At 35.4% G+C, this 144,179-nt stretch overlaps 1 protein-coding gene across 1 annotated transcript; it reads right to left on the bottom strand.

Annotated features, from left to right (window-relative positions):
* Positions 1 to 26,570: 26,570 nt before the first annotated feature.
* net (atonal bHLH transcription factor 8-like protein net) lies at positions 26,571 to 115,362 on the bottom strand. The gene is made up of 2 exons (XM_081759718.1): positions 114,457 to 115,362; positions 26,571 to 30,491 (listed from the first exon to the last, which is right to left on the bottom strand). Exon 2 carries the CDS (start codon positions 30,481 to 30,483, stop codon positions 29,035 to 29,037), a length of 1,449 nt encoding a protein of 482 aa, XP_081615844.1. The 5' UTR covers positions 30,484 to 30,491; positions 114,457 to 115,362; the 3' UTR covers positions 26,571 to 29,034.
* Between the last annotated feature and the right edge of the window lie 28,817 nt (positions 115,363 to 144,179).

Below are 144,179 nucleotides of genomic sequence, written 5' to 3'. Positions count from 1 at the left end.
GATAAAAGTTATGAAACCGTGGTATATTGAAATTATACTACTACACAAGATTTCACAATAATACACAATTATGCAAAGACGTCTCACATTATATCTTTTTATGGATAATTTTTCTTTGATGTGAGTAAATATACATTATATGCAACGTTTGTAATGCTAGAATTAATTGAGTTATTTCCTTATGATCGTAGGTTTCAGCAGCATCTTAGCGAGATGAAGAAACCGTATTTTGGGGCTTAAATTACGGCTCGTTCTATGTTTGAGCAAATTAACCTGTAAATTTTCAAGTATATTCACAGTAGCAGAATAGTAATAATGTATATATATATTGCATTATCCTGATCCTCAGTAATCGAAGTACCCATGGCGTTCTACTTTACATATTTTAGCTTCAATTCACGTCCGATACCCATGGAAATTACTATCGTTTAATCAACAGCCGCTTAATCGAATTATTATAGACACATAATAATAATTAGTCGAATTAACATTTACATCTAAATTCATTTCAAAATAGTACATCTTAACAGCTTTACTATATCTGCTTTTTATAAAAGGTGTTTCAAAACAACACTGAAAACGTTTGAGAGGTGATGCCTGACACCAAGACAAGACAAAAAGTATAGACCAACCTGTGTGCACAAATGCTTTCTTTCGAAGTTATAGGCTGCCAAAAACATGAAAAAATGAACTGTAAAGGTCCATAGCTCCAAAACTATGGAACCTATCATAGTCAGGTCAAGACTTCACTTAGGAACTAGTATGTGCCCTACCAAAATATCCAAGTTTCAGAATACTAAGGTACTCACACAACATTTTTTTATAAAGGTAGTTGGTGAGTACTTCAAACTATATGGCCGTAGCTAAACTCCCTTACAAAAGTTGTTGCGTGAGTACCTTAGGATTCTGAAACATGGATTTTTGGATAGGACAGATATTAGTTTCTAAGTGAAGCCTATAACTCCGAAGGAAGCATTTGTGCACCCAGGTTAGTCTAGACTTTTTGTCTTATCTTCGTGTCAGGAATCACCTCCCAAACATTGTCGGTGTTGTTTTGAAACTCCCTGTATATATACAAAAATATAATTAGTAATATTTCGATTGTTATACCCTCCGGACTGTGATTGTAACAGAACTATTAAAACATCAAATAGTAAAAAAAAAAAAAAAAAGGAAAATAAAAGAAGAAAAAACTGAAAATAAAAGCGCTACTATTGAAAGTTAACAGTTAATGATTAATGGGAGTTTTCAATCTTTCCTCAATGTATGAACGCTATTCAGGTTTAGCAATAATCACAATTACACGCTAACAAACAAAAAAGACCATTCCATAATTTATCTGCCCTTAAAGTAGTAATTGTTAACATTTTAAAAAATGTTCTACTAAAACTGTCCATCAGTTGACAGATGTGAAGAAGTCATTCGCGTCTTGTTTCACAAAAGGTGGTGAACGATGAGAGATATTGTCACTCTTAACGTCTTTGCCTTTAGATAGAAACATGGTATGAAAATAAAATTGGTTTAATACTACCTTTCGTTGTGGAGAGGTGGATATGTTCTATTTTTGAAATTTCTAAATATAGCGCTCCATTCCAATGTGATTTTGAGTTTAACGTCCCATTCACCAGCGAAACTATATGAGACGTGGACCTACTGATTAACGTGGAATCCGAACAACATGAGCTCCCGCCGGGAATCGAACCCGGATCTCCACGCCGAAGGCGAGCACGCTAACTGCTTAGCCACGAAGGAACTCTCAATTCCAATGTTGTAGTCACTTCCACCAGCTGCCAGGGGCGCATATAATCACTTTCTACTATGTTGTGTGTCGTGTATCTGAGCTTTGAACTCCATAAAAATCCTTTGTAAAAGACAGCTAGCTTTCTCCATGAGTTGTGGATCCGCCTTCAAACTAACATCGTATTCTCTATAATCCAGGCTGTCGGCTATTGAGATTTCCTTTGTATACATGATGTTGATCAATGGAACTTACGTTTCAGTTAATACACTTCACATACACATAATCTCTTGAAAAATAATCCGGTGCTTATGTATGGGTAATGTTAATATGAATACTTTAATTTACATAGGTATAATATGGGTTTGCTTTTCAACAATAAATACGAGATTTAAAGATTATATATATATATGCACGGATCTAAGGGTCATGGCACCCGAAGGGGAGGGCGCGGTGGGGCCCGAGCCCCCCTCTGGCTCACGAAAATGTATTAAATTTCTTAAGATTCTGTTAATACAAATAAAAAATACCAAACGTAATATAGCAACCAGGAATTTGAGCCCCCCTTAGAAAGTTTTCTTCGGGTGCCCATGCAAGGGGAGCTATAGCGCCCCCTTGACGCTCAGGTATACACTTCAATGGGCTTCAATGGGCTTCAATCCTACTTTACAGTGGATAAAGCGGCAAACTATGGTTCAGCCCCTCGCTTGATCATATCCTGGACCCGCCACTGTATATATACAGGGTCGTATCCAGAAGTAGTAGGACTGTTTTTTTTTTGTTTTTTTTTTTAATTATTCAACATTTTGGTACATCGACTTAATACTCTTCAAAATAGGCCCCTTGGGCATTCACACACTTCTGGTAGCGAGCCTTCCAGGTCGCGAAGGCCTTCTGGAAGTCGTCCTTCGGGATGCCGTTCAGCGCCCTCGTCGTCGCCGCTTTAACTGCTTCCACCGAGTCGAAACGATACACGTTGAGCTGCCTCTTGATACGGGGGAACAGGAATAAGTCCGGCGGTACCACATCAGGGCCGTAGGGGGTGAGGCAACGTGGAAACGCCGAATTTAATTAGGAGATCCCTCACAATCCACGCGCCGTTCCCCATCAGGTCTGGTCGGACGCGTGTGATTAATATTATCCTTTCTATTTATTTGTTTTGCAAATTTGTTATTCAATAATCTGATCAGTTTTCCAGACAGAATTTTAAGATGTTCATGAGCAAGGAATCAAATCTCTTCTTATACTTTTGTTGTTTAAGAGTACAAAGGGCTATTACCTACTGCCGTTGCTCTTGCTCTTGTCAATTTACTTAATAAAATATGAAATACTATATACGGTATTTTAACTGAAAAAGATAGTATCCTATTAGTTATACAACCTTTCATCAAACAAAATATTAGAAACAAGCAGGAAAATTAACATTTATATGCAAATATTCAGATCATGTCTTGCCCCTCCACTTTTAACGTCCAACCGCCGCCACTGTCAAAAACTATTATTACATATTAGAAGACATAGTTAGTATGATGTATATATATATATATATATATATATATATATATATATATATATATAGTGGTGGCGATTGGACGTTATAAAAGAGGGGGACAAGACATGATCTGAATATTTGTATATCAATGTTAGTTTTCCTGGTTGTTTCTAACACATTGACAACAGATTGTATAACTAATAGGATACTATCTTTTTCAGTTAAAATACCGTATATCGTATTTCAATTTTATTACGTAAATTGACAAGAGCAACACAAGTAGGTACTAGCCCTTTGTACTCTTAAACAACGAAGGTCTAAGAAGAGATTTGATTCCTTGCTCATGAATTCTGTCTGGAAAATTGTGTGATCAGATTATTTAATAACAAATTTGCAAAACAAATAAATAGAAAGGATAATATTAATCATAGTAATGAATAATGAGGCTTGTTTTGTAGAAGTTATGTTGAAACTGGGGACTAATGAACAACTTATATTTTTAATTCCATTCATGACACTAAATGTATGTTATTACTCTTAGAAAATGAGATAGTAAATACTACAAGCATATACTACGACATTTAAAGAAATACGCAATTGCAATATTAATTTCTTTGAATTGCAATTAAAACGTAATTCCTGTAGCTTTCTTAACTCCAGGGGAAGACAAATAACCAAGACGCAAACACGCAACAGCAAATATAATATGGCACCATTTTTTTTTTATTTTTTTTATGAACCAGTAACACATACAAAAGCTTTACATTTCCAAATGAAACCAGGTACATTAACTCATAACTGAACGAATTATTTTTTTTCCTGATTTTATAATATTTTCAGTTACGTTTGTTCCATATGATCGTAGTAAATGTGAAAATAACGAAATTTCTGTTGTTATTGTTGTAATGTGTTCACTGTGAGCCATGTCACAAAATTCCACACACAAAATCTCCCAGACATAAAAAGTTATCTCTATTTGCGTGTCCATATGGACACGCTGGGAAGTTATGGGTTAAGGGGTCACTTCAAAAAAGTGGGGGGCAACTGCCCCTCTTTGCCTTCTTAATCGCCGCCCCTTTATTTGCATAGGGCTTGATTTTAGTTCTGTGGAAAGCCGAAAGCCGGCTTCTCTGCCGTAGTGTTATTTCTAGGTATATGTATCCTCGTCGCCATAAGTGCCTTTACATCGCAGTGACGGGTATGTGACCGCGCAGTACTCCAAGGAAGGGATGGTTGTATAAGAATTTTTTATTAATTTTGAAGAGTTTTTATTTTGACTAGGGAATTAACATAGGTATAGGGAGTAAAGACAAAGATTTGAAGCATCAGTGCACGAAAAGATTCGTATTCTCAGTTTTTCTATTTATTGCTTTATATGTTAAGTTAAACACCACAATATGTATCACTGATATCACAGATCGAATTATTTTGTAAAATCGTGTCTGTAACCTATTGTCAAAACACTCATCTCAAGACGTGATGTAGAGAAAAGAGAAAGAGATAAGACATCTGTAATATATGTATAATTACTCAATAAGTAATTATAAGTAAATTAGACTCAATAAGTAATTGTAGAAATTAGTTAAAGGACACGTAAGAGAGCGAAATGGAGGTCTAGAAGTCTGAACTTTTTAGAAACGTCCTAGATGAGTGAAAATATAGTTAAAAATTGCAAAAGGTATCATGTAATTTATCTTTCTTTTCTTATATCGTAGTATACTTTTTTCTTTCACATCCAAACATCTCTATTCAGAATTACGAGATAAAGATGAAGAGAGAAACATTTCAATCTCAAGAATTATATCAGAAAAAAGTCTTTTGACTTAGGCTAGATTCGAACTCGTAACCCTTGAATCCATAAGTCTGCGCTCTACCGATTGAGCTAACAATTGCTGTTGCAAAAGACTGATTTCTACAACTACCGGTTGCTGAATGGTGTGTATTAACGAAATTGGCCTAGATAATGGCTTCATATAGCTATTGCAATAATAATAATAATAATAATAATAATAATAATAATAATAATAATAATAATAATAATAATAATAATAATAATAATAATAATAATAATAATAAAGATGATGAACAGAATTTAAAAAGTCGCATTGTTAAAAGTTTAGTGTGCGAAGTTAGTCCTAATTTGAGATTTTATTAATTATATATAATGAACGTAAGCGTGGTTTATTCGTGCGTGCTACTCAAACTGCGCAACTCATAAGGGTTGTACGCGTATGGTACAGCAGCCTTGCGTCCTCCAACCGTGAAGAAAGATTCGGTTTGAACCTATGCGTGTCCTAAGAGGAAGGAGGAGATTCAAAGAAAGAGAAGTGGTTTAGAAATTATGCAAAAATAGAATATCTCACGAGGTGAGGTGATATAGAGTTCAGCGTGTCTTTCAGCTGTGACTCTATACAAGATGTGCATCTACGACTTAACGTGGAACCCGAACCACACGACTCCTGCCGACACAAGGGCGCCCATATTGTGGTTTTCAAAGGGGTAAGTGTAAGCGACATTTCAAATATAGTTCCAAATTTTGGGGTAAATATTCAAACAATTTTTGGGTTTTCGATCTTGCAAAGTATAATTTCCTCTAGAGGGAGCAATCGCCCCCTCTTACTCCCTTAATGGGCGCCCCTGGAGACACAGGGACATGCAAAAATAATCGAAAATAAACGATATTAATGTTAAATCCATAGCTTTTGAGTACATGAATTATGAAACTTTCTATATCGTTCACATCAAAGTTTAGCATTATCGGCATGGAGGTTTAATGGGAGGGGTGAAAATTTAATAATTCTTAATTGAAAGATATGAGTGTGTATTCAATAGTTTTCGGGGTTGCTGAAATTAATAATTACACTCCAGATACCATTAAAGCCCAAAGCTTTACTCTTTCGTTAGCAGGAAGGTTATTCATTTACTTATCTCAGGAGACCTTAAAGTTAAGGATATGAAACTCGATGCATATATTTCTAATTCAAAATTATTAGATACGTATTGTAGCTTAGACTTCTAAGGAGGGGAAGGGCCAATTTATGCAATGATTTCCTTCACATTCGAATAAAATACTGTTCCATTATATTGCGAAAACTCATTTCGAGTAGTGTCATTGCTAATAGTTTTCCGTATTTGTTTAGACCCCTACTCATTTATAACAGAATCTCACTTTTCCTGTAACACCTAAGCAAACACTTAGTAAAGTAAATGCCATTAAAATCTATATTCATAGGACAGTGGTGCAAATGCAGTTGAGCTCTTCGGCAACCTTTAGCATGGAAAGAGAAAAAAGCCACCACATTGACATTGGAAAAGTAGCTAATGAATTCCTCCCCGAAAAAGGTCACCCGCACATTTATTTTACAGATGGTGGTTTATAGCTATACGTAAGTTTGTTGAAATTGCTCCATAGTTGTGGGGGTGAGACACTGAAGCCATCCGTAATAAGGGGGCAAGTGGCATGTAAAAGTACTCAATATGAACAATATTAATATCGAAATCGTTATGGTATTAGTTTTCGTGGTCGGAGATGAATAATGATGCTGCCGATGTTGCTTAAGTTCAAGTTAAGCCTTGGTTGGCATGGAGGTCAGAGTGGGAGGGTGACAGGCAAATAAATAAATAAATAAAATAAAATAAAATCGAAAACATCCTTTATTTGTGTCGAATATATATTTTTCGGGATCTCTGACATAAACGGTAATATTCCAGATGTGGTATATGACCAAGGTTGGCCCCATTCGCATGCGGTTTCAGAGGAGAAAACCGGTGAAGATTTCAGAACAGTTCCTTTGACTTAAGTTTCAATACACTTAGAGTGAGGAGTGGTAATACACAAATACTGGTGTCACATCCGGACCTATCAGAGGTATGATTTCTGGGGAACTGTCGTTGCTCCAGGGAGGCATTACCCCATGATCAGTCCCTAAAATTCTTACTGCTTTACAGGAGCGTAGGCAGGAATTTATTTCAGTGATCGAAAGCATTTTTAGGGTTAAATTGTTCAGATGGTAATGTATACGTATACTAAATTCGTTTGAAATCCCTCCAGGAGCCCATGTTGCATCGTACGTTCAACTGTACTTTTTTCTGAATCAAAACTTTCTCTCTCTCTCTCTCTCTCTCTATATATATATATATATATATATATATATATATATATATATAAAACAGTAACAGGATCGGTTGTAGACATTTTGTAAGTGTAAATAAACAATATTTAGTCGCCCCCGCCTAAATGATAATAAAAGAATAGAATGCTGTAATGGACAAAAATTCTTCAGATAATTGTTACAATTACAAATTTCTTCAATATATAATAATTCAGTCTTCCTGTGAATATTAAAGGAAAATGGCGAAATTAAACCTAATTAATTGTGGATGAATCATGACCAAAGTTCCAGTTTTAATAATTTATATATTTTTTTATTAAATAAGCACAGGAAACAACTAAAATGTATACCTAAGATGTATTTTGACAAATACAGTTGAAACATAAAAGTCGAAACAGAAAAAAAACTAATGAGCTTTAAGTTTAACATTATCACAGGTTTGATTTTGACAAAGAGATATGCTCTTACACTTCATTAAAAGCATATTTAAGTAGTGTTTTCCAGTGATACAAATATGGTAGTTAGCTTAATTTCTCGTTTTCTTTGTTACTGTAAAGTTCATGTTATAAAGACACATTTCTGACTTTCAATTTGGCAAAATCTCTTATTATTGCATCAATATCAATTTCATTCAGAATGTAATTTTCAATGGCCATCAAAGCTAGTCTATTTAATCGTTCTTGAGATATACTTGATTTCAAATAATTCTTTATTAATTTTAGTTAAACTAGTTCAATACACAACAAATGACAAAAGTGTGTGTCTTAATTGATATTTAATTTGTCCTCGATCCCGTGGCAGCACTTTAAAATCAGGTTCCTTCGCAAAAATTCTTTTCAGGGCCCTTTAGGCCTATAGAACAATTCAATTCTTTCATGTTTCTTTCCAACATAAACGTACGAAATCAGACAGTAACACAATGTAAACACAAGCAAAGATGCACCCAAGATTTTTCTTTCGGGTTCGAAGATTTTTCGGAATAGCCTACAAATGCAAATAATTTTGTGTATCTGCCCCTGAAATTGTGCTAATTGAAGGATCCAGACTCTCAGACTACCTGTGCAGTGTTTCGTCCACACATATTTTTAGGGGGCCACTTTCCCCCGGGAGGAGATCAAAATAACACGTCTGTAATATAATAATAAATAAAAGAGTAGCAGCAGTGGCTCTCTGAATACTAAGTGTACCCCCCGGAAGATTTTTTCTGAAAGGAACACTGCACCTTGTAGGGATGCACACGAGACAAGATGTGTAGCTGTCTCGTCTCGAAAATGTGTTGTAAAAGTGATGTCTCGACTCGAAAAATATATATTTCTCCATTGGAAGAACCGTGTCTCGACTCGAATTTTGTCTGGAAAATCCTGTCTCGATTCGTCTCGTGCGCATCCCTAGCACCTATGTCGGTGCATCCCTGAACACAAGTAAGTAATAATCAAAACTCTACTTTGCATTAGAATTATTACTAATTTAAAATATCGCTCCATCTAAATTTAATAACAGAGAATGGATTAATAATTATTGTTATACTGTTATAATAAAACAAGCATCTGTATATGCTGCTGTGATTGAAAGTGAGAGTACTAAAAAAAAATTACTTGTCATCCAAATGACCTTTCATCGCTTTCGATTATATCCTTTCAAGTTATATACTTATATGCCGCGTGTAAACATATTTTGAAATACATGAAATTTAATTCAGACCCGTAACAGAAATGACCGTATCGTGTCATTTTAATTCAACAATTAAATTACTGCAATCAGGTAAAATAACCTTACAGTTTCAAAAGAATGTCGACCTGCAAATGCTTCGTTAACAGTGACTGGTATTGACAACTCCCCACCTCAACATTTGTATGATTTGGTCCAGAACGCGAAAGAAACCTTTTAGAGCCTTCTGTTGCCTCTTATCTTCTTTCACGTTTCAGCTTTTTTTTCGATAAAATGCTCACTTGTTTTTATATCGTTGCTCATTATTATTACATGAAAAACAAAGTACTATTAAAAAGTGTAAGCACACATCATTATAAATTTAAAAAATAAAACAAAAACGAAATGACTTAGGATAGAAATGAAAATCTTGACGAACGACAAATGAACTAATAGATATTAAAGAAAGTGAGCATTAAGCAGTGGACAGCGATTTGAGCCATTAGGAACTTAAGTTAAAATTTCCCTCAGAAATGATTTTTAAAAAAATCCATTTGTACCGCCCGTCTTTTCTTAGTATTCGCTCCACTCCCGGGGCGAATGGACAAGAAAAGCCTACTTGCTTGCATGGGGGCCCGAAGAATTTTTTAGAGGGGTCATCTTCCTGGTTGGTATATTACGTTTGGTATTTTTATTTGTATTAAGAAAACCTTAAGAAATTATACATATATATTATACTTGTCGTAAGCCAGGTGGGGCCCGGTCCCCTCGTCCCCTTTTGGGCGCCCATGCTTGCTTCAACTTTGATAATGTGAATTTCATTTACGGTGATCTTTCTCAACCCTTAACTGAGGTCATTGAACCAAAGTACTATGCGAAGACACTGTTTAAGACAAGATGGAGGAGCACCCTTGGAGACATTTCTTTTTACTGTGATAATGCCACCCAATCCATAAGCAATACTTGCGGTTGAATTCCTTTCGTTTGTTGATCCATTCGGATTTTAAAGACATATTTGGCAATGATATTCTCTAGCAAGGTGTCGGAAGGATTGTTGAGGAAGGAATGAAGAGTCTGTTATATTTGTATTTTGTGCATATGGTGGGATTGTGGAAAGAATACCACTGTCTTTAGCTCTACGGTCATAGTGCTTAATACAACATCTATTGGAAAGCTAAATTTACCTTCATTTTATCTCATATTCGTAAAATATCCCTTTTCCCTCTTTAAAAAGGTCTATCCTGTGCCGTGGAAATTTTCCTCAAACTAGCATCACTTGTGCGTGTGGTATTGGCATCAATTGATGTACGAGTCCATTTCATTTGTAAAGGGTGTTTTACAGCCAACCACGCAAAGATTCGACTTTATTGTCCTTTTGATGTATTTTATCCATATCTCAGTCTGTACAATATTTATTTGAAGCTATATGAGGAAAATTTTTCATCATAATATTTTTTTAAATAAATATTTACATTTAAAACAAAATTCATTTTTCTAATTTGGCTCCCTGTTCACCTGGCGCCTCCTGCGAACGCGTAGTTCGCAGGCTTCAAGATCCGACCCTGCAGTAACAATGAAATTCTGTATTACCGCCCGATTATCGTTGTTGTGGAAACATTCATCATGATATGACGTAGGGAAATGAGTTACATTACGGTTCTAAGATCTAACATCAAAGTTGAAACATCGCAAGTAAAACAAAAACATGTAATAGCAAATAGTTTTGAAAATAATTTCAGTTTAAACTAGCTGCGACTACATTTAATTCAAAATTAAACTTCTGGAGTGCAATATATGAGCGTAGCTAAAAGAAAAAATCAATAAGAACAGTCGGGATTTGAACCTAAGACATACAAGTAGGAGTTCCTAACACTAACCATTCATCTACTATATTTTGTTTACTAAAAATATTTTCCATGCAGCAAAATGCCATTTCACACTGAAACATTAACAACATAAGAACAAAGATTTCAAGAAATTTTTGCCAAAGCTTATGTATTAAAGGTATCCTGGTATTCGCCCAGTGGTACTGCAAAATCACTAGTCAGGATGCCTCGTATCGAAATTTGAACCGGGAGACTCTCAATTACGAAGCGTCAACACTAACCAGTAACCTTCGTTCGCTCAGTAAATGTCTTCAACTTACTTTTCTGTAATTATTTTTCAAAAATGTTTATTATTTTCATGAAGCAAAGAGTGCATCTTCTACTTGGGTTGAGAACTATATCTACTATACTTCTAACAGTCAACTAATAGTTGATGTTCATTATTTCTATCGATTTTCTACGTCTACTAAGTTATTTCAATTTTTTATAAGTTTTCCCTTCCGTTTATGACAATGATTAAAATGAAGGCTCCTCTTCTTATACAAATCTTGATCATTGTAACGTTTTTAGTCAAAATTCTGAATTATTGAAAATATTTAAATTAGTTAGAATGAAGAGGATAATACTAAGAAACATGGTTAGAAAAAAAGAAACATTGTTGTTTAACGAATTGATAAAATCAAGCTTTTTAAAAACAAAAAAATACTGTATGGTATGGGATGATCATGGAAAAAGTAAAAATAGCCATCGAGGACACACTAACCAACTACTGTACGCGGATAAGTCTAGGTTTGTTAACTTGGTAGACGTATATGAAGAAACCACTAACAGAAAATAGCTGATAGCTTTACGCCTAATCATCTCAGCGACCTCAAAACTACGAACTCTACATTAAGGGTCTTCACTACAGCGAAATTAAACTACCGCTAATTTTAGAGTTTTTCTGTAATATCTTCAAAACAAATAAAGATATCCGAAAAGCAAAAACGTAGTGTACTAGACAATATTATTTTGCATGCGATACTGTCATTACAACTCATCTATCTGCTTTCTATTTGCAACTGTCGATAAATTTAGTACTTTTTGCGGGTTCTGTAATTAGCGGCATAACCAAAACAGATAGGTGAATTGTGGTAAAGGTATCACATGCATAAACATATTGTCTAGTTCACCACGTTTCTGCTTTTCGAATATTTTTATTTGTTTTGAAGATATTACAGAAAAACTCTAAAATTAGCGGTAGTTTAATTTCGCTGTAGTGAAGACCCTTAACATCGCTTGTCGTTTTCGATCATTTTATATGTTACTCCCTTCCATTGTCCGACGCTATGCCTTACCCCTTATCCCAATGCATGAAAAGCAAATAATATTTTCGCAAACACCGCGAGGGGCAGGGAGGGAGTAACAGAACGCACACAGCTCGCTGTATGGCTTTAGGGCAAATACCTAAAGGCATAAGCAATAGGCCACTTGACCAAGAGCAATGTTGCTAAACGTAAGACAATGTAAGCCCACGCGCAGCCTGTCTCTTCGCGTGGCATTACCTTCGACACAAAATCACTGACCCTTCGAACAAGATAACATTGTTGCGCTCTCAGAGTCAGGTTTTAATTGCATTTGTGTTGAAGAAATGAAATGAAATCTTTAAGTTTTATGTCCCACGGTTGTGCCGATTAGGCTAAAGGAGATGGTGATGATGAGTAATGAATGAAATGAAGAGAGTGGGAGGAAATAGGAGAACCCCGAGGAAACCGACGCACATGGTGTTCGTCCGCCACAAAGTTCAATTGGCGGGGACTGGGATCGAACCCGAGGCCCCAAGCACTAGAGGTGAAAGCTCTGTCACTGAGCCACCGCGGCCCTAAAGGAAAAGAAAAGAAAAGCGCACCCAAGACAATACCTCTAGAGTTGTGGGGAAACTTGTCCAAATAGACTTTTCTTTTTATTTACATTTAAAAAGATATAAAATATATTTCCATGATGGAATAAAATTCCACTAATACAGTATAATAGACATCTAAATTAGAAATAGCAAAAACAGCTGAAAGTAAGGAGAAAGCAGTAATTTCACATCAGGTTCCAAAGAGAATAAACAGCACCGAGTAAGCAAACAACAGCGTTACTCCTCATGTGGTCCTGTCCCGAGCATGTGTCAAAGGTGACGTCATTGCGCGATTAACATACAGGATTATGCGCGATCAACATTATAACTGTTACATTTTTCATTCTCTGTTGCAAGAAAATAATTGACATAAGGATAGGACCTGTACTTAAACGCAAAATTACATAAACGGTCTGGTAGTTTTAGTTAGAACGATCCGTCAAGTGGAGGTGGGGTAAGTTCTCAAACATTTAAATATACGATGTCTTATATACTATAGGTGCACTACGCAACCAGTTACTAGAGAACAAACCCCGAAGTAGGACTGCTATCAAAACGAGACAATACGAGACTATTTACAGTATTAGTCTCCTTTCAACCGACAAATAGCGGTCTCAGTCTCGTCTCGATAGTTCCGAAATAAATTATTTGAAATTATTCCACACTAAATTCGACAGTAGATAAATAAAATACACCTCCAATAGTTCTCCTTATTGCTTCAGAATATATAATGGATGCACCATTTTCTACTAGATAAAGTATGAATTAGCAATTCATATACAACATTCAAAAATACATATGTCTGTTTCCATTAAATATACTCATTGTTTCTTAAATTATTTATTTACTAATTGAAATACCCGGCGTTGCAAGGGAAGAATAGGTTTATATTTCAAAGATATATTTGAGATTAGTTTACCCAGTAGAATACATATTTGAATCGGAATGAAATAGTACGAATCCATTTCCAGCAGGAGCAAATGAATTAACTTGCCGCTAACGAAGAATAAAAACTTGGGCTTTTATGGTATCGGGAATGTCATTATTCACTTCAGCGACCCCGAAAACTATTGAATAGACACTCATATCTTTCAATTACGAATAATATCGTTTATTTTCGATTATTTTTACATGCCCCTGTGTCTCCCATGATACAGCTAGAGGTGATATGGGTTTCGATTCCCGGCAGGAGTCGTGTAGTTCGGGTTCCACGTTACGTCGTAGATTCATATCTTGTATAGAGTCACAGTTGAAAGACACGCTGAACTCTATATCACCTCACCTCGTGAGATATTCTATTTTTGCATAATTTCTAAACCACTTCTCTTTCTTTGAATCTCCTCCTTCCTCTTAGGACACGCATAGGTTCAAACCGAATCTTTCTTCACGGTTGGAGGACGCAAGGCTGCTGTACCATACGCGTACAACCCTTATGAGTTGCGCAGTTTGAGTAGCACGCACGAATAAACCACGCTTACGTTCATTATATATAATTAATAAAATCTCATATTAGGACTAACTTCGCACACTAAACTTTTAACAATGCGACTTTTTAAATTCTGTTCATCATCTTTATTACTATTATTATTATTATTATTATTATTATTATTATTATTATTATTATTATTATTATTATTATTATTATTATTGCAATAGCTATATGAAGCCATTATCTAGGCCAATTTCGTTAATACACACCATTCAGCAACCGGTAGTTGTAGAAATCAGTCTTTTGCAACAGCAATTGTTAGCTCAATCGGTAGAGCGCAGACTTATGGATTCAAGGGTTACGAGTTCGAATCTAGCCTAGGTCAAAAGACTTTTTTCTGATATAATTCTTGAGATTGAAATGTTTCTCTCTTCATCTTTATCTCGTAATTCTGAATAGAGATGTTTGGATGTGAAAGAAAAAAGTATACTACGATATAAGAAAAGAAAGATAAATTACATGATACCTTTTGCAATTTTTAACTATATTTTCACTCATCTAGGACGTTTCTAAAAAGTTCAGACTTCTAGACCTCCATTTCGCTCTCTTACGTGTCCTTTAACTAATTTCTACAATTACTTATTGAGTCTAATTTACTTATAATTACTTATTGAGTAATTATACATATATTACAGATGTCTTATCTCTTTCTCTTTTCTCTACATCATGTCTTGAGATGAATGTTTTGACAATAGGTTACAGACACAATTTTACAAAATAATTCGTTCTGCGATATCAGTGATACATATTGTGGTGTTTAACTTAACATATAAAGCAATAAATAGAAAAACTGAGAATACGAATCTTTTCGTGCACTGATGCTTCAAATCTTTGTCTTTACTCCCTATACCTATGTTAATTCCCTAGTCAAAATAAAAACTCTTCAAAATTAATAAAACATTCTTATACAACCATCCCTTCCTTGGAGTACTGCGCGGTCACATACCCGTCACTGCGATGTAAAGGCACTTATGGCGACGAGGATACATATATATAAAGTTTAATAGTTCGGAATAAAGTTTTTCATGGAGTATTGTAGAACTGTATGATTTGGAAACATCTGGTAATACGCTTTCTAATGAATGAACATTGTATTTGTGAGCCCAAACAAACGGTTTCAACCTGTTTGTTTATTTTCTAACTCTTTTCTATTGCCAATGATGTAGAAATGTCATCTTCTTTGAAATATTTGCACTCAAAGGATCGTCATTTTCAAAACTCAGTTTAGGTTTACTGGAAAGTTGATCATTCAGTGAGACTATCGATAAAACCACTGTCACTCCCTCTTCGCTACCCTTCATCTGAAACTATGTTCACTTCCTGCTGCTCTGCAAAGATATACGCGTATTTTGATCTTCGATAATGACACCTAAGAAGATCGAATATTTCTGGTACATTTTCTTGTTGCTCATCCTCATTCATATCAAGTGTTCGCCCTCCAAGATGTTGTTTCAAGGCAGTAAAGATCCGGGCTATAAGCCGAAGTTAGAAAATATGCTACCCAAAATTTTCGATGACTGCACATGTGGTGCCAAGTCATGTGTGGAGTTGCGTTGTCATAAAGCAGAACAACGTTTGTAGTAAAAAGTCCGAATCGCAATTCATAGGCGTTGCAATGTTTCACTGTATATGATGACAACAAAGGCTGTCACATGTATTAATTCCATTAATATGACATATTTCCAATCCCAAAACACAGTAGTCAAAGTCATCACTTTGTTGCCAAAGGATGTCATCTCAAAATTCTTTGTTACGGGCGAATTAGGGTATTTACTGGTCATGGATTCCCGCTTCGTTTCGGAGGAGTGATGGCGCACTTGTGTCTAATCACGGGTCGTGGTACAATGCAGAAATTCAATTCTTTCAGCTGCGTAGTGTTGAAGATGGTTTAAAGAAATGACCATGCTTTGATTGTTATGCTCATTAGTGAGGGTTCTCGGAACCTATCGTCCAGCAACTTTGCGGTAACCCAACAGATCATTCACAATGTCGTATACAATACCATTCGAAATGTCCGTACTTCATTATCCATACGGAATGTCACTCGGCTATCATTTTGAATCATAGCATTAATTCGAAGAGCGTTGTTCTTTGAGTTGGATTTTCCACGTCTACTACTGCGTTCTGCATCATCGATCTCCTCTCTTTAATTCACATACAGTTGACACCATTTTGTTGCAGATCATTACCGTTTCTCCTTATACAGCAACCAATCCCCGGTGGATTTCTATCGGTGATGCATGTTTTTTTTTCCACAGAAATCGAATATAACTGCGTATCTTCTCATTATAGGTCCAGTTCTCCAAGCGAATCCCTCCACATCATGAAATGTCTCTGCAGGTTTAGCAACTGCCAATGTATCTGTTCAACGAGTGCCAACTTCAATTAGTATCTTGCAAATATATGACTGCAATGGCGGTCATGTAAACAGAGGGAATTATGAATTGATAAGCGTTGTATTCTTATTTTCCGATAATTTCTCGTACATTACTTTCCTTCGAAAAATCTTGTTTTATATTGTCTTTGCACTTTCTCCTTGTCTAGTTTTATATTATCTTCTCACTTTCACCTTTGTGTACCGAAAGACTTTCTAACTAAAACTCTAAGCATCCCTCATGTGTTCTCCATACAAGTGAATTGTCCTACCAATCTTAGACGATTAAAATCTGTTATTCTATGATATTAAATAACACGCGCTTAGTGTTCTCCACAAGACATGACGTGTTTCTAGTTTCGTCTTGTAAATTTTGTAAAGTCTCGTCTTGTTTTTTAAATTTATATACTTGATTTTTGGAAGTAGACTAGGTAGAGTTTTTCACTTGGTTGTATGAAATTCAAATGCTATATAAGGAATATCTGTTTAAATCAATGTTCACACCCAAGCCAACATAAAAGTCATTCACAGCACAGAACTAGTAGTAGCTGACTTTAACAAGGCAAATTTTCGGAGTACATTCAAATGCACAGATACTGACTAAACTTTTGACCTCTTACAGATAAAGTAGTGTTGGTCACAAGATTCGTGAGATTTCCAGTCTCATCTCAAATTTGAAAATGTGCATCTCGTCCCTTGTTTTGAGAGGACACATTTCTCGTCTCGTAGCAACTATCTATAGCTATGTGAATTTCTGCACAATATAATTGCCACTCGTAAACCTCATATGGATTTCCTAAACTTCGCCCTCGGAAGATTAATAATCTCGCCGGCTCATATCACATTAGTCAAGCTGCCTCATATTATACAGAGGTCAAACAGATCAGAAGACGATTTGAGATTCTCCCCGATCACATTCCTTTAGATCACTCAAATGAGGTTTCAATACTCTTCAATCACTCTTACTTGTCCGAGCCAGAGTGCCTTCTCGCTTCTCCAAGACCAAAGTTCACACTGGATCTTTATACTCATTGATCGTGCCTTGATCGCTGATGCCTCAATTCAGGCTACGTATTGTAGCTGTAAAGCTGGTAACCGCACCACAGATAAATGCGTGGATGCGTTTTGTGTTGTCCTGTTTCTTGGCTATGCTAGCAATCTTTTGGAAACTCGGGAACCTGACGCATTTTTTAATCGTTTTCTTCTCAATGGTGTTATTGCTTCTTCTGGCACTGATACAGGGGAAACATTAGTTAACATCAGGCGCGAATTCAAGGGGGCTATAGCTCCCCCTTGACGCTCAGGTATACACTAGATAAAATGGGCTTCAATAAGGGTTGCCAAACGTAGGGTTTTTGGATATAGAAACCGATGTCCGGCTTTGTACCCAAGCCGGACGTGTTTTTGTCCTCCTTTTCGAGTTTGGAGAGTAATTAATGAAACAGATCAACAAAGTTTCAAGATGCATAAGACATTGCCAGAATGGAGATAGGATAAACAAGTAATTAGTACCTTGACTTCGTTAAATACTTGATGACTTTATTAAATACCATGACTTAAAGTATTATTAGTATTGCTGCCTGATAGTCAGTTATCATTTTGTAGTTGTACTTTGTGTATTAGTTTACTTTAATAATGTATTAATTTCTATATTTTTTCTTATTCTTTAAAATGTGCTGTTTGATATAATCTGGAAGCAAACTTAAGTTTCGGTAAAAGCAATTTTTTAGTGATCTTTTTAAGTCAAAGTATCCTCCTTTTTGATTTTACAAATATGGCAACCCTAGCTTCAATCCTGTTTTACACTGGATAAAGCGGCAAACTATGGTTTAGCCCCTCCCTTGATCAATCCTGGATCCGCCACTGGTTAACATTATCCTCGGAATAGATATATCACTCGTTTCAGTCTCAATATTGTCCGTTAAGTATTGAGGACAGTCCCATAAACAAAGGAAAACATATTTTTACAGATCATAACGACGTCAGTTAGAACTTTTTGACTGTATTCACATGGTGAAGAATGATCTCTCACTAGTTTTACCCTGTTTCTGAAGACTTCTTGAAACAAATCACATGTCATATGCAAGCTCTTGAAAGGTTCTATACCAGACACACCTTTTCTTTCGTCTACCTTTGTTTTGTTTTGAGATATCTAGTTTTGAAACAATCTTCTACCCATCACCTATGCCGATATCTGTTTAGTGCTATCCTCTATGGATTATTCTTACATATGCTAAATGCGGTTGCATAACTACTGATTTCATTCCTAAAACCCCTCAGTTTCTCTAAATTACCAATGACCCCTGTACCATTGCTGCCGTTCTTGACCAACTTCCTACGGCTTTAGGGTCAAAATAACAGACCTCTAGATAGGGCTGAACGAGTACGTCATATTACACCTATTGGCAAGGTCTATCTCCTGGAAGCCTTGGCAATGGAACTGTGAATAAACCCCTTTAGACTGTATAAAACTGCACTCTAAGTGAGTTTCAACTTTATTTATTTATTTATTTTTTAAATAAATAAGACATTTCTTCGGAATTTGTTTTGTGAGTTCGGCCTTGATAGCTTCAGGTAAAATGCTTACCTTACAACTGATAATAGATACATGATTATTGAGACGACAATATTTATGCATATGAGTTATATCAAAATGTAATATGTAGGCAGGCTATCGAGAAATGCAGTTGCATTGTAAACATTTTATCCTATATAAGCTCACATTCAGAGTTAAGATACACCACTGCAGAGTACGTAGATTACTAAGTTACAGCTTGCCTTATCTCTCTCTTAAAATTCACATCACCCATTGTCTTTTATTTTCGACATTTTCTATAGTATTTTATTATGAACTTCTATTGCATTGTATGCAAGACTGTCTTAAAAGCATGGGCATTGGAGATTTCTCAATAGGTCTGTGATAACTGATGTACGCTGCCAATGAAAGAATACATACGAGGCCTGTCGAAAAAGTATCCAACCTTGTTTTTGAAAAAAAAATACACGGCGTAAATTGGCCAATCTTGCATCATGAAAGAGGAACCATGATGTATTCAGCCTGCAGATGTCGTTACATTCATTTGTACATTCTGTTGTAGAGGAGTGGTTATGTTGGGTGCTTTTCTGTAGTCTCGGTGCGATTAAAATGGTAAAGACATGGGTATACATCCTACCTGCGAAAACCTGACAAAGCTCGTGAAGACTCAGAGAAGATCGCCAGGTGCGTAGCAAAATCACACCAATGTTGTGTTTTTTCGACTGCTAAGGAAATGTGCAGCATGAGTAAACACAGGAAGGACGTACAGATACAAAGGACTTCTCTTCAGACATTCCCCATTGTCTATGTAATACTCTTTGCCCAAATTGAGATATGTGGACTCCAAAGCCCCGAAGTATGTACCAGGATAATGATTTCATTCGTGCAGTTCACGTGGTTGTCCTTTTCACCACAGCACAAGAGATTTCGATGTTTCGTCAAACTCCTTATTCTCCGGGTATTGCCTTGTGAGATTTTTGCCTTTTCCAAAAATCAAAAGGTGTCAGAAGGAAGATCTAGTGCAACGCGACGGCACTAGCCGATGAGGTGTTCCAGGCCTGTTCTCAGCAGTAGAAGGGTTCAGTGCATGAAAGTAGGGGGAACTAATTTGAAGGGAATTAGGACCAACAAAAAAGTCAGGTTAGTGTATTGGTTTTCCGGGGCCATGGCCAGATATATTTCCGACAGGCCTCGTAAAAAAATGCAGTTTATGTTAATATTAATAATCTATATCATTTCGGAATGAATACTTTTTAACAGCGCTGTAGTCGAGGGTACACTGCGGTACACGCCGTATACCCTCTGCTTAACCTTAGTCATTAGAGTGTACCTTCTGCTTCAAAGCGTATAATACTTTCTATTTTTGTTTCGTTTATATTTATTTATTTAATCGGGCCATGACTCCAATGATAAAGTGATTATACGAGTATCACATTTTTTCTCTTATATTCTTAGGTATTCAAATATGAGTCATAGGAAAAATGTTCTAACTACCCTGTAATCACACACAAGAAAGAAATCATTTTCATTTTTACTGTTGTTACTAGCTCCTATCATTTGAATGTTATTATACAGGATGGAACCAAAACAAAGTTGTTAGTTTTAGGATGAGGGAATAGATCGACGCAAAATGGCACGTTTTTGTTCTGAGAGGATACCCAAGCATTTTGAAGGTCGATGGTTGTGATATTTTAATTCCTTTAAACCTTGTTCTCTACTAAAAAGAACCAAATTTGTTCGATATATTTAAACTATGATATGAATATTCTCAATATCATGCCAATGTTAATACGTAACTTTGAGCAGTACAGAACTATTAATTGAAAAGAAGTTATGTCTTAATGATTTTATAGTTAAATTTGGGCATGTTCTTAATTCTGCCACAATGGGCGCGATTTTTCTGTTCCTTCTCGGAGTGAGTTGGTTCTCCATACCTATGCCCATTTATACTATTAATGGTGTGATTTAAGTAAGGAGTGTCATCAAGAAAATAGCATAAAATGCTTTTAGACTACAAAACAGTAATGCATCCCTTATACTTTCAGGAATTAATAATACATACGTTTCACATTGTTCATTAAAAAATGCATGTATCCTTTATATTTTAATTGAATTAATACATGCGTTTTACATTGTTCATTAAAAAACGCCTTCTATGTCTTATAACAATCACAGATGATTACAAAACGGCGTATACTCTCTGAAAATTTTAGGACTACAGCACTGCTTTTTAAGCTTTTACATTGCTCAAAACTTTGTTTTTATTTTGTGTCATTTTACATTATTATGTTTAAGAATTATTAAAAAAAAAAAAAAAAACAATATCTGAAATTTGTTCTTTTAATGTGTGTTTTATCTGTAGTTTGCTTGCTTCTAAACTCTACCTGGTTACGTTTCGACAATAACTGCTACGACGAAAACATAAGCCCATTGGATTTAAAATACATGAAGCATTTATAGGACCCCCTGAAGCGTAAATTACCTACTAAATGTGTTCCTCTGTAAAAAAAAAAAAAAAAAAAAAAAAAAAAAAATCATAAATGATAAAAGGTTCTGTGTACACTGTTGTTCCTGCTGCTACTATGACTTGTTACTTTTTAAGAAATGTTTATTTCTGTGTTAATCACTTGGTAGGGACATTGCTTTTATCTAGAACAGCCATTTCCAACTGACCGATGTGTGATAGGAGTACGCTTTTACAATCTGAGAAGAGAAAGAAAGAAAGATAATGAGCAAAGAGGGGAGAGGATGAATAAGGAGAGTGTAATAAAGAAGCATTAGCAGTGTACCTGTAACCGTGGATCAACGAGAACAAGAGGAGTAAACTGTGACGTCAAAGAGCATTCAATTGGAAATGGCTGATCTAAAAACCTTACAATACTATGAGGATGATTCAGAAAGTAATGTCTCTAACTCCACTACTTGGCCAATAGTACAGTAAACATTCTGCACTCTTTATAATTAATGCACTGATATTTGCGCTATAGAATGTCACTTGTTTCGCCTCCCTATTTCTTCTCGTTCCAGAGTAATGGAGCAATCCATGGCATCTAGTGGTGATGTCCAGTTTAAACAGCGGGCTGTCATTGAATTTCTGATTGTGGAAGGTCGTGCTCCCACGAACGTTCATAACAGGCAATGAGTCGTGTATACACCATTACGACCCGGAAACGAAGCGTCAGTCGATGGAGTACCGCCACATGTACTCTCGTCCGCCAAAAAAAATCAAAGTTGTCCCATCTGGTAGCAAAGTGTTGTTCATATTCTGCCTCATCCTCCCTATAGTCCGGATCTTACGCCCTGTGACTTTTGGCTCTTCCCCAAACTTAACTGTGACGCGAAGGTGGAAGCAACAGTTCGGCAATGGTGTCGCTAGTAGCCACCACAATTCTTTGCCGACGGTATGAAAAACCTTGTTTCGCGTTCGCCCAAGTGTGCTGCCCGTAACGGGGACTGTTGAAAAACAATGTCATCATTTGTAACTGATTTCAAGCTTCTCACTGATCCATGTATCGGTGCGACCTGTCAAACACAAATAAAGGTATTACCTTGGAGACATTACTTTCCGAATTACCCTCGTATTAAAAATAGTTCTTGATTTTATGACGTATGGCTTCTTCGTCCCTTTTGTAGGAACTGTTCGTTTCGATGTCACTAACTAGGATTTGTAATTAAAATAACAAGACTGCAATTTTTTAATGTTTAATTTTTCTTTAATATCAAGTAATCTTTTTTCAATATCTTTTGTTTCAATATTTGACATACATACATACAGGTACTTTACTCAACTCTCATTCATAACGTCACCATGGAACAATATATATATATACAAATATATTTACAAAAGAAATAACCTTATTCCCAGGAACTATTTCGTAATTACACTGTACATTCATAACAAGTTTTGTATTATGGTATAATTTATAATATGGCACATGAGCTTTATCCACAGACTTTTTTTTTTAAAGGATCACTGTCCTTAATGACATAGAATAATTTGCATGCGCAATTTGTTTTATCAGCAGCTAGAACTACAATTATGAATAGTAGTAACAAATATTCTTTATTATATCACTTATTGAATAAATATTCACTCTTACAAAGGAAAAAGGTCTCCAAGTCATTGATAGCATCCATTATTTTTTCAATTCGTTGCCACATTAGCAAGAACAAAATATATATACACATATATGGACTTGAAGAAAGATGGACAAGAAACAGTAAAAAAAAAATTACAGTTCACATATGTACTCACGCGCTCATTTATATATAAATCTTCGCTCATTGTACTGCACTGTAGAAAGAAAATATCACAGAAAAGTTTCTATTTACACGTAATTATACTAGTTATTATGAATTATTATGAACCATTCAGCCATTCATTGAAGATTTGGCACAAACAAGCTGTACCTACATAAAATGTATGATGGTGATTCATATTTTATTTCCCTTGTGACTGCATATTTGTAGAATCAATTGAATCGTTATTACGTAGATTGCACATAAAAATAAATACATAAAACATTTAAGAACATAATAGATTTATGCTCATACGTTGGGAAACCATAATTTGCTCTTATACAATAAATTATTCAAAATGTGGATTTAAAGTTTTGGACAATGATCACGTTTTGTGATTCTCTATTATCAATATTAACGGTTGTGAACAGTTAGGTGTACTGTTTACATGCTAAACTTTATGAAATGTGTTCAATAAAATATTTGAGCTGTACTGTTAGTGTAGCTAATATCAAGAGTTATTGTTTATTCAATTCTGAAAGGCAAAATATATGTAGAATACATGAGATCTTAGGATGTTCTTTGACATACAGTAACGTATAATGGTTAATATTTCTTTTAACTTACTAAAGCGTATTTGTACCATAAGAAAAAAAAAGTCAATCAACAAAGTTAATACCGACATGACTGAACCTATTATTTGTCACACTTGAGTATTGTAGAAACCTTTAACAAGATACCAATTCTTAAATTTGACTTTTAGATTAATATAGTTCGTGAATCTAAGAGATTGATTATACTATTATGTCTTTTTACACAATACAAATATCGAAAATGGAATACTGAGTGATTTGGGATATGACAGAAAGCATAATGTAATGCTTTGTTTAAATTTCTAACATGAAATGTGCAGATTTAATATTTGATTAATTACAGTTATGTACATATTTTTAGTTACTAAAAGAAAGAGAAAAGAATTAACATGGTTTAAAGTTATAGGAAAAAAGAAGAAATCTTTGAGACAGACTTTTGCATTATAAAATTAAAACTGACGGAGTAGGAATTGCAATATTGAAGATTTCTTATGTAAATTTATGTCACAACAAATCTTGTCAAAAGCTTCTTAACGCATTACCGAAAGGATATCTATATATAGTACTAACCAGAGACGCAGTGAGAAGTCAATGACGACTCTGGTGGAACCAAAACCTCTACAGCTGGGCTGCATAGTGTCACTATTCTCGGTATTAAACATATCATAAATGGTTCACTGTTGTACCGCACACGTAGTAAACATAAATATCATTCATTCGTAACTACTAATGCAAAACAATTAGACTTAATGAAAATTTTCAGATTGTTACGGCACGCATATGAAAATTAAAAATCAACGTTAGAAAAAAATATGCTAAGAAAAAAACTTAATATACTATATACATTTACATGTTCTATCTCAATCAAGGCTTAGTGTACCGAAAATCATTCATATATACTGAAGTGAACTTTTGACCATGATTTTTATCTATTACAAAATCCACATCGCATGCGATATAATGAAATATCTACGATTTATTGACAAGACTAACAAGGAAGACATATTTTATTGCTTGTTTTTAGTGTTCTGTCTTTTTTCAAATGTTGATTTATAAAGAAATAAACCAGTGTTGTATACATTGTAGTAAAAGTAAAAACAATTACTCCAATTGTGGAACTTCAAGTATAAAAATAATTTTAGTTAATCCTATGTAATGAGAAGAAGAGTTCGAAACCATTATCTTTACAATGAAATTGTCAACTACAGTATCTAGTGATACACAACTGAAATCCACAAATTTGCAGTTCAAACATAGCACAAACTGATCAAATACCCAACAACTACCCCACCCTTGTGAAATCTGAGCATGAAGGGATGATCTTCGGCAATAAGTATGCTGGAATAAATTTTAGATTCTATAAACTTAAAAAAAGAAAGAAAAAGGAAGAAAAGAAAAGAAAACAGAAAGTACTGAATACAAGAAATAACATCCATACAGTACTAATATGTAGGCTAAACAACATTTGACTTACACTTTCTTAATCTCACGACTTTTCGAAGTTTAATAATTACAACCCATTTTTGATACACCTATGGTATTATCAAAATACAAAGAGAAATCTCGTATGCGCATCATTTTATGATATCAGCATGGAAATATGAAAGAACAATATATATTTTATCTATATAGTATCAGGATCGTGAAAAAATCACATACACAATATCAAGTTACAAAGGACGGACATTCAAAAAAAAAAAAAAAATTAAATTTTACACAATTATTTATAATTGTGTTCAGAATATACCACTTAGCCTCTCTGAATCTATTGCTTTAGTCAACGACACATGAGAGATTATGCCAAAAAGTAGTCATTATAAACAAAATTAAAACCAAAATATTGCACATATATAATACTAACTTACTATAATACATTAGAGCAGTATTGCAAGGAAAAAATATGAGTGAAAGTTGACGTCAAAATAAAAGCATTCATAAGCAGCGCTTTGTCTAATTAATCCACGTTTTTCACTAAGTTTTATAACTTGATATATCGCTGACACTGATATTCTTGTATAAGGTAGCTATTATGATGTCTGGAATTCTCACGGTATTGTTTCTCTGAGTACACAGTTTGGAGGACATGTTTATCATGTGCTGGATTGGAAGAATATATACTGTTCTCAAATGGACCTGTGGAATGAGTACGTTACTTGGATTTTGGTATACAAGGAGCTTAGATGTCTGATGTATATGGTGCGAAAATTCCAAAAAGAGGGGTGCCACTGCCTCAGCTATCTTCGATACTCACACGTTGAACAGAATCCAAAGAAAATTGAATTTCAAGCCAGTGTGTTTAGAACTGTATCTGACACATACGGAACACTAGAGGGGGACAAGAAGCGAGTGCCCCCGGGCATGTTATATTGTAATGAAGGTCAAGTCATATAAAACTATTATTTTCAGTATATATACGTATATGAAAACTGGTATCATCACTGCGAAGAGTGTTTTGTATTAAGGTAACAATATATTGTTCATCTATGATTCCAGATTTCTTAGCTATTCTACTAAAATTAGTACACTAAACATTATTGTCCACTGCATCTATTGGACTGGATTATTGCGCTTAATAATATGACTGGATTATAATTGGATATATATACTGTATATGAAAGGAACTAAAATCTCTACACTGTGCTTAACAGTTAATGTAGAGATTTTAGTTCCTTTCATATACAGTATGTATATCCAATTATAATCCAGTCATATTATTATTTATTCTGAATATTTGACATGTAAGTTAAGTTGCCAAAGTGTACACTAATATTTCATATTCTATGACGTAACAGGATGATGCAAAATTTGATTTAACTTTTCTCATTCAGCATTCCATATTCTCCAATGAAAGAAATAAATTTCATGGAGAAATTACTATGCTTGACACAAAAGATCGAAGTATTCACTCATTTTCTTTCTAACACATCATTCGTTCTTTCTTTAGACACTTCTCTTCCTCTGGAAGACTGTATTATGTATGACAAAAATTGAATGGTATAAACACCTAGTCTAAAGATTGACTTCAGCATCTTGAAAGAAGAAAAACATGGAAAACTCGAATTCCTTTTCTGCGGTAGATAATATGTATTTATTAATATATAGAAATACAGCTGTAAAATATGAGAAAAAATTTTGAAAGTAGATCACGGATTATGTTTAAGATATCACCTCAATATTTACATAATGGAAGATCAGTACAAAATTGATTCCGGGATTCAAACTTAAATCCTCTCAATTGAGAAGCAAGAACGCTGACTGGTCATTTAAGCCTGGTCTGTCATTCGGTTTCTGGTGAAAATTTTGCTTTACTGGACTCGATTGACATCTAGAGAAAACATATTGTCTGTAGATGGAGAAGAAAGAAAAAGAAAACTCAAAACTACAAGATGTTAACTCAATACTGCCCATTCAAACTTTGGAACTTCATATAATTTAAACAAGAATAAAATTCAACCAAACAAACAGTTATTACCTAAGATTACCTAAATTAACATGAAGTAAACGTTTAATTTAAACTTACAAAGAACAAAATAATGCATTAGAAGTAGCCCTTAACCACTGCTGTTTCATTATTTATTTTTTTTAAGCAAACAATGAGTCTTCAAGAGAAAAAGTGTGTGTCTAAATGAGTCTTTATCTACGAATAGAGAATAATATTCATAGTATTAACCTTCAGATTTGATACACCGATAAGAAATTTGATTTTTTTTTTTTTTTAAGATTAGGATACATATATATTTGTATGAATATTATTTAGTACATTAGCTGTGTAGGCTGTTCAAACATTCTTTTTTTTTTTTTTTCGCTTGTTTGTGTAAATATACGTAAGTCAATTTACTTCAATGATCACAATTATGGCACTTTTTTACACGTAAATAACACTACAAACAGAATTCTATATTACTACAATGAACTAATTCCTTGTTTTAAATAATTACATGTCAATTCCTTTTGTGAATTTTTCCTTCCTAATTGGATTAGATAGATTTTCGCGTAAGAAATGGACACTAACTTTTATGAAAATATGAACAGATTCTACAAAGAAGCTCAGATTCTAATATTTCAGAAATATGACACACGAAAGCATAAATAATGAAATTTTATTACATAATTACCCGTTTTCTCTGTCCGAAGGCATGTAAACATATCCATGAAATAATATTAATGAAAAGTTAATAAACCGAGACGGTGGTACATCACTTTCTGATAGTGGCGGTTCTTGAAAGAAGTCATATAGTTAGAGGAAATCTTAACTAATATCCTAATGTAAAACATTAGGCAAGTTTTCTTTCCTTAGCAACAAAATTGCAATTTTTACCGCGATATGACTTCCCTTAAAAGCCGCCACTGCTTTCTGATTATATTATTCCTAAAAATAGGATGGGAAAGTCACATCATATCATACTCTATACAATGGAGGTCACTATTTATATTTCGAACTAAGCCAATCTGGTATGTAAAGCATATATACGTTAGTGCGTTATTTGTTTGTTTAGATTGTTTAATCATTATTATGTAATTCACATCGAATTTTCATGTAATTCAGTATTACTGTCAAGAGCACTAATTTACACCTGCATATACTCACAAAATTTTCGTAATTCTTATTTCTTAATCTCGAAACACATTCTATTCTAATATAACTAATGAAAAACTGTTTATCAGCAAAAATATGTCATCATCACCGTGGTAAAACAAAAGGGAGTGATGTAACACTATCTCAATCTATTCAAAAACAAACGCTTCAAGATTCAAAATTTTATACGCTTATATTGACAACATGACTGAATGTAAATACTGTATATTATTTTGAAAATGATATCGCAAAGTTTCAAGAAAATTCAGTGGCACCTCTTGAGAGAGGTCACATGGGTAGAAATCAAGCTTTTATCACTACAAGCAAATTCTTTCTTGCATACATCATTTAAGATAGTAGGTAGTCCCTCAGCTTGTAGAAATAAAAGATTAATTTTTACCGATGTAATTTCCCTCAAGAGACAACACAGGAAAATTTAACAACAATACAGAAACAGAACACAACAAGATAAGGGAGAAAATGTAAATTGTAGCAACCCTAACATGACACAGCACTGTATACATTCCCTATCAACAATCTTCTTTCTTCTTCCTGACTTTACCTTCAGTCTGAATGGTTCTCGAGAGGAGATCAACACAATCTGCTAAGGACGGAGCACTTTGGTCATGACTATAGTCCTTTCCTGCCACACGGGACAAGGTCAAAATGTACGAACAAGCTATCCTTAAAATTGATAATTTTGAAAGTTTCTGATTGTGCGAATAGGAAGGAATCGCTTGACGAAGAGTTTCGAAAGCTGCACTAATAGTATGGACTCTAGTTCTTTCTCTAGCGTTAGCTTCAATTCGCCTTTCTCGAGTCATATTTTTATAATTTCTTTGTTTTTGTTTTAAACACGCACTATTACTGTTAGATGCACTTCCAGGGATGCAATTGGGTGATGTACTAGATGCCGTGCTAGTAGCAGCAGTTGGTACAGAGAGGCGTGATGCAGACGGATTACTGGGAGAATTTAGTTGGTGAAGTGGGTGATACTTCACTTCTTGTTCTTCACAGGGAGCCGGTCTAAGGCAATACTGTTCTACAGGGGAGGAAGTTGTAGTTGATGTAGTATCTCGTGTCGAACACCTAGTTGCAGGAACTGGACGAGTCGACCAAACTGTAGTTGTGGATGCACTTGGTGAAGAACCACTCAACAATGACTCAACACTAAACTTACTATTTTGTTGCGCTGAAGTCGTTGAATGTGGGCGTACATGTTCTTCGGCACTTGTTATAGCACCAGACATTTCGACAGAAGCTCTACCACGCGAACTGGGTCTCAATACACTTTCTCTCACACGTTCATCACTGTTGGAAGTCCACTTTTCGTCTACAGAATCTAAAGAAGGTCTCTCACATTTTAGCACCAAAGACAAGGGTTGTTCTTCATTGTATTTTGGCCGTAATACTTCAAAATTACTTGAAGCAGGAGTAGAACATTTAACACGATCACTAGTAAGGTAGGTTCTAGGAGAAACTGAAGAGGAAGAAGTTACGACTAGCTGAGGAGTGTGGGATGGAACTACCACATCACTTGATGCCACTATTATAGGGGGAGCGCGGAAGGGATCATGGATCAGTAAACCAGGATGTTCCACAAACATTGTCGGACCTCGAATTGATGGCAGAGGGCTACTAATGCTTACAGCTGCAGCTGAACCTTGACTCCATGGTCTAAAAGGGCTTGGGTTCGAAGTCCGACTACAAGAAGCTGGACTTACCGGTGGATGAATTACTGTATTTACTATAGATTCATCCTCAGATTCTATCTTCGAACGTTTTGAAGGAGGTACGGGAGTTACTGAACCTGATGGTCGCTTTTCGTTAGCCACTTTTCGCGGTTCTGCTAGTTTTCGCTTGTTCTTTTTGGCGAGCGCTATAGGCATCACCTTCACCTCCACACTGTCCTCACTTGTATCTGTCGGAGAGTGTTCATCTTCGGAACAACAATCCTCCTCTCGAATAACCGCCGCCATATTGTCATCTGAAACAAACAGATACAGTAATTAATATTGTATTCAAATACTGGAACCGATACACTTAACAAATCACTATGTATATAAGACTTGTTTTAACACGTATACATAGATCGCTCAAATATAGGTGATTTATTGTTGTATGAATCATATAAGTACATATTTATGAAATACAGTTTCAATAATTCAATTTCGAATTAAATTAAGCTATTAAAACCAATTTATTGAGTTGCTTGATAACAAACATTCGCGGACATAAAATTAGGGCCTTTTTTCAAACACTGGTTTCGATAGTTCAACAGCGGGACTATAAATTTAGACATATAGAGAGAAAAGTAGAAAGAAGAGCACATATTTCGTCATTGAATATATTTAGTTGATTTCCAGTGCGGTCAGAGTAGTGGTTTCCTATAACTAAACCCATACAAATACCCAGATTATGTGGCAAAAGCAATGTTTGGATATTTATTGTTGGAAGTGCGAATAGAAGTCTCTCAGCCATGGACGTTGTTCGTTCTTGAACAAATCACAAAACCAGCTTCGCAGTTGGGTGAATAAAAATTTTGACTTTTATAATGAATATTCAGGTCGGTAACTTGTTTAAATGCTGATATAACGAGACAAAGGCTATATTTTTCACTGAAGAGAGTCTTATTTATCGTCTACATACACACAACATCACATTATAGAGCACCGAAGTTCTCACCAAATCCCAACAGCACAGAAAGTACAATAGGGGTCAACAGTGATGCTAGCGAACTGCCAATGTTGGCTTACGTTCTGACAAGTGAGTGGCTGCTTCACGAGCATTTCCCAACCAAATCCATTAAGAAAGAAGTGCAATTTCAATTGGAGTGCAAAAGATCCCAACTGTTGAGATAAATGCAGGTAAATTGATGGTTGATCAAGACCAGGGGAGCACCCACGGAGGGAGTCTACCGGTCCGGAACCTCCAAAACTTCGTAACTTGTTTTACTGTTTGTATTTTGTCTGCACCAGAGGCGCACTGACGAGTCCTAACGGCCAAGCCCCTGTCCAATCTAAGTAACTCGACAGGCAATTATAAAGTTTTAAATAAAATTCTACTGTACATGCTTTAGCAGAGAAATGATTGATGTGGCCTAAAGATCTGATTTTACACTACATTTGTATTCTTCTTATAAAAACAATTCAGATCATTTCTTCTGAGTTAATAGATAGAAGTACTTAAAGTAACTTGTTTTTCGGGTTAGAATAACACCAGTTCAATACTACATAGTGCCTTGCAGTATGGGACCTCCAACTTTGGACCCCCTCCAATAAAAATTTCTAGATGCGCGCCTGGTCAAGATACACTTTAAACTACGTTGAGTGAACGTATTTTTAACTTTAACATTAAAATTACCAAATGTAAATTTCGGTGAAATACCGTAGTAGGAATAATATTGTTTCCACTCATGATCAATTGACAGTGAAACACCTGATTACTGATTAATTCCTTAGCAATCTGTAGACAAATCGTTTCACAACTAAACAAATTTGCATATCAAAAGTATTGAAATACTGGTTTCAGTAATGCAACAAAATTAAAAGTGTACTATTACTTTTTTTTGTTTGTTTTTCCTTAATTTAAGAGAAACAAGAGATCTAACATTGACTTTTGCAGAAAAGATTTGAAGAAAGGAAAAAGAGCTGCTTTTCCACTTACATCACATCCTACAGTTTATCTTTGTCTTTTATATTGGTGCCAAATTACGATCGTCTATAAAAGCGAACGGACTCCCCGCCCTGACTGCCTGCATTATACAAGAGACAGGAGGTTGTGAAGTCACTCCCAAGTTGAGTAGATGCAGGATGTGACTCAACGAGCCCACGAGCGCTAATGTACTCCGCCTTCCCCACTTTCCTTCCCGCACTCGAACTCTGTTCAAGTATTTCCCTTTGGAGGGTCTTTTCGCATGATGCCAAGGGGAAAATTAACTAGTTTCATCATCAGTGTTGTACCCGAACATATAGGCCTATATTTATTCACAGTATCACATTATGCAATTACTCTATTCCATATATCTTTTTAGCTGTATTGAAGTTTATAAAATATAGTATCGCGAAACTTGACCAAAATGGAACTTTCGGAAGGCAAAAACTTGTCCAAAGTGAATAAATTCTTAGTTTCACCGAACTCTGAAATCTGATTAAATATAAATCTTGTTCAATGCGGGGGAAAATGTTGGTTTACCATATTCCAGTTTGGAGAGTGTTTCATTTTTATCTTTAATATGTTTTAACGCAATAGTTTAATTTAATTTAATTTACTACTATAATTCTTGACATTAATTCTTGACAGAAAGACAACTAAATTGTGCATTTATTTTACAATCGTTCAGCACACAATAAAAGCTTTAAGATGAAAATGAAGCATAGAAAGTTTTGGCATTTTCATACAGAACAATCATATTTTGAGATGTATCGACCTGTTATTTGTAGTATAAATTTAACTAATTTTGTCTTGTTAATTCGATTACTTAGCTTTTTCTTCAAAACAAACAATGTAATTTTAATTTTAAATTACTTATGTATGTAGATAATGGCACAAATATGTATTTTTTCTCGCATAAGACATCTGCCACAGCATTCAGTATTAAACAGATAGCAAATATTTACCTCTTGGATCATGCAAGTTTGTTAAATTACCAATTGAATAAATCTACTACACAGATACAAGGAACGTGGCCAGAAAGAATCAGACGGGAAGTTATTATCCAAAACCACAACGACTAGGAAAACTAAACTCATTGAGAAAACAATAATGATAATTTGTGCAGTGCAAATTCGGAAAATTTTGGGAAGGTATTCTGACCAATACAGGCACGGTATTGTTTTAACACCACAACTATCAGGACCGTGATGGTTGGGTGGTAGAACGCTCACCTCTAGTGTGTGGGATATATAGTTCGATCCCAGCTGCTACCACGTAGGAATTGTGGTGGACAAACACTATGCGCATTGATCTTCACGGGAGTCTCTTTGTTTCCTCCATATCATCACCTACCTCTTCTTATCAACCTCATCCTTCTCCTTTAGCCTCGGTGCATGATCGTGGTATATTATTATTATTATTATTATTATTATTATTATTATTATTATTATTATTATTATTATTATTATTATTATTATTAAGGGCGTGCCACTTCCTCTGAATACAAATAGGATGATGCATTCAGTCAAACAATTCAATAATCATTTACGAATTAAAAATAAGAGCTTCCCCTCAGTAGAAAATAATGCTACGCCACTGACAATTATGATACCTTCTTAAATGAAGATGATACTGAAATAATAATATTTTGTTTTGTGTTTGTAATTACAAATTCTTTGCGGTAGATACATCTTGAAGACATAATTCATTCCACTCTTTGTAATAACTTACAACTATGCTTGCTGAAGGAAACATATTTTAAAACATAACTTAGAACACCAAGTGTGGACAATAGAAACTAATTTAGGAACGACTTTTTTTTTTTTAAAGGCAAATATCAAAGAAAGCACTAGGAATTTCATTTACATGACGTGAGTTGTGTCGTTGAGTGCGGAAAGTGTGCCTGTTCCACCCATAGTTGAAAAAAAAAAAAAAAAACCTTCATTGTCACGTATTATCATTAAGACACTTTACCTATCTTGTTAAACGCAACCCCATCTACAGAAATGAAAGCTACTACCGGTCAAGCGAGACAACAAATTATACCCACGTTTCCCCAACTTACCATTATTTAAAAAAAAAAAAGATTAAAAATGCACTCTGGGATTTGTATTTTTTAAAAAAAAACTTTTTCTAAGCCATTTTGAACCCCCTCCCCCAAACACACTGAACACTTGCCTTAACCATAACCAAGACCAATCGCTAACCTTGAATTACAGGTTGGATGACAAAAAGAAAGAAAGAAAGGAAGAAAGAGGAAAAAGAAAAAAAGAAAGAAAAAAGGTGCACACACGATGCCAATTATTACAGTACTACCAGGTCCACGCCGCAGTTGACGCCGTTCACGAGTTTATTCACAGAAGCCACATGTCGAGTAGTTTTTGCACTTCTTTTCCTTTTTTCCAAACAAAAGTTTAATAATGCATTTCAAGTTTATTAAAAACATGTTTTATACAGCGTTAAGCAGACGCACAAGGTTGTATTGGAAGCAAATAAACAGGTTTGTTCGTGTTTTGAGATTTAGTGGGCAAAACAAAAAAGAGTCTACAAACCACTGCTGCGTTCATTGATGACTCGTCCTACTGTTGTCATCGTTACAAGAAGTCGATTTTCTGGTTTGTATTTTATAATTGTCAAACTTTTTGAAAAAAAACTAAAAGCTCTCTATAGGAGGTATTTTTTCCCTCTGTCTCTCTCTCTTGTTTCCCCATAGTAAGCTCAATGAGCTATCTGTTTTACATTTCTAAGCCTCTATGTATTGTGAAATTACTCTCTTTATCTTAGGCACGTCAGATCAGAAGCCGCTGCACAAGTAGGGAGTCTACTTCAACGCATTTATAACGAGGCCGTATGTTATTCCTTGCAACATCAATATTTTGGACCTCACATACAGGTCTTTACTAGGAATATGATGCATCATTTACAAGTTCCAGTGGAACCAAGAATGTACAACTTTAACAACTTGAGCACCTGTTCACTTTCAGTAAACACAAAGAGGAATGCAGGATATGCTCATAATGACTGCATATTCTTGAGAAATCATGGGTTTCATCATAGGAATTCTGCCATCTCTAGCACTTTATTATCCACAAAAGCGAAGCTTCCATGCACTCTAACCCTCCTCTATTTTTCGTAAGAATTGGTTTTAGTCGTTTCGGTTTTCTCTGGAAACATACCTAATTACAGTTTTAATTTTATCGAAATGCATTTCTATTTTTCTTCCCGAAAAGAAAACCGAATTTAAACATTTATTTAGGTTCTGGGACCGGAATCCAAAACATTTTCGGTTCTGTTTCCATTATAACAACTTTACTTTTAACCATTAAAGATGGAAGGAAAGTTGTTAGCTTTCTCTCGTTAGAACTGTAAAATTCAAAAGCACACAAATTAAGAATCACTACTATTGCTATAGCAATCTTCAACTTTTTCTTTTTTCTTGTCTTTCTTTCTTTTTTTACAAGTAGCAGCAATAGTAGTAACTGTATACTAATGGTACGCACCTAGTTCGATGAAGCCACACACACACACACACACACACACTAACATACTACATATGTATGCATAAATTGGTCATTGCACTGCACGAGAGAGAGAATGAGAGGTACGGGACGAGTGCGCGTCGAAAAGTTAATTGGTAACAAAGGGAGGTCGGGGCATCCTGCTGCAATGAGCGAAACTAATCGATGGATACAGCAACTGAACTGGACTGCCCATTCCAATATGACAACCACCACCCAACATACGATGAATATGCACGTATGCATTTTTTTTTTTTTTTTTGTAGAAAAAAAATCAGAATACATAAACGCCATACGGATGTTTACGTTGAAGGGGGAAGAGTGATAGTTCCAAAAACAACAAATGTTGCTCTCTGTTTCATGTACTGTAATCAATAATTCTGATCCATGTTCCCTACCCAATATTTTTTTTTACAATGTAAAGTCTCTTTTCTCCGATTTTTCCATGTCTCAAACACGTACTGTATATACCAGCGAATCCCAATCTTAGCAGAGGGGGTCAATAAAAGCACAGGCAGTGGGACATGAACTAATTGAAAGATTAGGTCGTATACGAAAACGAAAAGATTACAGTATAAGGTTATATCGCCATTCGAAATCGAAAACGAAATCACACGTAATAAAAGAAAGGCCAAGGGAAAGAGAGTACACAAAGTGCATTTACAATCTGAGGAAGATAGAACAAGAAAGAAGAAAAAGCAAAAACGTGAATAGCATATTGGCATGTGAAAATATTTAATGCATCAAAGATTTAAAGATATTTGCCTGTTTTTAATCACTGTGTCTTAAATCAGGCTTCATCAGAATTTATTTAAAATTCTAGTTGCCTACATTTAACACCTTTATTATTATTATTACTATTATTATTATTATTATTATTATTATAGTAGTAGTAGTAGTAGTGGTGGTGGTGGTGGTAGAATAGAATACTTTATTAGTCATTAGACAACATAGTTGCCATAGACTCTGTCAAAAATAGTATTTAAATTGTAAAAAAATATTGCAGTGTAAAAAAGTAACTATTACCCTTACTTTATTACTAATGGACAGTTAATAACTAATTAAAACTATTACTAACAGTTAAACTATAATTCTTAACCAATACAATTTGCAATTTATACTTCAAATTTACATTAATGGCGCTACTGCACAACAATAAGCAAAAGCTCATTATTACCATTATTATAGGATTAAGTCCATTATTACATCTCTCAAATTCAGGTGAAGTTCCGTAGTAGCAGTAGCAACAGCACTAGTAGTAGTAGCAATGACAGGTTTGGTTGCATATTACTACTGTACAATGTTTTGAATCCTTTAAGGAGGTATGCTGTCTACGAAATTTTACCCTCCAATTTTTACAAGTTGACGTTTTGACGTTTACATTTTATAGATTACAAATGCATTCCTCATATTCCATAATACTATATATAGTTGTTGTTGTTGTTTCACTACCAACTATTCCAATCTTCATGCCATATTTATGCAATTATTCAAATACTTCCTCATACAAGCAAGGACAGTTAGTGACTTCTATTATTAGTACTGTTACCAACGAGACGAGAAATAAAGTATTCTCGTCAAATCTCGTAAATTTTTGTCGAATTCTCATCTCGCCTCGATTCTCAGATAGTTATTCCCCATCTTGTCTCGTTCTGCAAATTTCTGTGCAAAAATTTATGCCCTGGTTTTCTTGTTGTTAATTTAATCTAAAAGTTAATATAATCCTTCCGCATCATGAGAGGTCCACAAAGAGTGTGATAGAACATCATTTAATTCATATTTATATTTGAATTACATTGTGTAATGACTTAAGCATCTTTAAACATTTGATAAATGCTCTTCATTGTGTTCGTACAATTACTTGTTATTTATTTATAGTTTTTACATATGAATTATGTATCATGAAAAAAGTGTTTCTGAGATCTAAGACTTGGGTGAACTAGTGTTGCCCATATGAGACTCGGAGAAATTTATCATCTCGTCTTGAATTTCAAAATGCATTTCTCGCAATGTTTGCAACACTAATTATTAGGCTTAGTGTGGCGCACAAACATTTTATTATGACGACGTACCTTTCTCGTTCATTATTAGGATACAAAGCTGTAACAAACGATTTACGGAGTAACTGTATTTCACAAATACATACGAAGCTCTGAATGAAACGTAACAAGAAATTAGGTTTTATTACTCTTTTGAATGTTTGTCATACGGCACACACCTATGTCACCTACTTTGACCCATGTACGTTATAACATGACCCGTTGGTAGTCATTAATGCTCTTCGTGAGCTCATTCAATGTTACTACTAATAGGGGTACGTAAACAATGTGCTGAACGTGCCCTCAGCGGAGAAAAAATCATCAACTGTTACATTTGGGACACACCACCCAAACCAATGAACTGTAGCAACGTGTAAGTACTATCCATTTCTAAACCACCAAAATCCTTTCTGCTGCAAAATCATCACCTTGCAAACACTGAGTGCCAATTGGTTGGTAACAATTAATTCTGCATACACAAATATGAAAATTTGATATGCACTTTCGTTACGTGATTATTAAACGAATGTAATTCACAAGTTTTGCAATTATACCATTTAAAATTTAATTAATAATTTGTAATAAAACAAATAACCTTGAATGTATTTAGCTTGAGACTAAATAGATGCAAATTCCTCGTGATTTTATTATTACAACGCAACGGTTCAATTAGGTTACTTTTCTGTTTGTTTGTTAGAATCAAATCTGAACTTAAATTTCGCACACTTTCATATTAACTAAGAGCTCTGAAGTTTTGTACAAACACGCAAACAAACTGACAATACAATATTTTCACATGATATTCGCTGTAGTTTATCTTCTTACTATAAAATTAAGAATAATGGAGTAATTAAGAATTATCAAACTCCTGTTGCTTATACAACACGAACTCAAAGATGTTTGGTTGGTTGCAGACAACTAGGCGTTCTCATCACAATATCAACAAGTTTTTCTCTCGTAATAAATGAAAACTACTGTTACCTTTAACCATCCAATTAAATAAATTGAATGACGGTTAAATTTAAAATAATAAAAATACTATTAATATTATTACTACTACTACTACTACTACTAATACTAATACTAATAATAATAATAATAAAAATAAGAAGAAGAAGAAACTTCTATAAACAATGCTGTTATAAAATTAAAAAGGGATATTTTCTACTTTTGTTTAGGGGTACGCATGAGACAAGATTTGTGGCTGTCTCGTCTCGAAAATGTGCTGTAAAAGTGATGTCTCGACTCGAAAAATGTATATTTCTCTATTGGAAGAGTCGTGTCTCGACTCGAATTTTGTCAGGAAAATCCTGTCTTGACTCGTCTCGTGCGCATCCCTATTTTTGTTGGATTAAGTAAAACGAAGAGATGGATCGCGCACAGGCGATCCACTTTCCTAAAAGGTTTAGCTCTGAATCTTAGGAAGAGTGTCCAATGCTTTAAGTCTGAGTAGTGAGTTCTATTTCTACATCTTACTCCATAAAATATATTTTTTGCTGTATGTTTCTAACTTTATTTGTTAACACAGCAATAAAATTGAATTACCCTAGTACAATAATTATTTTATCCATTCTCGTGCATTTTATATTTGCTTAATATCAAAATTTTTCTTTGAAAATTACACATTCGAACTTACCACAATGATATATTCAAGAACAAGAAAAAGTTCTATAACTGAATAAAATTTATTGTACTAAATAAAGTATTTTGATTTTTTCATAGCGAACTCTAGTCTCACCTAGTTTTTCTGGAGTAGGAGTGGGCAGCGGAATGGGAATTTGGGGGTATTATGCGCAGCTGTACCGAAACGTTATAGTACAACGATGATATATATCTATGAGCGTCTGTAACAGTACTTTAGCAACCACGAATCAGGCAACAAAAAAATAGGTAAATTCATTCTTGTGGTTTAATTTCAACGCAGGAGTTTCAACAATGCATTGTTACTAGAAGCTAATACAGTACTAAAAAGCTATCTTTAAATACAGATTATAGGTCCTATGTAACTTCCTCTGAACCTTCGTTGTATCATTCACTTGTTATGTTTCTAGTATAAAATAACTTTTCTACCTGTATTCCGAACGGTATTACTAAACAAATATACTTGTTTCATTATACGCAAAATGAACCCAAATTAGTGTTCGGCACAAGACGAGAAATGTCGCGTCTCGAAAACGAGGAATATACATTTTTTTTAAATTTTGAGACGAGACGAAAAACACGGCGATTCTCGTCTCATTTTCCAAATCAGAAATATTATGAGTTTTGTGAGAAATACTGTTTCACTCAAACCTTAGATCTCAAACACCGTTTCAGTGTTATAATTCATAGTATAAACATTATAAGTTGATAAAGCAATTGTACGATCGTAATGAATAGCATTTATCAACGTTTAAGTATACATAAGTTTTTATACAATACACTCTAATAATAAATAAGGTTAAAATGTTGTCATATCAGCCCTTCGTGGATCGCTTGTGACACGGAAGAAGTCTAATAGCGTCTAGATAGCAAATCAGAGTATACATTTTGTATATAAATTTACAAAAGAAGACAGAAAAATCCAGATGAGAAGAGATTCTTCTAGAATCGAGACGAGACTTCTACAAAATTTACGAGACGAGAAAACCTCATTTCTTATCTCGTCTCGTCTCTGGACAACACTAACATAAACGTAAACAACATTGATAATGCATCGTCTAAAAACCTTACAACTCTGTGATGTTTGTTGTCAAGTTCAATATTCCTATAAGCAGCTCATAACAAACCTCAGAACGCGACTTTCGTGCATTCAGAAAATCAAGATTAATTGAAACAGATTGTGTTACTACCATCGTTAATTGGGAGCATGGGTTCACGGGATTAATCACCAAGGCTTCATAATCGCTCTCCTTTCGTTGCAATGCATAAGGGAAAAGTAATCAAATACAGTGAGTCACATTGTATAACCCTAGCTTTTTAAATGAAAAATAATAAATTAAAAAAGGTAAGGTTCAGCCACATCATGTAAATATTTTCAATCGTTAACAATGTTTCGAAAATATTTATTAAGTATTCTAAATATATAGCGTAATTTAAATCTTATTTTATGGGGGAGACGGATGAGAGCAGTCTTTTTTCTTTAATTTTTCACTATAAAGATACCACAGTTAGATTAATTTAGTAAAGAGCACTTACTTCTTGTGCAAGTGATCCCTGGTTCGACCCCAGACCATACGAGGTTGTGGTGAAGTGTTAGCTGATTTTCTCGGGTTTTCCCGTTTCCTCCTACTTTATTATTCCACCATTTATTTCATAATCATTGACTTTGATTAATCATTTGTCTCCTTTAGGCTCCAGAGCATAATCGTATGGTGTAAAAATAGAAATTTCATGTTATTTTATGTTCCAAATAAACATAGATACCGAAAACTAAGTTGCTTTATATGTGAAAGATGCTAAATTGTTCCATAAAAACAAATGCAGTCTGTAATAATCTGCTAAGTATTCTCTCTATAACTCTGTATCTCATAATCAATGTAATTAATTATAATTACACTATCTATCGTAGATGCATACTTCACATCATGTCTGTATACTGTTATTAATTTCAGGCCGTGATGGCTCAGTGGTAAAGCGTTTACCTCTGGTGCATGGGGGTCCTTGGTTTGATCCCAACTCGCGCCAAATGAACTTTGTGGTGGACAAACACTGTGTGGATGGGTTCTCTCGTTTCCTTCTACTTTCTTCATTCCATCATTTCCTTAATTTTTCATTATCACCGTCTCCTTTAGCCTAGTCAGCATAATCGTGGAACGTAAAACTTCAGTATTTCATTTCATTTTTGTAATTAACGTTTTCCCAATTTGATTATTTACATATATGATTTTGTGTTTTGTATCCTGTACTGTTTAAACGCAAATGGCCAAAAGACCTACGATTATTCCTTGTATCGTGTACATTAGAACGAATCGGACACACTTATGTTATCTTCAGTATTCTTACTATGTCATTCTGTTACGATTAACTAACAAGACAACAGCATATTCTTTCATTTACAAATGACATAAGAATGTTACATCGTTTGTAGTGGAACGAAAGGACGTAAAACTTGACACGGAAAGTGTTACTTCTTATCTGTAACAGTCCCATTTTCTCTCTCTCTCTCTCTCTCTCTCCCACTTACGTGTATACTGCTTTATCGCCCAAACAGGAGTTAAACTTTATTGGTTAAAAGAAGAGGAGAGGAAAAGAACAAGGTGCGGTGACAACAGGTGTTATATTTTTCCAAATACCACTTGTGGCCGTTGTTTATTTAATGTCTTTATTATAGCTGATGGCGGCCAAAGGAACCGCCTTTTGTCTTCCCCCTCCCCACACGTAGTAAACCAGGCTTCCTGATAACACTTTAATGAGTATAAAGCCTTCGTCAACTGCTTCGCTGTGCCAGGTGTTTCAAATCCTCAAGCCTTTAAAGAATTCATAAAAGAAAGGGAAGGAAAGCTGATACGATTTTTTATATATATACGAGAAGAAAAGGAAAACCTCCTTGCCTTCTCCGTTCTCATACATACACACACACATACATACAACAGACCTTTTACCCTTCTTTTGAACATAATACAGAAAAGAATGAATTCAAAATATTATCATTTTGTAAAAAGACCAACTGGAGACCCAGGTTCGATTCCTGGCGGAAGCTCGTGTGGTTCGGATTCCACGTTAATCAGTACGTCCACGTCTCATATAGCCTCGATGCTGAACGGGACGTTAAACTCAAAATCAACTCAACTCTGATAGGAACCTCCTAGGATTAAGAACCAAACATGATATGAAGTTATAATCTTCACTTCATGCTTGTTGGTGCATAAATTCTCTGCAGTATATTAACTCGATAGAAAGCCTACTGCGGGATATTAGAAACGGGTTAGAAATAGCAGAAGGGCTATATGACATCAACTTCGAGCTTCGTAAATTAACATTTAAGAAGAGACCCTATCAAAGTTTAAAACAGCTCTCCACAAGGGAGAGAAAAGTTTTAAAATGTCCATGTTGCCCACCAACCTATAGTTGAGGTGAGAAAGACGTGTTACAACTGACATTTTGTAACGTGCCTTAGTACTAAAGTATTCACCTCTGGTGCTTGGAGTCTTCGGTTAGATTCCAGTTCGCGCGAAGTTCGCTTTGCGTATTTCTCATTAGAAAATGAAATGTGTCTTTCAGTTTTACATCCCACAGTTATGCCGGCTCAGCTAAAGGAGACGGTGATGATGAGAAAAGAATGCAATGGTGGAATGAATAAAGTGGGAGGAAACGGAAGAACCCTGAGAAAACCCACGGACACGGTGTTTATCCATCATGAAGTCCACTTGGAGCGAGCTGGAATCGAACCAGGGCCCCAGCGCACCAGAGGCAAACACTCTACTATTGAGCCACCGCATATATATCTCAATAGAATTAGCCTATACAAACTCATTAAAACATAAATTAATAAGCGATTGATCCTTGTCTAATGTCAAACGAGCAAAAACATAAATCCACTAAAATAGCTAACGGACAAAGTCAGAGGATATAAAATGGAACATTCAGATATAATGTAAATTTTGAGAATAAACTAAAACTCTAATAAAATACCTTTGGAGAGAAACGTGTAATGAATACTCGAAACTAGTGTTACGGAATAGAAGCAGTAACTCAATAACGTGTTTGGGAACGTTTGTATTGTATATATTATGTTTATTAAATATAGTAGATCTGATTATTATAATATGGTCATCTGGCAACCCTCAGTTTATGAGTCGATTTTCTATAAATCTTCACGATTATAACGTAAGATAAATCAGAGAGAACAATACCGTGGCAAACAACACAAATATCGAGTCGTGGTAAACAACACGTAATCCATTTTTCATACATGTATTATTAAAACACATTTTTATCATTAAACAATAATATATCTCATACAATTTTCACAATAAATGAAAACAAACCATAATTTGAATAAATATACAGTCTTAAAAATAATGTTGAATTCAGAAACGATTTCTAAGAGGGAAGACTTGAAAATTCTCGGAGAAGGAATTGGGTTTCACTGACCTCGGTGGTTGGTGCCTTATTAATTAATATAGTAATGATTCCAGTTTCGATTCCCAGTGTTAAATTTAATTTTCGGTTTTGACAAAGCAACATTTGGAGTTACTTAAAGCAACAGTAGGAGCTACTTGAAAGTATATATTAATGTAAGGTGAACCAAAATTAGTCCCCACCGTAAATGGTTCAGCGTGTTCTGGCTACAGGCATGATTTGTACAGATTGCTAAGTGAAGAATGTGGTTCTATAGTCAATAAAATGTCAGATTGTTTTTTATAGAATATTAGTTGGTATGTGCAAAGTAACATAGGATATCTGTGTAACGAAGGCAAAATTATTCACTCCCTACTATTTGATATCCCTAATCAGGCCCGTATCCAGGGGGGTCTAGGGGGCCGGCCACCCTAAAATTTTCACGGTAGGCTTGCAAATGAACTATAATATGGTGATGAACTATAATATTTTTGGATCGCCCCCCCTAACTTCAGCCGGGCCCCTTCTACATTTTTGGGCTGGCTACCGGCCTGTCCCTAATGATAATATTCAATCCACTCTGTATTTCTTCACTCCAACTCCAAAATTTCTGGTTTCCATATACAATAAATCCTAATTTAACTAATGGCTTGGGGACTTTTCCCATTAGATGGGAATTTTTACTAAATAGGAGTTTGATATAAAATATGCACACTATATATATGAAAAAAAAATTCACTGAGATATATGAAATTTTGACACATATAACATTTTAATTTTAAAACAGTAGATCTGAATGATTCTAATTTACACTTTTAAAGGTTGTTCACTTGAAAAGACTGCAAAATTTAACGTATTTAAATAAGTATAAAAAAAAGCTCATGTGCCCCCCCCCCTATTGTATTTATGAATATACAATATTTGGCATAATTTGAATGCAATTTGTCTTAAAATTCTCATATATATATATATATATATACCTTCTGCATCTGAATGGGCCCCCCAAATTTACAGAGAAATCGGCGCACTTGATTCTAATCGCTAACACACAAGGTGTTTGGCGAAAGCTATTCAAGAAATTATGGAACTACCGTAAATTAGTATACCAAACTTTAGAGAACAAGGCCAAGGAATCAAAAATTATTTTTAACTAATTTTTTCACGTTAAATATAAATGAATAGTGAAATATTTTTTCCCCATACATATTTGTATGTTAGTGTGTGAAACTGGCAGATGATATCTTCGCTTTTACCGATTTCACAATCTGCCCCTTCTCTCCCCTCCCCTCTCCTATATCAGCTAGGTTCTGATGATGGCTTTGTTTGACGTTCTTTGTTTACTCTATACGACAGCTGGTATTTTCTCCATTGTCTTATCGCGGAACACAGAATATATCTACGTATATTGTACGCTTCTACTGCAGTCATTGGTACATCTGCACTGAAAAGAGCGATAAAGAAAAAAAAAAAAAAATAAGCTTTAAACCCTGCAACTAATGGCGGGAAATATGAATCAGTAGTACCAACTTATACGTTTGACATTACATTTTTACAGCAGCATAAATGTTGTGGCATTACTGTTAGGTCACCTGTCGCAACCAGCATTAAAGAATATCTCAATTGTTACATATTTAATCTCCTGTTTGCACAATGGTTTCATTATGTTTTTGTTGTATTGGAAATATGTACGATTCTGAAAACATTGAAAGGTATTTACAACTAAATTTTAAGAAGAGTTAAATGATAAATTCAGGTTATTACGTGTCATTAACCCTTTTAGATTCCCGATTTTTAAAGGTAAATTATACACTTTCAGTCAAGCGGCAACAGCATCATCAATATTTACTGTAGAATCATGGTTTATACCTTAAAAAAAAAAAAAAAATACAATAGAGCAACCTTTCAAATGGTACCATTCACATTTCCCTATCCTGTCCCCAAGGCGGGAAATTTTGACAGAAATTGGGATTTTTCTCCGAAAATATATTTTTTTAAATTTTGAGCCTCTTTGGATCCCCCTTCCCCCTGTGTTAACGCAGAGGCATGAAAATCAACTGAAATATACTAATTGGTGTACTAAATGTGTGTAATGGCCTCTTGGTAGCATCAGAATGAAAACTATAAGGGGTATGTTTTAGTGCCAGTTTCGCTTTAGATGGTACGATGTTAAATCCATTATTGTGGGTCATCTATAACATTCATTTTTAGCGCTATAAAAATTCGTTTCTGTTTATTTTCTCCAAAACTACGCAAAATAACTCATGTATATTCAGTGTTGCCAATTTGGGGGAAAATTGTTAAATCTAGAGGATTCTGCTTGCAAGATGGACAAAAAATCATTTTTCCGATTGACGATTTTTTTAAAGGACAATCTGACAATTTTTTTTCTTACAAATCTAGCGACTGTTTTGCTGCTAACAGCCTATTCTGTAATCCGGTACTTAAATAGCACAGTGACTCAGTGGTAGAGCACCTACCTCTGATGCGTCGAACTCCTGGTTCGATTCTCGGCCAAGTAAGTTTGTGGTGGACAACATCGTATCCGAGAGTTTTCTCGGGTAGCCTACTCTCGTTTCCCCCCACTTCCTCATTGTGTCAATTCTTCTACCATCAGTCACTTGGTTTAATCATCGTCTCCCCTAGCCTAAAGGGCATAATCATTGGATGTTAAACTGAAAGTACTTTTCTTTTCTTTTTCTTTTTTTTTTTTTTTAAATTTTAATTAGCGGAAGCGATGAGGATTTGCGTAAGTATACAACTTAACCACCTCTTCACAATCTTGCTTTGCTTTATGTAACCCTTTGCCCTTTAAAGGGGAAAAATTCCGACCTTCAATAACCTTTAGTTTGTCAGAGATGCTGCTGTGAAGCACAAGTAATATAGCATTACCGTTAGCAAGGAACTTAGCTGCAGTTCAATTTAAAGTAGAGTCGGTGTTAAGAGGATAATATACTAAAGAAAACCTAAACTAGGCCTACTCATAAATCGGTGGAGTCTCGCTTCTGGTCCCCTCCCCCTCGCCTAGCAAAACATAAAATAATGCTACTGATTTAAAATACAAATAAAAAGTACACAAAACAACAGGAATGAACTTCCGAATTCAAGAACTGGTTGCCCTGTAGACAAAGACGTGACTAAAGTATATTGTATTATTATTATTATTATTATTATTATTATTATTATTATTATGATGATGATGATGATGATGATGATGATGATGATGATGATGATGATGATGATGATGATGATGATGATGATGATGATGATGATGATGATGATGATGATGATGATGATGATGATGATGATGATGATGATGATGATGATGATGATGATGATGATGATGATGATGATGATGATGATGATGATGATGATGATGATGATGATGATGATGATGATGATGATGATGATGATGATGATGATGATGATGATGATGATGATGATGATGATGATGATGATGATGATGATGATGATGATGATGATGATGATGATGATGATGATGATGATGATGATGATGATGATGATGATGATGATGATGATGATGATGATGATGATGATGATGATGATGATGATGATGATGATGATGATGATGATGATGATGATGATGATGATGATGATGATGATGATGATGATGATGATGATGATGATGATGATGATGATGATGATGATGATGATGTTGTTGTTGTTGTTGTTGTTGTTGTTGTTGTTGTTGTTGTTGTTGTTGTTGTTGTTGTTGTTGTAGAAGAAGAAGAAGAAGTTTAACAGAATCTTGTAAAACCTTTGCAATGGGAGATGGCTTTTCTTCATAAAGTTGTCAACTTTATTTACGCGTGGTAATGGGACCTGGTATGTTTCTTTATAGTGTTGCAACAACTTGTCAAACGACTAACAGAGGGCCCCAGCACGAATTTATAAAAGTCAGTCTCATTTCGGCATTTATGGGGCCCCAATACACATATATAGACAATATGATGCTCGGACCCCATTCTTCCATATTGTTGAATATATTCTTACTAGGCCACAAACAAAGGGCCCGAAACAGGACTTTATAATACTGTTAGTTTCATTCCAATAATGGGACTCCAATACTGATGGGGGCCCACCGAACTCTGTGAACGGAACAAACTACAATATATATTTAGAGAGGGCCCCGGCACGGATTCCTTCCCTCCTGCCCTGGCCAGGCCGAATCTGATTAGATGGTTAAACTATACGCCGATCTCTATACGGTCGATGACCAGATATTTTCTTTAAATTTTGGATCTTGGGATTGGAACAAATTTTACATGCAGCATGTGTGGAGATGTGTCACTTTCAGGTGTCAATGTTATGACTACGTGTATCACTATTAGACGAAAAGCAACAATAGATATACTACGTCACTAAAATCTAACATTGCGTTAAAGAGCTGTCCACTACCCGTTTTTGAATATAACGTTCCCTTATTTGTCTTTTATGTTTTAAGAATCTCTTCAGCTAATAAACTAAAGTGACATCATGGCTTTAATTGTCTGTGAAGATAACATTCCAATTTGCTCCAATTTAGAATGCATTATTCCGAATAGACGAGAACAGTGTCGCATGATCAAACAAGAATCCTTCTCAATCTCGAACATAATTAGTTACGAGTCTTGCGGTACTAAGCCCTTCGCAAACAATTGTTGCAAAAACAGGTCCTTTTTGCATGCAACCACCAACCTCTTACATGGTTTTCCACAAAGCATTTTCCTTCAGTTAACAGTAAATATTTAGCATTCTAATGGATAATGTGGGAACAAATTTGTTGACACGCTTTGCTCTAAGCTGAAATTTATTGCCAATTGTGTGATATAGGATTCGTTTTTCTGGGGAGATTTTCAGTGTGAAAAATGTGTTATGATGTTAAGAAGAACCAATTACGAACAAATAGCACCACAATATTACTTATACTTTCTGCTTCTCTGAGTTTGATATTTATACAGGGTGTTTCAAAACAACACCGACAACGTTTGGGCGGTGGTTCATGACACCAAGATAAGACAAAAAGTATAGACCAACCAGGATGCACAAATGCTTCCTTTCGGAGTTATAGCCGAAAACATGAAAAAATGAACTGTAAAGGTCCATAGCTCCAAAACTATGGGACCTACCGTAGTCGGGTCAAGACTTCACTTAGGAACTAATATGTGCGCTCTCCAAAAACACATGTTTCAGAATCTTAAGGTACTAACGTAATAATTTTTTATAGAGGAGGTTTGGCTATGAGCATATAATTTGAAGCACTCACCAACTACCTCTATAAAAATTGTAGTGGAAATACCGCAGGATTCTGAAACTTCGATATTTGAATAGGGCACATACTAGCACACATTGTCAGTGTTGTTTTGAAACACCCTGTATACATTCTAATCAATATGATAATAATACACCAATGAAAAACATGAAATTACGTGTATCAGAGAATCTTGCCCCACCCCAAGCAAAATCTGAAATGACGCTGCTGTTTATATAATACATTTGATACGGAATGACTAATATTAACAATAATTCAATCAAATTCAATGAATCAAAGAATCTTTGACCAAAGATAAAATCAGTCATCAATCATCACAGGGTAACCTATACACTTTTTTTTTAATGTATTGCTAGAGAAACGTGGAAGAAACATTTCCACACTCGCCACACCCGAACCAAATGGTCGCCATAGACGCACACACTTGCATGACCAACATGCATGAAATATTTGTTTCATCATGCATGTTGAAAAATTTTTTTTACCCACACACGTACCAACTTACTGTCCCACTTACTAGAAGAATGAATCAGAGGAAAGAGTCACGTCATTTCTTCCGCTGTCGTGATTGGTGGACATAAACATAAAACAACCAACTTGCATGAAGAAGCACATACACGGTAAACATGCACGAAGAACAGCAAAACCATCATGCATGTTTGCAGAAGATTTTGAAAACTTTCAACATGCATGAACGAGGCCATACACGACTAACTTGCCTGTGTTTTTATCATTTTTTATGAATGTTGGAAGGTTTCTTCATGCATGCGTCTGCGTGTATGGGCTCCTTAACAAAAAAAAAAGCTCTTCTATTAGTTCCAGTACCTGCTATCGAGTTAAAAAAAAAAAAAGAGTTCAACGTATGTCTTCCAAATTATTGGCTCACCAGACCAAAAATCTTTTAGTACAGTAGTTTGATAGTACTGTAGGGCCTACTTAGAAATCCAATGGTTACATGGATTATAATCAATTAGTTAATTTCCAGTTCTTTAGCGAGTATTAATCGTGGGTTAAATTTACGGTAAACAAAATTTTCCGTACAGACCAGAGGCAAAAACATGAACTGTTTAATTGTTTGTGAAATAGAATGCGCTAACCATTACTGTACAATACTCTATTCAACATGCGCCACCTCGATGACCTTCGTATGCTATAGTGCCAGGAGCTTAGTGGCGCATAAGAACATTTTTACACACTCTGTGACAAGACGATAACTACAACTTCAGTGATTGTTTTCTCATGGGGGAGCACACAAAAGAGCTTTGATGAATAAAATGATCCAATTCATACAGAACTTGTTTCGTTTAGTTTTTGATATTCCACAACAAAGCAACACAAGACTGTTATTTTTGTCTTGTTTTTCAGTTTAAAAACTCTCTGGAGACGGGATGAGATTTCTCTAAGTTCTCATTTATATCGCTTTTATATAAAAGGAGAAACGAAAAACATAGACCGGCTGCCTGGCGCCAATTTTGCGCTTCAAGGGGAATTCCCGCCCATTCGACTGTAAATCACGTGGTTAGAAGAGGAGCAAAGCCAAAACAACAAAGAAAATGGGCTAGACAAGAAAAAGACATGAAGCTACCACAAAGAGAGAGAAGACGAGATGAGACACAAAGAAGAGAAAAATGAAGCGAAAGAAAAAGAGGACGACGCATAGCGTATTGCTAAGGTGCTGCTGAGGCTTTTGGATAAAAAAGTCACATCTGGCAGATGCAACTCAGATCCCGGCAACTTCCGTGACTTGACAACCACATGCTGTTTTTATGCTGCGAAAGGTTTATGGATTGTAGGAACGTGTACTGAGAACTGCAACGGAGAACACATAATATACATACGCGCATAAACGTGTCAACATGTAGCGCGGTTCAACTAGCGTGGTGTATGTCCCGTTTCTGCCATATGTTTAATCAACCATTATAATTTTGTTTGTTCATTTATAGCTTGAACCATTTCGCATGAAATCGTAGGAATGTGGTGATGATTTTTGGTTTACATGTTTATGGAACACGGGTTTAACAATTACTCAGGTGTTTACGTACCTACTTCGAGCAGAGTTTGAACAGAAGACGAACGGTATATGTTTACTGCTACGAAAGTCCGGATTTGTTCATCTCGTAATCGAGATCCTGAGTTCGATTCCAGCTTCAATGGTGTAATTTCCTATATGTTTATACTACAGCGTATCCTGGAAGGAAAAAATATAATAAATCGAACAAAACTACTAACTCGACTAACGTTTCCTTGGGCTGCTGAGAGTTTCTTCCAAAACTGTTGATACCACCAGCACCAGCAAAGCCAGAATTTTCACTTTATTTTTGAATGCGAATATACATTATGTATGTATGTTTCTTTGTTTCAAGTTTAACGTCTCATGATTACGCACAGAGGTTAAGGGAAAACCCCGAGAGAACTCACGCACACGGTATTTGTCCACCACAAACCCCACTTGTGAACGATGGGATCGAACGAAGGACCTCCAAAACCAGAGGTAAGTGACAGTGAGCTAGATAGAGCAAGCTATTTTTTTTCTTCTAATAGTAAATCTATGGACTAATGTTAGTTAAAAGTCTGCCGACAAAACAATAAACATCTTATTTCGACGAGTTCATAAGACGTATTTCTTCGTATTGAAATGGAGTGTTAATTCAATGCATACTGGTTCCACAAGAAGAGTAAACATTATCAAAATATGTAGTCTTCTCTAGACCACAAATGTGTGACACCCGCCCCCTATTCCAAAAAAAAAAAAAAAAAAAAAAACTGCATACGAGGGTTGTTCATTCAGTGACGAAGGCGGTCATAATTTTTCATTTTTTCTTGGTTCACATTGAAGTCCTGTTCTGTTTCAGTGCTTAATTGCTGTTAAAAATAGTTATTGTCTCTGGCGAATTCAAACAGACTTCTGTCTATAGTTGTATAAAACGTGCAACACACAATATCTATATTTGTCTGAAGCAATTCGATTACTCTCCCTTTTGGATGCTAATCCTATTCGCAACCCCCCATCCCCTTAACATTTGCCTATACCTAAATCCAGAATCAAATAAAAGATGAGTACTACAACTGAGAATGGTATCTTTTTAGCAAGAATATGCAAACTTGAATAGAGCTTGCAAATAAAGTTGTGACGTCAAACGAAAGAGAGTTTTCCTACAACAAAATTTCTCTTTTACTAATACGCTAACCGAGTTTAATCACATTATCTTGACATAGAGAGGAACGCGATTCTGTGTACGTTGCGCAAAGTCATATTTATATTGATCAATTTCAAATTTATTCCAAAGTTATTGACAAAGAAAAGCCAGTCATGGAGAACCATTTTTGCTTGACTGTACAAATATAGACGTTATTTAGTGATTCATATACAAATAAAATTGCACATCAAATTTAAACTTAACCTACATGTTAGAAAGAAATTGAAATGAAATGAAATCTTTAACCAGGGATCGAACCAGGGATCTCATGTACCAGAGGTGAACGCTCTACCACTGAGCCACGTGTTAGAAAGAGTTTAAATTTAATATGTATACCTGAATTTATAGTTCAACGTAGAACATTAAACCCATAAAATCAAATTTAAATCTAATTTTAATTTCAATACCATTTAGGTAATATAAAAAACTTACACAAAACTAATAATAAACTTATTTAAAATTATTTTTGGAAGTTTTAGTGATTTTAAAATGTATTCGGTTAATGCAATAGTTGAAATTTTAATTTGTTTGTATTAAATAAATTATTTCTATAAATAAACTAAATTATAATTACCCTACAATCACAAAAACTATACGTTACGATGTTCTTACAAATAAGCTATACTACACACACACACACACATATATATATATATATATTTACTATGTGATCAAAAGTATCCGGACACCTGGCTGAAAATGACTTACAAGTTCGTGGCGCCCTCATCGGTAATTACTGCTGGAATTCAATATAATGTTGGCCCACCCTTAGCCTTGATGAAAGCTTCCACTCTCGCAGGTATACTTTCAATCAGGTGTTGGAAGGTTTATTGGGGAATGGCAGAACATTCTTCACGGAGTGCTGAACTGAGTTGAGGAGAGGTATCGATGTAGGTCGGTGAGGCCTGGCACGAAGTTGGCGTTCCAAAACAACCCAAAGGTGTTCTATAGGATTCAAGTCAGGACTCTGTGCAGGCCAGTCCATTACAGGGATGTTATGGTCGTGTAACCACTCCGCCACAGGCCGCGCAGTATGAACAGGTGCTCGATCGTTTTGAAAGATGCAATCGCCATCCCCGAATTGCTCTTCAACAGTGGAAGCAAGAAGGTGCTTAAAACATTAATGTAGGCCTGCGCTGTGAGAGTGCCAAGCAAAACAACAAGGGGTGCAAGCCCCCTCCAAGAAAAACACGACCACACCACAACACCACCTCCTCTAAATTTTACTGTTGGCACTACACACGCAGACATATGACGTTCACCGGGCATTTGCCATACTCACACCCTGCTATCGGATCGGATCTCAACATTGTGTACCGTGATTCGTCACCCCACACAACGTTTTTCCACTGTTCAATCGTCCAATGTTTATGCTCCTTACACCAAGCGAGGCGTCGTTTGGCATTTACCTGCGTGATGTGTGGCTTATGAGTAGCCGCTCGATCATGAAATCCAAGTATTCTCACCTCACGCATAACTGTCATAGTTCTTGAGTGGATTCTGATGCAGTTTGGAATTCCTGTGTGATGTCTGGATAGATGTCTGCGTATTACACTTTACGACCCTCTTCAACTGTCGGTGGTCTCTGTCAGTCAACAGACGAGGTCGGCCTGTACGCTTTTGTACTGTACGTGTCCCTTCACGTTTCCACTTCACTATCACATCAGACACAGTGGACCTAGGAATTTTTAGGAGTGTGGACATCTCGCCTACAGACTTCTGACACAAGTGACACCCAATCACCTGACCACGTTCGAAGTCCGTGAGTTCCACTGAGCACCCCATTCTGCTTTCTCACGATGTCTAATGACTAATGAGGTCGCTGACAATGAGTACCTGGCAGTAGATGGCAGCACAATGCACCTAATTGCGTGGTTTACCTCGGGGTTCTCCCGTTTCCTCCCACTTTCTTCATTCTACCATTTCATTCATTTCTCATAATTACCGTCTCCTATAGCCTAACCGGCATAAACGTGGGACGTAAAACTCAAAAATTTCATTTTCAATGAACCTAATATAAAAAACATGTTTTGGGGGTGTCCGGATACTTTTGATCACATAGTGTATATATATATATATATATATATATATATATATATATATATATATATATATATATATATATATATATATATATATATATATATATATATATATATATATGGAGAAAAATTACTCGTGGCAAGGCTAAAGAAGGATTCAGGAAGAAACAATCTTTATATAGGTGGTTTAGTTGTTCATGGGCCAGTGGGAAGCATGTGTGATTATTTTGACTGCAAACAGAGCCATCTGGTGCGTCTGCATGTAAATCGTTAATCTTCCAGCGAATTCACCAGATGCTTGCGGATGCCCGGAGAAAGTTGGAGGAGGAGTTTTCAAACAAGCGAGAGAGAGAGAGAGAGTGAAAGAAAGAAGAAAAAGAAGAATGTGGTGCATTACTGCATCTTTGAGGAAAAAGACTCTGGCAAACCTCTTTATGACTAAATACTTCATTTCTCTTTCGTTGGCAGAGATTCCGTTATTTTTTGGTATTGGATACATACTTTTTCTGAATCACTAAATTTTCTTTCAATAGTTAGAGCTCTCTCATGCTGATATGGTTAGCATATGCACCTTCGGCGTGGGAGACATTTGTTCAAACCCTGGTACCAACCAATGTAAATCTATGTCTCATACAGCCTCGATGCCGAAAATAAACATTATAACTCCAAATCAATCGGCCTTTCAATTCTTGTAATAGAAAATTTTAAAAAATTACATTGAGAATAATAAAAATGGGAGTTTTACAGAATCCAAACAGAATGAAGAGCATTCGGATTCGAATTTGGAACCTCCCAATTACAAAATGAGAATCTTGTGACTGATCACCTTTGCTCACTCTTCAGACGAAAGCAAGATATATACACAAAAGGAAACATGTGTGTGCTACTCCAAAGATTCCGAACTGTCAGAACTGAACCTCTTTTTCCACTCAAAAAAGGTAATTGTTCCCCCATAAATCTTTGTCAACATCTCATACATTTCCGTTGGGATTTTCTCGAAGCGCGTATAGAAACTTGATATTCATTCTTTGTTCCAATATTGAAACGGTGGCGACGTATCACCATATCATTCTACGTATACTGAGCAATATCATGCGGCACACTGACGACCGGCCGAGCTGCAACATTTTTGCACATGTTTCTAAGGCTACACTACACGCAAGATTCAACGCTATGAAAAACTTCCATGCCAAACTCCGCATTATTAATTATTATTATTATTGTCTCGTTTCCTAATTGCTACACTGTATATATATATGCGTCGTTTACAATTGAAGGGTTGGATGTAAAGACCAGGTAGGTCCATTTTCTTTTTCTTTTTCTTTTCTTTCTTTTTTCTTTTTTTTTTTTTTACCAAATTTGAGAGTTTTACATGCTCCAGTAGGAAATAATCTCTCTGCATTGTGTACAAGAATCATAATGAAAATGAAATTAAATCTGTTTTACGTCCCACGCTTATGCCGGTTAGGCTAAAGGAGACGGTGATAATGAGAAATGAATGAAATGGAGAAAGTGGGAGGAAACGGGAGAACCCCGAGAAAACCTATGAGCACAGTGTTTGTTCACCACAAAGTCCACACGGCGCGAGCTGGGATCGAACCAAGGACCCCAAGCACCGGAGGTGAATGTTCTACCACTGAGCCACCGCGTACAAGAATCACGTGGATCCGATGATTATATTCAGTGTTATAATGCAAAGTAAGTATCTACATACAGTGTTCATCGTGAAGTTAGAGCAAGAAGCAGGCAGTTCCGGAAAAATTTCTAAAAGTGGAATTACCTTGTTCTTGCATCCAACCATTCAATTTCTATCAGGAATATGTGTTCACTTTATAGAATTATTGAAGGGGCCCTGAATTCCCTGCAGGAGATCGGAATTATTATTATTATTATTATTATTATTATTATTATTATTATTATTATTATTATTATTATTATTATTATTATTATTATCCTAGAATTCAGTTCCAATGATCATCAAATTCATTTAAATCCTTAAATTTTGGCAGACTCTTGTATTCAAGCGCAACGAAAAACGAGAACAATTACTTCAGCTACCATGAAACTGTACTCTCTTAATTTTTTTTTAGGTGCTCTGATATGCGGACAACAACGAGACATCATTACAAAACTGCTGTCTTCTTCTGTAACTGGGATTCACTTCAAAGGATTTTTTTAACGCTAAAAACATATTTCTTTCAAAATAATCTTCTAACAAGCTACTTTTTTTTTTTCTCGATGTAATGTCTAAACGTTGTGGAAGTTTCTTCCCCCTTAATTCGTCTGTCATCTAAATCGAACCCCCAACAAGAAGAGAAGGAAAAGCATAAAAAAAAAAAAGCTATCACAGCTGCTACTGACATCCCCGCCAACTCTGCACGTGACGACGGAATGAAAAGGGTTAGCGTTGTAGGGTACCGGGAGATAGGATAGGATTGCTCGCTTGCAGAGAGAAAAAAGAAAGAAAAACGGGAGGCAAGTCTAGATTAACTACGTAAGTTCGAACGTTTACAATTTGGCTACAGTTTTCTTCTCTAGTTTTTCTCGAGAGAATAGAAATTCATTAACAAATCTTTCACTCCGTTCAGGAATAGCTTAATCGAAAAATATTTCAGTCATTTCAAAAGTTAAGGATTTCGTCGGACTATAATATACTGGAGCACGGTGGTTCAATGGTCGAGTACTTGTCATTCACGTGTGGAATAAAGTAGAGTAAGTATGCCATTTTTGAAGATAATTTTCTCGTTTTCTTCACATTATTTCTCCCAAAATTTTGAAATTTTTCATCTTCATTCACTTGGGACTTAGTATCTACAGTTACTTTAGCACACAAGACAATCTTTCTGGTGCGAACGGTCCCGGGTTCGATTCCTGGTGGGGACACACTGTCGAAAAAACTGTAAAAGATTTTTTATCAGGCCAGTCAACCTGAGTGAGGTTTTCCTCATTCGCATCACGCAAATTTCGGATGAAACTTGGTACGTAACACACAGGTCGCTTCCTTCCTTCCCCAATACTTTTTTCCTTCCCTTTTCTCGGATTGTGTGATCGCCGAGTGACGTCATCCCTCATAGGTGACGGGCTAACACGGCCACAGATACCGAAAGCCCAGAAATCTACTTCCTAATCTTAACAAGACCATCTTTCGAGATGTGTTTTCGTTTTAATTCCCGCTCGATTTTCTTAGAAAGTTTCTTAAAATATAGGGGAAATAGTAGCGTAACGAATATTTTTCAGCTTTACCTTTTACGGTTATGTCCTTTAGGCTAAAGGAGACGGATTATCAAAGATAATAAATGATTATGGAAGAGTTGGTGAATAAAATTGGAAAACGGGAGACGCCCAAGAAAGTCTAGGCCCGTATTGGCGCCTAAGCTGTATAGGCTGGAGCTAGGGCGGCATATTTGGCTCCCTCTCCCTAATTTTGTATATATATTACAGAATAAATTAATTTATCGAACTAGAATTTTTTATGTGGACGTTTCTGCATTACATATTATATACTTTTTTTTTCGAGTGGTTCCGTCGTATAAACATGTATTCAGCAGCAATACCATGCAGCAATTGTCCCCTGCCTCCCCTACATGATGCTTCTGTTGTGTAGTCTCGACTAAGTGTTGGATACATTGTCCACAACAGCATCTTCAGATTCGGTAAGTAAAATATATATTTTGAAATTACGTCATTAATTTTTGGGAGAGAGGGAACGGTTCCGGAAGTATAACTTAGGGCGCACGACTCCATACCAACATTATGTTGTCCAGCAAAAACACACATGAATTGAATCCTAACCAGAGACCCTTCAATTAAGCAAAAAAAAAAAAAAAAAAATTAAGCGCTGCCCTCGGACCCTCTGAAAATGATATAAGCTGGAATGATGATTTAAAAGAAAAAAGAAATGTTTGTTAGCTTCTGTATACAGTAGGAAAAATAGATAACTACTTTTATCTAACTGAAGCGAAGGGGAAGGTTTCTAGGCTGCAATTCGTGACTATGCACCAAAGCAAATGGCATTGCATTTAGTAGCATCATTGTTTGTGAACCCTAAAAGGTCACCATGTCAACGCCGATAGGGAGAAAATTATCATGTGGTAAGTACAGAGCACGAATCGAAACAGCTGCCGAAGTTGCTCCTATGTAATCAACACAGAAAGATTTTGTTTTCTTATTCTTCTTTTTTCAGAAAAAAAGAAACAAAGTGTCGAGGTTCACGTGCTCTATTAACCACGTACGACACGTGACCAGGAAGTTCGTTGAAGGGTTGCCAGATGTAACTAAGTTCTTGACCACGAGCTCTCATGCAATAATATCGTTATACTCGTACTAGTGTATATTTTTCGGGAGTGTCACTATTTTAAAATATTAATTAATACCTATTCAACTTTCCTTCAGAAATGTTGAATTACTGGGAATAAGAGAAAAACCATGGAAACCCAAATAGGGGCTCTACTCTATATATTCAATGATTGGATTCCCATATTTTTGCAGCGTCAATACTAACACCCTGGCAAAAGAAAAAGAAATCTACATATACCAAAGACAACTAAGTAACTACCACAAATCTTTATGGATAGTTATTATAGTACATTCACTAGTGACTAACTATAAGCAGTTTGATCCTGAAAGTCTGATTTGAGGGCAAGTTCCGGTTTTCCGGCCTAGGCCGGTTTCAGGTTATCTTGCTACAAGCAAATAAAAATGAATAAAAATAAATTTCTAAAACGGCGTGACAAACATCTTGGCATTTGAAGGCGGAACTCCAAGTTCCCTTTAAATGCTGCTAGCAAATGAGAGGCCAGCGGTATTGCCACGTTTATTTTGTACACCTGATCGGGCTACAGTATGTGTGCTTAGCCATAGCCACATCCCTTAGCGCTCGGCAACGTCGGGTCAGAGCTTGCGTTTTATTCGTTTAGCTGAAATGCCAAGATGTTTGTCACAGACTTTAGGTTTATGTTCCCAGGTTAAATCCTTTAGGCTAAAGGAGACGGATATTTAACAAAGTGAATGATTATGACAAAAATTGATGGAACGAGAATGCATAAGGAAACGAAAGAATCCCGAGATAATGTCCATCAAAATTCACGCCCGAGGATCGAATCGCGGACCCCAACAAAGATAAGCGCTCTACTACTGAACTACGTAATCCCCTCCTCCCAAAATATTTGATATTCGAATAAATTCATAATGAAATCTTTCTGTTTAACGCCCCACGATTATGCCCTTTAGGCTAAGGGAGACGCATGATTAAGGCAAATTAATGATGACGGAAGAATTGGTAAAATGAAAAGGTGGGAGGCAATGAGAGTACCCCGAGAAAACCCACGGTCATGATGATGTCCACCACAACTTAGTTGGTCGGGGATCGAACTATGGACTTCACGAACACAGGTAAGCGAGTCTACCACTGAGCCATCGTCTCCCTTCCAGAGCATGAATTATTATTATTACTATTATTATTATTATTATTATTATTATTATTATTATTATTATTATTATTATTATTATTATTATTATTATTATTATTATTACATGAACATTCAACAATTTAGACGCTGGGAGTTCCAGTTGGAGAAAATTAGCACATACAACCCTACTGTACACAATTATTATTTTCTAAGCGGTTAGCGTACGCGCCTTTGGTGTGGGCGACCCGGGTTCGATTCACGGCGTGAGCTCATGTGGTTCGGATTCCACGTTAATCAGTAGGTCTCCGTCTTATATAGCCTCGCTGCTGAAAGGGACGCTAAACTAAAAATCAATCAACAATTATTATTTTCTTCTTGTTTTCTGCGTTCAAAGTATTCACTCATTCGGTTTAAATCTGTTGCATTCTAGTTTCATCCAAATTGAAAGCAGTGGTGGATCACCACTTACAACATTCTCGGGGCGGCGGATGAAGGATATCAAAATTTGATTTGAGTATCTGAGTTGCTGAAAAAGGTTGCGAAAACTGTACAGTCTCTCCGGCTATGTGCTACTCCGGACCATCCAATAACCCGGCGTTTTCAAATGAGCGGGCCTCGCAGGAGACTTCAACAACAAACGTTAAAAGTTTCATGTTCTACTAACAAATAGAAAAAAATTAGAAGTTATTTTTCTTTAACTCAGTCGAGTAATGCCGTAACTTTTCTCTTACCGTGTATCAGAATTGTTTTTGTTTTCTTTCATATACATATTTGATTTCAAAAGTCGGCGATTTAAATAATTCACCACTACCTGGGTCTGATATGTGCCGGATTAGTGCGAATATACTGTAAATCTTTCGACAGAATGTCAAATTAAAGGTTTCCATCTCCATGAGTCGTCGGGCCTTTTCTTGAATCGACTACTGTAAAACTACTGTACAACTGAAACTATAAACAGGAAGAAATGGACTCCTTCTCAGAAAATAGTTTTATTGTTTGTGCATTAATTTCATTCTGTCTTTACAACATAACCGTCACTATATTCTATACCTACTTCATTCAATTTCATTTGCAAATTTGAAAGTATTTAACTGGTCTTTTCGTTTCTTTTAAATATTTAGTAAGTGCTCCTATTTCGAATATTTAAAAATATGTATTCAAGGGCGCCGATTTCTCTGTAAATTTGGGGCGGCCCATTCAGATCCAGAAGGCATATATGAGGATTTTAAGCCAAATTGCATTCAAATTATGCCAAATATTGTAAATTTAAAAATACAATGAGGGGCCCACATGAGCTTTGAGGGGGGGTTCTCGGCCCCCCAGGACCGGCGCCCTTGTATGTATTCGAGTGACAAATTATTCCCGGCGGGAGCTCATGTGGTTCGGATTCCACGTTAATCAGTAGGTCCACATCTCATATAGCCTCGCTGCTGAACGGGACGTTAAACTAAAAATCAACTCAACTCAACTCGAGTGACAAATTTCCCACTTCCCTAAATTTTATATATATATATATATATATATATATATATATATATATATATATATATATATATATATATATATATATATATATATATATATATATATATATATATATATATATATATATATATAATGTGTGTGTGTGTGTGCTATTACACACTGTTACTGAGCCTTATGTACAGGCTTTCTTCTAGAAAATTTTGTCCGAGGGAGGGGGATAAAAGTATGACGGAAGCTACATTGGAACAATATTTACTGAAGGACGTGCCCTGCACAAGAGTGATCTGTAACAGACATTTAATTTATCTTAACTCCGGGGAAGGACAGATCGGGCAACTCCCAGAGGACAAACCCCCTTCCAGAAGTATATCTGGAGGAACACTGCACATTTACAGCTGTTACCCTGAGATACCAAATGAAAACTGAGGTCCAGAGTGAGTGATCTGTATCAGCGACGAGAGATGTGTCTTCCAATTGTATTATGGACTACCTATCAGTTTTAAACTTTAAAAAAAAAAAAAATCCTGTGGATGCATTAAGACATGAAAGTGTCACGTACATATTAGATTTCTTAAATTTTCATTTTATATATATATATATATATATATATATATATATATATATATATATATATATATATATATATATATATATATATATATATATATATATAAAGTGAACTAGTCCATCCACGTTCTAAATTAATCAAAGAAATGAAATAAAAACATAAATAAAAACCAATATAGGCGCCAAAATAAACTTACCGCGTATGGTCAGCACGCAGCGACACTACATTAACAACAGTTTCCCACTGTCTTCAGGCTACCCAGATGTTCTGATTCCCAACGTATTGTGCTTTAAAATTGACATTTTGTAGATAGACAGTGCTTAATAATAACAGTTCAGTCATTTATGTGTTTATGTGTGATTACTGACCTTTTGATACGTGTCACCGAAATGTTTTTCACTGCTATTTTCATTATCTTTGTGGGCCATTTTTAACTTTCGGAAACTGAGGAAAAGAGCGCCAATTGTCCATCACTGTCTGCAGACATGCTGCGAAGGCGCCTATCCGCTCGACTCGACTTGTGTTTGTGTGGCCTGGCCGCTGCTTTAACACAGGTCCCTCCAACAAGGCGCCATGTAGGTCAATTCTGGTTCAAGGGCAGATTAAATCGGTTTCTAAAATGCTAAGCAATTTTGTAGTCTATACGTGTGTGCTATATCTTCTTGCTTTGTGGTAGGTCCACTATACTCTTGATGAGCAAAAATAGGTGCCAAGTTAACAAGTTATTTTCTTCCTTGGCCATTCCTTCTTTGCACACATACTGGTACTCGAATGTAATGCCCATGAATAAAACAGAATCACTGACGGAATACACAAATTCTTGTTACAGAATTCTTTTCCACACACTAGCATACGTCCCGTGGAGAACTTTTGTTCTCTTCCCTCTGTATTCACCATAATGATTCAAAAATACCCTTCTTCGTGGTGGCATTTTCAGAATTCATGTTCTTGTAGTGAATTACATGTATTCTGTGCAACAAGAAGCCCGTACATACAATTTTTCATGTTTGTACGTCTAGCGGATCAAAAGGAACTGTACATGCGCTGAGATAATAAATGAAGGCTCAGTTCCAGATTTTGTGATCTATGCCGGCGACGTAGGATGCAAGTGTCTGCAATCATATTATGGACTGCTTTTTTAAATCTTTAAAAAAAAAGTCCTGTAACGGTGTTACATGAAAATGCCAATCAAAACGTACTCGATTTCTTAAGGTTTCATTAAAAATGAAAATTGTTGTCCTTGTTCTTAATCAATCAAATAAATGTAGGAGTAAAACATAAATAAAAATCATCATAGGTATGCTGACACCAAAATAAACTTAGCGTGTAGGATCGAAACGTAGTGGCATTTTACACATAAAATACAAGGCACGGGCTATTGCACTAAACTTTCTCTCTCTCTCATTTCTTCAATTAAATTATCGTGTTGCAATTTTTAAAAATGTACATTGAGATTGTTTAAAAATGTAACAAAGTTTTGGTCAAAATTATAATAGGCTTTTTGGAAAACATCGTTAAAGAAAGAAAAAAAGCTCTAAGAGAAAAATACTGGGAAATTCACGTCATATTATTCAGTTATTAATTAAATAGGCCTATTTATTTATTAAATGTATGCAAAATCCCCTTAACAGTTTTGGAGAAAACTGAAAATATCCCTCAAATGGAAACTACCCTTTGTTAGGCTATTAATGAAATATTTACACTTACGAAGTACGAAGAAATTCGCCGAAGTCGTTCCTGAGAAAATCATTCGAAAAATAAATAAATAAATAAATAACACCCCTAGAGTAAATTAGCCCGTGTAGATTTTCAGGAGAAATACCTTATTGTAAAGTTTGTTCGTGGAACATTCATTACGTAATGGGAAACAAAATTGTCTGTCATTTTTAAGAAAATTGTTTAAAAAAGAGTAAACTATCTCTTCTCGATTTTTTTTCCAGAACAGTGACTTATATCGTATTATAGGTTGGTAAATTAAAAAAACAAACAAAAAAAATCAAACCTTAAGATTTGGTGTGGATACATTGAATGCTATGATCCTCCATACATTGGGACGAACGGACGAACAAATACACGGTCGGATATATAAATATAACAATTTTAACATGCAGGGGCCATGAAACGTCTAAATTTGTTGGCATATATTATTATTATTATTATTATTATTATTATTATTATTATTATTATTATTATTATTAAGCGTGAAAGATTATATATATATATATATTAGATAGATAGATAGATAGACAGAGTGGCGGATCCAAGGGGAGGGCTATAGGGGCTATAGCCTCCCCTTGACGCTCAGGTATACACTGGATAAAATGGGCTTCAATCCTGCTTTACACTAGATAAAACGGCAAAATATGGTTTAGCCCCTCCCTTGATCATATCCTGGACCCGCCCCTGTGTATATATATATATATATATATATATATATATATATATATGAAGGCAATGAAAATCTCTCTCCCTCTGCATCGATCATTTTGAATAGCCACCATATTCCAATGTTCTCCTTTTTATAACCAGCTACATTAGAAGATATGTCAGTGTGTCAGTAAATGTGTTCCCCGCTGTTAGCTCCTTTACAGGTTAATTTTTAAAATTCCTTCTTAGTGAACACACACACATACATAAACATAACTGGAGAACGAATTTCGGATCAAAGTCCAGTCAACTCTGTGTAGGTCTAAAGCATGTTCCCTTTTACTTTAAATAATCATCTTATATTTGTGATGCTTTCTTTTCCAAAACGGAACAGGATTTTCGTCACATAGATATACCTATGAAAAAACCAACTTTTCTGGTGCCACCGATATCTACACCGGTGAGCTACACAGTTATCCAGGTGAAGGGTTGGTTAATAATCATTAGCACACAAACGAGTTAACCAGATTTGTGTCTGCGTTCTGCTTTTTTTTTCCCTGTCCTTCCGTATATTGTTTTTTCATGTTGTATTGTGTTACTCACACGCGCCACTGCTGTGGACACGTTGGTATTGTGTTTCGAGTGCATACATACTTCTATAGAAAATACTTCAGGTATGTAGCGTATGCAGGCAGGAGTAACACAATAGTTAGCAGTGAACAGAAAAAAAAAAAACTGTGACAATCCGAGGATGATATCATACCGGCTGCCGTCTATGTAACCTCTGACTTTAGACTGGAGTTTGATGTCTGTTATGTCAAGTAGTTCCCCAGCTGTCGTGAGATGCTGGGTCCACATCAAACATTCTCTGAGGTAACCTGCAATAATTATTCAGATACAGATAAAAATGGTAAACAATTAGTTACCCTATGTAATATCTTACATAAACCTCGGGTACATGGTAAAAAAAATTCTGGCTTTATTGTAATAACAATGATCTTAAAATCGTGTAACCTTTCTACAAGAGTGGCCCCTGCGCTCGATATCCGGATTGGAAATCAAAGTACCATTTACAACGATACAAATGCAAAATGTCTTCTTTTTCAAATGATCACTAATAGTTATGCTGTATTCTGCTGCAACTTCTTATCAAATAATAAGCATAAGCATTGCAAAGCTACAAGGATAGAGATCAATTTAGAAGGATATGGCCATCCAGAGGCGCGCAACGCTCAGCTGCTCTAATTTTTTTTTCCTCTTTCGTATACCACAGACAACCATTTGAACAGCTGACGAAATGTAACAACATTGACAGTAATAGTAACAGGGCAGGTGTTATGCACAAGAAACGAGGATATTCTCTCTTCCTCTCCCCTACATACAAACACACAAACACGATATATACTATATATAATGAAGATATAGAGAACAAGAACGCAGAGGGCAACTTTTTTAACCAAAAGCTACAAGAACGAACGTGTTACCAGACAACTATCGGTTGCTACTACCTAAGTACTCTAGTATGAATGATCCTGGTTCGTTACCAGGCTACGTGTGTTTGTGGTGGATCAGTGAGCTTTTTTTCGGATTTCTTTCCACATTTTTATTCCTGCAGTTCTCTCATACTCATTTCCTTTCATTAATAATCCGTCTCCTTTAAGCTACAACCAATGACGATGCTAGAGAGGGAACATTGTCCGCTCTCCCAATTGCCTCCACAGAGTATGTCAGGTAATGTAAAACAATTATTTTCGATATATATATATTATATATATATATATATATATATATATATATATATATATATATATATATATATATATATATATATATATATATATATATATATATATATATATATATATATATATATATATATAAAGCCATCCAAAAATGTCTGTCCCTTCACTTGTCCTCTTCCGCCCTGAAAAATAAATAAAGCTGGCGTCGTCACTGCCTACAGGGCATAATTGTGGGGCACAAAATTTGAAATTTCATTTAGTTTTGGTGTATAAACATTATAAGTAACATTATGGTATAGGTAAGAGAGAAAACGGAATGAGATCATTTGATTTTTTTAATTTTTTTTTCTTTTTGTCCTGTGGCTACGTATTTAATAGGCATGGGCGCGAGACCAAACGAGACGAGAACTGAAACAAGTCTCGTCTCGTCTCGCAAAATCAAAAGCTGTTCTCGTCTCGCGTCTCGTCTCGTCTCGCAGACCTAAGTTCTCGTCTCGCGTCTCGCAAAATTTTGGAAGTCTCGTCTCGCGGTCTCGCGCGAGACTTCTCGCGTTGGCCTCGTAGTCTCGCAAATCAATACTGGAATAATATAGTCTTCATTCGACCCTTTTAAAATAATGTATACTCAAAGTTTACATAGTTTTGTTTCATAGTTGCATTGTTACACAATGCTTATCCATTCATTCCGATTCACAATGCCTGATTTTACAGCCCACATTCTCGGTATTAAAAAATGCCAGTTTTCTGTAGTCTTTGTCTATGTAAAGTATGAATGAAATCGGCATGTTACATTTGAGTAATCTTACTTGCAAGATAAAACTTTCAAATAACTTGGTAAGAACGGTAACTCAAATAGTCGTATTTATAGTAAACATGCAGCGTTAGTAATATATATTTCACAACTTAAATGCACTTTCATCTCAATACAAACCGTCTTTCGCAAACTGAGGAATGGAATGAAATTCACGCAACGAACCAAGCTCATCTGAAATAATATTTCAAACTGTTTGCAATCTGAAACACTAGTTTTTTCCTCAAAATCAAAACAAAACCATAAAAAAGTAGTGGAGTACCGACAGCATTTTTCTCCCCAGTGACGACGCCAGCTTTAAGTTCTTAGAGGGGCAGATACATTTTCAGGGGGGCGGCTATTTGCCATGCCAAATATGACATATTTATTACGTTTGACTTATTTTACATTACATTGTGTAATTTCGTTGCTGCTTTTATATTAGACCGATATGATTATAACTTAAACTTATTTCAGGTAAAGTTTGTAACTAACAAATAAGTAACGTCTGCATATGAAATATTTTTCAATGAAACTTTTGAAATCCAAACATAAATTGAATTACTTTCGCGTATGCTAAGAGTAACACATTCGTCCAGTACTATATGCTACGCATCTCTCTCTCTCTCTCTCTCTCTCTCTCTATATATATATATATATATATATATATATATATATATATATATATATATATATATATATATATATATAGGGAGAGAGAGAGAGAATTTACGAGGAGTTGCTGAAAATATCCTAGTCCAATCCAGGAGTGTAGGTACTAGGTAGAAAAATGAAACCGCAGTTTAGAAAAACATATCTCTGTATGTACAAATACAAATTTGCACATTAATAATGAAATTCCTATTGTTTCTCAGGCTTCTGAAGTGATTATGTGTGCCCAAACAGATAATTTCACGAACATTCAGATCCTAACTGTTATACCATTTTTATTCCACCAAGGAAAGTCACCGAAGTAAATTAATTAGGAAATCAGTACCACCAAGGGTCTCTCCTCCGTTATATACAATGGTGAAGAAGTAAGTGGCTTAGTATGAACGTGGTGATTTCTCAACAAATTATGTTTTACATCCAGGATGATTAAAAGCAATGACTCTTCCCGAAATCATGGATGCAATATGTGACATTGTTCTTGAAAATTACAGCATTTCAGTCAGTGGTGGATATAGCCCGGGGCCGGAGGGCCTAGGCCACCCCAATTTTTGAGTGACAAAAATAATTTAAGCTATTGTTTATATACTTTTTAAAGTGTATAGTAAACTCACGATATACATATTATAGTCTGAGGTCTGGCTGCACCCCGCTTTCTCAGTTTTTACCTTCTCAGCAAAACTTGTGTCAGAAATTCTGGGCATTTCTTTGGAACTCGTCGGTAGCATAATTCAGAATGGCTTGGGTATGCTCAAGTTCTCGACATAATGGGTTCCCAAAATATTTGTCAGGAGAATAAATAGTCCTGGATCCACAGTACATGCCCGTAAAAATTTGTGGGTGCACGGAGTTTTATTGTTGTATCGTCTTCTTCGACCTATCATTGTCTGCTTTTTCTTGGGTAGACATCTCAATTATGGTCGCTTATCTCCACAGACGCCATTTTCCAATATGGCCGAAAAATAAGCAATCAGCATACATAACTAAGGAACTAAGTCACCTAGGAAAGTCATCTTGGTGTCGAATCATAGGTTTTCTAGGTCATGGAATTCAAATATTACCATAAAATTGCTATATATTGAAGTATTTTATATATTACCGACAAAAATGCATTTTATATGTAAAGGGTGGACCATTTTAATTCATCCACGGGAATATGTCGAAAACTACAAATCGAATCAAGGAAAGTTTTAAATTATATTTGTTCGCCACAAAGAGAGACATATTTTGGCCTACTCTTTAAAACCACCAGATCGACAGTGTTGCCAATTCAACACAAAGTTGTATTTTTTCAAATGTCTACTTCAGGTTATTACAAATTTCAAATCTGCTTTTAAAAAGAAAACAAGGAATACCACACTTATTGTTAGTGTTGTAAACTAACGATGCTACATTATCACAAACATTTAAAACAACCAAATTTTGAAGGCTTCTAAAACAATACTAACGCAAGTAAGGTGTGCGAAGGAAGGCACATTAAATGTACCTTAGTGTCAAATACTACAGTCATGATATGACATATTTCGAATAAATGTGAACAAAATTATAAGAAATTAAAAAATTGACTTTTTCAAAAGGCTTTATTTCGAAAAATTGTATAGATAACAGGGTTGGCTGGTTTAAACCAAGGTGGTTTAAACCATGGTTTAAACCAAGGTTTAAACCAGCTGGTTTTTTCAAAAAAAACCAACTGGTTTAAACCAAAAAACGAAAAATGTTCGTAAAAGTGTAAGTGTTTGTAAAATCTTGATGAACACACATTTGTGGGCTATCACGTTTCACTCCCGTATATTATTCGTATTATATTCAGACCTAAATTCCCCATTCATTACTCAAAAAGATTATACTACAAAAGCAACTTTTTTAAATATAAGTTTATAAATGTTTGTTTTGTGATTTTTTTGTAGTTATTACTGTTGTGTAATTGCAATCAAAGAAAAATTCTAAATATTGTTTCGTTTCAATGTTTACTATTGATAAAATACATCGAAATGGCATACTTTTGTGTGTGTGTGGGGAGGGGGTCATACAGACCCCACGAGAGACATTTAGTGAAATGAGAAGTATCTTTGGTATATATTTATGTATAAATGAGTCTGAGCCAAAGTGGACTCAAATAATTCGTATCTTTATACACTTTTCTTACTGATATGCATATTAAGTCGTTATATTTCTTTAATTTGGACCAATAAAAGTCGTTGTTAACTAACTTGAACTAAATTAGTTCTTCTGTACTCCGTAGTACTTCGAAATTGTCCATATGTAATTCTGTATAATGGTTTCACTTGTGCAACTGTGTATCTTTTTGTCCTTCTGAAATGACTCTTGATAGTTATATTAAGAAACATGTAAAGATCAGTACAACGTATTTTTATCAGGATTCCTTCGTGAGTGAGTCGGCAGACGTATCGCATTTGTGGCCAATTAGTCCTGGTTCCGAGTTCCAATGGAGGACAATTTCTCTCGGATGTAACTCGAGAAGCAGTTTTTATTCCGCTTTAAGCTTATGTGACCCCCTTCCAGCATAACCCGGTTGTTGCATAATAACATCAAGGCGAAACAAACTTATTTCTGTCCATATATGATATGAATATATAGATCAAATTATTTAAACCAAATAAACCTGGTTTAAACCAAAAAACCTGGTTTAAACCAAAAAAAACCGGTTTTTTTGTTTTTTTAATAAAAACCATGGTTTTTGCCAACCCTGATAGATAACTATCACATCTACTTATGTAAGTTGTTTACAAAAAACATGAAGATCATAATTCCGTTTATAGCACTTTGATATCTGAAACCATCGGAGAGATATGGCAATTAATGTTAAAGTTAGCAAGACTTCTTAAAATCATTAAGTATGAGAACTGTTGCAAATACAACTGCCAAAAACTGTTAATACTACGGTAATTTTCAATTTCTTATCATTTTCATCCTATTATTCGAAATACGTCAGATCATATAATAGTATTTGACACTAAGGTGCATTCGATATGCCGTGTCACATCCGTCTCACTTGCGTTATTATTATTTTAGAAGCCTTCAAAGTTTGGTTATTTTCAATGTTTGTGATACTGTAGCGTCGTTAGTTATAACCCTGAACAATAACTGTCGTATTACTTGTTCTCTTTTTAAATGTAGATTTGAAATTTGTAATAACTTGGCGTAGTGACATTTGAAAAAGTACAACTTTGTGTTGGAATGCAACATTGTTAATCTGGTGATATAAAGAGCACGCCAAAATTGTCCCCCTTTGTTACAAACAAATTTCATTGTAAAGTTCTTTTGATCCGGCATATAGTGTCCGAAATATTTCCGTGGATGATTCCAAATGGTCCACCGTGTATATGTGGTATAATGTATTTATTACAGACATTAAAGCCATGTCTATGTTAACTTAAAAGTATGCGAAAACAAAATTGATATACAAAATGGCTTATGGTTTACAATATATGTAAACACAGTATATCAAATATTGTGCTATTAGTATCATTATGAATTATTATTTGTTAATGGTTCAGAATATCATTAATACAAGCAACTTAAACAATTAGAAAAGTTGCTGATGTGACTAAACAACTGAGTATTCTTACATTTCCCTCTTATAAACAACATTATACATAACATTTGAGCAGCCACAATATTTACAGACTCTAATATTATTTTGTCATTTTGTTGAGGTAACTACAAAAGTTCTGATTTTTCGCTACATTCGTTCACAAATCTTAAATAGCAGTCTCTTAGTTGTTGACTTGAAACTAACAGTTGAGTGTGGAAGAATTTACACTTTCCGTTTTCTTTATTTTGCAAGGCCAGTCGAAACTGATTTACTTCTTTAAGCAAATTGTTATATAGTTCCTTTTCGTTATCGCCTCAGAAAGCATCCCAAATCATTTTCTCGAGTGTTTCAGAGACAATTAACATTCCTTAAAACGCCCGAAAATAATGTTTTCCATTTAGTATACTCTTAACTGAATTCACTCCGAAGCTCTCTGTTTCAACCAGAGCATCATCGAAACCGCTACCAAGGAATTAACTCCCAGCCCACCGTAGAGCACTTTTGTACAATGAAACATTCCAAGCATTGGCAATATGATATGAAATTGCTCTGGGTTACTGAGAACTGTGTCCACAACTGTACAGAATACTGCTTTGTCGCAAAAGACCGGAAGATTAGGTTGTCTCAATTGTTGTCTCATAGATTCAAAGTTTTTAAGGACAATACAAACAGTAGCGTAATCAGTAACTGGGGAAGAAATAACTGGCAGAAACCCAACTTATTTAATTAGTACAATCTCGAACGAAATTAATGAGTGTATACTGCTCCACTTTGGTGATACATGCTGAACGTTGCCTAAAACGCACCACATCGAGTAAGAGAAATAACAAACTCAGTTTTTAGAGCACATGTGGATGCCTTATTAACGTAAAGGACAACATCTTCAACAACTTTAAAGTTGTTTGGAAGACCAGGTTTGGTAGTATTCTTTCTTTGGTTTAGTATTTTTTTGACACCGTAGCTCACACTGAAGTTTACAAGTTCTCTTCATCAGTACAGTTTATGAAATATTTTTCTTTCTGTGGATCTCTTCTGATGTGTTATGTTGAAAAAAGTACCATGGCAATATGATGGCCTCCAAACGTACCTCAGAGCGATGACTTGTCTTCAAAGTCGAAGTTACCAAGAGCTTTCGTTGTAAAATCTCTTAAGTTAAAATGACTTGGTATTGGTGTGTAAGCAATTTCACAGGTTTTTACAAAGTATGCAGAGAGTAAATGTATGTTTCTTATTAAATCTTAGTAGCTAATGGAAACACCAACCCGATTTAAGGAAGTTATTAACGTTTTACTTTTGCATGGATCATAAAATGTATGCACCATCATCATATTGAAGTGATGTTTTCCTCATGTCCTGCTATACATAATAATACATTATTTGGAATAGAGAGAATAGTGGCAAAGATTTGCGTTCTAGAAATATCATCTTCCAGTTCATTATCATTATCAATGTTTGCAACATCATGCGTAAGTCTCCTGCCGCTTTCATGGGTAAATGTATTTTGATCATATTGAATAGGGATGAAAAGAATGGTAATACAATATTAGACATCATCGCCATCTTCCAGGATTCTAGCAGGTCTGTGGAATCACAGAATTTGTCGCTTAAGTTAAAAACTACTTCCTTAATAGCATTACATAGAAGTATCCCTGCAGTCCTTACGACATTGTGAGGTCTAATCATTTGGGCTGAAACTTCTGAACTCAGATCAGAAGAAAATACAAGCAATGGTTCGTTTCGGTATTTTGATGGACAAAACTTGATTTTCTCCTCATATTCTCTAACCAAAAATATCTTCACCTCATTGTTTAAATTGGAATACTGTCATCGAAGTTGTTCGCCAGCTCCTTAGTTTTAGAAAGTGTGAAACCATAATCCTTACTGAGCAAAGGGTCAATAACTGTTTTGCTTGCTTGAATAACTGGAATTTCTGTAACAATTTTGTATTTTTCGGCTCTTTAACATTTGACAGGCAGTCATATTTTCTAAGATAAACTTTCATGCAGTACATCGGCTGCAAACAACTTGTGATAACTATCTAAATCTGCGATTGTAGCCGAAATGTTTCCGCAGATAATACATGGAAGGTTATCTTGGAATTCTTTCTGATTAGGAACTCGGCTGGAAGTGGTTAATGACGGATTTTTAATACAATTTGTCCTCATATTGAACTTAGATTCCCCGAAAATCGTTGGACCCCCTACGAAATAAATTTCTGCGTACGCCCCTGGCTATATTATGCATCAACTTCAATATATCGCAAATTTAAGATAATATTTGAATTCTTAGATCCCGAAAACTTACGATTTGACACCAAGATTACTTTCTTACGTGGCTTAGTTCCTTAGTTATGTATGTTGATTGCTTATTTGGCGGCCATATTGCAAAATGGCGTCTGTGGAGATAAGCGACCATAATTGAGATGTCTACCCAAGAAAAAATATAAAGCGATAGGTCAAAGAACATGATGCAAAAATAAAACTTCGTGCACCCACAAATTTTTACGGGCATGTACTGTGGATCCCGGACTAAAAAGAGTGACGGCATTAAGAGAAATCTTCTTTCAATTTGACCGTAATGCTGATCAATTTCGCTCACGAATAGTAACCATAGATGAAATATGGTTGTACCACTATGATCCTGAATCGAAACAACAGTCAATGGAGTAGTAGCGCTCATTTCTCCAATGCCCCAAGAAGTTCAAGACACAGAAGTAGGTTGAGAAACTGTTTGCAACATTCTTCTGGGGTAAGTATGGAGTCGTACTCATAGACTACCTCCGCAACGGTCAAATAATTAATCCAGAATCTCTACATTACTTACAAAACTGAAAGAAAAATTCAAATTTCAACGCACTGGAAAATGAAAAGAAAGGAATTCTGTTTTTTTTTTTTTTTTTTTTTTTCAGGAGAATACATCTGTCCATCAAGCCCCTGCGAACACAACTGACATTGCATAATCTAGGATTTCAATGTCTAGATCATCATTATTATTCCGCAGATTTAGCTCCGTCTAACTATTACGTGTACTTATTTCCCAAACTTAAATAACACTTGAAAGAACGCAATTTTAGATCTGATAGGGATAGTGCTACGAACAGTGGTGTGAGGAAATCTTCAGATTTTTTAACTTTTCTGCAAAAACTAGAGCAGTGTACAAGGTAGTACATTGACTTTCGGGGAAAGTGTAGAAGAAGTAAAACTTCACCATTCCACGTGCACTCCTTCTGGGTTAGGCTACGAATTTTTCAGCAGCTCCTACTCAATATGGTAGACGTCACGTCAGTACTTTGAAACAAAATAAGTAAGGGAGCAATAGTGTAAGCCAATTACTAACTAAAGATCAGCACCCTGACAATACGTTTTATTGGGAATCAATTTAATTCCATAAATTTATTATTATCATTTGCAGGAAGGGAAAACACAACTCATTTTATCCCCTTCAAAAAATTTAAGCCCTGGTAGTTGCAAACTAAGCTGTTATAAGCACATCCTCTGGATATTGAAAGCTGTGAATAATGTTTCAGAAAAGATAAGTATAGAACCTTTAAATAAAACAAAATATGAAACTGAAAACTTCAAATCTGGATAAATACAAACAAGTTACGTAACTGGTTTTACCTTTCTTTTATTTGCAATCGAAGTTGATCCAATGAGAAGAAAACAAGTTGACCAAATCTACTATTGCTCGCTAGGCACAATAATTAAAAATCATAAGAAGTATAACTAAAATTTACCTCAAAAAGCGCTAAATTAGAAAACAGAAATACTCAGCCGCTCAAAGAAGAAAGCTTGAGGACTTATCTACTACATAGTAAATGCATGGAAAGTACAGTAGACTACAATTTGACAATGAGATTGGTTATGATACTGATATAAAATACTACATGTAGAATGTTTAAAGATTGTAGGAATCTTGGGGGGGCAGTCTAGGTAGCAGTCAGGGGGGCAGAAGTAGCTACTAGGGGGTGCTCTCCCCCTTGCCCCCCTCTGGCGTCGTCACTGTTTCTCTCCCCCCTTTTCTGACGAATAAAATCTAAGCAGATATCAGTTCTGGTTTTGGTGAGAGGATCCGTCTTGCAGCCATAAATCCATTTATCCTAAATTTATGTTTACGGAAAGAAACAACTGCTTTATTTGACTAAAAAATTTTCCTTCTTAGACAAGCCAATAGGCCCTTTTTCTGCCTTCATAAAACAAGTTACCGTAAGAAAACAATTTGGTGGGCAGGGGGAACAATATATATATATATATATATATATATATATATATATATATATATATATATAATGCATTGAAAATAGGAAGAAGAAAGTCAGAGTGTCAGAGACAGACAGAAACAGAGAGAGAGAGAGAGAGAGAGAGAGAGAAGATATGGTATCCTCTGACCGAAGCCTCGAATTTCTGCACTGAAGGAAAAATCAAAGCGAGCCGTATATTTTTGAACTAGGATATTTTTACCGAGGGTGCAATAACAGAAGACCGGAAACCGCAGCCGCGAATATGCAATGTTACCTAAGTTCATTGTTTCGACAAAATTTTCCGAAAAGACAGCTTCCAAATATGTCCTCAATAAAGAAATAAAAAAAAAAATGCATTGTACTGGTGTTTGCTATCCTGCTTTTATGATTTGTCAAGATGTTGTCTCATCATCAGGAGGAGGGTGGATACACAAGACAAAACGTGTCGTTTTTTCCCCTATTTTCCTCCCCCTCCTCAAGAACTTTATGACCAAAGATCTTGGCTCACGACCCCAAAGAGAAAATAAAGAAAACAGTGTAGATAATGGAAGAATCTATTTTATTACATTTTGGGAAAGTAATGACAAAGAAAAACTAACACAATCTTTATTTCTTGAATCTTTTGTCATGAGGAAATCTCCTAAAATAACTAGATTTTGACTAACCTTGTTAACTTAAACCTATCATGAAATCAGTAATTGTGACAACCTGACCAAACCATTTAAAGAAACAAGAACAGCTAACTAAGCAACTATCAGTGTTGCCAAAAAGTCACAACAGTTACTCCGTTAACTAGATACTTTGAAACTACCAAAATAGCAGTAAAACATAAAAAAAAAAATCAATACAAATTTCATAATACAAAGGAAAATTGTATTTTTTTTTTTTTATTTCCACTAGTCGACATAATTTATAGTAAATGTTCAAATAAATGCTAGCCCAAAAGTTTAGAAATAAACTATTAGTTACTGACTTGCCTTCGTCTGCGATTGTCTCTACGATTTCAGATGATGATGTGTGGAAGGGATGTTTCGATGAGAACCATGCACTTCTAAGGTATCAATTTTGTAGAATATTAACATCTTTGGGGAGTTCATAATTATGACAGCATTGTTCCTTACTGCAAAGTACAGCACGAACGCACAATATTGATTTACCTTTTCTGGACCCATTCTGTTCGAGGGTTGGGGACGAGCAAGTTCAAAAAAATTTTCTTTAAATTTGGCTTCATTCGAAATAAAAATATTTTATATCCACTCGAGAACTCGGCTCAAGAAATCTCCAATTCGACTCGATATTTGCTCAAGTTTCGAGTAGTGTCGGGTCCAAACAAGTTTAATTCTATAGTATTAGTAGTTTTTATATTAACTAGTGATGCTCACGAGATGCGACAAGAGGAAAAATTAGTCTATCTTGAGACGTCGTTAATGTATTATCTCGAAACAAATGTGAACTGTTTCTTGAATATCACCAGTCCTGGTCACGAGGCGAGACAGATTTGATTTTGTCTCGCCCAGTCTCTATCTCTCGCCTCAAAAACAAGATTAAACAAAACAAAATACGTAAATTTAGCTGTTTGTTTAGGCAAATAGTAAACATTTTCACTTTCTGTATGACCAGGCCTGAATTCAATTCATTTTTGGTGTTTATTTAGCGTGGTAATGGTACAGGAGGAGTTATATAAAGAATAAATACGCGAAATCAGTGGACAATTTACTGAAGATATTTTCATCGAAACAATTGTTGTTGTTCTCCTTCTTTTGCGAAAGCTTCATCCTCAACCATATAATTGTCTACACGTTCAGCCGAATCTTTATCGAATTCATCGTCTGAACCGTCTGAATTCTTGTCAGCTTGTCAGAATTTTTCTCGAAACTGTTTTCGTATTGAAAACATGGATGATAAGTTCCAAAGGCTTTTGGCAACAATAGATCCTTTCATTTCTTCTTTGGGCAAATCATTTCATAAGAAAATGAAGAATTTGTCATCTGAAGCTGTAAACCTTTTAATTATTTCCAACACGGAAGCTGACAAAAATTTAGACGACTCAAACGAAGGTGATGAAGGGAATAACTTCCATGGAGATTCGGCTGAACATGTAGACAATACCTATAGAGCTATTCCATGTGGAAACGACAAATTATGCCAAAATCTTCGTGCGGTCGCATTCGAGATTTGAGTGTTTGTCTGAACACTTATCAATATGTGATAGGAAGGAAAATGGAATGGTTTGTAATGCACGCCATTCATGTTGAATATACGACCATAGTTGAATCTTAAGTTATGTTCATTTTCTTGGAGCTCTATCGAAAATGAATAAATAAATAAATAAATAAATAAATTCAAAATTGCACTATAGGTATGTGGACAGTCCTTTTTTTTTCTTTACCACGTAGTAGTGACGACGCAAATACACATTTTGGGTTACGAAATATTTGGATCTTTTTAGTCCAAGTCGATGAATTAAACCAAAATTATATTTTCGGAAGAAATATTGAAAAATTTGTTGTGTCAAAGGGAACGCAATTTTGAGAGAATAATAAGTATAATCTGTACTTTCTATAGAAAAAAAATCATCTTCTGTGTTTCTAATTCCTATTAGTGCTAATGGGCGATTCTCAGCGTTACGCACGGGACATTCGTACACAAAAACTGCTTTTTTAAACAAAAATGTATTTTCAAATAAAATGAAACATATGTCAAAATTAGGGGGAAAATTATTAGTGCATAGTTAAATAAAATGAAACACACAAAACAATTGCAAATTTGAGTTATAAGCCAAAATTAAGCGTTACGCACGGGACTCAGACAAAAAGCTTATTTGACAACCCCAATTTCATTGGACATTCTCTGCGATTTATGGCAGCATTTTCATTTTATATGCCATCACTTATATTCTACATTCATTCTCCTTACTGTGCATTATATTTTTAAATTGGAAAATAGAATCTAATTAGCTTCACATTATGTTTTCTTTTTCGACTCACCGTTACGCACGGGACAGAAAAGTAACCATTCAATTTTCTGGTTGTTATAAGACTGTTAATATGCAATATCCTTACTAAAGAGATTGATATTTTAAGATTAGCATTTGGACATTAACAAACATAAAAAATTTACATTCATAATTTAATTTAAGTGGATTAAATTACATTCCAAAGTATCAAAGTCGAACTTTGCTAGGCAAGTTGCTTACTGTTATTACCATGTCTTTGTGAGGTAATATAAAGTGAGGATGCAGCGTTATAGGCAAGTTAAAAGATTAACTCTTTTCCTCTCGTGTTCCTTTTGCGAAACTCATTCCGTATTGTTTCGTTGTTGGCCATTTAGAAGAGGAAAACACTCTAAAATATGAAGAAGAACAAGGCAATTCAAGTTAGATTGGTTCAAGGAAAACTAAAAGAGTGGCAGTGTACAGTATGATACAGATTCGTCAAGTGAAGAGAGCGAAATTAATTTAGAATACAACTTTGAAGACGATGTTCATAATGATATTCCAACCCTCCAACTGTCGAGCTCAGAATGGGCAATATTAGAGCAGATGTATTTCTCCTAGTGAAATTTAATTGTAGTCCTTCCAAAACTAAGATTAAATATCGGTGTGTATATGAGTCTGAAAATGGTGTAGAAGAAGATGATGACATTATAGAGTAACAAATCTGAAATGCATGGACAACAGTTGTACAAAGTTTTGTTTTGATGAAAAGAACAGATCTTACGTCTCATTCGATCAAGTTTTAAATATACTTCAAGCACCTAATTTGCTGATAAAGGGTGAAAGAATATACTATGAAGTTCCAGAACCAATATACGTTTTTGTAAAGAACTAAAGAGTTTTGAAGCGAATCCATTTGCCCCCTAAAAGACTGTCAAACCAACTTAGATACCTGCCTTTCTAATGAAAAGAAAAAAGTGTGATTTATCATGATAATTTGTTTTTAAGCCTCGTGGTAAATGTTTCTATGTAACTTAACGTAGACGTTTTTGGTAGTTATTTTTTGGTTTAACTTCTCTCAGCAAATTCATGTTTCTTTGAGTTAATATAAAAGTATATTGTTCATTGTTTAACCTCAATAGCAATAAACACGCTTTGAAATCTTAATAACTTGATTTTATTCACTTCTTGCATAAATCTGTAAATGTCCCGTGCGTAACGTTACGCACGGGACAACATTTCTATACTTCTTAAAATAAATAAGGAGGATAATAAACAAATTTAATACGTACCACTAACATGCTAATAAGAATTTTACTTTGGGGCAAAAGTTTCAATACTTTATCTTCTACAATTACAAAGCAAACACGAAAAATACATGTTTTCCGTTACGCACGGGACAGCAAAATATGACATGAGAAAACCACGATTTTTGCCTACCAGAATAAAACATTAATTAAAACAAAATTGTCAAATTTTTGCCAAAGGTCCACTTCATATTTTTTGCTATTGTTCATATAATTACAGATTTCGAATTTAGTTTGAAAATTATTTGAAAATTAGGATATGTGAACAGCATTGAGCATGGTGTAGAACAGATAAAGTTTATGTGGTCAAAACATAGTAAATATATTTTACAAAAAGATTTTAAATATCTCAGTATATAGTTACACTATTTCTTAATAGAAAAACATAAACATCATAGTTTCAAATTAATTTTGAAAATTTACTGACAATGGACCACTTGCCAGAGAATCGCCCTAATGGTATATAGTGCATAGAGAACGGATGCTGAGCTGTGCCCCCTCTAACTTCTTATCGGAAATGACTAAAACACTCAAATTTGTGTTTCTGAGCCTCACTAAATTATCTGTTTTCATGTTGTCACTTTATATTGTTGTTGTTGCTCCAAAATTCAAAAAAAGAAGAAAGAAAGAAAGAAAGAAAGAAAGAAAGAAAAGAAAGCAATACATATCAATCTGTAAAACAGATGTGACCATTACAGCCTTTTGAAGCTCCAACGCTACATCAAGATTGTTGTGTTGTCTGCATTCCAGGGTCTGAAACCGCTACAAACAAAATCAAATTTTGCAAACAATTACAAACAATCGTGAACTGAGTCTACTAAAAGGAGTGAAAACAGAAAAACACGACTCTCGTTTGTAATTGCATTCCTTTCTACACCCGGACTTTGTTTACAAGAATGTTTTTGTGGAATTTTACAGCTGCTAAGAAACGTGAAGCCACGTAAACACATGCCGGGACAGAAGTAAGTTGAAATACAAATTGAAATTTTCACCACTTGTGGAGGAAGCATATTTCTTGCTGGAATCAAAATATTGTTAGTATTCCACTGTGCGTTTTTGTTCCACACGGTTTAGAACTTTATATATATTTCTGGTTATTATAATTCACATAACCAACCGTTTTGCTCGATTTTTCGCTTTCAGGTGGAATGACTCTATACGGTTGAGGACTAAGCTTTCGAAAAATAAGGGGGAGAAGAACAATTGTTTAACTGAAAAATTAAAATGACTTCATTAAGTTATATTTTAATTAATAAATGACTGGTAGATTGACTCTGTCCTAGCTACTGAAGTAGACAAAGTATCTTTCCCTCTCGAATCTCAAACTTTTTCAGACGCAGTCCGCTATATGGATCCGCAATTTTGAATTTTTAAATTTTAATGTCAAATTAGTAAGTTTATAATCAACAAAGTCAAATGCACCAATGTACCAAGTCCAGTTCGCCAATTTTACTTTTTCCAAATTTGGCCCTCCATTTTTTTTAACTTGATGTCAAATTGATAATTAACCAAATCAAAAGCCTCATTATAGCACTTTTTGTCCATTTTTACTGATTTTGAATTATGACCACGTTTCAAGCATTTGATCCATAGTTTATCGATCTCTGTGCGTCGCCCTTTTGGACCGTCCCTCTCCTTGCTGTCGCTTTCCTTGTGCGTCGCCTTTTGACCCGTCGATCTCTTGGCTAACGCTCTCCTGGTCGTCGCTCTTTTGCCATCAATCTCTTTGCTGGGGTTCTACTGTCGGTACACCCATGTTTATTACAAAACTCGATCCTGACATTATTAACTATCTTCTTTTCAATATGTATGATGGTACTTGCAAAAGAATACCATATCAATATCACAAATGTAAACTATGCGAGACCGCGAGAAGTCTCGCGAGACTTCTCGCGCGAGACTTACTGAAGTCTCGTCTCGCGTTCTCGTCTCGCAAAAGATATCAGGTCTCGTCTCGCGTTCTCGTCTCGCAAAATATTATAAGTCTCGTCTCGCGTTCTCGTCTCGTTTGCGAGACGAGACGAGACGAGACTTCTCGCGTTCTCGCGTCTCGCGCCCATGCCTAGTATTTAATTCAATTAATTCTTCAACTCTTACTGTGTAGTTTTACTGTTCGCTTAAATGTGTAACTGCTCCCTTGTATCAGTGTGGATCCGACTTTGGTTCCTGACGGAGAAGAAACATTTTCGGTGTTCACCCAGTTTCGCAAGGCAACTTGAGAATTACTTGAATTCAGAAATAGTAACTTTTTGACTGAGAACTCACAATCAAGGTCAATTACAGTCAATGCGTAACCACATATCACCCACTTAAAAAAAAAAAAAAAAAAGTCGATCAACTATTTGTGAGTGCAATGTCAGGAAGGCTATTTTTTCACCATTTGAAGATGAAAAAGAATTATGGGATTTAAACGACATGATAACACAACATCTCCACCTTGAGTAGGATTTGAACCTGCGACAAACAGGTCTAACGATCACAAGCCTAATGCGTTAGACCGCCTACCATGTCAGAAAACTTCGGTTACTCACAAAATATTCAATATTGCAAAATTTTCTTTTTTCGTTTGTAGACAAAACATGAAGCTTTTAAATCTATATTCGAAAATCTTTATAAAGTACTGTAGGCTATTTAATTGCTTGCTACTATGATACCAAATACATCATAATAATACACTACATTTTCGGTGGTTTGGGAATACCCCTTTCCTTGAAGATCAATCGCCTTGGAGAAATAGTTAAGAAGATATTTAATATGCCGCTCCACGTGGCTTCTTTATTATTTTTTTATTATTTATTATTATTTCTTTTGCCAGGAAATGGGTGTTGGTCAGAAGCTCGCGTGCTCGTCACATCACGACGTCACGCTTGGCTGAGCGTTTAGACAAGAAGCACCTTATTTACAGTGTTGCCCTATTCTACATAATTTCTGGTGATAAACGAATTTCTTTCCTCAATCGCTGGAAAATCTCTCTCTCTCTCTCTTTCGTTTCAACATATGTTTGACAAAAATTGTGATAATAGGGACAAATAATATATTGACCATACACCATTCAATTGATACAAGGAGTCTGGGACCGGGTACGAGTAATTCGTGGAGTCAAGAATGCATTTAATATGTGTAAGAGCTTTCATTCTTCTTCTTGTTCTTTCAAACGCAGTCCAGTTGTCTATAAAAGGGAATTCTACACGAGGAAGCTGCTCATGTTTATCTTTAGAGGTTCAATTTCGTTAGCACCGTGTACGCTTCAGTGGTACTCCTTGAAGGAAGTCACATCAGCAAAAATTACAATGTTATCTTGAAGCTAAGGGAATATAAATTTCAAGGTATACAAAAATTAAGACAGACAATATTGGACTAAAGAAGAAGTGCTAAAAGTATTGGACTTACAGTACCGAGACATGGACATTACGAAAGGTAGAGAAGAAATATTTAGAGACGTTCGAAATGTGGTGTTGGAGAAAGATGGAGAAGATAACAAAAGACAGAGAGAGCAACAAACGAAATGTTTTAAAACGGATAAGAGAGAAGAGGCTTTTTAGCCAGCACCCTTCGTAGGAAGGCTAATTAGATTGGGCACATCTCTGTGAAGGAATTGTCTTTTTCATACCGCCATAGAAGGAAAGATGGAAGAACACAACTGATCAATGATCTGAAGAATAAAAGAAAATATTGAAAGTTAAAAGAGGAAGCTGAAGATTGAGAAATGTGGGAAAAACAAAGTTCAAACCTAAAAAAATAAAATAAAAAATAAAAACTCATTAGTCCCAGGACATGCCAAAACAATCTAGCGATGACATTGAGGTACCACTGGTAGGCTTTCTTCCAACCATATTCTCGAAATGCATGTGATATTATGATACTAACAAAGGACATCTCCATGGGTACCTTTGTATGAAATTATCGAAAAAATAAATTTATATATATACCAAATTCATTCACGGCACCCAATTCTGTAAGCCACTATTCACTCCCGCAAAAGTCTACGATTACCAGCGCAAACTGTTTGAGTCTTGACTTACTTATGACAGTCACACAGCACAACCCACTCAAATAGTCCGCTCCTTATGTTTAAGAAACTAGTAGCAATAAGGAAAACGTATTTGGGAATGAGGATTACAACACTGCTCTTCGTTTACTTGTGATTAAAGAGGAAAGATATTACTCAACTTAGCACAAATGTTATATTCCCCGTGCCATACTTATTACGTAATCGAAGGACCACATAGATTGGAAGCATCTGCTACTGTGAGAGATAGACAGCGGGAAGGGAAGAGATGGTGGCGACCAAGCAGATGACAAATGCCGGCAGGAGGATCCCCCAACTGTCGTCATCTGCTTCGGAAACTTTCACTTCTTTGGTGACAACTTCATGATAAATGAAGTCACAGAGTTAGGGTTGCAACACAGCCTGACGATTTTTTTTTTTTTTTTTTTTAATCTCTCTTCAATAATTAATAATAGAAATATTGGCATTTTCCTAATTTTCAACAGCGATTCCTAACCATTTCTACACTGTAGCTTCCAATCAAAAGCGGTGTATATTCATCCAATTGAAAGGAATTAAATTATGATTTATGAAAGTGAAAGATATGAAATTATTGGTGGAATGATAATGTGGTAGGAACGGTAAAACCCTCGACAACACACACACAAACACTGAATTGAACCTGGGATCCCTCACACAAGAGGTGAGCGCTCTACCATTACGCCACGTGTCTTCCTCAAATTGATTCGATTTGACTTTTGAGTTTAACGTCCTTTTCAGCAGCGAGGCTATACTGTATGAGACGTAACCTACTGATTAACGTGGAATCCGAACCACATGAGCTCCCGCCGAGCTTCCCCGAACTGAAAGACGAAATCAACATATACAGAAGAATATATCAGTATATAATCTGCAGATGAAGAATTCGATTGGGGAATGGGGCTTACCAGAGCGAACATCTATCATTAGATGGAAAACTGATGTAACCATACAATCTCTAATGTAACGCTCGTGCCTTTGGTACATGTAGTCCCGAGTTCGATTACAAATGAAATAACAACTGAAGCCTAGGATCGTAAAGCAAATAGAAAGGTACAATGAACTGTCTATAGCCACAGCGAACTAACTATATTTTTGTAGATTCCTGCACTGTTAGCCTTTTCCAGTTTCGCCTTATGACCTCTAGCAATGAAATATGTATGTAAAACCTGTTATCACTTTTCATCTTAATGTAAGGCGGAACGGGAAATCTCGATGCGTATTTTCCCGTTTCGCCTTATGAACTTTATATTGGTAGACTTGCAAATACATTCATAGATACAATTTGATTTGTTTATTTATATAAGGAAATAAGCACAGTTACTACAATAGGCACAGAACATCCATGCAAGATGCTATTTATTTTCCATGTGTATACAATGAGCAACAGTATCTAAGTACTGCATTAGAGAAACCTGTTTACTACTCAGTCTACATTTCAAAGTACGAAGGCGAATGCTTAATTGTCTCCACTTATACTTCTGGTGTCTTGCAGCATGTCCTGCTAAAAGATACAGTTATTTTACACAATATAACACTTGCACTTACACACTTTCGAGTGACGAACTCAGTACTGATCGGAAACTTTTACTCATCAGACTCAGCATGAAGCCGCTTGAGCAATATATAGATCTTTAATCTAATCGGAAACCTGTTCCCTGATTGGCTTCTAACAATCAATAATCTTATAGAAAACAAAGATACACAAAAATTCCAAAATCCCTTTCCCTTCCTGCTCTATCCTTGCAAGTGCATACAAATAATCTAATTAAATGAATATAAACATTAATTCTTATGCCTTTTCAATAATTTACCCCACTGACAATTCCGGTGCCCTACCTGCCTACCGGCAAACATCAACATGATAAAGAAGAAAGTATATATTTCTAGGAAAAACAACTTGTTTGAAAATTTAACCTAAGTCGCTAATGCCTGCTCCTATTTGCACATGAGCTTCATGTGACCGTTGCGTCACTTTCTACACTTAGTAGTCAACTAATTACAAGCACTGAGAAACGGTAAAAAGTAGATTTACCTTTTTGTACATGACTATTTATTTCATATCCACGAAAAAAAATAGACAAATAATAATAATAATTACAATGAATAAAAGCATGGAATGTTTTTAGTTACGGGTATTCCACATGTTTATTTATGCCATAACAAACTAAGTGTGGAAACTGACGCAACGATCATGTGAAGTAAATGTTCGAAAGACAGTAATTCGCGTCAAGTTGACACTGTTTCCATCCAAAGAGGTTAATTTCAAGTAACACGAAAATGCAGTTAGTTCTCTCTGGCTCCAGACAGCTCATCGTATTTCATAACTAAGAGCTGTTTGACGGTCATAAAGTCGCACAAATCATCGTTGTATATGCAAAAAGATGCTGCATGTATTGACATTTACAAAATACGTGCAATTACAGAAAAAAAAAAAAACCAGTTTACGTCGTTTTCCCATTTTTTTCTTTCTCCGAAATGATAAAAATAATTTAAATCTTTCTCAATCACACATGAGTAGATAAGTTAGCCAGTTAAATTAGTCAGTAAGAGGAAAGAAAGGTTAAATTTAATACTCTGTAGAGCTGCATATTATGGCGAAATAGGGAGGGAGAGATCTTTAGTGCTAAACTAAACTTCCGATTTACTTATTTTCATTGATTTGATAATTTGCTAAAATTCGAGAGAACGTGACCAGAAATAAACGTAGTAAATCTCCCTAGCTATTACTCCCTAGCCGTAATACGTAACCCTACAGAATATTAAATTTTCTCATATCTCTCTGCTTGCTGACTAATTTAACTGTGACTTATCTACTCACGTGTGGTTGAGAAAGACTTTAACACTTTTATCATTTCGGAGAGAGAGAGAGAGAAAAGAGGAAACAAGGTAATCTGAAATAAGTTCTTACTTTTTTTTTTTGGGGGGGGGGGTAATTACGCTTATTTTATACGGTAAATGCCAAAACATTGTGGATCTTTGCTGAGAGCTAATGTTTTACGTTACAAGTTATTTTTCTAACACTTATCAGTAACAGGATAACTTTAGTAGTAAACTATTTTGAGTAGTAAAATATTATAAATAATTTCGAGTGAAAATACGGTGCTGAATCATAAATCTGTCTTCCACTTCTTTGCAATTATATTAAATTAGCAAAAACTTACTTGCTATCATTATAATGACGATAAATCATGACAAACAAATCAGCTGAAGAACTGCAATTATGTAAATTATTATTAAAGGTGGTATAAGATTGATAGCTTAAACCAGTGACGGACAAACTATGTCCCGCGAGCCAGATGCGACCCCCTGAAACGTTCTATTTGGACCGCGACATGATTTAATCTGATGAATAAAGAAAAAATTAAGGAAAATGTGTAATTTTGGATTATTTTCTTCTTCTTTTCTCCTTTTTCTGTTTAGCTTAGTGACCACACACATTAATTTATTTGCTTATCTGCGATATTGGAATGTTATGTTAACACTTCCAAGTGAGGCATTGTTGTTGTCTGTAATAAATTACGGTATATTGGTCCGCCTAAAGTTTATTCTCTTTTTCTTCAGTCCCTTTTCTAAAAAGGGTTTGCCCTTCACTGGCTTAAGAGTCATCATCCCGGCGAAATTAAAATACCGCTAATTTTACAGTAATTATGTGATATCTTCAAATAGATAAAAGATAATCGAAATGTGGAACAAGAGCGCCCTAGTCAATATTATTTTACGTGAGAAACCGCACGACTCACTTATCTGCTTTCGATTTCGAGCCATTTTGAAAATCGGCATTTATTTTCGCGTTTCTAAACAGCTGAAAACGGAAAGTCACTAGGTGACTTGTGATAACGGTACCTCACGCAAAATAATTTTGTCTAGGGTGCTCTTGTTCCATATTTCAATTATCTTTTATCTATTTGAAGATATCACATAATTACTGTAAAATTAGTGGTATTTTAATTTCGCCGGGATGAAGACTTAAACAATCTATAGAGTTGACCATTCCTCTATTTGACCATATATACGGAACAATTCGGTTATACATAAAACATGTGACTTTTTCATAACATTTTCAAGTTCTTCAACCATTTCTTATAATGTAAAATATGAACAAACAAAAATTTTGATTTTTTTAAAGAGTATTACGAGAGTAGTATCTTTGTGATAGCTTCTGAAGAATCGCCCACACAGAAAGGAGTCACGGACATTTTCTTCAATTTGATAACCCTCCCTGCTGATCTACTGGCTGGCGCATGACTATGGTGCAGTGGTCTCGGGTTCGATTCCCGATGGAAAAGCATCAAATACATTACGTTGATTTGAATTACATCTTAAACTTTAGCCCACGTGTCATTTTTAGGTGCAGATGAGTGAGGAAACAAGAATGCAAATCATTTTATTATGTCTTCATATTTCGAAGATCGTGATGTCCACTCAATTTCTACATTGAAATGAACATCTGAGATTAGATGAGTTAAAACACACATCTCGCACATCGCCAAGAACTTCTCAAACGTGTTTAATATAGAAACTATTCCGTATAGTATATACATATTTTGAATAAGCTTAAATGAAAGCTAAATCTTAGCCTGCACACAGGCAGAATAAAAAAAAAAGTACTATATATGGGACTATAACAACAATGAAACGTAAGGGTTTAATTAAAGCTCTGTGCTAAATTCACTCCCACTTTTTTCGAATTTCAATCAATAACAATGAAGAACGTTTTAAAAATTCGACATGAGCCAGATAGTAACTACAAAAGGCTAATAATAATTAACAAACTAATTATTATTTTCAAAATTTTTCGTATACTGTACATAAACTTGGGTGCCCAAAAATTATGGCATCATAAACTGCGCGTCGAAATTTCTGACCTATAAGAAAAGGTTTGAAAAATTATTAATTTATTTAATGACTGTAGATACTGCCTGAATCACTTCTATTCGCTAAAACTCAACAACGTGGGAGTTACTTTCGCGAAGAGCCACAATCATACAAAAACATTTTCTAATAATAATAATAATAATAATAATAATAATAATAATAATAATAATAATAATAATAATAATAATAATAATAATAATAATAATAATAATAATAATAAAATCATAGAATCATTCTTCTAATGGTAGAACTACTATACTAATATTCTGTGGGTTTTACATTTACAATTTTGTATTTCTTGACTGATCATTGAAGTTTCTCCAAATTATTCTACGATCGAAAACCGGATTGCAGAAAACTAAAAAAAACTTTAAAAAAAAAAGAAAAAGAAAAAGAAAAATCAAGAAAAAATACTATGATGTTCTTTCTGTACTTTTAAAAAAAATGAAATGAAATTTTTGAGTTTTACGTCCCACGCTTATGCCAGCTAGGCTAAAGGAGACGGCGATGATAAGAAATGAATGAAATGATGGAATGAAGAAAGTGGGAGGAAACGGGAGATCCCCGAGAAAACCCATGCACACGGTGTTTGTCCACCACAAAGTTCAGTTGGCAGGAACTGGGATCGAACCCGAGAAAGGTGAACGCCCCACCACTGAGCCACCGCGGTCCTCTCTGTACTTTTAAATGAAGAAAGTAATTCTGATTAAACGTTTGTTTGTTAAATCAAAACCCAGCATTATAAATAAAATATCACAATGTAACCAGAAGGAAACTTGAGCAACAAGGGAAGCAGATGGGGTTTGATTGGGGAATTTTACAGCAATGTACGTCAAAATATTGTCCGTGACAGGGGAAGTTCTAGTGTCTTCTTTCTCGTTCAAAATTGTGTTCGTGTTAATATTAATAAGTGTTACAGTGACTGGGAAAACATGCAATTCTACGTATTTTCAGGCGAAATTAACGTAATCTTCTAAATTAATAGTATTTTCAAGTATACTCGAACAGGACATATATTCTTTATGATACAATCTACTAAATACATTTTTACACGCCCTGAACAAAATATGCTGATTGATACCTCCAAAGTTGCCTAAAAGCTTTTCGTCTTCACAGTACATTAAATGTGACGTGTTCATTTATGAAATTAGGCAAGGAATGTTCACAGAAGCAGAAACATGTGGTTTCCCCAGACACGCAGACATACAAAATGAATCTGCCTATTAATGACACATAAACTTTCCACCTGTTCACGTACCCTGTGGGACTTTCCCCACTACAAGAATAGATCAATCTGAAAGCTACTTATGCATGACTTGCCTTTCCTAAGGTGTTCAGGTATTTCTTACTTGAATAGAAAGATCGTTAGGGCTGATATATTTATAATGTCCTCTAGAAATCATTATAACATTTTCTCATGTTCAAAGTTTAAGCTACAGTATAGTTAAGGGAATATTAGTTTATCTCTGTCCAGCGAATTCCTGCGTCCTATGTCCATTTGTTAGAATAACTGTTTTCCTCTCCAATATAATGTAATTTAAACCATAATTCATATTCTTAATCCTCATTCAGAAGGTCTTATTCGGGTAATTCATCATTCAAGTACAAGATCATCCTAGTGTGCTATACAATTAAAAAGAAATGCTGTAGGCCTACTGCTCTTCTCTGTCATATGTTACATACAAGTAAATCAAAGGAAATGCAGCACAGGGTTGCGAAGATGATTCCAGGTTGAGCAATTTAAGTATGTTTTGGACGGACAAACAGCGTATTATATAGCCTATAGCATAAATGTACCATATTTCGTGAAGTAAACAAAAATACATCTAACAAAACGCTGGCAAGTATAAATACCCTTTTATCTTTTAATTTCTCTTTATTTACTGTTTTATCCAACTTCAAACATATTTCGAAAAGTGTCAATCTCCATTCTACAGATCCACTGATGTTGCTGGGCAAATTATGTGTAGCTCTTTCCTGCGCACTATTAGGATAGAGTAAATATAGAAAATTTTTACTCTATGATATTAATAGATAAGCGCCTTTCGTGCTACGTTTGACTATTAACACACTCCTTTACAGTCGATTTCGAAGAATCGAGATGGATATATTTATTTTAACTTCCAATTTTTCTCGAACTGAAACAAAACCCACACAATATTATTGCGGGAGAAAATTCGCCCGGACGCTTTAAAGGAGCGCCTTTATAGGCTATATTATGAATTTCCTATTGATGGAGTGCATTTCGTTTCCATTTACTGTACTCTATCGTTATTTATTTTAGTCAAACTCATTTCATACAGGGTAGCCCAAAAGTAGGTATACAGTCTCGTCCCATATTTTACATCAATTTTTACTGTTATCAAACAGGTGAGACCTAGTTTCTTTATTATTTGTTGTTAACGTCTTTTTACTTATAACTTAAGTCCGGAACAGTCGAAGCAAATAAATCCATAAACTAGAATGTTATACTTAATCAATGCAGGGGTTTATACCTACTTTTGAGCCACCCTGTATTTATAATTATTATCTAGTACAATAAACATCACTGGACATTAGTACTTTAATTTATGGGGATTTTTTTTAAGTTAACGTTCCGCAGTTATGCCCTTTAGATTAGATGGATAATTAATGAAGATGAATGATTGTGAAATCAAATCTTCTGTACTCTCCCATGGGAAATCGATCTGGGACCACGTGCACCAACAAGCGCTAGCCACTAGACCAGCGGGGATGGTATGTGGAATTTGTAAGAGGATTTCTTTAGTCTTGAACAGTTTACATATTGTGAGGGTCATTTCGCAATTCAACAAAATCATCGCATAAAAAAATATAATAAAAAATGCGTTATCAATAGAGATGCAAAAAAGCCGGCTTTTTTGAATCGATAGTTTTTTTCACATAAAAAGCCGGCTTTTTTGAAAAAAAAACGAGAATTTTGGAAATTTTGGCTTTTTTCATTTTCATGATTTTTCTATCCAAATAGCTTTCTTATAGTATATTCTATAGTTAGATAAGATTTCCACGACCTGAATGCCATATTTAGCTCTGTAATTCACCATCAAGATGGATGGAGCACATATTTTACGAATTAAAGCTAACATGAAGAATGTAGTATTTGAGGGCAATTTTACAGGTTATTTAACTTTATTTTAACTTTTGAGTTATCGACATTTTTTTCCTTCTCTAGATCATTTTAGTTTGTCATCCGTGTTTCATTTCTAAGAGCTTAGTACTCCAGCTTCTAGCACGAAGTTAAACTTACGTTTTTCTATATATCCGTCAAAGCATACGTTTTTCAATGTGTCCGTCAAACCGTATTTCCACTTTTCTGTTATACTGTAGTTGTGCAATGATTTAGCAATAATTTTCCAGATACAACCTTGAATACCAATTTATACAAATAATCAATAGCGGATTTAGAAAAGTACTTTGGGAGGGGGTTTCTCTGATTGTTTCGTTTTCTAAAAAGTCCTAATTTTATTTGGGAGCGGGAGCAGGAAAATTCGGTGTAGGAAATTTCGGTGTAGGAAAATTCGGTGTAAGAAAACTCGGTGTAGGAAAATTCGGTGTACAGAAAATTCGGTGTACGGAAAACTCGGTGTGGGGAATGTTCGGTGTAAAGAAAGATTCGTTGTAGTAGACCGTAGGATTTATTAAAAACTCAACTTTGAGGATAAATGAGCGTATTAGTTTTAAGTTCAAACTTTGTGTAGAACGTACTTTTACTGTCTACTATACCAAATTTTGAAAAATTGTGATCGTGAAATAATTTGAATTCTAGATTTCGACGGATTTTAACATTTCATGGCCCTTACATGACGAGATATTTTTTTTATGTCCGTTCTTCTGACTTAACGAAGCGACCATCGATACCAATTGACATTTTATTTAAAACTTAAGTTGTTATGCTGTTTTGGAAGATGTCTCCTAGAATTTTCTACTTCCAAAAAAAAAAAAAAAAAAAAAAATGTAGGTTACTAGACCGGTAAAGTTGAAAACTGTAGATTTTTAAAAATATTCTAACGATTTTATGTCTATTTTATAAATAAATATTTAAATCTAAATTCTTCAAAAACGACATAGTTTATTTATGTTACTCAAAGGTGTAAAAATAAATGCCTCAACTAAAGTATCTACGCCTGATTGAAGGAGAAGTCAATAAGGAGTCAATAGGGTTGTAATGTACCATTACAGTTGAAAGTAATGGCAATTTTTTTTACGCACCCTGTACCTAGTAATTTTTTTTTATTCAATTTCGGTTTAGCTACACAATTTATTTACTCCCTTTACTTCGAATTAAATATAATGAATCGAAAGGTTTCATTAATAACCATATTTCCCACTGTATAATATATTTATTTATATTTTGATTAAGTGTAAATCCCATTTTCTGATATATAAGTTGAAAAGTTTCCAGGTTTACCATTCTGACGTCATACCGAAACATAGTTCTGTCATTGGATATAAATTTTCTTAATTTCAGACCAATGTAGAATTTAGTCAGGTACCTAACCTTTTCCCTCACCCCCTCTCAGTAGTCCTTAGTCACTTTCAGATCCGGTTATATCTGGATTTACCAAATTTCCATTTGCTTTGTAATTTCCGCGGCTAAAGTTTTCGTTCTGATTGGAGGAATTCTCCTACCTCTGGCTTTTTCGGCGCAATGTTATTAGAATAATTGAAGACACACTAGTAGGAGCAGCTTGTGATTTTCTTGCCACATATTTTTCGGGAAGGTCTCAAATTTTCAAGGAAAACTAAGGTAACATTTAATGTAACTTAATATTTAAAGACTGACAATGATTTAGGAGCTGACAAACTTCCATTTTTCGTCAAGTGAACTGTAAAACAAAGCAGAAATAGGAACCAGCTTTTCTGACGCCATATTGCTCATCATCCAAGCCAAAGCATAGACAGTTTATGAGAGTGATTGTCTGACCTTTTTAAAAAAAAAACTCAGTTACGGATTAGGGAAATTACGACCTGATTAGTGCATGTTGGTCGTGTATACAGTAAATGTGATTTATCATTATTTATTTCGTAATTGCATGTATGTAGTAGGTTTGATAGTACTGTAAATAATCATAATGGCAGCTTAAGTTAGCTTAAAAGGGCTCCTATCCCCTTTTCCAAATTGAACCAGTTCTAGCGGGGGAATGGGTTAGTTATTGTTCGTTTTAGGGCCTTTTCCCCTTTCAGGGGAAGGGTCCCTACATAAACTTCGTTAAGGTGCCCCCAGGGCATAAATTTTTGGCAATCATTATGTAAACAATTGGTCAGGTCAATTAGACCTAGTGTTACTTTTCTCATTTTTGACCCCTTTTAAATTAAATAGAGCCGACTGTATATATCGACGAGGGAGTAATGTATTTTAAATTTAATGTGTTAGGTTATTTTCGTCAACATGCATGTAACTAAATGGTGCATGTTTAGTTTAGTTAGTTGTCTTTATGTATAGTACTAACAGTGGTGTATGTAGTTAGTAGTTTTGTGTGAGTGTGTGAATTTTCGATTTGGACAGTGTATAAATATGCTTTAATTTAGTACCATTTTGCTAACATAAATAAACCAGAGTAAATATTAAATTTCTGATTAATGAGTACAAGTATACATTTCAGTACACGGTAAATTATGCCTCCACTACAGCGCCATAGCGTCAGTTTTCGGTAGTCAATTGTTTGTTGACAGTACGACATCGCATGACTTAGTGATTTAGATTGTTTGATTTTGGACAGTTATTCTCAAATTACTTCCCGTGGACATGGTTTTCGGTTCGGATGAGTATACCTTCGTATAAAATAGCATGAGATCTTACTGTACTGAAAATTTCAGCTTGCTAGGTCCAGTAGTTAATGAATAATCCGCTGAAATAAAGAACACCTATTTTCTTAATAGAAGTAAAGTCCATATGCTGTTACTGTTCGTTTAAAAATGTAGGATTAAATTCTCTTTTCCCGTGGCTGTAGAAAATTCCATTGTTGCTTCAGTTTTATCAACAAATCAGAAATAGATTAATCGTTGACAATTTAACTTTCCGTAAATACATGTATGATTTTTTTTTTAAACCTGCAAGGTAAATACAATTTGGGTGCTTCGAAATAAAGAGTACGTGGTTCGATGAATGTGATCGTGTGGTGGTTTGAGCGTGATAGATTGTGATAGTTATATATATATATATTTATTACTGCGTAACGTAAATATGTGTATGGTCTGCGTGTAAAATGTACGAAATAGGGTGTTTATAAAATATTACTTCGTGCGAAAATTAGTAGATAATGAATGAATGTAATGATATGTTAATAATATGATATATAATATGAACGAGATGATGACCCCTATATTTAAATGGATAGGCCTAGTGAATTTTATATAGTGAAAATATGAATATGTTTACGAAGAAAGAAAGAGAAAAAAAAATCTCTCGCGTTTTGACTTCCACACCAGTGCATTCATCCAACCGAGTTTGCTACTTGGATAGTAAATTATAGTTGGGAATTGTGTGTTACTTTGCATTTATGTACCTCCTAACAACAGCCCCAGATCTTAAGCCTTTCAATAGATAGAGTAGCATCATGTGGGAATTACTTCTAAAGGTTGACAGAAATGATAATTAAGAAAACCAACTGCTATATCCTGTGATCATCGAAAAGTACAGGTTTCGGTCATTTGTACCTTTAGCATTCATTGCCTCTCCGAGATTTTTTTTTTGTCGCTTACCTTATTTAGTTATTGTGCAGTGTTCATATAACTCAGTTCGGACTATCCGATTAAATTAACTGCTACTAAATTAATATTCATGGATAGCGTACCCGGACGTCGACCCCTAGTCCCCTTAAGTATTTTTCATGTCTTTTCTTAGTTTAATTAGATGAGGGAAATTAACGACGTCCCAGACGGTGGCATGTCTGCGCTGGGTAGCCATCGGTGATGTTTCGGTAATTGAAATCACCGATCCAAAATTCAGTTTATTTATTTAATTTTTTTTTAATTTTGGCGAATTACTAATTAGGGATACCTTAGCTATTACTCTAATTTCATCCCTATTCTGGAATCTTCTAGTTTCCAAGAGGTCGGATGATTTTTTTTCTTTTCTTGAAATTCTAAATTAGCGCCTTCTCTAACCTTCCGGACGATTTCCGGGAACCTGCTGGTTTGGGCCGGATACGGGGATCGGATTTCAATCTTACAACCAAATACTTGTGGGATTGGGATCTGATGGACACAGAACTTGCATCCTTGGCAGCAGGGCGTTCCTTGAGTCTACGTATTTGAGTAGACCACCCTTTTGGCATGTTAAGAATATTTTGGCTATGGATTTTGTTGAGAGCGAAATTCGATTTCTGTCTTTGTAGCGTTAGTTATTTCCCACTTAAGTCTTTGGCGCCACTATTTCTTCGTCTTCCTTCTTCTCTATCTCTCTCTGTCTTCATTACTTCGAGATTTTTTTTTAAAATTTCAACCTCCCCCCCCCCCGGTTTCTGAAACTCATAAAACATACAATATTCATTTCACTTATTTCGATCGTATGTACTAACTGAGACATCGAGGGATGCAATTCGTGGAGGTATTGCAGCACATCTCGGGACCATTTTCGCGATATTCAATCCACCACGGGAGAAATTGACGGGAAGGTACACTATGCTTTCGGATTCCTAGAAACATTCGTTATTCATGGATCCTACAAATTATATCCATTGACAACTGACTACTGGTTTTTATTTCTATTGATTGGTCATATAGTGTGTATGTATTAGTAGTCTGGGCCCACTAGTTTCCAATAACATTGATTTTTTTTTATATACATCTATATATGTGCTTACATAGTTTTAAAAGTTACGTGCCTGCTCATTTTGTTGCATTTCCACCTCTTATGTCAACTCATTAAATAACACCAGCTATTTTTTTCTTTTTTTGTATATTTACGTGGATCTTTAGTAAACTGAAAATGATTATTGATTATCGGGTTTATTCATATGAAATACAACGTTGCAACCTTATGAAGGAAAAAAGTGAATTTTTGATAGTCAGGGTTTTTGTTTTGTCTTTGAGCCAATAAAATATAAATATTTATAAAATATGAATATTTGTCGAATATGAACGGTTATGTAGAATTTAAACGTCGACAAAATACTACGATGGATATTAAAGTGAAATTTATTGTATTGAATAATATGAATATATATATATACGAGTATGTATGTAATGGGCTCGGTATTTACCCTGGTTTTGTTTAGGTTGCCATAGGTTTTTGACACCCGACCTTTACCAACTATTTGTGACATATAGCGTTACCGCGTATATTGTAATAAATTACATTTTGTTGAGTGATTACTGATGTCTGTAACTATTAAAGTTGAATATAATGTTAAATACCGCATGTAAGTAAAACGAGTAGCAGGTCGTAAGATAAGTAAAATAACCCTAATCCTCATCCAAATTTATTCGCAAGATCAAAGTGAAATTAATAACCTACGAAACAGTGTGCCCCACCAACGAATCTTCTATCAGTAGACTCTGAAACAAATCCTTCTCCTACGATCAGAAATTTAACTATTCAGTGACTAGAATCTTCTGACTACAAGATCTATACTATAAAGAAAATTACTGGTCTTAAATTTAATGAAGAGAAATTTAGTTGATAACTTAATGTGAATACCGGAATATGGAAATATGTTCTCAATGTCTGTGACTGGATTCAAAATTTTTTTAACCTTGATAAACTTTGAAATTTTATATTGAGTGCGTCGAGTGACAAAATGAGAAATATAAATATATATGTGATATGAAGCGACTATTTGTCTATAGCTAAAACAAAAACAATTAAACACTCTCATGGACACAAACCACAGTGCAAAAGAGAGTTGGAAAAAGGAGCTATTATCGATGTGAGAACAAAGACTCATAAAATCGTCGAAATGTCTCCTCTTGGGACAGAGACCTAATAAAATGCTATTAAAGTATTTTTTTTAAGAATGATTAACCAATTATATATATATATATATATTTTTTTTTTAATTTATTTTTTCTTTCGTTTTCCGCAATGATATATATATATTCATTACAATGAATCCTAAATGTATTGATCTGTGAATCTCCTTATTTTTGTTTTTTTTTCATTTTTTTTTTTTTTTGTCAAATTCTCTTTTATGTAATTCAACTTTTAATATATATATAGGAAGAGAAATGTGTTATTTGGTCTTGATAAAATTAGCGAATTTCTATGCATGTTAATGAAACATTCTTTCCATGTATTAAATTTTTTCCCTGTTATGTCCAACTAATTTTTCTTTTATTGAAATGTAATAAATGTATATAGTAATGTAGTTAGGTTAGTTTAATTTAACTAAATACAACCCGAAGTATACATTGTCCTGTATGAATGTGTGTGTGAGTGAAATGTAGGTTTAGTATTAAGTGCATCCATTATTTTGACATATATGTGTGATTTATTATAATTAATGGTAGTTATCAATTAAACTCATTGAATGTTAATACTAACTTAAGTTGGCTCTATGAAGGAAGTAAAAAGGACTGAAGTAGCCTGAACGAATGATCAGCATGGGAGAACTGTGAGAGTCAAAATCTTCTACGAATATGTAATACTCTGATTTTTTTTTTCTTTGTGGTCGATTCTAACATGCCATCAACTTCGTCGTTTATTTTTCAAATATTGGATATTAGTGGAAATATTGAATAAACTGTAGAATTAAACTTTCTCATCTATCTCAGATCTAGATCGGGATAATTTGGTAGTTAGGGTTAAATGGATCTAGATCGGGGATGTATGGGTTAACATGTGTCTACCCTTGATCACCTTAATACCAAATATTAACCCAATAGCTATTGGAATTCGATAATTATTCACTTTTCTTTACCATATTTTTCAAAATATTCAGTAACAGCTTCCTCTTTATCACCTTCTTACTTTACCTCTTTCCTTTTCTATTTTCCTTTTCCTTTCTTCATCTTCTTCTTCTATTTTTTAATAAAACTGAAAAGGGGGTCGTGACTGGGAATCCTAGATGTAATAAACACGGTCATGTATTTAGTTATTTTATTTCATTCTCTTTAGAAGTCCGATAAAAAGTTTTCTCGTTTCGATCGAATCTAGTATGTTCAAAATTAAGAAACGGCTAATATATTCCAACGTAATTAGACATAAGCTGATAGCTTCATGAACATCCCCACCAGGGGTGAAGGGTTCCCACTTACGACTTATTCTTTTCTTCAAACAGTTTTAGACTGACAAGCAGTGACAGGATTCGTTGTTATGGAAACGGTAGTTTCTATGGCAACGACGACTTTCCCTTTTACAGGGTTGCAGTACTTGTTTACCTTAACTTAAGGCAAACAAACTAAAGTGTTTGATTGGAGGAGAATTCAACTATTTGTACAACTATTATCTGATAAAACCATCCTGCTTTATATTGCCCTTTCCACTAAGACTTTTTTGATCAATATATTTTTTGCATCTTACATATGTATATGCAGATGTTCAAAACTCACGGATTCATTTGGCTCTAGAATTTCTAACTGAAGTCCGGTTTTCATGCGGTTTGTTGCAAATCATCAAGGAAGGATGGGAGATTTATGGGACTATGTTTACTGGTTTAAATTCATCTGGGGTAATATCGAGCAGGCCGTAAGAGAAACAGCAAATATTCGCCATTGTACGTTACAGTTCGAATGAGATATTGAATATTTGAAGCGAAATTGAAGAATACAAATTAAGTGTTAGTGAGAAAGAAATTAAGTGTTAGTGAAATGAAATGAAATCTTTAAGTTTTATGTCCCACAATATCCGCCAGCAGGGTTCGATGCTTCCCTGCCTTACTCAGAAGCGATCCTGTTTCCTGCAATTTATTCACTAGCGACCATATTATATTCCTGTTTGGGGCAGAACGTGAGGCAAAGTTGCGTGTAACTGCCCTTTGCATAGCAACAACAGATCCCGGTCTCCAAAATCTTTTTAACGATAAAATCACGTTGTTCCAAAGAGTACATTATTGTAACTGTGTCCTGATCATATTGGTACAGTAGCACAGCATAATTCTCAATACAACGGCCCAGTTTCTTGTTTCTTATTAACCGTCGCGAGGTTGCCATCTAACGAAGAAACTCAAATCTCCACACCGCACCTCATCTAATTCCAATTCGGTACAGTGGCGAATATTTGCTGCTTTTCTAGAGGCGTGGCCGATATTACCCCAAATAAATTTAAACCAGTAAGCATAGTTCCATAAATCTTCCAACGTTCCTTGATCATTTGCCATAAACCGCATGAAAATCGGACTTCAGTTAGAAATTCTAGACCCAAATGAAATCCATGAGTTTTAAAAGAATCACCTTGTATATGTTCTATGATGTACTATATAGGAAAGGTGTTTTTAGTTGTTCCTATAACTATTCTCTGAACTTGTAATTGTTTTATTTCTGACAAAAATGTCAGCTTCATTGTGTGATGAAAAGTAGTTTATAGTAATATCCCGCAAAAGACATGCAAGAGGTATTGGACTCAAGGCAGAAAAATAAATTTGCTTTTCTTGAAATAGGTAATAACATTTTATTCGTTACATTATATGGTTTTCGTTTTCACAATATGAAATGTCGTAAATTATCGTAAGTGGCAATATTCAATATGTATTACACCGAATCTACCGTACACCAAAATTTCCCCACACCGAGTTTTCCGTACACCGAATTTTCTGTACACCGAATTTTCCTACACCGAGTTTTCTTACACCGAATTTTCTTACACCGAATTTTCCTACACCGAATTTTCCTAGACCCATTTGGGAGCAGCTTGAAGTTTATGAGTACAGGCATAACTAATATTTCGTTTCGTTAATATGTTTAGCAATAATCTTCCGGATACAACCTTGAAGATCATTTTATACTGAGAATCAGTCGCGAATTTAAAAAAGTGTTTTGGGAGGGGTTTTCTTACTACTAATGTTTAGTTTTTCTAAACATTCGTAACTTTTATTTGACGGGAGCTTAAAGTTTATGAGTAAAGGCATAACTAATAGATATTTCGTTCGTTTTAGACATTCCACAACTTTGGAGAACAGGCTTCAGTCCGAAAGACCGATCCTCTAACCTTCGCAAAACCGTCACTGCTGGTAATTAGTAATAATAACGATTTAAAAACAATAAGAAAGGAAGTCGGCCAACTCCTACACTCCTAGTCGGCCAGTACACGCACTATTTCTACATTCTCAGATGGAATGAAGGAAGGCTTTGTCAGAATGGTCGAATGCTGGGTTGAATCCCGGACTTCCCGATAGAAGCGCAAAAGCCAACCACTCAGTCACGTTTGTTGTGCAGTTGTATTTAGCTTAACTTAAGAGGGAGAAGGAGTGCGCCACAGCGGCCGGAATATTGGTGTTCAATTTAGCATGGGATCTCAACCATTTTTTAGGCAAATCACGGTTTCATTTCGTTCTTTCGCAAAAATGTCTCAGTAGCGCACTAAATATGATGCATCTCATTTTAAAGGTGCAATTTGAACGCTGTGCGTGATATTTTCTTCTTGTAAATACAGATAATTATAATCCAAATTCCCATAAGAAAATGATCAAAATCAGACGGAAAAGTCTTCTGTTTTTTTACAGTAAGGAAAAGAGCTAAAAACTCCGGACTTTTTTGAGAATGGAATACAATCTTTGTATTTGTGCGCTACTGTACTATTTTTTCGCTGTTTCCAAAGACATCCATTTCACAATCGATGAGAAATTATATCCTTCATAATTGAATCTACAGAAATCAGAAATCAGATTTTTTCGTGTTCACGTACTTGGCCGTATAACTGCTAGATGGCACTATAGTCATTCCTCATCCCCCTTTCCTTCTCAGCGGGAGCCAGTCCTTTTGAAAATCTACTTTGAACTTCTTAACAGGGGCGGGAGGAAGGAAATCATTGTGAAGAACGGAAACTTCAAACACGAGGAATGGCAAAATTTATGACCTCTTTGGTTGATGGTTTCTGTTTCAGCAGTACATTGTGCTTGTAGATGGTTTCTGTGAGAAGAAGTAATTTGTGTTTGTAGCGATAAAGTCATCCTTTCGACAAAAATTTGTGAAGGAGAAGCCGAACTAAAGTCTTCGTTTATCTATTCCAAGAAAGAAATGAAAACTTCCTGCAGGCTAAGAATATACATGCAAGAGAAAAAATAAGATACATTATTATAATCTTTAGGATAGATTAATTCCCGAAATATTCTTTGTTTACCTGTCAAAAAATCAAGAATAATCTTATATATAAAAGAGAACGCACAAATCCTTTGTTCCCTCATCACGCTAATACGGCTGAACCAATTTCTTTCATTTTTGGGGGGTTATTAGGATTTGGACCCTAGATGGTTTTTATCATATCACTTTAATTTTCAATTACCAGTGTCTTGAGATAATTGACCATTCAAGTGTCCATAACGTTCAAATCCTTTGTTAGTTCATCATAGGTAAAAATAAACGTATTTATATGCAACCCGCATGAGCGTGTCACTCGGCGGGTTAACATAAATGACAGGCGATATAATGTTAACATTTACTGCAATCTACTATGGTTTTTATCATATCACTTGAAAGCGAAAAAGTAAAAATTATCTCATTAACAAGGTTTATTGCGTTCCAGGGTGACCCCAGCGAAGCGGGGTGAACGCTGCTAGTATGGTATAAAGCTCTTTCATCAGCTTCCATCGTACAACATACTAGACACACACATTTATATACATACATACATGTACATATATATATATATATATATATATATATATATATATATATATATATAGTGGCGGATCCAGGATATGATCAAGGGAGGAGGTAAACCATAGTTTGCCTCTTTATCCAGAGTAAACAGGATTGAAGCCCATTTTATCCAGTGTATACCTGAGCGTCAAGGGGGGGGGCTATAGCCTCTATAGTCACCCTTGGATCCGCGCCTGTATATGTATACTATTTACAGTGCCGGAGTTACGTGTAAGCGAAACGAGCTATAGTTTAGGGCCCCGCTCTCTTGGGGGGCCCAAAATCTAAAGAAAAATTGGATTTCTAAAATATAAGAAAATTTAAAAAAATAAAGTAAAATTTATATATACGTAGCAACAGTGCTTCCTGCTGTGTAGCCTACGTTCGTGTAATTAATAGGGCTCCTTCTACCAGTCTGCTTCCTAAATTATCTCTAGTTTCTTCATTGCTGTATGTAGGGTGCGTATGTTCATCTGGACACATAAAGGACCCCATTACCTTCAACAGCTTGGGGCCCCACTAAACCTAAATCCGACTCTGACTATTTATGCATGTTTGCTCCCTCTTTCTTCGAAGCAGTGCTTCTTTGATATTGCTTCCAATTTCGGCAGGTTTTACCAAGGGGGGAAGAGTCCTTACTCATTCCAGGCATTCAAACTAGGGACTGGACTACTTGCTTCCAACATTCTGTCCCCCATGTTTCCCGGTCTGAATCAATTGTCTAAAGCCCATAAAACATTCAAATTCATATGTAGATGTTGCTCATCAGTGTCGACACCTAAATATTTCTCAATCAACGGTAGGGGTGTTTGGTATCCTCAATCTGTCTCCCTCTTATTAGCGGAGCGGTAGTAATATTCGGTAGTAATTCGTTTAAAAAAAATGTTTTTTAATGTATGTAGTAACGCATAGGAAACTCAATTTTAATATACCCTAGTAGTATAGAAACGTACCTTACCAAAATAAACACCCTATGCCAAGGACGCAAACATTAACAATAATAAAAAAAGATAATAATAAACATTTTAAAGATATTCTTTCATTAATCAAGTCGCACTTAAAAGTTTAAAAAAAATGTTTATGCGTGACTAAAAAAAAGGGATGCGCTCTCATATAGGCTTACAGTTACTTTATAAATTCTTAAAATGACGCACTCCATTCTTTTTATTTAGTCTTGCATAAACAAAATTATTTTTAACTTTTTAGTGGGAATTTATTAACAAAAGAATGTCTTTAAAAGGTGTCTTATCATTTTTTTTTAATTCGTTGGACACCTTTTCCAAATCCTAAAGTGATATGCAACCAGGGATACCAGGGCTGGTTAAAGGCTAGTATTTATTTTAGGATAAGGAAGTTGAAAATAAAAACATATTAAAATTTGCTTTTAAAATAAATAGATATATTGCAAAGTATGAAAGTAAGAATGGAATATTGTATTGTCACCGGACTTACATCGCTCTGCAACAGTTCTTAGTTCTATGACGTCAGGAAATAAGTTCAATTTATACGAACACTTATTTAATGTTTGAAACAAACACCTGTTACATCCTTGTACACTCATGTCCAAAATGATTGTCGCATTTCTATAACTGTCTTCTTGTAAAAATATCATGTAATAATGATTTTGCAGGAGACTTTTAATACTGATACTATGTGTACAATCGGGAAATATATGTGGTAAATTTCATAGGAAAATACAGTAATTATAAATACGAAGATTAGAATGAGTAAAATAAAATGTTGCTAAATGGACACGAAAGTTTTGTTTTCGTTTTATTGTTCTTATTTACTGCTCTTTTGACATGAAATTTGCCACATACATGTCTTTGCCGATTGTACGCATACTAACATTATAAGAAATACCGGGTGAATTCGTTATCAAATTATATTCCTACAATAACATATTTATAGACATGCGACAATAATTTTGGACATGAGTGACACATCTTTTAATTCTATTGTTAATGAAGTGGTCTATTTCCCCCAATAAAAACCAACATCAAGCAGGGCATGTGCTCCCTCCTGTCCTTCTAAGCCGGCCCCCAAGGCTGAATATAACATTGTGGCTTTTTCCTGTTATAATAGGAAAACCTCAGGATGGTCAGCAACTGGTATCGAACCCAGGACCATTCGAATGTGAAGGCGAGAGAGAGGGTAAATCTGGTGGTCATATTTTGAAAAGAAAATAAGGAAATGGATTCCACTAAAAAAATGATTCACATTGTCAATACATTTCAAATCTTTGTCTGGGTTTTCTGCCTTTCAATTCCAAGTTCTTCTTTTTTTAAACCACGAAGGCTCTAAATAAATTAGAATATCGACTCTCCCGTGTGTGTGTGCGTGTGTGTGTGTGTGTGTGTGTGTGTGTGTTTTAATATTGGCATGGTTCTTCATTTTATATCAGATTCTTCCCGCACTATTCTGTTATTTACCATAGGTAGAATCCTTTGAGAAAGAGACAGGCGACAAGTGCTTTAGTTCTCTATGGTATGTTTGTGACCGTTGTAGATATTTGAGTGGCTCTCTGACAGGGAGCTGACGGCTGATATCATGTTGGTCCCTCTTATTTATTTGTTTCTTCAGTTCTGTTTCTCTTTTAGCCAAAAGAAAAGAATTTCACTCTTCTGTCCCATTTACAGCCATAATCATCCCCCTCCTACGCTGTCCAACTTTGACCACATGCAGGGGAAAACGAAGGAAAAGGACGGGTGCATTTGCTTTGACGGCATTTCAGCGACAACCCCATCTGTTGCCAAAATAAGGAAACACTTTGCACTGCGATATCTTCGATTTGTCAAGGTCACTTGACTCCCGCCGGCTCTTAAATATATTCCGTAGGTTTTTTTTTTTTTTTTTTTTGTTCCGTAATGATATGTTGAATCCCTCTTGTTAAAAATTCAGAAACCTTGAGGACTGGGTAAACCGTGATGGTGGTCAAGGGCGCCCATGTTGTGGTTTCCAAGGAGGGGCAAGTATAAGCGACGTTTCAAAAATAGTTTGAAATTTTGCTGTAACTAATGTAAAAATCCTATTGGATTTTCAATATTCTGAAGTACATTTTCCTCTAGGGGCGCAAGCGGCCCCTTAACCCCCTGATGGGCGCCCTTGATGGTGGTTATAAAAAACTTGACTGTAGAATTTCAAGAATATACAGAACCATGTGCAGCCTTTAATTGTATCATACAAATCTAAGTATTTCTCTTATGTTTTATTTTAATTTTATTTTGTTTCAAAAAGAGGGTATGGAATATTTTGAAGTAAAAATACTACATACAATTTTGCTAGTTATTTGTGTATTTTTTGAAAGAAGTTTTTACTCTTAGGGTTGGCTCGTTTACACCAGCTGTTTTTTTTTAATAACTGGTTTAAACTAAAAAAATTAAAAGAACAAAAATGCGAATCGTGTGAACTTCATGGTGACGTTTCACATGTCAAACCATCTGCATTAGTCTTATTTCCTTTTCACCTTTTAATCAAGGTGTCCCATGTTCAATTCTCGGTCGAACCACAACCCTTTTTTCATGTGTAAACCAAGTTCTCTTTCGGATGTCACTTTAAGAGAAAGTCTTATCCTTGATAACCTCGGTATTACGTAAGGATGTTAAGCCTAAACATACAAAACGAAACCAAATTATATATTTCTACATGCCTGTTGTTTTATAAAGAAGCGAAGGTTGCTTAAATATATTGATTAAAATTGGTAAAATATATCGATTGCCTACTTAGCTTCCAACATTAGCTTGGATTGGACTTTCAATGATACCTACATACTAAATTTGTAATTTAATACCTCAGTTTTAGAAAAATAAACACACTGCTGAACAAGACTGCACTTATTTAATATAAAAACACATTTACACGTGACGTTTCGATCTTCTATCCAAGATCCTCATCAGACGTACACTCACGTCTGATGAGGATCTTGGATAGAAGATCGAAACGTCACGTGTAAATGTGTTTTTATATTAAATAAGTGCAGTCTTGTTCAGCAGTGTGTTTATTTTTCTGATTTTATTCGTAAGACGTTGACTATGATTGTGTGTCACTCAGTTTTAGCGTACTGATTATAATACGTAGACCTTTAAATTTTACATGAAAATTAAATTTTACAGGATTTTCCTGTTATTGTTTTACATTTAAAAGAATGACGGGATTTTCCCGATGGCTAGGGCGAGAGTTTCTCAATTTAAGAAATTTACTGACCGGACTTCTTTAAGCTTATAGGACCTCTTCCAGCATAACCCCGTTGTTGAATAATAACACCAAGGCAAAACAAACTTATTTCTGTGAATATGTAATATAAATACATAAAGCAAAATATCTAAATCAAAAAACCTGGTTTAAACTGCCCCCCCAAAACGGGTTTTTGGCATTTTCAGAAACAACCATGGTTCTTGCCAGCTCTGCTTACTTTTGTATATAGGAGGTTAAAATGTGTTTATTATATACATTGGTTAATCCTTTGGAATTCATAATGTAAAAATGTTGAAGTAAAATTGTTTAAAATATTTTTTCGAAATTCATGGTTTGCTTTCGAGGTTTTATATTATTATCGGCATCAACCACTAATTAAATGACTTTCTGGGTTATAGAGAAGCGAAACAAAGTCTGCTTTATCGATTTAAAGCAGAATTTTGAAAAAAGCCCAAAGTTTCCCAAGCAAAAAAGCAAAGCAGAAAAAACCGAGTTTTTTTCCAAAAAAGCCGTTTTTTTTTCGAGCCCTTGCATCTCTAGTTATCAACGAAATTATTTTTGAAGATGCATCTTGATATCAGGCCATATACGCTCATACATTGTTCAAAATACGTTGCCCTTGCCTACGTTCATTATCTCTGATTTTGTCTACCAGGAAGCAAAATAATAATAATAATAATAATAATACATTCTAATTCTTTGCCGTTCTGTACAAATGTTTGTTTCCATTTAAATTTGTATCAACTGGAAATTTAAATACGTATGATACGTCTTTCTTTCTCTATCCCGGCGGAGCTCATGTGGTTCGAATTCCACGTTAAGCTGCAGGTCCACGCATCATATAGCCTCGCTGCTAAAAGGGGCGCTAAACTGAAAATCACATCAATTGAAATCTTTTTCCTCTAAGAAAAGTGATCAGTTTTGGTATTAATTTAATGTTTTACTAGAAAATTCGTAAATCTTAACTTTGCATACTGCATTTCAAATTACTATATTAGTTTACTTTCCATTACTAGACTCACGCGAATGAAACTTATAAGACTTATACAAAACTGTTCTATTGGTACGGATGTTTGTTACTCCACTCCACAGCTTAACCCTTGAACGAAAGCGAATTTTTGAACTGTTATTTTGTAACAGAAATCTGAAGCGATTGTATCGACTGAGTTCGTTATTGAAGTCAATTCGTTAATATCTTAACCGTTAACGATGACTTTAACGGTCGTTATGTATATTCCAGAATAGAAAAATAACTTGTAACGTAAAATATTAGCTCTCAGCAAAGATCCACTATGTTTTGGCATTTACCGTATAAAATATGCGTAATTATATATATATATAAAAGTTAGAAAACTTATTTCAGATTACGTTGTTTCCTCTTTTCTCTCTCTCCGAAATGATAAAAGCGTTAAAGTCTTTCTCAACCACACGTGAGTAGATAAGTCTCAGTTAAATTAGTTAAGTTTCACATTACCCTCTTTATTATCCTTAGCAAAATTTATTAAGTGTACTTTCACATTAAAAAAAGGCTATATTCATACTCAAACATGTTTGTTGGTAAACTAAGTCGAAGCGAACTAAATTATTTATTTTATGCCATTTGTATAAACTGCGTGTTTACAACTGCTAATTCAGACCTTAATAAACAGTGGCGGATCCAGAAGGCAAAAACTGGGGAGGGGCAGCCAAAACCCAGACTAGATATATCATGAGTTAACTATAAACTTTCAAAAATATATAAATAATATCTTAAATTATTTCGTCACTCGGAAAACTGGGGGGCTAGGCCCCCCGGCCCCGGGCTAGATCCGCCACTATTAATAAAGATGTTCTATCATAGAGAAAATAGTTCTACTGCAGCTACATGTCAAGAAAATTAAAATGCTTTTTTCTTCTTTTTTTGTGTTTACAGACTTTGTGCGGAGATTTTCCCTGAAACTGTATAAAAAAATAGAACACTAAATAGAACACAAAGAATAACCTTGTGTTACTTTAAAATCTTTTAAACATTTTTTTTTTTTTTTTTTTTTTTTTTTTAGAACTTGTATGTATGTAAAATCTAAACCTACAGTACATATTAACATGGGATGCCAACTTCAATTACTTCAACCGAGATTCGAACGAATGTCTCCACTACTGAGGTAAGAATGCTAATGATTTAACCACAGCCACAAGGGAGCTCAACATGACCAATTCCTGATTTGGATCCGTCAAAACTTTCCACAAATGACAGTTTCTTCAAAATTGTACTTGCTTGCATAAATTCTTGTTCTAACATGTTCTCATAAGCCTTGCCCATCTTTAGGTAAATAACTCAAAAGACAATAAAAGGAATATTTTCTAAGGAAGATTTTGTATACCTACGAAACGCTATTCAAAGAACAGATCTCATAATTAAAGGGTACGCAAATTTCTGCGCTGTACGCAAAGTTCCTGAAACAAGGTTCATTTTTTAACATTTTGTTCACCATTAAACAGTCTACAATATTTTAATTTAGTCGTATTGTTTGATGATATTAAATTATTAACAAACATTTACGGAAAAAAAGTGTGGTGGTGGCGTACAGGTAAATAATTAACAGTAACAATTTATTTGTCTTGGTCGGTTCGATTTGGAGTTCTAAGTATAATGACAATGAAAAGTTTGACAAAAGGGCCATGGTCAACCAACTGCGCCGATCCTGGGCGAGCGAGGGGCCCAGGCCTCCCCCAAAACTCATGTAGGCCCCCTCACTATATTTATAAATTTACAATATTTGGCAAAATTTTAATGTAATTTGTCATAAAATCTTCATATATGCTTTCTGCATATTAATGGGCCCCCTCAAATTTACAAAGAAATCGGCACCCTTGGGGGCAACAACGACTTTTACGGATCATTTTTACAAAGAAATTTATTATCACCTGTACTGTCCTTTTCCTACTAATGACTGCATTTGCAATAAGTTAAATTCAAAACAGTAAATAAATTAATTACTTATTATTATTATTATTTGCTTTTTTGCCCTTTTTAAAAACCATATAAATTATAAGTCAATACGCAATTAGTCAGATTCAAATTACATGTACTCAATCAAGTTACTCACACTACTACTGGACCACGTGCACGAGATGCACTGCGAGAACCATTATGTTATTTAGGGTGACCAGACATACTCTTTTTAAGAGTATTATACTCTTTTGGAGGTTCATATACTCTATACTCTTTTTTCTTCCCAAAAATATCGAATTATACTCTTTTATGGCATTTTCAATTTCATTTAACGTTTAATGCATTTTCCCATTGAAAATCGCATTTTTTTTTTCCTGTAAAAACTTGGACGTTGACAGCACTGTTTAGTACTTCGTAGTAGCAGACCCGCTGCACTGTGCTGCGTTTCTCGTCCTCGTTGCGTTGTAGGGTTGCCAGATTTTCTTTTTGCAAAAGAAAAAAAATAATATAACTAAACTGTTTTTATTAGTTAGTACTAAAACTATAGTAAAGACCGCAAAATTAAAGTGATAGATTTATCCAAACTTTTAACGTTTTAATTATAAAATTGTTAATTAAATTGATTGAGTACCTGGAATGATTTATATTTTCGGAATTTATATCTGGCATTCGTACAGTTCATGGCACAGGGTTTTGTTTCCCCTTCAAAGTGAGTCAGGTTTTGGTAGTGGGAATCACGCAGTGATTATTATTCTAATTAACGTGCATACGTACACTCAATAAATTATGTTATTCGAGGATTGGAAGGATTTATTTTATTAACAATGTCGCGAGGAAAATGTCAGTATAATCAAGCGTTTGAAATAAGCTATCCTTGCATTAAAAGGGTCCACAGTAACGATGTTTACAAAGCATAGTGCACGGTATGTAAGAAGGAGTTCTCTTAAAAAAAAAAAAAAAAAAAAGGTAAATATGATATAAACAACATATAAAATCTAAGTCGCACACTGAATGATAATCAACTTCCGAAGCAAGTAAGTTGGATGGTTTTTTCACCACAGAATCTTCAGAAGAGCTAGATTTAATTCGACTAGAACTTGTGTGATCATACCATAATGTTAAACATAACCACTCTTTTAGAAGCATGGACTGCACTAGCAAACTTTTGAAATCACCAGTGAATAAAAAATTTGCATGTGCGAGAACGAAAACGGAGGCTTTGTTAACAAATGTGGTGGGAGTATGGTCAGAAAATATTTTAAGTTATAGTGTTTAAAAGGCTCCTTTCGTTGTTGTTGCTTGTGATGCTTCCAATCGTAAAGCAACCAAACTCATGCCTGTTTTAGTGCGGTACTGTGAAGTAGATACTGATATTAATGTAAAAACATGTCTTCTAGAAATTCATAGCATGTCAAATGAAACCTCGGAAACTGTGTCGAACGTATTAATGGGTACATTACGTCAGTTTTGTTTGGAAAATAAGTTCATCGGTTTTGTAGCTGATAATGCACCAGTAAATTTTGGAAGCATAGAAAATAAAACAGCAGGAAATGCGCATAGCGAACTAGAGTGCAGGTTGAAGAAAAATGTTTTGCCTATTGGGTGTGGGGCTCATATCCTTCACAATGGAAATTCTGTGGCGTGTTCGAGAGTAGGCCTAATACCGATCGATGTTTGGAATGGTTTTTAAAATATACAACCATTTCAGTATTTTTACTGTAAGGACGGAAAATTTGAAAAACTTTTGTGAGTTCATTGGCTGTCATTATGAGAGTCTTTTGTATCACTCAAAGATGAGATTCTTGTTTCTGCTTCCATGTGTATAAAAAATTATACGTCAGTATGAACCACTTAAGGGGTACTTTTTGAGTGATCAAAATGCTCCAATAACTATAGTCAATTTTTTCGAAACGAAACAAGTGAGTTGTGGCTGTATTTCCTGCATGCTCAACTAATCTTGTTCAGTGAAACAATTACAAAAATTGAAAGGAAGGATATAACAGCGACTGAAGTTTTTGTTGAATATTTTGAACTTCTGAGGAAATACAAAGATAGAATTGAACAAAACTTTTTTCCGTTTTCTGCTAGAAATTTACTTACGAAACTTGTAAAAGAAGGGAATATAAAAGAGGAATATGCCTACTCAGTGTCAAGAAGGTTTTACTTTAAAGTAATAACATACTTAGAGATGTGGTCACAACGTTTTTTCGGAGAAGTAAACAAGATGAAATATTTACTACCTGACACATCAGTTATCTATGAAGAATTTCAGGAGTCGTTTGCATATTTCTATGAGCAGGTAAAACATATAGACAGTTCGTTGGAATTCAGTGATAATGATATTTTTTACACTTACTGTGCAATATCCAGATGTGTTCAAGAACACCTTGAACAATGGGGAGAGAAAAGAGAGACAATGATGGGCAAATGGAAAATAGTGTACTAAGATTTAGTGAGGGCTGGGTCAAATTTAAAAGTGATTGTGCTACTCGTGGAATTCTTGTTTACTTTACCGGGCACTAATGTTGATTGTGAGAGGCTCTTTAATGCTATTAACACTTGCTGGAGCGAGGAAAAAACTCAACTCACAGTGTCGACACTGGAACAAGTGATGAAAGTGAAGTTCAATGTAAGCATGACCTGTGAAGAGTTCAGACTGGCAATAAAGGATGACATTGACTTACTCAAGAAAGCAAGATCGTCGCAGAAGTATGAATGATGGTGAAGTATTTAACTCATTTGCATGCGCATTGGATAAAATACTGTAATTCATCTTGTCTTTATACTTACTGTCAATTTGTATTTTTGGATATACTCTTTTGGATTTAAAAAAATCTGGTCACCCTATGTTATTATTATTATTTTATTGGTTGATTTGTGTATTACGTTCCTTTCTAATCTGAGGCTCCTACAGTATATACGACAGGATGTACTATTAGGACTACGATAGGCTTATGAACCATTGCTCGCGTTTGCATCAGACAAGTGAGACAAGTTCTCCCAATGGAAATCCAACCTGAGACTTCGCGGACAGAAAGCACTCGCGTTGGTACTTCGATTACGAATAGGCAATATTTTATTATTAGTAGTAGTAGAATGACATACATCTTTTTTTATACATAGTTCATTTGTCTTCAAAGGTCTGTTTTAGTATTTGACAAATCTAATCCTTAAGATCAGAGCTCTTCTAGAACTTTATACACTGGCGTCTCTGGCATGTAAAATTTGGGGGGGAGGGGACATCAAAGAAATTGATTTAAGTGGTACTTCCTAGTCCAACCTGTTTATTATCTTCGATCCCATTTTTACCCTTCTACTTATCTTCACGGATCCCCTGAGGTAGGCCTATATCAAGAACTCTTCTTATAATCATTTCACAGCCTGAATACTATATTCCAAATAAAAAAATATTATTATTTATATGTTATTCTATCGTTAGTAAATAATTAAATTAGAATAAAATATTGAATATTTCGTACTTCAAAATATTGGGGGAATGTGTCCCCCTGCCAGAGACGCTTATAACTTTATATCATTAGTTTTTATACTACAATATTTTACTACTTCACTTGTGTACTATACCTAACATTGAATTGTATACTTTATAACAGATTCGGGCACAAATATGCTATCTTCTATATTACAATGTTATACTTCGTTAACGGTGATCTTAGCACTTTAAACATGTTACTAAATCTAAAATTAACTAATCATTCTAATATTTTAGGCATAGAATCGCAGATTTGAGAGAGAAAAATAAGGTGGAATGAAAACGTCACTCTTCTCTCATTTGCACTATAAAAACTTTTGTTGAAGTCTTTCTATTGAAAAAACAAACTGTTCGGTTTGGTTTGAATTCAGTTTAGCGTCCCTTTCAGCAACGAGGCTATATGAGATGTGGACCTATAGCTTAACGTGGGATCCGTACCTCATAAGCTCCAGCCCGGAATCGAACCCGGGTTTCCCACGCCAAAGGCGTGTACGCTAATCGCTTAGCCGGAGCTTACAGTTTTCGGGAGGGGGATAAAAACCAATAGTTCTATTTTAGTATATTTTTCCTTTTTTTAAAAAAGTCATTTTTTCCACATTTTTGGTTATGATTTATTTTTTAACCCCACCATAAATTACCCCCCCCCATTGCCAACCCCACTAAAATGTTTCGTTTAAGCAATAAAAAGACGCAACAAGTAATCAAGGTTTTTTAGTGTAAATAAAAGAGTGAAAGAGAGAAATAGAACAAGAAATGTCAAATTTATGAAACTCTATCGTTCTTGCGGCACCTCAAAGCATGCTCCAATTATTATTATTATTATTATTATTATTATTATTATTATTATTATTATTATTATTATTATTATTATTATTATTTGTCTTTTTCACAACAAAAGGCAAGTTTTCTGCACTATTCGAATTTTCTAAATCGATTATCTCCTTCCACCATAATGGGTACCGGTACTCTATCTACCATCAATTTGACCACTTGTAAACTCTTTTAGAAACCACTTGTAAATTCAACATAACTTTTCGTGATGTGTTTCCGATTGAGTTTTCGGTAATAGTAAAGTACGGAAAGCACTTGTTTCATAGTACAGTCAGGACCCAAAGGCAGCGTCCATCTATATAACTTTGTTTGTCAATAGACCTAGTTTAGATACCTGGTCGGTGTTCCTTCCAGGCATGTTTTTTTTGGGGGGGCACTGCCCCCCTCCGGAGCTCTGAGACTGCACTCCGTATGAGACCAAAATAATACATCTATAATACAATAATAAATATAATTGTACAGTGTGAAAATAATATATGCCCTTCCGAATACTAAGTGCCCCCCCTCCGAAACTGAAAGAAAAACTACCTGGTGGACACAGCACATGTGGCACGGTTTGGATCTCACGTTAGGTCCAGGTCTCATATAGCCTTGGTGCTCGAAAGGGGCGTTGCGATATGCCTATATAAAATTGAGTTGAGTTGATTTTAACGTCCCTTTCCAGCATAGAGTTTTGTAACTAAATTCTGCTTTGATTACTGAAATCGATTCACACACCTCTCTCCAAAATTTTAGAGAATCGAAATTATATCCACTTTTGCTGACAAACTGTCTATATTTTGTAAACAGTAGAATTATTGCTTCTTTTTTTAAAAAAGATGCTGTTTTGATAACTGTAAAAGAATACCTGCAACTGTCTTATTAATACCTGCGATTACATAATTAAATGAAACAGACTCCACATGTAATATCCAAATGGTAATAACATTCGACTACTATTACTTAAATTATTAATATATTACTAACATTAAAATACAAGTTAAACTAAAATACATATATTAAATTATAATTTTCACTTACCAAGCGGCGGTTGATATTCTCCAAACTCAAAGCCAATAATGATTAACAGAGGTTTCTCCCATTTTCATTTATAAAAAAAATAAAAATAAAATAAAAAGCATCACACCAAAAACTGAATAATCATTTTTTCTCACGTATCACAATCACATAGCCACACTCAATTTTTGCAGATAAAAACCAGAAATTTTTCACAGGTCACTTAGCAAACAATAAACAAAACACAATTCACTTCAGTTAGTTTCGTGAATTGAATGAAATAAATTGACGAGACAGGTGTTTCGAGGAGGTATATTTCCCAAATATATTTTGTGTTTACTTCCCTTTTAATTTTAAATGGTAATTGCACACTTTATATGCACCCTAATCACGTGTTTACTTGTAAATTATCGTTTTATTATTATTTTTTTAAAAATAAATATAATTATTCGTTGATACTGTTTGTATATAAGTTTCTGCTTGTCATATAATTATAATATTGTAATTAATAAAATAAACTCACTTCGTTGCTTTTAATTGGCACTGGTTAATTTGGGAAGTTACAATGAAGCTCAAAGTTAAACTAAAAAGGAAATAAGTGTAATTGTTTCCTTTTCCCGGTTAGTTAATTCTGAGTCTTTTCTTTTTAATTTTTTCCCCCTTCTGCTTCGTGTGTCGTGTCGTAAGTCGCGTTTAGTCACGCCGTTGTTGAACGCGCACAATCAAGCAATCTACCTTCTACCGCTCTGGCTTCTCGCCACCAACTAAACTCTATTTCACTGGATCCATCTGAACAGTTCTGGGTGTCAGTTGGAGGTGTGTTTGTCTGTGTGTGTGAGTTGACTGTGTTAGCGATTGAGTTTCCGAGGTGAGGGGAGAGAGCGCAGAGAGGAATCGGTTGTGTTGTTGGATATGTAGTATGGATAGCAGAGCAGCAAGAAAGAGAGAGAATAGAGGCAAAAAAAAAAAAAGTATGAAAGGGAAGGGGGAAGCATAGAATTGGCTGTCGGCCGACTCACTGGCGGCAGATTGTCGGCATGCCTTCGCTTACTGGCTCACCCGTGCTGCAACAAACAGATGCAACTGTTGCCAGCCTCATCAATATCGCACCAAATGCTTTTTTTTCTTTTCTTTTTGTAACAGCTTGTTTTCAAAACTGCCCTGCAGTGATTGTGGCTGGTGACGCTAGCGAAGGAAAATGCTGAGGTTGTAGCAATGGTTGTTGAACTACGGCGACCGCGACAATAAAACACTATAGTATTCATTTTATTTATTGTTGGTGGTACTTTAACTATAGATCAGCCCGTCAACTCCCATTTGCCGTTCTTTCTTCCTTTGGGTCCCAAATTGCATCACATTACTGAGTTAATTCGAAAACTTAGCAGGAATCGAAACAAGGATCAAGTACAATATGCAGCTTCCTTTGTTTGCTGTGACAGCAGGCAGGGAGTTTTATCTTAGACTAAGATATGCAGCCTGGAGTATTCTCTGATAGGTTCAAGAGACGACTCTTCCCGGACGGCTGTTGGTTTCTTAAAATATAAAAAAGGAAAAGAATTCCCCGATGTGGCACAAGATGTGAAGGGAAGACTTCCCATGACATCGATACATAGAAGTCAAGTGTATGGTCAGCACCACGTTCCGATAGGATTGCCATCCGTCCCAATTTTGGTGGGACGGTCCCGATTTTGGAGAAATGTCACGCGTCCCGACATGACTCTGTAGGGTCTTTAAAACTTCTTGGTAACTGTTATTATTGGAACTTAATTTCTATATTGAGCTCCTTCGTGGCTAAGCGGTTAGCGTCCGCGCCTTTGGCGTGGGAGACCCGGGTTCGATTCCCGGCTGCAGCTCATGTGGTTCGGATTCCACGTTAATCAGTAGGTCCCGTCTCATATAGCCTTGCTGCTGAATGTGACGTTAAACTCAAAATCAACTAAACTCATTAATTTCTACCGTATATTATTATAATTATAGACCCTTCAAAATAAGAGGAAACTCCACCACAGCGGTAGGCTGGTAGTAATATGTCTGGCAAGAGAGTCAAAGCTCACTTTGTAAATGGTAAAGATCGACTTCTCAAGCCAGCAACAATTAATCAGAAAATACATTTCAATGTGAGCAGCAGCAACTGCAGTAGAAGTAGATCTGGGAGTGGCAACAGCTAAAGCAATAACAAACAGTACTACTGTTCCTACAATTAGTGCAGTTAAATAAGCAAAAAATAAGGAACAAATTAGTAGCAAGCTGAAAATTGGTACAGATGTTGGGAATGATGTACTAAACAACATACTAAAAGTCCCCTGAAATCTCAGGTGACCTTCGCCGCCATATTGGAAAATGGTCGCCGGAAGTGTCAAATGAACAACACCCAGATAAAAATAGCAATATCTTCGTTATGGTTGAACATAAAGAGATAAACTTAGTGTCGTTTTATAGAACATAGATAACACAAGATTTTTTTTTAAAGAGAAACAAATTTTCATAAAAGGCATACTTTTAGAAATATTTAGCTCTAAATTCTAAAATTCCGAAAACTACCGTCAAACTGATTTAAAATTTTATTGAACATTAATTCTTAAGTTAATTATTAACATTGTAATTATTAACAAGTTAAAATTTGACGTAGATGTTGATAAATATTATTTAAATGACATACTAAAATCCCACAACTTCTTCATTCGCCATATTGGAAAATGTACAAATGTCCGAAGTAATTGAAAGATAATCTTTTGTTAAGTGAACTACAAAATCTAGACTGGGATAAATATTTTAGAAACTGTAAATGCAGTCGATCCGAAGCTAATTGGGACCAATGGCGGTGTAAGGGGGAACATTATGACATGTTTAAGGTTGTCCTCCGCCATCTTGGAATCAACTTGTTTATTTTAAATGGCAACATGGTCGTGTGACATATTAAACAACATCCTCGTTCAAAGAGAAACTCAATGGTAAGGTTATTTTTCCAAAACCTACAACTGTTTTGAAGTTGTGAGTAGATTTAGGATATATTATATGTGAAATTTTGTGAAATGTGGTGAGCGAAGTTTCGAATTGAAGGATAAAGATAAAACAAAAAGCAAGCTTTGTAACATCTCACATTACGTATTCTTTAATAACCAGGGAAAGAGAGAGCTAAAACACATGGGACAATTACAATTACATGACATGCTCAGCATGCCCACCGTTCTGTTCTATGCACATCCTTAACCGTGTGACTCTGTACTTAGCACTCTGCGAAGCTTAGTTGGTGATATTTGTTCACATACAGTAATAACTCTCCTTTTCAGGTAGACAATATCAATAATTTTACACTGGTAGACAATAGCTTTAAAGTGCCCCCAAAGATAGAAATCCAACAGAGTTAGGTCGGGGACCTTGCTGACCACTCAACTGGTCCATGCCGACCTATTCAGCAACCGGGAAAGTGTTCACCGAGCTATCGGTCACATTACGACCATAATGCGGTGCCCCATCTTGTTGCCAATATTAATGAAATCACCATTCCTCTTCCTACAAAAGTGGCACAAAGTGTTTCCAAGCATATCTCCATATTGTGCAGCATCCAAGGTTCCATCATTGATTACTTCATTGAAAATGAAATCTTTGAGTTTTACGTCCCACGGTTATGCCGGTTAGGCTAAAGGAGACGGTGAAGATGAGTAATGAATGAAATGGTGGAATGAAGAAAGTGGGAGGAAACGGGAGAACCCCGAGAAAACCCACGCACACGGTGTTTGTCCACCACAAAGTTCACTTGGCGGGGTCTGGGATCGAACCCGGGACCCCAAGCACCAGAGGTGAACGCTCTACCACTGAGCCACCGCGGCCCGATTACTTCATTGATTATGCTAAGAAGCAACACATAAGAAGTTCGTGCATGGAGGTCTTCCTCCATGACAGGAGTAAATTGTTAAAATTTATAAATTCTATATTCATTAATTTGTAACCCTTTCTCTATGTAACTTGTTACAATAATAATCGAGTCGAGATGCATCTGAGATAGTATTGTCTTTCTACCAAGGATAACAATAAGCAATATCCTATAATTAACAACGAGGGGGCGCGGTGGCTCAGTGGTAGAGCGTCCCTGGTTCGATCCCAGCTCGCGCCGTATGGACTTTGCGGTGGACAAACACCGTGCTCGTGGGTTTTCTCGGGGTTCTCTCACTTTATTCATTACACCATTTCACTCATTTCTCATAATCAACGTCTCCTTTAGCCTAACCGGCATAAACGTGGGACGTAAAACTCAAAGATTTCATTTTTTTCAAATTAACAACAAATTTTTTTTTTTTTAATAAAGTTACGAAACACTACATTTTACTTAGGAAACATGGCAAAAAGTATGAAGTGTCCCTACATTTTGCCTCGGAAAAGTAGCAAAAAGCATGAATGAAGTGTCCCGACATTTTGCTATTGGAATGGTTCCACCATACGTTCCGATCGCTTTAACTTTTACTCGTTCAAGTGTTCCCCAAGTATCAATGAGAGGGGTTAGTTTGAACGAAATCGCAGTTGGACGACAGTAGATTAAGAGAATAATCCTCGCCTCAACCGGCGACCGAACCCGGAACTTCTAGTTAGGGTTGTCTATGAGACAAGAGTTGATGGTGTCTCGTCTCAAAATGGTGTTCCATAAGTGATATCTCGTCTCGGAAAATGTATGTTTTCTATAAAAAGATCTTTATCTCACCTCGTAACTTGTCACAAATATCATGTTTCGTTTCGCGGGTAACTCTATTTCTAATTGGTTTGGGACGTTCAGAGCACAAGAGAAGTAAGTCTAATTACAAAACTTAGCCTGGATTTTTTTTTTTTTTTTTAACATTACAAGACTAATTTACAATATCTGGACATGAATCTTTTAAGCTCTGAAATGAATTTCAAATAGAGAGATCTTAAAGATGAATCATGTCCAAGATAAATTAACAAACAAATTCTGACCAAAGCATATATTAACTAATAAATAATAGCGTTACAGTTTCGGCAAATTAACTTTGCCTTCATCAGAAATATTATCCAAGATGAACAAAAGCGTACTTGATTCCCTTGTTCACTGAACGCGCCTAGTGTTCATGAGACTAGATTTGGGATTGTCTTGTTTGGAAAAGGTGTCGTGAAAGTATACCCATCTGTTTCTATTGGAAGATCTCACTGTCGTCTCGTATCTTGGCACAAATGTCTTGTGAGCAACGCAAAACGCATCATTTACATATTGCGGATTGCTATGCCCCGAATGATAATGTCCTATCCCTGTGTATGTGGGCCTACGTTTGGTGCAAAATTTAAATTTGTTTTCTGAGTATAGAAAGAGCTATGATGTTTCATTATTAATTTATTTGTTTATTTACTTCACCCGAATGTTAGATATTAGTCTAACAAAAGTCTACACACAAGGATAAGAAGAAATAACGTAAGTCACGCGCTCGGGAAAGCGAAAACACATAAAAGGAAAAGAAAACTGGCTTGAAAACAGGCATGTTTTGTATAAAACTTATAAGCTTACATATATTTCCAAAAGTTGTAGGACTGTATCAAACAGAAATATCAGAAAAATGCTAAAAAATATTTCTAAATTTTAGTGCAGTTCTTTGTAATTTGTCATGTACAGTTTCAATTTTATGATACATAGTACAATTGTAAGAATTTGCATTTTTTTTTATCAGTTCTGCACTATTACAGCACTAATAGTACTAGTACACTAGGACTTCTATTCAGGCACTAGTATTAGGTATATTGTCAAAATGTAAGACCAGAAGGTGCCTGAGCCCATGCCTCTACTGGTCTAGTGACTAGCGCGTGCGTTTTTTGGATTGTGGGGTTCTGCGTTCGATTCCCAACGGGAGAACATTGAACGCATTACGATGATTCGGACTCCACCTTAAACTGTAGGTCCACAGCTTATATACCCTAGGTCCTGAAAAGGAACGCTAAATTTTCAACAAACGACTACTGCAACAACAGAAGAGTTTGAGACAATTGATTCATGTGTACCCCACTCGTCTGCTTCGTGTATCGGTTAAATTCATTTTCTGCCCATTATTGTGGACATAAGTTGTAAATTACCAATGGGGGGGGGGGGAGGAGATGCCAAGAAAACGTAAAATGGCCTTTCAGACTAGCTACATTTATTTACTTTGCTAGTGTTTTTGATTATTTGAAGTTTTAAAGTGCACTTGTAAACACTGTTTATGCCTTATGAAATGGGTTCCTCCTTGTGTTGTATATAGCTAGGTTATTTGTTCAGGAATATATGGTCGCTATATCTCTCTTTCCACTGTAGATCGGATATCCTTACTTCACCAAATGATAGCTGCACAATCTTTGGTCAACGTACAAGTTATGGAATTCTTCTGAAATACATGAGGTTTGAGCACAGAAGACAGGTGTATTACAGAGTGTCCAGCCAGTTAAAATATCACATGAACAGCTGCCACCCAAGCATCAGATCCCTAGTAGCAGGGACAACTTAAAAAACACTTGCAGTATACTTGAATGGCAAGTCGGCAAGCTTGCATCCAGCTTGATTGGAAAACGTGCAAGCATGCCGCAAGCTGGATTCCAATAATGACATTACATGGGAGAAACCTTGCATTCAGTGTTCTATTCAAGCTTGACGCAAACTTTTTACAAGTCAGGTCAAGTCAATAGCCAATGAACGGCCAGTGATGCTATAACTCTCTGCGAAGGGTCTAAAGCATCGCTTGCAAATACTTCAAAAGGCATATTGTATGAAAACATGCGTTTCAAATGCAAGCGTAGAAAGCCAAAAGCCAAGCACGCGCCAACTGGCCAAAAGCTTTCTTGCTATTAGGGATGAGGAGCGTTCTCCAGCATCTGGTCTGCAATGACCATAAAAAAAGAAGGAATGAAATATTTGAAAATGAAATGAAATGAAATCTTTGAGTTTTACGTCCCACGGTTATGCCGGCTAGGCTAAAGGAGGCGGTGAAGATGAGAAATGAATGAAATGGTGGAATGAAGAAAGTGTGAGGAAACGGAAGAACCTCGAGAAAACCCACGAACACAGTGTTTGTCCACCACAAAGTCCACACGGCGCGAGCTGGGATCGAACCAGGGACCCCAAGCACCGGAGGTGAACGCTCTACCACTTTTTCTTTTCTAAGAGTTAACTGACTCATCGAACGTGTCTCAGTAACTTACTTGAACTACTTATTACTAATTTCACTTGTTTTACTCGTTTAACTTGCTCTTTGCAATTACCTAGAGCGACAGGGACACGAACACAGAAATATCGAGGACAGTTAAAATCCACCGGGAATCGACCCCGGGACCCCGTACACCAAAGACGCACGTTCTAGTCACTAAAGCAGCGGGGAGGGCACCACTGAGCCACCGCGCTCCCTGAATTATTTGAGTTTTACATCCCACGGATATGCCGGGTGGGCTAAAGGAGACAGTGAGGATGAGAATTGAATGAAATGGTAGAATGAAGAAAGTTGAAGAAAACGGGAGAACCCGAGAAAACGCACGCACACGGCGTTTGTCCTCTTTCTTGGCGCCAACTTGGATCGAACCAAGGATTCCAGGCATTAAAGGTGAACACTATACCACCGAGCCATCGCGGCCCCTGGGCACGCTCTTTTAGTACATAAATAGTCCTAGTGCAGCCCTTTCCATTTTGATTTCATTTTGAATGTTCATGTTAATAATAATAATAATAATAATAATAATAATAATAATAATAATAATAATAATAATAATAATAATAATAATAATAATAATAATAATAATCTCATGTTCTCGAATTTATTCGAGGAACAAACAGTGGATCAGTAGTAGAGCGCATACTTCTGATGCGAGGGGTTCCTGGTTCGATTCCCGAAGAAGTAAGATTGTAGTGGATAACATGGTATCTGTGGATTTTCTCGGATTACTCCTGTTTCTTCCCTCATTATTATTTTACAGATTCTTCCATCATCGTTCACTTGCTTTAATCATCCGTCTCCCTTATCCTAAAGGGAATAGTCGCGGTATGTTAAACTGAAAAATTTAATCTTCATTTTTCGAAAATTACAATATTAATGGTTATTTTCTAGTGTGTGTGATTGGCAACACTAGGGGTGAGTTGTCCAACGAAACCACGAACTACATCTAACCTGAACAAGTCCACCTGCCACTCGTTCGCTCCCCTCCGCTCTTCTGCCACCTTCCCCAACAATATTTCTTTCTTTTTTTAATTCTCCGCCGCAAACTTCCTCATAACCAATTATATCACCATCTTCAAAATTGTTGTTCATTTAGTAAATTCCGTAATGATAGTTATAAGAGAGAATTGCATGTTGCAACTATCTGTTTTGAAGGACTACCGTGAGTTGAGTCGAAAGGGATTCCACCTCCTGATAAGGCATGACTGTCTGAATGCCACTTACTACTACTAATAATAGTACCACTAGTTTTGTCTCTTTTTTTTTTTTTCATTTTCCTTGTTTTCTTTCTTATCTCCTCAAACACAACACACAATAGGCATGGATTTGTCTTGCCTAATTGATTGCTAACCGCGAAACAAAAATTACAGAGAGAAAAAAAAAAAATATGCACCACGTGTTTCTGATAAGAGTTATAGTTTTTAAAAATTTTCCCGCAATTATTTTCTCCTTTCTCTATCATACATTTACGTGAAGCACAAGCTGCAAAGTTTATGCATGTATGATTGTTCTGCCCGAAATCAGGCTCTAGCCCACTTACCCTAACCTAGCTACCTAGGGCGACTAAGTCAGTTAAGTAGAAATAGAATGGTCAGCTTGTTTCCCCTATGATTCGAAAACGTATTGCAACCTGAAACAGATAGACAGATTGAAAGGATTGGAGGTACTTGGCACTGGCGCAAATCCCGGGGAGATAAGGGGCTATGACCCCCTAATAATACGATTTGAAATGCGTTTTTTGAGAAGAAATGTGATTATTTGTGTCCGACTGTTACAAAGGAAAGTGAGATAAAATTGATGTCCCTTGCTGTGTAATATACAACAGGTTCACCTCAGAAATAAGATTCATCTATCGTAATATGAGTCTCATCTCCTTCCCTCCCCCCAGAATAACCGCTTCCCAATGTTGAAGACAACTCTGCTCTCCTGGTCATCCACAGCATTGTTTTTGAACATTTTTAACGTCGCTATATAGGCCTATATATAGAGTGTTTCAAAACAACACCAACAACGTTTGGGAGGTGATTCCGGACATCAAGATAAAACGAAAAGTATAGACAAACCTAGATGCACAAATGCTTCCTTTCGGAGTTATAGGCTGACGAACATGAAAAAAATGAATTTTAAAGGTCCATAGCTCCAAAACTATGTGACCTATCGTAGTCGGGTCAAGACTTCACTTAGGAATTAATATGTGCGCTGCCCAAAAATACATGTTTCAGAATCCTAAGGTACTCACGAAGCTACTTTTATAGAGGGAGTTTGGCTACAGGCATACAATAGAAGTACTCACCAACTACCTCCATAAAAATTGTAGCGGAAGTACCGCAGGATTCTGAAACATGGATTTTTGATTAGGACACATATTAGTTCTTAAGTGAAGTCTACACCCGACTACGGTAGGCAACACAGTTTTAGAGCTATGGACCTCTAAAGTTCATTTTTTCATGATTTCGGCAGCTTATAACTCCGAAAGGAAGCATATGTGTACCCAGGATGATCTATACTTCTTGTCTTATCTTGGTGTCGGGAATCACCTCCCAACGTTGTAGGTGTTGTTTTGAAACACAATGTATATATGGAAACGGTCTTACCAGCTCCCTCCCCCCCCCCCCGAATGTTGAAGACAAATTTGCGCCGATGGTACCGGATACACAAAAGGTATGTAATTATGGCCTCATTATGCAGGTACTCAATTAATCGTATATGTAAGTTAATACTCCTTAGATATATTCCTTCCTATAGTGACATGGACAAACATACAACAAAACAGAATGTCAACCAGCGCAATTGATCACAATATTTTGTTGTCGCAGCTTTAGCGGTTTTTGATGGGGTTCTGTGTACATGTCCATATTACATTTTGATTATGTGTAAAATGAAATCAATTGAAATTTCTGGTTATTGCTTGTAGGCTAAAGGATACGAACAGTTAATGAAAGTGAATGCTTAAGTCAGAATTAATGGAGTGGGAATGTGGGAGGAAAGAAATATCAAGGTATTGAAACATTTACAGTATATATTGATTACTAAAATGTTTCGATATCAATATTTGAAAATATCGATCATCGATGAATATATTGAAAAAAATATTATCCATTAGCGGCCGTTGCAATACAGAGTACTGATTCTTCAGCTGTAAGCGAATCCCGTTTTTAAGAAATCAGTTGCTATTGTTTTCATTGATTGCTTTTGTCTTCGAAATCTCTCCTTCTTTCTACTTAAAAAAGGGATAAATCTTTATTAATTGCTAGATATATTTAATGTCCTTTTTGAGGGTCTATCAGACAGGAGGTACTGCTCAAAGCGGGATCCTATCCACTAGTAGGGTTTGTATTCGACGCAAGCATCCCCGCCAGGAATAGAATCCGAGACAGCCACTTGACTACAAATAGGTACAGGGAGGGACAAGTCTTGTTAATGAAAGCAGAGAAAGTTACCTTATTAGTGTTTTCTGTATACAGTCTCTGAGTGATTTTGTAATCTTTATCGTATGTAGTAGAGTTGCCCATAAAAGATGAGAATGTTAAAAAAGAAGAAGAAGAAACTCGAGGAAGGGCTACGAATAAAGTGACATGAAAATAAACGTTAAAAAGACAAAAGTCATGGTGATTGGATCGAAGCAGTTAGTGTCAAATATAGAAGTAGGAGTGGGGAAAATAGAACAGGTCACTAGTTTCGATACTTGGTTATTTTCTGCTTTCCGGCAGGTCCTGGACAAATGAGTTATTATTATTATTATTATTATTATTATTATTATTATTATTATTATTATTATTATTATTATTATTATTATTATTATTATTATTATTATTATTTTCAATTTTAGTTTCCGGCCTGGAAATGTTTCTTCCACGTTTCTCGATCTTCGGCTTCCTCTTTTAATTCTAATACTTTCTTTTATTCTTCTAATCATTGATCAATATGTTCTTCTTCCTATTCCCACGTTCCTTCCATCTTTCCTTTTATGGTGGTATGAAAAAGACAGTTTCCTTGCAGGATGTGTCCAATCCAGTTGCCCTTCCTATGAATGATGCTGGCTAGAAATGTCATCTTCTTTCCTATCCGTTTTAAAACACCTTCGTTTGTTCCTCCCTTTGTCCATTTTATCTTCGTCCATTTTCCTCCAACACCACATTTCGAAGTTCTCTAAATATTTCTTCTCTAATGTCCAAGTCTCTGAACTATCAACTTTTTCCTAAGTCCAATTTAAGCCTGCTAGTTAAGAGTGATCTTTTCTTGTTGAATGCTTCTTTAGCTATGGCAATTCTAGCCGTAAGGGCACATTTCCACGGTATATTCTCATGACTTTCGACTTTTCGATGTTGATTTCAATTCCATATATTTTCCCAGTGTCAACTATTTTGTCAATCATCTCCCGAATGTGAAATAAAAGCAAGACTAAGAATACCGAAAGAAAACATTTGGGAGGAGGAAAAATCAGTTTTGTGGGTCCTTGAATAAAGAGCTGAGAAAAAGACTCATAAAATGTTTCCTCTGAAAATAGTACTCAGTGGGATCACAAAGATGCAAATATGCAAATACGATGGAAAATGGCTGGAGGTTTTCGAAATGTGAGTGTGGAGAAGAATAGAGAGAGTTAGCTGGGCTCGATGGGAAAGGATATAATTAGGAAAAGGAAGAGAAACTAGTTGGAATATATAATGAGAAGGAACCGTATCACGAAAGATGTGCTAGATGGTACTGTGGAAATAAAAAGGAGGGGCGAAAGAGGTTGCATTTTGTGGATCCCTACGTCAAGACGAGAGGTTACCGAAGGTCGTGACGCATAGAAGCTTCTCAGATGGTGCAAGTAACCTGCCAATAATGGTGGATACCTTGACAAGACGAGACGAGACAGAATTTTCGTGATGATATAGACCAGTGTTTCTCAAAGTGTGGGTCGAGGGTCGTTTTTTTGGTGGGTCGCGATAAGTTTTCCTTCCTTTTAATTATGAAAATTTTATTTTGATACAGAAACTTTTGTTGGAGTTTTATTCAGAAAACGAAATTTGGAGGTGTTTGTTAATGAGGTGAAGAGTGCGTTGTTACTCACAAGTAAACCTTACGTTTGGGTGAATCGAGTTGCTGACTGAGACACATATGAGAAAGTAGTACTAATTGTGGTCAGTATTTCAGTGAAGTTATAGGTGCGAAGCTCCAGGGGTTTAGGAGATATAGCTACCAGAACATCACATGGAAGTACAGAATAGTCTTCACTCAGTTGGAGGTAAAAGCTCTGTAAGACCTCTTGTAACGACAAAAGGTGAATAAAAAAATATATGGGTACATATAAGGACTAGGAGGAAGTCATATAGTAAGGGTATACCTGACGGCGGCCATCTTGAAATTCGCCATTTTGAATTAAGATTAAGTTTTTAAAATAGGAATAGGGTCATGTGATACATGATTTTAGGCGCAAATTTAATCAGCACAACAATGGTGACGTTAACTTTGATTTACGCACAATTGGTAAAAAGTTACAGGGAAATATTGTTGCAGCATATGTATTAGTCCTTTACCGCACCTTGTAAATTTTGTGTTAATGATAATAATAAATAAAAAGCAGGTGTATAAATATTAGGTCTATGGTAAGATTTGCCTTGATGGCGGCCATCTTCAAATCCGCCATTTTGAATCAGACAAAAGTTTTAAACAAAACGCATAACATTGACACTTTATTAATAGCAAATTTTACCATAAATCCAACGGTATAACAATTTTTGCTTTATCATTAACCAGCATTTGTTATCGCATAAACAAGTTGCTAATTTAAGGAAAAATGACCAAAGTGGAATTGAGTCATAATTGAACTTGGGTCTTTCTTCCAGAAAAGTCCTCAATTAGTACAATCAATATGTAGTTCAGAAAAGAGTGCATGACTTGCACAAATGCTCTGCTCACAGTGAGCACACCTGACAAAGGCAATCGAGTTACACTTGACACATTTGTCGTTAACAATTCCGTCAAAGCAGTAATCGTAAGGAGCGATCCACTTAATTTTGTGCTGGTTAATGATAAAGCAAAAATGGTTATACCGTTGGAGTTATGGTAAAATTTGCTATTAATAAGGTGTCACTGTTATGTGTTTTGTTTAAAACTTTTGTCTGATTCAAAATGGCGGATTTGAACATGGCCGCCATTAAGGCAAATCTTACCATAGACCTAATATTTATCCACCTGCTTTTTATTTAATTATTATCATTAACACAAAATTTACAAGGTGCGGTAAAGGACTAATACATATGCTGCAATAATATTTAATTTCCCTGTAACTTTTTACCAATTACGCGTAAATTAAAATTAACGTCACCATTGTTCTTCTGATTAAATTTGCGCCTAAAATCATGTATCATATGACCCTATTCCTATTTTAAAAACTTAATCTTAATTCAAAATGGCGGATTTCAAGATGGCCGCCGTCAAGTATACCCTTACTATATGACTTCCTCCTAGTCCTTATATGTACCCATATATTTTTTATTCACCTTTTGTCATTACAAGAGGTCTTACAGAGCTTTTACCTCCAACTGTATGAAGACTATTCTGTACTTCCATGTGATGTTCTGGATGCTGTATCTCCTAAACCCCTGGAGCTTCGCACCTATAACTTCACTGAAATACTGACCATATTTAGTACTACTTTCTCATATGTGTCTCAGTCAGCAACTCGATTCACCCAAACGTAAGGTTTACTTGTCAGAGCCTTCCTTTGTACAGTCAGTAGAGATGCTGTATTAGAGCGGGAAAAGAGTGGGTGAGTCAAAATCTGTCACGGGTTAGTAGGGCATTGCATCGGTGGTAGTGTCAACTCTGTGTGACCTTTCTATGCGCATGTGTACAATTTAACACTTTTTGCACATGTGTACAATTTCACATAACAGATACATTTATTGAGAAAGAAATTTACATTACACTTGCTCGATCGTCACCGACTGATATTCTCGTACCGACAGGGCCACTATAGTCATAAATTTACATTACAATTTAGTTTTAAAATGAGATATTTACGACAAACATAAAAGAAACCAACTAAATTTTGATTTAGTAAATTTTAAGCATCGAGCTCTACTTTGTAACATTTGTTTTCGCTCGGAGTGTTTACAACATCCCCAATAAATTACATGTTAATCACTCATACGAACTATTATTGAACTAACTTGAATTAGAGATATGATTTACAAAATTTAAATACACAACCATTACGTAGAGTGTCAATGTGTATTTGAATAAAAGTAAGTGGGCCACAAAATTATTTTTATTGTTTAATGTGGGTCGCGATAACAACAAGTTTGAGAACCACTCATATTGACCCTATTGGACAATACAAAAATCTTCCAATACGTAAAAATATATACACTTTCCGAGACGAGACATCACGTTTACGTCGTCTTTTCGAGACAAGATAGACTCAACTCACGTTTCGTGAGGAACCTTATTTATCTTCTTCTACCGTCAGACGGAAGGTAGAAAATAAAAGAAAAGAAAACAAAGGGAGAAGTGGACAATCGAAGATTCGATGCCGGAATTAATCCAAGAAATCGATAGTTAAACTCAATTCGAATGATTGATACTCCATGATACACTTGGACATCTTCCGATTATGAAGCAAGCATGCTCATACATCCTATCACATTCAGAAAGTCGTTAATGAGGTATGTCTCCGGTATCCCAAATTGGACAATATCTTTATATAATCTGATTGACCCGAAACAAGTAGACCTCATTCGTTACTACCATCTTTCAAAGCCTTCATTTCAATTGGGACAAGTGTTAACAAATAAACCAATTCGCATGTGGGATCCCACCCTAAACAAACAGTCGGGATCTTTTGTGTCTTCTCTAGGGAATACCTTATTTGGTTCGGCTGGAATTGCTTCCTTTTCTGTACCACTCCCCAATTGCATGCTCTGCTGAGAAAAGGTCTTCTTTTCCAGTTGGATTTCGAAACGATCACCAAGTAGCGGGAAGAATCCCCTTCGCGATCTTTGCTAAATTGAAGGTATAGTATTGCAAACCATTTAACAGCACCCTTCTCAAATTTCTTCTGACAATTTTGGAAAGAAATGATATTTTTCCTCCCACGTTCTTTGCGTTTCTAAACTGCCTATTTATCGAACATTTCCTTTTCTTCGGCTGAAACAGGATGGTTGTTATGCTTAACATATTTTGGTGTGCGGAAGGAAACGGTGATGATTTTCACTGTGCAACCAAAATAAGCGGAAGAAATGTGAAGAGGGGAGAAGTGCAGAAAGGCGAGAAGGAGAGACGAATGATCAGCAATGGATTCCGACTCTCCTCAACCTCTGTGTGATGTTTTCCAGATGTCTTCAATGCCATTAGTACATTACAGTGTTGCCAGGAAAAATATTCTCTCTCTCTTAAAAAAAAAAAATCAAAAGGATAGGGTGTTTCCAAAACACTTCATATAATTATACAAAACACATAATTATAATTCCTAGAGCACTGTTCCTCATACATTTTAGGTGAGGACCACTTTTATTAGTCACAATGTTCTACAGATCACTTCGAAAACTAAGTTATTATTTTTAATATATAGTTTTCAGCATATACTTATATATATTAAGTTTTTATTTTATTTTATTTTATTTATTATTATTATTTTAGATTTACGTCCCATGGTTATGCTCCGAGGTAAGGAAGACAGAGAATATGAAAATTTAAAAAGAAAAAGAAAAAGAAAATGCAATTTTCTCAAAGAGATCTCTGGCGATTCATTTTATATATATTTCACACATCAGTAAAAAGTGACGGATCTTATGATGACGTCTGATTCCCAATAGTATATTCAAATATTGTGCGTGCTTTATTAAGAGTAAAAGTCATTACATAACATTTTGAAATATTCAACTGAAATTTATTTCTCCTACACCACTCATTAAGCCTATCAACATCCGTCTGTAATTTAATACGATCACTTTCCGTGCGGATTTCTTTGTATAATTTGGTATCATCTGCAAATATTAAGCATGAACTATATTGAAACATATTGGGTAGATCATTTATCATAATAAGGAAGAGTAAAGGACCCAAATTTGATCCTTGAGGTACCCCAGAATACACTGTGAATTCCTTAGATTTAATATTATTAAAAATAACATATTGAATTCTTTCATTCAAATATGAATGAAACAATTTAACCAGTTTTTGCGATATACCAAATGTTCTCAGTTTACTAAGAAGTACCCCATGATTAACCAAATCAAAAGCACGTTTAAAATCTGTATATACTACATCTACTTGAGACCTTTTATTAAAAGAATCGTTAATTACTTGATTTATAGTCAGCAAATTGGAAATAGTTGATCTATTGCGTCTGAAGCCATATTGAGAATCCGATAAATTCGTAGATACATGATTAAACATATGTTTATAAATGGTTGCTTCGAATATTTTAGCAGGAGATGATATTAGATTTATTGGTCTGTGATCTTGTATTAATCTTACCGGCCCTAACCTTAGGAACCGGGCAAACCGCTGATATTTTAAATTTCGCAGGAAATTTACATTGAGTCAAAGACAAATTAAACAAATAAGTCAATGGTTTAATAAAATACTCTTTACAACCCTTGAAAATATAGGACGGTATACTATCATGGCCAAACGATCTTTTACTTTTCATTTTGTCTATTGCTTCTCCAACTTCAGCTTCGCGGATCTTGTCTAAAATCATTATATCTACACTTGAAGGAATTTCAATAGAACATATTTCATGTAGATCTATATTAGATGGTTCACAACTATAAACAGATTGAAAGTGTGTAGCAAAAGCTTCACATTTTAACTTAGTATCAATAATTTTTTCGTCGTTATATTCAAGGACAGATTGATTCATATTAACTTTTGAGCATCTTCTATTATTTATGTAATTCCAAAACTCCTTAGGTTCATTAGCAATATTCGCTTCTACCTGATGATTATAATTTTGAAAAGCTAATTCAATGCTACACTTAATTTGTTTCCTAATATCTACAAAGTGCATGTAATCAGAATAACGCTTAGATTTTTTAAATTTGCGTCTAATGCGATCTTTCTTCTTTAATTTTTTTATTATTTCAACAGTGAACCAAGGCGGATAGGAACGTTTACTCTTAACCTTTTTTGGTGCGCATTCATCAAGTACCTTGTATAATTCAGAATAAAAATAATTAACACCTTCATCTACATAATTAATTACGTACAAGGAATCCCAATTTTTTTCTTTAAGAAGCTGATACAGCTTCAGAAAATCACATTTGTTAAAATTATAAACTGCGTCACCAAGTTCGTTATAGGTTTTACAGTGTTTTAGAAACTGAATACTAATACTCAAACTCGGGTGATGTCTATCTTCTTGTACAAAGCAAACGTCTGATTTGGCAACTTCAATATTAGGTATGTTAGTTAATACTACATCTAAAATTTTGCGAAAAATTCGAGAAGCTCAATTTGTGTAAAACATTAGTTTCCAAATTAGACAAAGTTACGAAATAATTACCATTCATATATTCTGTTAAGAGCCCAAGATTGAGATCACCGATAATGAGAACATTATGGGACAATGATAGTTCTTTGAATCTTTCAATATTTCTAAAAAAATCTAAATAATACTCTTCTTTGCTATAGGGAGGGAAATATATTACACAAACGTATATAAAAGTTGAATTAGATAACTCAATTCTGACCCACAAATCTTCATAGTTCGGTAATTCAAATTCATTTAATCTCTCTGAAGTATAATTATTGTTAACAGCTAAGAGCACACCATCCCCATCACGCATTCCGCAACGTTCCAGATCTCTATCCTTCCTAAAAACTTGATACTTGTTATCAAACAGTTCTTAATAGCATTTCAGGGACTGTGGTGGATCAGTGGCGGAGTGTTCATGGGGTCCCTGGTTTGATCCCAACTCTCGCCATGTGAACTTTGTGACAAACACCGTGTACGCGGGTTTCCTCGGGGTTCTCCCGTTTCCTCCTTTCTTCATTCCACCATTTCATTCGTTCCTCCTTTAGCCTAGCCGGCATAATTGCGGGTCGTAAAGCTCATATAGTATTTCATTTCATTTTTTAATAGCATTTCATTCTTTCGCTAGATGTTCCTCACAGTGCTCACCAGAGTAACAGAAGTTAACAAATCCTCTAACCTACAATACTGTTTGCAGGCCTCATTTCGTAATGGTTGGCACAAAATTAGCGGATTCAACTCAATACAAATAACCCAATAAGTAATTATAACTACAATAACAACAATCTCAAAGTAAAACACAAATTTTGCATTGCGTAGAAGCAAAGTGCTACAAAATGATGCCCCGAGATTCTCAGATAGCCCTAAAATGGCTGGTATGTTATTGTTGTTAACTTCGATTTACTCACTCCGCCTACGGAAACCGATACACAGAGAAGAAACCTGCTTGGTTGCCATCCCGTAGCTCGCTAGGGCATGTCTATTCCACCTGTGCCCACGGAAAATATGTGAACTATACTTCGGCCCCACCCTGCAGCCCTCTTACGGAGGAAACCCTCCCTTTGCTTACGGAAAAGAAGTGAATGACCTCCGCTGTGTTACCAATTTGTCATTCAGTCGTTTGGTCTTGACGAGTGAACATCGTAGGCTACTTAGAATGGATAACAGGACAGAGGACAGTGAAGTCCGTGAAATAATCAATTCTGGCAACACTTCCGTATCTAACAATTGAAAGATCTCGGCCGCAACAACTTGTCCCTCCTCTTTCAAGAAAGGTACGGGAAATCACATATCGACAGTAGCGCCAGAAGGGGCATAGTTGAAATGGAAAGGCTCTAGCACACTGTTACAGAGGAACCTACGTGGGCGCGCAAGCAGTTATACGTTTCTTTCTGCTTGCCATAGACAGCGGTATTCTAGGAGTTGCTAAATCATCTGACATACACCTTATCTCCATCCACATTCAATTCATGGTGTGAGGGCCAATTGAACACATACCTCCACAAAAAGCGACAGGACCTTCTTGGTTACCTTTATTTTAGTAGTTCTTTGCTTTTACCTTTGATTTCTTAAATTCCATATTGTTAAATCTTAAATGATTCATAAAAAGTAATGCGGATAAGGCCTTTCTCTATTTCAGAATGTAATGAATTTCTGTTATAGGGATTAGGACAGTGGCGGATCTAGCTGGGAATGGGGGCCTATCTCCCCCCCCCCCATTTTTTTGAGTAACAAATTTGCTATTATTTAAATATTTTAAAAGTTTATAGTAAACTCATGACTATCAAAGTTTGGGTTCTGGCTGCCTCCCAGTGTTTATTTTCTAGATCCGCCCCTGGATTAGGATTGCTAGATTCCAGTAATACGTTTCACGGTTATTCCCAGTAGGCTAAATGACGCAGATTAATAAAAGTATGAAAATTGGTAAAGAATTGGTGAAATCACTGGCGGCTCCAGGGGGAGTGGTACGATGGTATGGCCGTACGCTGTGGGTGACGACATAAAAGCAAAACATAAGCAGAAATGCTTGTGTATTAATATTTCGGCTTGCATTGATAGATTGAAATGACACGGCTCTCATTGGCTTCCATTGCAAAGTCAGCTGTTAACCTTGGCATTTTTAACATCCATAAATACTTCAGTACAAATAGAGGAAAGTTAAATAAACCTTACGACACTGGGACCACAAGAGGAAGGTGATTGTTTCTGTTTAGCGTGTAAGATAGATGATAAATTTGGAAAGGAAGACAGAAATAGTAATTTAGGATTAATATCGGTACTCTATCATAAGTTAATATCATCGTAGGGATCCTTTTGACTAGTGTTGTTAGTTATACTGCATTATTAAAGTTATAAAAGAAAGTCATATAAGATCTTAGCTACCATATATAAAATGGTCAATAAAAAATAATGCCCGCAACAATATTTTAAGAACAGCGGCGTCCGCAATTTTAGGTTTGGTTGGAGGCAAGACTTTACGTACAAGCAGAGTTTTAAGTTTCTATTACTATGCTAGCTATGTGTTCATCCTATAAATATATCAAACTCAGGAGGGGCAATTTCCCTCGTGCTCCATCAGCAACGCCGATTTCTGTCGTAAAGAGATGTTCAAATATGTATATTTCGCTGTCAGTTGTCCAAGCAAATATATCCAGATACTTGGGGACCAGAGAAAACTTTGAAATGCCTGGGCCTCCTTGGCGCTCGTATGCCCTCTGCCACTCACGCCACTGATTAAGAATTTTTATAGTGAAGCTCTTAAGTATGTCAAAATTACTGCATAAGTAGGCTGTGCTAGTCGTACTTTATTATTATTATTATTATTATTATTATTTTAAATACGTATTTTGTTCATGCGTCGAAAAATTATATTTACGCGTAGATATAAACAAATGTACCAGAAAGTAGACAACTTCCCAATTCTTATTCACTGTGCATTTGTGTATCTTCCACATCAGTGGTAGCTTTTCCAATCCAATATTGCCATGTGGACAGCTTACGATAGCAAAGACTCCCACAACCACTACGTATAGTGTTTTCCCCCACCCATCCCACCTCGGAGTGGCAGGTGGATTCCAAATGACTGTGACAGGTGTTAAAGCAGACCTCGAACAATTAAGTCTGTCAAAACAGCCATGCTCAAGTTTTTTTTTTTTTTTTTTTTTTGGCCTGTCTGATGTTGCAAGACGTCATTACGTCTACAAAATCGTATGTTGCAAATAGTGGTAGCTACAAGATGAATTCAAATTTGGTAAGTTGAATGTGAGTCTACAAAAACTTTAAATCACATTTTTAAGAGTTGTTATTAATTACAGCGAATGATAGGTAAAAATGCTTCCATTTAGTTATTGTTAATTTACAACAATCTGTGTACCTTGTGTTACGGACGGAGTATTGTGATGTAACAAAGTTGTTATTGCAGCCAGCGATTTATTTTAATTTTACTGACATCTTTTGGGATACGAAATACCTCATTTATGTTACTACAAAGTTATATATATATATATATATATATATATATATATATATATATATATATATATAACGAAACTGTAGTGTCAAACCTTAGATGTAACGTCAAATTGTGGTATCGTTAAGTTTATGGGCAACATTTTGGGTCATGATCACGTGACTTCAATCACGTTTAGGACTTGTTGGCTTGAAATGTAGTAGAGCATTTCATTGTTTTTCATTTGGTGCCAAAATTATTTACATCTCTCCATTCTAACCGAAATTATGTACATTTTAAGCCAACGACTCTCGAATGGAACCGAAGTCACGTGATAAAAACAAAATGGCGTCCAAAAATTAGTGATATCACAATTTGACGTGACATATTACCTACGTTGTTTATATATAACCCATTCTACCAAACTGTGATATCAAACCTTATATGTAGCGCCGGTTGAGCGAAACATTTTTTTTAGATGTTAGCTCCTTGACTAGTGTCTCATATAGCCTCGGTGCTAAAAGGGACCCTAAACTAAAAATCAAATCAAATCATTCATAAACAATTATAGAAATTCTCTACGTATTATAATTTATTATTAAAACTTCACAATACTATTCAGTCATTAAATATGAAATTTACTTCTTACATGTATCTCCTTTTCCGCCAAAACTACTATGTTTGCTAAATTGCTAGAGGTTCTCGCAGGGGTGCCCACAAGGGGGGGCTATGACGCAAAGTGCGTCATTGAAATATTTGGGGGGGGGGTAAAAATCTGTATAAATATGTTTGAGGGAGTGCAATAATTAATCGAAAAAAGATTTTTTCATGGAAGTACACCTACGGGTAGACAATTGGGGGGTGCGTCATGGACATAAGGGGGGGTGAGCACCACTGGGTTCTCGTGAGCCCAGCGAAGTCACGCCGTGCCAGATCTATTAAGAGGAGATATGGGTGACTGTTCGTATTCACCAAGTGGTACAGCGTCCACTCAACGTCGTGAGGACAATTGGGGAGCAACTTGAAATAAAGAAGTAGGGAACTCCGGTCTAAAAGCGTTAACGGCGAATGGAGCTGACCATACATGACCATACAAAGCAAGCCCTGTCCCCCTAAATGCTGTTGCGTTAGGGGTTTTTCAGAAGCTCTACGCGGAAAGGCTTGAGTTGGCTTCTCATGAACAAGATAATGGAACATGAAATAATATCAAGTTGAATATTGAAAGAAAGAATACCAATGATCAAGATAAGAGCAGAACCAAATAAGATACGTGCCCACAAGCTACGTAGACGATGAAGTAGAAGAAACGTTACGAGCAACTAGGGGAAGTAATACTGACGGTGCCAAATATGAACAACCTAATCATCGTGCGAGACTGGAATGCAGTTATCTGATAAGGGAAAGAATAAAATGTAATAGGATATTTTCGACTTGGTTAAAGAAGTGGCAGAGGCACACGGTTAATAGAATTCTACAAAAGCAATAACCTTAAAGTAATGAACACACTCTTCAAGCAATCATATAGAAGACGGTATACGTGGTCTAAACCAAAAGATGTCGAGAGATACCAAATAGACTATATGTTGATCAGACAGTCATTCAGTAATCAAGTGAAAAACAGTAAGTGTTAAGGAGCAGACGTGGATTTGGACCATAATTTAGTGCTAATGAAGAGAGAGTTGAGGTTAAAAAAGAAAAGAATATCAAGGGCACATAGAAGATGGAAAATAGACCTATACAAATTAAGAAGAGACATTAACCTGCAAAAGGAATTCTAGAATCAATGGACAAAGAGACATCCAACATCTTGGGACATGACATCCTATCAAAATGAGAAATAATGATCCAAATCAAGAAAGCATCTGACGAATGTATAGAAAAAGAACTTAAAGTACAGTAGAAACCTTGGGTAACTAACGAAATATTAGAATTAATGGAGTAAAGAAGGCAGTATAAAATCATAAAGAACGAAGAGAAATATAAGAAGTGCAGAAATCGAGAGAGTAAGAGGAGAGAGAATAAGCAAATCGTGAGAAAGATGTTGAGGAAAACATAATAAAAAGGCAATACAGAAACGGATACAGAGAGGTAAGGAAACAGTTCGGCGAGAAGAGGAAACAATCATGTATTATAGTGGATAAGGATAGTGAACACTAATAGAAGACCAGATAACACAAAGATGAAAGAAATACATAGAAGAGGATATAGAGGAGATAGACTGAACGAAATACGATAGAAAATAATGAGGAAGTAGACGAAAATGAGTTAGGCTCGTCGATTTTAAAATGTGAATTAAAAACGCACAGGAAAAAGGGGAAAGGTTCAGGAATGGACATAATACTGTCTGAAGTGCTCAAAAATTTCGGAAGAAAGAGGTTATTTCATCTTCTTAATGAAATGTACCTGACTGGAAAACTGCCAAGAGACTTCGAAAAACTGTTCATGATCTCTATACTAAAGAAGAACGGTGCGATAAAATGTTAAGTACATCGAATACTAAACTTTCTGTCACACGTGTCGAACATACTATGTAGATACTGTATATTCCATATCTATTTAGCAGTATGAAATGTTATTAATAAGCTGCAACTACAGACAACAAACTATAGTGGTGGACATTTGACCAACACATGATTGTAAATATGGTAGAGTTGTATTCCTTCTCTCATGTTCAAGAAATATAAAATTCTTTAACACAGCAAGGAATCATATTTGTGTAGCAGAAACTACATAAATATTACCTAATTATGAAACTAAAATATGTCTGCAGTGCTATTATGCTGTTATGATCACACTAACAATACTCGTGTTACCCAAAAATAAGTAATAGAGCGAAAAGACTCAGCCATACTTTAGGGAGTAACAGTGAAGTTGTGACATTAACATGTAACATGTTATCAGAAGGCAGAGTGCTGGTTCATATCCAGTGAGAAGCGGGTGTGACAAAGATAGTAATGGAATAGTTCTTCAGTAGAAGAGAAACCGAGAATACGGCAGCATATGACACATGTTTTACGGGGTAAGAGGATGAGAAATGCTTCAACTCACTTATAAATAATTATGTTATGCAGGAGGCAAATTATGGGAGGTGCTTAATATTTTCTACATTTTCTTAACAGTATTGCCGGTCTCACATATTTCAGAAGCAGATAAAGTTTTTATTTTATTTATTTTTTTTTTCATATCTGCCCCATATTCCCTTAAGACCTTTAGATTAAATTTTGTAAAACTCACCAGCTAATTAACATAATTAATGCTCTCTACAAGGCACTTCACAACTTTGAGACCCTGTGTAGTAACAGTAAACATATTTTGCCTCTAAACCTGAGGACTCTTCACATAAATTTTCGCCTGCAGTGTTGAGTTTCGCATAGTTTTCACTGTCCAGTGGCCGAAGTTCACACTGACCACCCAGCTGTCTTTAAAAGGACATGTTGATATGAAGATCTCATCTGGCTGTAGAGAAGATTCACAGTCGTTCCTTCGCTAGATAAGAACACAAATCTTTTTGAGGAGAATTAAACTGCCCTTTTTTCTCTTTTAAACAAGATAGTACAAGTGTATTTTGAGAGAATAATTATTGTTATTTGATAATGAGTTGCACGTAGGCTAGTCGTCAGAGTTCTTACATTCTAATTGAGAGATCCTGAATTCTAATCTGTTTTGACCAACCTTCCTGACAAATAGAATTGCATACAAGGCCAAGTTAAGGTTGTCTCTTTTGGGGAAAATGGCATGAAAGTAATGTCTAGTCTCGGAAAGTGTATCTGTTTCTAGTGAAAAAGCTCCGTCTCGTCTCGTATCCAACTGTGATGTTAGATTTTACACGTTTGCTAAAAGTTTTACCACGCGAATGGCTAGACGCTGCCTTCAAATATAGATCCTTGCCAGCTTCTTACTACTTTCTCTCCCACTTTGTAGTTTGTTGGTTGTTATTATTCGGTGTAAATTGGCTAAGATGAGTGTACCTGAAAATCAATAACAATTGCTTCCTCTCTCCCTTTCTACAATGGGAGGTAAGTTACTCTTTATTATTAAGTTTTTATTCCTAATTAAGTAATATATACATGGTAATGAACTTGATATTGCTTAAATACCTAAAACATGTCATTATATGCTCTTTCAGATCCCTTGAAACTCCTTCAAATTCCATAGAGATGGATGGTGGATTGAGAACGGAGCTAAAATTACATTTAGGTATGCGGTGGTGCAGTCTGTGACTGAAGTGCAATGGTGGAGGAGAGTTCATCATGGGAAATGTGCTGTTCTTGATTAAAAAAAAAAAAAAAAAAAAAAACACTTAATGGCAACCGATAGTATGTGAACTTTGTGAGATAACGAATGCAGTGAAAGACATGTTTTAGCGAAGGCCCTTGAAATTCACAAGGCAGGCTGAAAAAAAAAAAGAAAAAAGAGTAATTTGATACGTTATACTATGCGTGCTATAATTCACAAAGAGTTACAGTACAGATCTCCTCCAAATTTCGCCTTGAATGTTAGGATCTGGCTGAATGAGCACTTTCTAGAACGTTTGATAGGCAGAAGGGATTCTACAAAATGGCCAACAAGAAGTCCAGACCTGACCAGTGATTTTTTTTATGAAGGTAAGTGGGCAAAGAAAAAAGTGTATTGTCGCAAACATCAGATTCTTGATGAACTTGTAAATAAGATCCATTAGGCCATAGCTATCATTCCTGCTAAAGTTGTTGGGGAAGGCCATAGAACATACACTTGTTCGTTTAAGAAAATGTGTAGTAAATGCTAGAGCATACAATGAGTTATATCTGTGGAAAAGGTAATGACAGGCAATAGATCAAATGTAAGGGGAAATATAAGGTTGTATTTTCAACTGTTTAGTAGTAGAGAAGAAGCTACTTTCCGCACACCTGGTATGTTAAATATGTATGTAACTAAACACTTTACTATATTCATTTAGTGGAAAGAGAGCTGTTTGGTTTTTGAAAACGTTGGAAAATATGCGATTCGCACATCATGATCGAAAACTTGCTTCAAATATCAACACATCATCCTGATAGCGAACACATAAAAGTGATATGAAGGGAGGATTTCAGTGATTGAGTAAGTAACTACTTGTTGGAAGCAATTTTTACCTCCCTCCAAAAATGTTGCTTTTCGCAGTGCTTGTCTTCCGTAATTTACTTCACATGAACACGCCTACTCAGCAACTCCTCCGCCCTTCCAAAAGGATGCTAGTGGCTTGCGTGAAGTGGTGATAATTAGCCCGGTAGCTCCTTCTGTCATAAACAAGAAGGATGGAATATCAAAGGGTGGGTAACCGACTGAGTAAGTGAGTGACTCGCCTCCAAAGATTATATGCTGCTATCTGTGAGGCGACAATGATGCCTTCAGGCCTCAGCAATTCACACAAATGCTGTAACGCTACGAAACAATGCTTCTTGTAGGATGAAATGCAAGCAACACTTGTCCAAAACACAAAGGGATTCTCTGTGCCTTGTTAATTACAATGTCCACTGAGCAATGTCTTCTCTGTTTGAGGTGGGCATAGAGAAAGAGAAAGGAGCATCCCACATAAGCACACATACGCATAGTTCTCAGGATTCTTTCCATTTTATTATTAGTATTGTTGTTGTTATTGTTCACGTTGCCTTTATATTCCCTGCACGAGTGGCTTGGCTATGTATTCAACGTAAGCTAAAACAATCTAGTTGAATGTACACGATAGAAAAACATCTTTCCCCGTCCACTATAAATGTTTCTTATTATTTAGAATCACTAATAATAATAATAATAATAATAATAATAATAATAATAATAATAATAATAATAATAATAATAATAATAATAATAATAATAATAATAACGCAACATTCACAGCCAATGAAAAGTAGGTCTACTCAGTGGTGAAGCGCTTACCACTGGTGCGTGGGTCCCTGGTTCAGTTCCCGGCCAAGTAAGTTTGTGGTGGACAATACTCGTATTCGTGGGTTTTCTTGGGTATTCCTGTTTTCTCCCACATCATCGTTCCACAAATTTCTCCATCATCATTCATTTGCCTGAGTCATTCATCTCCCTTGGATTAAAAAGGACGTAAAATTGTGGGACGTTAAACTGAAAAATTCAAGAGGAGATCTATTTTAATAACTTGTTATCGTTATAACGTGCTGAAATGACTCTTTCATAGGTGTAGTCAGAACTTTCTATATGGTGCACACAAATATAATATGATCACCAATCCTGTCACTGTTGTTGCATTTTCATTTTATAGGATTCTAAGTGTATTGAAAATCTAAGAAAATGTTATTTCAATGAATTCAAGAATTAAGGTAACAACATTTTAGAATTATATATATATAGGGGCGGATCCAGGATATGATCAAGGGAGGGGCTAAACCATATTTTGCCGTTTTATCCAGTGTAAAGCAGGATTGAAACCCATTTTATCCAGTGTACCTCACCAGTGTATTTTATACCTCACCGTCAAGGGGGGGGGGCTATAGCCCCTATAGCCCCCCTTAGATCCGCCACTATATATATATATATATATATATATATATATATATATATATATATATATATATATTTTTTTTAAGAATCAAGTCATTTCAGTAGACTCAATAGCTACACTTACGGGACCTTCGTGTAGAAAAACGAATTTTCTTCACCGAAACTTTTGGCCCAATGGATTATTAAGTTGTGGCTCATTAGAGAACTCTCTTCGGTAGTGTTGCTCACAAGATGAGAAATAAGGATTTCTCTTCTAGTCTCGTAAATTTTTGCAGAAGTCTCGTCTCGTTTTGTAAATTTATATTTCAAATTTATGCTCTGATATTTTCTCTTAATTTCATCTGGAAGGGATTAGAATTCCTCCACGTCAAGAGAGATCCACGAAGGGTACGATATAATTACATTGAAGCCATAATTCTTGTTGCAGTATATTATGTAATGACTTGTATATATAAACGATGATAAATGCTATTTATTGTGTTCGTACAATCACGTTACCAATTTATAGGTTTTATGCTATGCATGAATCGTGTAATCATATGCGCCGACTTGAAGAAAATATTGGTGGGCGGCAAACAATGAATAAATATATAATCATATTTAGCTGTTTTCTATCAATTGCTTGATGAAGACCCCCTTCCTTTCAGGCCCATATCCAACGGGGTCTAGGGGACCACCCCCCTAAAATTTTCACGGTAGGCTTGGAAATGAACAATAATATGGTGAGAAACTATTATATGGTTGGATCGGGCCTCCTTAACTTCTACCAGGCCCCCCTATATTTTTGTGCTGGTTACCGGCCTGCTTCCCTCCCTCATATCTCAGTCCGCTACTCCGCTGCGAAATTCACTGCCTAAGTCAAATTCGCTTAAAGGCACTAAAACAAATTCAAGTTCAAAAGTTGGGAATTTCACTGCTGCTTTGCGCACCACACAGATCTTTTACTTTTCATTTCATTTCTCAGTACTCTATTAAATACACCGTTTTGAAAACAGCATTTTCTATCGAATAACAAGGCTGTTCGTAATATTGAATTAAGGGCATGACGAATTTTACAACAAAAAATATTGCTCCTCTTTGTTGATTCGTCCTCAACCGGATGGCGAGCTTATGTCCGGTTAGCTTTTGTTCGTTTTTGCATTAGGTGAGTAGTGGCGTATTTAGGATTTTGTTTCGGGCGGTTATGCACAACACGTGAATAAGCACTTATACTTTTTCCTTTTGGGTGCCGACAAATTTTAATGAAGTTGTTTATATAATACGTTTATTTCGGGGGGAAGCCTTGAGCCCAATAGCCTCTCCCCTAAATACGCCACTGTAGGTGAGCTTATGTCAGGTGAGCTTTTTGTCGGCGAGCTTAGGTCTGCGACCCAAGTTATCAACCATCGCAATTTTCAGAAAAAAAAAAATCTCTCTTGACTTTCTCCAAAACATAAATATGCGGATTCGCACTCACTTACATCATTTTGTTTAGCTTAATGATATATATATATATATATATATATATATATATATGTATATATATATATATACAGTGGCGGATTCAGGATATGATCAAGAGAGGGGCTAAACTATAATTTGCCGTTTTATCCAGTGTAAAGCAGAATTGAAGCCCATTTTATCCAGTGTAAACTTGAGCGTAAAGGGGAGCTGTAGCCCCTTAGCCCCTCCCTTGGATCCGCCCTTGTATATATATATATATATATATATATATATATATATATATATATATATATATATATCAATTGATACATGCCTCATCTTCGGACATTTTTTTCGTTAACGCTAATAATATTCTAGAAATTCATTTTTATAGAACCACAGTGTATTTAGGACAATTACGACTCACAAAATATTTGGCGTCCCTGGTTCGATCCCAGCCCAATGCGCCAAATGGACTTTGTGGTGGACAAACACCTTGTACGTCTGTCCTCAGGGTTCTCTAGTTTCCTCCCACTTTCTTCTTTCCACCATTTCATTCATTATCTCAATTATAATTAGGTCTTCATTAGCCTCAGTGCATAATCGTAGGAAGTTAAACTAAAAAGATTGTAATATTTTCTGTAAATAACTCCATTGCATTCTCTTTGCGACAGATTTATACCTGTCACTTATAATCTACTTCTTACCAAAAGCTGTGGTTCTATTACAGCGTTATACAGTAATTTTCACT

The sequence above is a fragment of the Thermobia domestica genome, chromosome 5 (assembly GCF_964235325.1).
Source record: "Thermobia domestica chromosome 5, izTheDome1.hap1.1, whole genome shotgun sequence".
NCBI lineage: Eukaryota > Metazoa > Arthropoda > Insecta > Zygentoma > Lepismatidae > Thermobia > Thermobia domestica.
This window is presented reverse-complemented; position numbering and strand designations above follow the sequence as displayed.

Bases quoted from the DNA above. Each gene is read 5' to 3' on its own strand.
- net (XM_081759718.1), bottom strand. From the start codon at position 30,483: ATGGCGGCGGTTATTCGAGAGGAGGATTGTTGTTCCGAAGATGAACAC.